Source organism: Artemia sp. Qi Xiang Cuo, chromosome 14, assembly GCF_049724085.1.
Source record: "Artemia sp. Qi Xiang Cuo chromosome 14, ASM4972408v1, whole genome shotgun sequence".
Taxonomy (NCBI): domain Eukaryota; kingdom Metazoa; phylum Arthropoda; class Branchiopoda; order Anostraca; family Artemiidae; genus Artemia; species Artemia sp. Qi Xiang Cuo.
In genome coordinates this window covers 45548768-45692946 of record NC_142807.1, presented here as the reverse complement: position 1 = coordinate 45692946, position 144179 = coordinate 45548768, and the positions used below count along the sequence as shown (strand labels likewise).

The window sequence follows — 144179 nt, the reverse complement described above, 5'->3', positions numbered from 1 at the left end:
TTTTCAAAGTTAATTTGAATTTATTTCGTTGAAATACATGAGTTGGAATATTTCTGTAGTGTTTGGTTGTGGTTTAACTTGTCACAGATACAATTTCATTATTTTTAAAAGTTCATTTTGAATTTATTTCGTTGAAATGGAAGAGTTGGAATATTTAAGTAGTGTTTTGTCATTTTTTACATTGTAACAGTTAAATTCTTTTGATTTTTAAAAGTTAAATTTGATTTAATTTAGTTTTAATTCAAGAGTTGGAATATTTAAGTATTGTTTGTTTGTGGTTTAACTAGTCACAGTTACATTTTTTTTGATTTTTCAAAGTTCATTTTGAATTTCTTTCGTTTAAATGCAAGAGTTGTAATATTTCAGTAGTGTTTGTGTGTGGTTTACCTTGTCACAGTTACATTTTCTTGATTTTTCAAAGTTCATCTTGAATTTCTTTCGTTGAAATGCAAGAGTTGGAATATTTCAGTAGTGTTTGGTTGTGGTTTACCTTGTCACAGTTACATTTTCTTGATTTTTCAAAGTTCATTTAGATTAGGTTAGATTTGGCTAGATCATGTTAGATTAGGTTAAGTTAGGTTAGGTTAGGTTAGCCTACGTACGCGCGCGTACGTAGGCTAACCTAACCTAACTTAACCTAATCTAACTTGATCTAGCCTAATCTAACCTAATCTAAATGAACTTCGAAAAATCAAAGAGAATGTAACTCTGACAAGGTAAACCACAGCCAAACACTACTGAAATATTCCAACTCTTGCATTTCAACGAAAGAAATTCAAAATAAACTTTGAAAAATCAAGAAAATGTAACTGTGACAAGGTAAACCACAACCAAACACTACCGAAATATTCCAACTCTTGCATTTCAACGAAAGAAATTCTAAATCAACTTTTAAAAAAAAATAAAATGTCACTGTTACAATGAAAACCACTACCAAACACTACTCAAATATTCCAACTCATGCACTTCAACTAAAGAAATTAAAAATAAACTTTTAAAAATCAGTAGAATTTAAATCTGATAAGGTAAACCACAACCAAACACTACTGAAATATTCTAACTCATGCATTTCAGCAAAAAAAATTCAATATGAACTTTGAAAAATCATGAAAATGTAAATGTGATAAGGTATACCACAACCAAACACTACTGAAATATTCCAACTCTTGCATTTCAACGAAAGAAATTCAAAATGAACTTTGAAAAATCAAGAAAATGTAACTGTGACAAGGTAAACCACAACCAAACACTACTGAAATATTCCAACTCTTGCATTTCAACGAAAGAAATTCAAAATGAACTTTGAAAAATCAAGAAAATGTAACTGTGACAAGGTATAACACAATCAATCACAACAGAAATATTCCAACTCTTGCATTTCAACGAATGAAATTCAAAATGAACTTTGAAAAATCAGGAAAATGTAACTGTGATAAGGTAAACCAGAACCAAACAATACTGAAATATTCCAACTCTTGCATTTCAACGAAAGAAATTCAAAATGAATTTTAAAAAATCAAGAAAATGTAACTGTGACAAGGTAAACCATAACCTAACACTAATGAAAAATTCCAACTCGTGAATTTAAAGGTAATAAATAAAATATTATCATAGAAAAATAAAGAAACTGTAACTGTGATAAGGTAAACCACACCCAAACACTACTGAAATATTCCAACTCTTGCATTTAAACGAAAGACATTCCCAATGAACTTTGAAAAATCAAGAAAATGTAACTGTGACAAGGTAAACCACAGCCAAACACTACTGAAATATACTAACTCTTGCATTTCAACGAGAGAAATTCTAAATGAACTTTGAAAAATTAAGAAAATGTAACTGTGACAAGGTAAACCACAACCAAACACTACTGAAATATTCCAACTCTTACATTTCAACGAAGGAAATTCAAAATGAACTTTGAAAAATCAAGAAAATGTAACTGTGACAAGGTAAACCACAACCAAACACTAGTGAAATAGTCCAACTCTTGCATTTCAAAGATAGATATTCAAAATGAACATTGAAAATTCAAGAAAATGTAACTGTGACAGGGTAACCCACAAGCAAACACTACTGAAATATTCCACCTCATGCATTTCAACGAAAGAAATTCAAAATGAACTTTGAAAAATCAAGAAAATGTAACTGTGACACGGTAAACCACAACCAAACACTACTGAAATATTCCAACTCTTGCATTTCATCAAAAGAAATTCAAGATGAACTTTGAAAAATCAAGAAAATGTAGCTGTGACAAGGTAAACCACAAGCAAACACTAATGAAATATTCCAACTCTTGCATTTCAAATAAAGAAATTCAAAATGAAATTTTTGAAAAATCAAGAAAATGTAACTGTGACAAGGTAAACCACAACCAAACACTACTGAAATATTCCAAATCTTGCATTTCAATGAAAGAAATTCAAAATGAACTTTGAAAAATTAAGAAAATGTATCTGTGACAAGGTACACCACACCCAAACACTACTGAAATATTCCAACTCTGGCATTTCAAGGAACGAACTTCTAACGGAACTTTGAAAAATCAAGAAAATGTAACTGTGACAAGGTAAACCACATCCAAACACTACTGAAATATTCCAACTCTTGCATTTCAACGAAAGAAATTCAAAATGAACTTTGAAAAATCAAGAAAATGTAACTGTGACAGGGATAAACCATAACCAAACACTACTTACATAGTCCAACTCTTGCAGTTCAACGAAAGAAATTCAAAATGAACTTTGAAAAATCAAGAAAATGTAACTGTGACAAGGTAAACCATAACCAAACACTACTGAAATATTCCAACTCTTGCATTTCAACGAAAGAAATTCAAAATTAACTTTGAAAAATCAAGAAAATGTAACTGTGACACGGTAAACCACAACAAAACACTACTCAAATATTCCAACTCTTGCATTTCAACGAAAGAAATTCAAAATGAACTTTGAAAAATCAAGAAAATGTAGTTGTGACAAGGTAAACCCCAACCAAACACTACTGAAATATTCCAACTCTTGCATTTCACCGAAAGAAATTCAAAATGAACTTTGAAAAATCAAGAAAATGTATCTGTGAAAATTTAAAACACAACCAAACACTACTTAAATATTCCAACTATTGCATTTCAAAGTAATTAATTCAAAATGAGCTTTGAAAAATAAAGAAAATGTAACTGTGACAAGGTAAACCACAAGCAAACACTACTGAAATATTCCAACTCTTTCAATTCAGTGAAAGAAATTCAAAATGAACTTTGAAAAATCAAGAAAATGTAACTGTGACAAGGTAAACCACAACCAAACACTACTGAAATATTCCAACTCTTGCATTTCAACGAAAGAAATTCAAAATGAACTTTGAAAAATCAAGAAAATGTAACTGTGACAAGGTAAACCACAACCAAACACTACTGAAATATTCCAACTCTTGCATTTCAACGAAAGAGATACAAAATGAACTTTGAAAAATCAAGAAATGTATCAGTGACAGGGTAAACCACAACCAAACACTACTGAAATATTCCAACTCTTGCATTTCAACGAAAGAAATTCAAAAGAACTTTGAAAAATCGAGAAAATGTAACTGTGACAAGGTAAACCACAACCAAACACTGCTGAAATATTCCAACTCTTGCATTTCAACGAAAGAAATTCAAAATGAACTTTGAAAAATCAAGAAAATGTAACTGTGACAAGGTAAACCACAACCAAACACTAGTGAAATAGTCCAACTCTATCATATCAGCGAAATAACTACACCATCACAATTGAAAACAAAGTACAAATGACATTTCACACCCCCCAAACTTCACACTACGTCCTCTCCTAAAAACACGCTTGAATGTCAGCGACAGAAATTAGGAATGAACTTTGAAAAATCAAGAAAATGTAACTGTGACAAGGTAAACCACAACCAAACACTACTGAAATATTCCAACTCTTGCATTTCAACGAAAGAAATTCAAAATGAACTTTGAAAAATCAAGAACATGTAACTGTGACAAGGTAAACCACAACCGAACACTACTGAAATATTCCAACTCTTGCATTTCAACGAAAGAAATTCAAAATGAACTTTGAAAAATCAAGAGAATGTAACTGTGACAAGGTCAACCACAACCAAACACTACTGAAATATTTCAACTCTTGCATTTCAACGAGATAAATCCTAAATTAACTTTGAAAAATCAAGAAAATGTAACTGTGATAAGGTAAACCACAACAAAACACTTCTGAAATATTCCAACTCTTGCATTTCAACGAAAGAAATTCAAAATGAACTTTGAAAAATCAAAAAAAATGTAACTGTGACAAGGTAAATCACAACCAAACACTACTGAAATATTCCAACTGTTGCATTTCAACGAAAGAAATTCAAAATGAAATTTGAAAACTCAATAAAATGTAACTGTGACAAGGTAAACCACAACCAAACACTACTGAAATATTCCAACTCTTGTATTTCAACGAAAGAAATTCAAAATGAACTTTGAAAAATCATGAAAATATAAATGTGAAAAGGTAAACCACAATCAAACACTACTTAAATATTCCAACTCTTGCATTTCAACGAAAGAAATTCAAATGAACTTTGAAAAATCATGAAAATGTAACTGTGACAAGGTAGACCACAACCAAACACTACTGAAATATTCCAACTCTTGCATTTCAACGAAAGAAATTCAAAATGAACTTTGAAAAATCAAGAAAATGTAACTGTGACAGGGATAAACCATAACCAAACACTACTGAAATATTCCAACTCTTGCATTTCAACGATAGAAATTAAAAATGAACTTTGAAAAATCAAGAAAATGTAACTGTGACAAGGTAAACCACAACCAAACACTGCTGAAATATTCCAACTCTTGCATTTCAACGAAAGAAATTCAAAATGAACTTTGATAAATCACGAAAATGGATCTGTGACACGGTAAACTAGAACAACACACGCATTAACTAGTACAACTATTGCAAGTAAACTATTTAAAGTCAAATAAGCATTAAAAAACCAAGAAACTGTTGTTGTGAGAATGTAAACCCCAACCAAACACTCATGAAATATTCCAAATCTTTCATATAACCGAAAGACAGTCACAATGAACTTTGAATAATCAAGAAAATGTATCAGTGACAGGGTAAACCATAACCAAACACTACTGAAATATTCCAACTCTTGCATTTCAACGAAAGAAATTCAAAATAAACTTTGAAAAATCAAGAAAATGTAACTGTGACAAGGTAAACCATATCCAAACACTGCTGAAATATTCCAACTCTTGCATTTCAACGAAAGAAATTCAAGGTGAACTTTGAAAAATCAAGAAAATGAAACTGTGACAAGGTAAACCACAACCAAACACTACTGAAATATTCCAACTCTAGCAATTAAATGACAGAAATTCAACAGTAACTTTTAACAAACAAGAGCAAGTTACGTTGACAAGGTAAACAACACCACCCAAAAAGTCCTAAACTATAAAAAAACATGAAGTTACCCAAAAGAACTTCAAAATGAACTTTGAAAAATCAAGAAAATGTAACTGTGACAAGGTAAACCACAACCAAACACTACTGAAATATTCCAAATCTTGCATTTCAACGAAAGAAATTCAAAATGAACTTTGAAAAATCAAGATAATGTAACTGTGACAAGGTAAACCACAAACAAACACTTCTGAAATATTCCAACTCTTGCATTTCAACGAAAAAAATCCTAAATGAACTTCGAAAAATCAAGAGAATGTAACTGTGACAAGGTAAACCACAACAAAACACTACTGAAATATTCTAATTCCTGCATTTCAACGAAAGAAATTCAGAATGAACTTTGAAAAATCAAGAAAATGTAACTGTGACAAGGTAAACCACATACAAACACTACTGAAATATTCCAACTCTTGCATTTCAACGAAAGAAATTCAAAATGAAATTTTAAAAATCAAAAAAATGTAAATATGACAAGGTAAATCACAATCAAACACTACTGAAATATTCCAACTGTTGCATTTCAACGAAAGAAATTCAAAATGAACTTTGAAAAATCATGAAAATATAACTGTGACAAGGTAAACCACAACCAAACACTACTGAAATATTCCAACTCTTGTATTTCAACGAAAGAAATTCAAAATGAACTTTGAAAAATCATGAAAATATAACTGTGACAAGGTAAACCACAATCAAACACTACTGAAATATTCCAACTCTTGTATTTCAACGAAAGAAATTCAAATTAACTTTGAAAAATCATGAAAATGTAACTGTGACAAGGTAGACCACAACCAAACACTACTGAAATATTCCAACTCTTGCATTTCAACGAAAGAAATTCAAAATGAACTTTGAAAAATCAAGAAAATGTAACTGTGACAGGGATAAACCATAACCAAACACTACTGAAATATTCCAACTCTTGCATTTCAACGAAAGAAATTCAAAATGAACTTTGAAAAATCAAGAAAATGTAAATGTGACAAGGTAAACCACAACCAAACACTGCTGAAATATTCCAACTCTTGCATTTCAACGAAACAAATTCAAAATGAACTTTGAAAAATCAAGAAAATGTATCTGTGACACGGTAATCCAAAACATAACACTAATGAAATATTCCAACTCTTTCATTTCAACAATTGAAATTCAAATGAACTTTGAAAAATCAAGAAAATGTAGTTGTGACAAGGTAAACCACAACCAAACACTACTGAAATATTCCAACTCTTGCATTTCAACGAAATAAATTCAAAATTAACTTTGAAAAATCAAGAAAATGTATCTTTGACAATTTAAACAACAATAAAACAATACTTAAATATTACAACTATTTCTTTTCAATGAAATTAATTCAAAATGAACTTTGAAAAATCAAGAAAATGTAACTTTGACAATGTAAACCATAACCAAACACTACTGAAATAGTCCATCTCTTTCATTTCAACTAAATAAATTCGAAATGAACTTTTAAAAATCAAGAAATTGTAACTGTGACAATGTAAACCACAAGCAACCACTACTGAAATATTCCAACTATTGCATTTCAACGAAAGAAATTCAAAATGAGCTTTGAAAAATCAAGAAAATGTAACTGTGACAAGGTAAACCACAACCGAACGCTACTGAAATATTCCAACTCTTGCATTTCAACGAAAGAAATTCAAAATGAACTTTGAAAAATCAAGAAATGTATAAGTGACAGGGTAAACCATAACCAAACACTACTGAAATATTCCAACTCTTGCATTTCAACGAAAGAAATTCAAAATGAACTTTGAAAAATCGAGAAAATGTAACTGTGACAAGGTAAACCATAACCAAACACTGCTGAAATATTCCAACTCTTGCATTTCAACGAAAGAAATTCAAGATGAACTTTGAAAAATCAAGAAAATGAAACTGTGACAAGGTAAACCACAACCAAACACTACTGAAATATTCCAACTCTTGCAGTACATTGAAAGAATTACAAAATGACATATGAAACTACTATAAAATTTCCAATAGAAAAGGTCTACACCACCCAAAAACTCCACCCCTCGACCAACTCAGTAAGGGGCCTGAAAGAAATTCAAAATGAACTTTGAAAAATCAAGAAAATGTAACTGTGACAAGGTAAACCACAACGAAACACATCTGAAATATTCCAACTCTTGCATTTCAACGAAAAAAATTCAAAATGAACTTTGAAAAATCAAGAAAATGTAACTGTGACAAGGTAAACCACAACCAAACACTACTGAAATATTCCAACTCTTGCATTTCAACGAAAAAAATTCAAAATGAACTTTGAAAAATCAATAGAATGTAACTTTCACAAGGTAAACCACGACAAAACACTACAGAAATATTCCAACTCTTGCTTTTCAACGAAAGAAATTCAAAATGAACTTTGAAAAATCAAGAGAATGTAACTGTGACAAGGTAAACCACAACCAAACACTACTGAAATATTCAAAATCTTGCATTTCAACGAAAGAAATTCAAAATGAACTTTGAAAAATCAAAAAAAAGGAAACTGTGACAAGGTAAATCACAACCAAACACTACTGAAATATTTCAACTCTTGCATTTCAATGAAATAAATTCAAAATGAACTTTGAAAAATCAAAAAAATGTAACTTTGACAATTTAAACCACAACCAAACTCTACTTAAATATTCCTACCCGGTTACATAATATAATTAAAATCAAAATATAATTCTAAAAATCATTAAAATATGACTATGACAGGGTAAACCTCAATCAAACAATATTGTATTATTAAAACTCATGTACTTACACTACAAGAATAAACAATTACTTTGAAAAATCAAGAAAATGTAACTGTGACAAGGTAAACCACAACCAAACACTACTGAAATATTCCAACTCTTGCATTTCAACGAAAGAAATTCAAAATGAACTTTGAAAAATAAAGAAAATGTAACTGTGACAATGTAAAATAAAAACAAACACTAATGAAATATTACAAATAGTTCATTTAAAACTAATTAATTAAAAATTTACTTTGTAAAAATCAAGAAAATGTAACTGTGACAAGGTAAACCACAACCAAACACTACTGAAATATTCCAACTCTTGCATTTCAATTAAAAAATTCAAAATGAACATTGAAAAATCTAGAAAATGTAACTGTGACAATGTAAACCACAACCAAACACTTCTGAAATATTCCAACTCTTGCATTTCAACGAAAGAAATTCAAATAAACTTTGAAAAATCAATAAAATGTAACTGTGACAAGGTAAACCACAACCAAACACTACTGAAATATACCAACTCTAGCATTTCAATGAAAGAAATTCAAAGTTAACTTTGAAAAATAAAGAAAATTTAAATGTGATAAGGTAAACCACAACCAAACACTACTGAAATATTCAAACTCTTGAATATCAAATAAAGAAATTCAAAATGAACTTTGAAAAATCAAGAAAATGTAACTGTGACATGATAAACCACAAGCAAACACTACTAAAATATTCCAACTCTTGCATTTCAACGAAAAAAATTCAAAATGAACTTTGAAAAATCAGGAAAATGTAACTGTGACAAGGTAAACAACAACCACACACTACTGTACTCGTCAATCACTATAATTACTTAGTATTTAATTCTTTATGTACTTTTTAATATCATGAGTATGTAACTTTGACAAGGTAAACCACAACGAAACACTACTGAAATATTCCAACTCTTGCATTTCAATGAAATAAATTCAAAATGAACTTTGAAAAATCAATAAAATGTAGTTGTGACAAGGTAAACCACAACCAAACACTACTGAAATATTCCATCTCTTGCATTTCAACGAAAGAAATTCAAAATGAACTTTGAAAAATCAAGAAAATGTAACTGTGACAAGGTAAACCAAAACCAAACACTATTTAAATATTAAAACTCTTGCATTTCATCGAAATAAATAAAAAATTAAATTATAAAAATTAAGAAAATGTAACTGTGAAAAGGTAAAACACAACCAAACACTACTGAAATATTCCAACTCTTGCATTTCAACGATAGAAATTCAAAATGAATTATGAAAAATCAAAAAAATGTAATTGTGACAAGGTAAACCACAACCAAACACTAATGAAATATTCCAACTCTTGCATTTCAACGAAAAAAATTCAAAATGAACTTTGAAAAATCAAGAAAATGTAACTGTGACAAGGTAAACCACAACCAAACACTACTGAAATATTCCAACTCTTGCATTTCAACGAAAGAAATTCAAAATGATCTTTTAAAAATCACGAAAATGTATCTGTGACCAGTTAATCCACAACCTATCACTTCTGAAAAATTCAAACTCTAGCATTTCAACGAATTAAATTCAAAATTAACTTTTAAAAATCAAGAAAATGTAACTGTGATAAGGTAAACCAGAACCAAACACTACTGAAATATTCCAACTCTTGCATTTCAACTAAAGAAATTCAAATGAACTTTGAAAAATCAAGAAAATGTAGTTGTGACAAGGTAAACCACAACCAAACACTACTGAAATATTCCAACTCTTGCATTTCAACGAAAGAAATTCAAAATGAACTTTGAAAAATCATGAAAATGTAACTGTGACAAGGTAAAACACAACGAAACACTACTTAAATATTCCAACTCTTGCATTTCAAAGAAAAAAAATTCAAAATGGACTTTGAAAAATCAAGAAAATGTAACTGTGATAAGGTAAACCACAACAAAACACTACTGAAATATTCCAACTCTTGCATTTCAACGAAAGAAATTCAAACTGAACTTTGAAAAATAATGAAATTTTCAATTTGAAACTGTACAACAAATAAAAAATCTCCTGAAACATTCCAAATATATAATTTAATATAATGATATTCAAAATTAACTTTGAAAAATCAAGAAAATGTAACTCTGACAAGGTAAACCACAACAAAACACTTATGAAATATTCCAACTCTTGAATTACAACTAGAGAAATTCAAATGAACTTTGAAAAATAACTAAAATGTTGTTGTGACAAGGTAAACCACAACCAAACACTACTGAAATATTCCAACTCTTGCATTTCAACGAAAGAAATTCAAAATGAACTTTGAAAAATCATGAAAATGTAACTGTGACAAGGTAAACCACAACGAAACACTACTGAAATATTCCAACTCTTGTATTTCAAAGAAAAAAATTCAAAATGGACTTTGAAAAATCAAGAAAATGTAACTGTGACAAGGTAAACCACAACAAAACACTACTGAAATATTCCAACTCTTTCATTTCAATGAAAGAAATTAAAAATGAAAATTTAAAAATAATTAATATTTCACTGTTACAATGAAAAAAAATAAAACTAAAAACTGAACGCATCAAACTATATCATTTCAACTAAAGAAATTAAAAAAGATAATCTAATAATCATGAATATTTAACTGTGACATGGTAAACCACAACCAAACACTACTGAAATATTCCAACTCCTGCATTTCAACGAAAGAAATTCAAAATGAACTTTGAAAAATCAAGAAATTGTAACTGAGACAAGGTAAACCACACCCAAACACTTCTGAATTATTCCAACTCGTGCATTTCAAAGAAAGAAATTCAAAATGAACTTTTAAAAATCAAGAAAATGTAACTGTGACAAGGTAAACCACAACCAAACACTACTGAAATATTCCAAATTTTGAATATCAACGAAAGAAATTAGCAATGAACTTTGAAAAATCAAGAAAATGTAACTGTGACAAGGTAAACCACAACCAAACACTTCTGAAATATTCCAACTCTTGCATTTCACCGAAAGAAATTTAAAATGAACTTTGAAAAATCAAGAAAATGTAACTGTGACAGGGCAAACCACAACCAAACACTACTGAAATATTCCAACTCTTGCATTTCAACGAAAGAAAATAAATTAAAAATTAACTATGAAAATTCAAGAGAATGTAACTGTGACAAGGTAAAACAAAACCAAACACTTCTTAAATATTCCAACTCTTGCATTTACATGAAAAAAATTCAAAATGAACTTTAAACAATCAAGAAAATTAAATTGTGACAAGGTAAACCATAACCAAGCACTACTGAAATATTCCAACTCTTGCATTTCAACGAATGAAATTAAGAATGAACTTTGAAAAATCAAGAAAATGTAACTGTGACAAGGTAAACCACAACAAAACACCACTGAAATATTCCAACCCTTGCATTTCAATGAAAGAAATTCAAAACTGAACTTTAAAAAATCAGGCCTTTGGGGTGCCGGGGGCCCTTTGGGGGGGGGCCGGGGGGAGGGGGTCGTTCTGTGTCTCAATGCACAAAAAAATATTAGAAAATGGGGGAGGGGGAGGAGGGGAGGGGAGGGGGATGGGGAGGGGGAGAAGGGGAGGGGCGGCACTTCTCGGGCCCGGGGGACCATTGAGGACCGGGGGAGGGCCTTTGGGGTCCGGGGTGCCCTTTGGGGGTCCAGGGGCCCTTTGAGGACCAGAGGAGGGCCTTTGAGGGTCTGAGGAGGGCGTTTGGGGGGCTGGGGCTCTATGGGAGCCCGGGGGACCTTTGAGGACCGGGGGAGGGCCTTTGGGTTCCGGGGTGCCCTTTGGGGGTCCGGAGACCTTTTGAGGACCAGAGGAGTGCCTTTGGGGGTCTGAGGAGGGCGTTTGAGGGGCTGGGGCTCTATGGGAGCTTGGGAGACCTTTGAGTACCGGGGGCTTCCTTCGGGGTTGGGGTGGGGGATCGGAACCCTTTGGGGTTGGGTAGAGGACCTCACAACACTGTTCAAATGGAACTTGTGTATTATAAAGACCACAGAGTTTCACCCTCAAATTCTCTTCTAAAACCTTTCCTAAAATCTTCTTTCAAAATGTCTCTAACTGTCTCGCCCAAATAATCCCATAAAATGGATAAAACAGTTTCACCCAAATAATCCCTAAACGTAATTTCAGCGTGTTCCTTTTGTTTGGCATCTCTGCGCTAACGCATTTCAAATTTCTAGGAAACCCTTTCCTACGTTAATCTCTTCATCTCATAAATTTTCCTAGCTAAACTATTAGGGTTTCGTTAGAATATCAATTTATCTCTCCTACTTAAAGCTCCGTGAAGCCGTATTTAAAAATAGAATTTAAATCTCTTTAGACTCCCGCATAATTCGAATATAACATGTGATGTCAATTATGATTACTGACACTAAAGATCAATGAAGCCCTATTTAAAAATAGAATATTAATTTTTCTCTCTGACCTAAAGAACGTTTATCCCTCAGACCTAAGATTAAAGAAGCCTTAATGTTTCTTAATTCTCCCCTTCGTGAATCAATAATTTCCCCTAGCGATTATGTAAATCAAGTTCACAGGTGCTACTCGTGACAGGACCACGTGGTTTATGGTTTTCCAAGTGAGAAAGTTCCTGGTTTTCCAAGTGAGAAAGTTCCTTTTTTTTCATTCTCAGTGAGAAAACCATAAACCACGTGGTCCTGTCACCCTGTTTTTCCAATTCTCACTGACAAAAACCATAAAACAACCATAATTTAATGTTGACAACCATGAAAAACATCAAATAAATCGACCAACACACATAACCAGCCAAGAAAACATACATAAATGTGACAAAATTCCTGTTTTTTCATTCTCATTGACAAAAACCATAAACCACGTGGTTCTATGCCCATATAAGGAGTTCGTACGGGGTCAATAGGGGCCATTCTACTCTTTTGATAGCCTGAATGTACGTATTGCCTCTTGATATAATAAAAAAACCTCACGTGCTCTAAAATGCTCAACCTAACAGCGTGGAAAATTCCTGAGATATTGCAGATACACCTATATGCCAATCTATATGCAGTTGGTGTTTCTGTTGTTTAGTCAAACATCATCTCTACAACCTCTAAAAGTTTCAATTTAATAACCTTAGCCGTTCCTGAGATATTAAAGATGTATCCTCTTGACAACTTGGAGGCACGAAGTGCCTTTTGATCAGGTTCCCTTTAACATTCCCTGAAATTTTGTACTTAATACTTTTGGCCTTTACTGAGATATTGCAGATATGCCCTTTTGAGTGCATGGATGCAAACTATATCTTGTGATTTAGTTTAACATCCCCTGAAAGTTTCAACCTAATAACATTACCAGTTCCTGAAATATTGCAGAAAAACCCTTTTGACAGCATCAATGTACATAATGTCTTTTGACTTAATTCAACATGCCTAAAAGTTTCAGCTTAATACCCTCAGACATTCCTGAGACATTGCAGATACGCACGTTTGGCAAACTAGTGTGACTTTCAATTTAGCTCAACATCCCCTGAAAGTTTGATCTTAATGTCTTTAGATGTTCCTGAGATATTGCAGATATACCCTTTTGAAAACCTGGAAAACATATTGCCTTTCGATTTAGTTCAATACCCACTTCAACATTCCTTGACAGTTCTAACTTAATACCCTTTTTCGTTCCTGAGATATTGCGCATATTCCTTTTTATAGCCTAGATAGTGTATTTTTATAGCCCACAGTTTATTTTGATTTATTCTATATCCCCTGGAAATTTTCAACTTAATACCCTTAGCTGATCCTGAGACGTTATTGATATGCCTTTTTTGCAACCTGGACGAAGAGAGTGTCTTTTGGTTTGGTCGAACATCTCCCTCAACACTCAATGGAAATTTTAACCAATTTCCCATAGCCTTTCCTGTTATAGATACGCCCTTTTGACAACCTGGATGAATATAGTGTCCTCCGATTTCGTTTAGTATGCCCTGAAAATTTCAGATAAAGACCTTTAGTTGTTCCTGAGATAATGCAGATATGCTATATTCATAACCAGGGTTCATATATTGAATTTTGATTAAATCCAATATCCCCCGTCAACATTCCCTCAAAGTTTCAAAGTACGCGCGGCTTCCAAAATTGGTATCAACTTACTGCGTGCCAATGAATCTGAAGAAGTATAATCTGGGGCTACTGAAAAATGAAACCTTTTGAAAAGTGCAGCCGAAGTAAATAGGGATTTTATTTTAATTCCATAGACGCTAATTTAATTACGACTGGTCTGACTTTCTGGTTTGAAGGTAAACGAAAAATATATTTAATATCTGGCTGCATAAACCTGGCGCCTCTTACTATTTCATTTAAGCATCTAAGAATGTTCTCTTTTAGACTAGAACACTTTATCTTTGGCCCAAAATTGTAGAGTATCACACTACACCTTTTTTGATCCTTCTCAATTCTATCCATTATCTTATTATTCTTTGCAACTTCCATTTTCAGCACCCGAACTTCTGCCTTTGTGTTTTCCGATCTTTTTTCCACTTCACAAATTTTCTTATTCAGAGATTCTGAAATTCATAACCATCCATAAATAATTTCGCTACCTTTTTGCACAGGGGATCCAGTTTTTTAAGCTCTATTGACATTTCACTTAATTTCTTTAAAATCTGTAGCTGGATTTCCGTTGATTCCGTCATCTTGATGGTAATTACTAGCTAGTTAAAATAGAAAGGCGTAATTGTTTAAGAATCATTATTTTATCCACGCTGACTCAAAGCGTGCAGCAAATACCTAAGCCGCCGTTAATAATGCCACGGCTAACATCAATTCCGAGTGAACGTCTCAGCAAATCCAAAGATAATTAACTTCTCGACAAATTCTGCAGGATATATATTTCACAAGTCAAAGTAATTGAATGCTGGATCATGTATTTCACAATTTCAGTCATATATATATAAACCGCTTTTTAGATGTTCACTGACGTTCACGGCTTAATATTAGCCGTCCCTAAGATATCGCAGATGTGTCCTATTGAAAAAAAAAGATTCACATAGTGTCTTTTGATTTAGAAAGTGTTACTTTCATTCCCTTAGCCTTATTCAAAAACCAGGGTCAAACATACAGCCTTTTCAGAATAAAAAAGAAAACTGTATGTAAACAATATTTAGCTTGCATAATTTTTAGCTCTTACCTCAGGGGCTGTGGGGGTCAGATCATCCATAGAGGCATAAAAGTTCGCCCTTTTCAAAATTTCGAACAGATCCCAAAATTTTGATTGGATATATTTGGGGTTTGGGAGGATCAAGTAGCTAAAAGGGCATGGGAGGGGGTGATTGCCTTTGTATCCATTTTGGCTCTTATAAAATGCACTAGAAATTTCACTTTTTTCAATCGACTGATTGCTCACTGAGGTTTTGATCTCAACTCCTTCCATACGAAGTGGCCTAGGAAAAAAAATAACAATTTTGTGTTGTCTATTTTACTTATTTTAATGTCACTATTATAAAGGCTGTAAACGAAATACTAAAGTCTTTTCATCATTTCTGGCTGTAAGTCCAAATTAATCAGCTCTTCACTTACATAAACTCTCACCGATTAATTTACTTCTATCAATGTTCATCAAACCGTGGGAATAATTAATAATATCCGTCGTTTGGCTGTATCTCGGCAAGCCTTGTTAGTTTCCCATAGCTAATTCTCTGTAATTTTGAAAGTACCTCTACCTTAGAAATATCAAGGCAACAACTTTTTTGAATCTATGTAATTTTACTTCGTTGTTAAACCGTTCATGATATCAAACTGTTAGTAAAAAGCGGTCCGTCCCTGCAGTAACTGAAGCTCTAAAAAGGGAATTTTTAGAACAAATTCTTCTGAGATACATAAAAAAAATTGCTTGTAGTAATGATTCTAAGTGAAAAATAATTCATTTATTTTAAATATACTTTTCAAGAGTAATAATATAGAATTTAATGGATTTGCATGCTTTTAGAAAAAGGGAAATGAAACCACCCGAAAAGGGATGTGATCTTGATGAAAAACTTGTTTAAAGTTTTTCAAGTAGAAGTAAAGAACATTGAATTTTTTCACAAACCACACTGCCTTTCTCTGATAAAACGAGTAAGAGTTTAAATAGGGATAAGTCCCTTATTAGACAGTGAAAAAAACAAAAAAAAGTTCTGAATATTTCGAAGACACACTGTGTCTTCATCATTAGCAGAAATATTTTTCGAAATATTCAATATATTCAGAACTTTTGTATTTTTTTTTTTCACCTTCTAATAAAGGAGTTATGCCTATTGAAACTCTCGTTCGTTAAGTAAAGAGCAAAGTTGAAACATGGAACGAACAAAAATTCTTGAATTGCAGCCTTTGCAGAATATATCTATAAAAATACTGTAAATAATTGAACTGAATATATGCTCCTTTGTTTGTAGAATTGTACAAAACTAGTTCTTTACTGAAAACACAAAATAGTATAGGATTTTTTTACAGTAAAAACATAAAGCCCTTTAAGAAATTATTTTTATTTGTTATACTTTCTCTTTGCCTAATTAACTTTGTGATATGTTCAGCGGGAGTTGTCCGGGGAAATTTTCAGTTCGTTCGGATTTCCGGAAAATAATTTCCACGGAAGGGAGGATTTATGGAGTGATCGGAAAAACGATTAGAACTTAAAGTCTTTTTGAAATGAAAGTATGATAAGGAAATTTTATTAGGCTGAATCTTCTCCAAAAATTTTACAGAGTGAGGTATTTTTACTGAGGACAAGATTTTTAGAACTGAAAGTAAGAAGCAACATTAATACTCAAAACGAACAGAAATTATTCCGCATATGATTGATTTGCCCCTCTCCTCAAACCTTGCTCTTTACGCTAAAGTTTGACTGTTTGTCCCAATTTTTTAAGAACGACTCCTGAAACACAAGGGCCGTTTAGTTAGAATAGGAATATTTTTAAAGTGCTAAAATCTTTACTGTGAAGAGGAAGGTATTGAGAAGGTGGGCAATCCCTTCATAAATGGAATAATTTCTGATCATATTGAGTTTTAATGCTGCCTTTTACTTTCAGTTGAAAAACTGTTTTTTTTTGTTTAATCGGTTCTAAAACGGATAAAGTTTATAATTTTAAATTACTAGCTATTGATATTACAGCTTAATTCACACCTTGAGGCTTTAAATCGAATATCAAATCTGCCCTAGGTTGGTGTTAGCATTGTTTGCAGGGAGCTGTGTCAGCAACAAGTAATTGCTCGAAAATAACACGCACTGCTACCTTAATAAACGAAATGAATGAATGATTTTATCAAACAGTTCGTGGTAACGAACTGTAAGTAAGGAGCGACCCGGCTCAATGGTAACCGAAACTCTAAAAACGGAATTTTGATACCAATAGATACATCAAAAGAATCAGATTTTAATGCTGATTTCAAATATCACATTTAGCATATAATGATTTCAAATAATCACACCATCACATTTAGCGTATAAGAGAACTCCACTGCATGGGCGCCCATATGGGGGGGGGGGCAGGGGGGGGCTCTTGTCCCCCCTGGATGAATGATGCTGCCTTATTTTTATATTTTTGTTCTGAGATTTCTATTATATAGCATTAAAAGAAGCAATTAGACGAAGTTTGCCCCCCCTAATTCAGCTTATGGGCGCCCATGCTCCACTGTAGAGGTTTCAAGCTTCTATCTACAAAAATGTGGAATTTTGCATTTTTTGCCAGAAGAAAGATCACGGATGCGTGTTTATTTATTTTTTTTCCCAGGGGTGATCGTATCGACCCAGTGGTCCTAGAATTCCTTGGGAAGGCTTATTGAAATGAACATTAAAAGGTCTAGTGCCCTTTTTAAGTGACCAAAAAATGGAGGGCAACTAGGCCCCCTCCCACGCTCATTTTCCCCCCAAAGTCACCCGATCAAAATTTTGAGACAGCCATTTTGTTCAGCATGGTCGAAAATATAATAAATATGTCTTTTATGATGACTTTATCACCCGAAGTCCCCGGGGGGAGGGCTGAAAGTTATGAACTTTACCCAATGTTAACATATAATATTGGTTATTGGGAAGTATACAGACGTTTTCAGGGGGGATTTTTTCTGGTAGGTGAGGGTGGGGTAGGTTTGAGGGCTATATGGGAGGATCTATCTCTGAAGGAAGTTTTCATGGCGGAAGGGATATTGCTGTGAAGGGGGCGTCGGATTTCCCATCATTATTAAAGAAAAAGATCTAAAATTAAATAAAAAAAACTGAACTGAAAGTAACTGAAGTTACTTTCAGTTTTTTAACTGAAAGTAAGGAACGAAGTTAAAACTTAAAACGAACAAAAAATATTACGCATATGATTGGTTTCACCCCCTAGTCAAAACCTCGCTCTTTAAGCCAAAGATTTTTTAGTACTTTCATAAGAGCTATTTATTCTAATTAACGGCCTTTGTGGTTAAGGGGTCATTTTTGAAAAATTGGGACAAAATTCAAACTTTAGCGTTAAGAGCAAGGTATTGACTAGGGGTGAAACCCCTAATATACGTATTAAAAATATACGAATATAGAAGTTCGTTACGTAAGTTAATTCGTAAGTTACGTATATTTATTACTAATAACAAGTTTCGAGAAAGCCATTTAACCAAATAAAAGTAAAATTAATATGCAATTTTTTTTTTATTATTCGTGTACGGTGAGCCAAAACCAAAACTGGCATTAATTCAAAAACGTTCAAAAATTAAATAAAAAAAAACAAGTTTTTTTAACTGAAAGTAAGGAACGAGGTTAAAGCTTAAAACGAACAGAAATTATCCCGTATATGAAAGGGACTGTCCCCTCCTCAACACCTCGCTCTTTACGCTAGAGTTTGACTTTCTCACAACTCTATTTTTTTAAGTAATAAAAAACTTTAGCGTAAAGAGCGAGGCGTTGAGGAGGGGACAGTCCCTTTCATATACGGGATAATTTCTGTTCGTTTTAAGTTTTACCGTCGTTCCTTACTTTCAGTTAAAAAAAAACTTGTTTTTTTTTATTTAATTCAGTGATTAAACCCATACAGAGTGTTTCACTATCTAGTCTACAGAATACAGCTTAAAATATCAGAAACTGAAAAACAAAAACAAATACTAAATCAAACAGTTCGTGGTAACGAACTGTAAGTAAGGAGCGACCCGGCTCAATGGTAACCGAAACTCTAAAAAACGGGATTTTGATACCAAAAGATAGATCAAAAGAATCAGATTTTAATGCTGATTTCAAATATATAAGTTTCATTAAGTTTAATCTTACCCATCAAAAGTTACGTGCCTGAGAAAATTTGGCTGATTTTGAAAAAAGGGGGAAAGACCCCCTAAAAAATAGAGAACCTTAATGAAAATCACACCATCATATTCAGCGCATCAGAGAGCCCTACTGTAGAGGTTTCAAGCTCCTATCTACAAAAATGTGGAATTTTCCATTTTTTGCCAGAAGAAAGATCACGGATGCGTGTTTATTTGTTTGTTTGTTTTTTTTTTGTTTTTTTTTTTTTCCAGGGGTGATCGTATCGACCCAGTGATCATAGATTATTGTTGAAGGAATAGTTGGCATGAAAATTGAAATTTCTATATCCCTTTTTAATTGACAAAAAAAAAATACAGGGCAACTAGTTCCCCTACTACTCTCATTTTTTTCCCAAAGTCACCCGATCAAAATTTTGAGCTAACCATTTTGTTCAGCCGGGTCTAAAATATTTTAACTATTTCTTTTAGGATGACTTGATACCACAAAGTCCCAAGGGGGAGGGCTGAAAGTTATGAACTTTACTCAATGTTAACATATAGTATTGGTTATTGGGAAGTATACATACTTTTTCAGAGGAGATTTTTTCTGGTAGGTGGGGGAAGGAGCGGGGCGGGGGCGATATGGAAGGATCTTTCCATGAAGGAAGTTTTCATGGGGGAAGGGACATTGCTATGAAGGGGGCGCCGGATTTCCCATCATTATTAAATAAAAAGATCAGGAATTAAATAAAAAAAAAACAAGTTTTTCAACTGATCAACTGATTGTGATTAAGAGGTCATTTTTAAAGAACTGGAAAAAAAATTCGAACTATAGTTTAAAGAGCAGGGTATTGACTAGGGGGCGAACCCCCTAATATACGTGTTAAAAATTTATGAATATAGAAGTTCGTTACGTAAGTTAATTCTAAGTTACGTATATTTATTACTAATAAAAACGTTCGTAAATAAAATTAAACAAGTTTCGAGAAAGCCATTTAACCAAATAAAAATAAATTAAGATTCAAATTTTTTTTTATTTATGCATGTTCGTTAAGCCAAAATCAAAACATGCATTAATTCAAAAACATTCAAAAATTAAATAAAAAAAACAAGTTTTTTTTACTGAAAGTAAGGAACGACGTTAAAACTTAAAACGAGCAGAAATTATTCTGTATATGAAGGGGCTGTCCCCTCCTCAACGCCTCGCTCTTTACGCTAAAGTTTGACTTTCTCACAACTATATTTTTTTAAACAATAAAAAAACTTTAGCGTAAAGAGCGAGGCGTTGAGGAGGGGACAGCCCCCTTCTTATACGGAATAATTTCTGTTCGTTTTAAGTTTTAACGTCGTTCCTTACTTTCAATTAAAAAAACTTGTTTTTTTTATTTAATACCACAAAGAAACAAGGAAAATCAATGAGTTGACACCATTTATTAATAATTAATAGTAAGTAAATGAAGGGGAAAGGGAAGAAGAAGAAGAAAAAATAAATAAAATAAACAATTATACAATATCCAGTCTCTTTGTTCGGCTCAGATATTCCAAAATGGCATACCGAGCCTCTTTAATAAACCAGATAACATTAATATTAAAAGTATCAGAGTAAGAAAACTCTTGTAATTTAAATTGCATTTCGGTTCTTTCATTTTCAAAAAAAATAATACATGGAATAGACACAAGTTCTAACAGAAATTAACGCACTATGTATTAATTCTAGTACTCATGGATTAATATTGATAAACAGGGATATTTAGCATTTATTGGGTAAAGCTATTGTCTCCGATAAACCTTTCCATAGATTCAAATTTGTAATCAAAATAAATTTTATAGAGTCCAATTTGCAAATAAAACCTTCTTGAAGATGTTAAATTAAAAAAAAAACAAGTTTTTTCAACTGAAAGGAAGGGGCAACATCAAAACTTTAAACGAGCAGATATTATTCCGTATATGTGGGGGGTTGCCCCCTCCGCAATACCTTGCTCTTTACGCTAAAGTTTTTTCTAACTTTTAAAAAAAGCTTCTTATTCTAATTAAACGGCCTTTGTGCATCAGGAGTCGTTCTTAAAGAATTGGGACAAAAAGGCAAGCTTTAGCGTAAAGAACGAGGTATTGCGGAGGGGGCACCCCCCCCCCCTCATATACGTAATAATTTATGTTCGTTTTGAGTTTTAATGTTGCTCCTTACTTTCAGTTGAAAAAAGTTATTTTTTAAAACTTAATTTCTGATCGTTTTTAGATAGTACCAGGAAATCCGGCTCCTCCTCCATGGAAAATTCCTTCTCTCCACGAAAATTCCTCCATGGAAAGTTACTCTGACGTAGAATACACCACCTCTCCCTCCGCCAGGAAAATTCTTCCCAGGCATTTCCAATCTAGCTGAAAGTTCCCCGTCTGGGATTCGAGTCGTGGTGTCACTGGCTATTTGGTTTGGAACGGGGTTCTATTGTTTGACCCTGTAAGCTCAGCCAGAATCGACCCAGCTCGAATGGATACCTGGAGAAATATAGGGGGGGGGGTAACACAGGAAGCTTCGGATGATTTGCTCCCAACCACGCATTGCACTCCCGGCCGAGGGCATCGAATCAGGAGATCGGTACCTGTGCAACGCAGGCCATTGGTCAGCATGAGAAAAAGTTTAAGATTTAAGTTTGAAAATCCCGCCCTCCCCCCAAAATTTTCTTGCGGACGGTTCTGGGTAAAAAACATTTCTTAGCGCACTTTCATTTTTCAAAATATTTCATTTCAAAATATTATTTTTTTGAAATCATGCCGGAAATCCTTCCTCCGTGGAAAATTTTCCCATAAATGCCCAGCCCCCTAGTAGAAAGTTGCTCTCGCAGAAAATTCCCTCCGGATAATTTCTCCCGTGAAAAATCCTTCCCTACGGAAAGATACTCTAGACAGCTCCTACCCGGCAATAATTTCCCCCCGGACAATTCCCTTAACATACCATATTTAAAATTGAGTCCGAGAAGAGAAAGTAACACGAATAAAAAGAAATTCATATAGGAATTCTGGGAAATTCCCCAAATTTGAAATTGCCCCTGGAAAGTTAAAATTTCCACATTATTGAAGATGGGAGCTTGAAACTACAGCAATAGGATTCTCGGATACGCTAAATCTGATGGTGTGGTTTTCATTAAGATCCCTTGACTTTTAGAGGGCGTTTTCCCCCATTTCCGGAAATCAGACAATTTTTCTCCCGCTCGTAGCTTTTAATGGGTACCACTAAACTTAATAAATCTTTTGTAGTTGGAATCAGCATAACAAGCCAATTCCTTTATCATATCTTATTGATATCAAAACTCCGTGGAGTTTCGGTTACTATTGAGCCGCGTCGTTCCTTACTTAAAGTTCGTTACCACGAATTGTTTGAATAGGAGAAAGATGAGATTCATTGAAGTTCAAGATAAACAGAAGAACGACTATACATTAGAAAATATTTATCTCAAAATCAACTTTTACAAAGAGTATAAATATTATATATAATATATGTAATTTATACATTAAAATCCAACATTTCAATGTCTTATTGCTAATTTTTTCTTATTCACTTTAAAATATAACTTTAAGATCTACAGAACTTTAATATTTCGCTTTAAGACTTATCTTTTTAAGTTGCAGTACGTCAAACGAGGGTCCATTTTGATTCTATTGTTGGTTGCTCCGTTTCTTTTTATTTTACTTATTTTAACTAAAGGGGGGAAATCCCATTTGTTTGCTCTTTTTCGTCGCAATTACAAAGCTGAAATTTAAAAGCCAGCCTATGCTTTTCTCTTTTTGTGGTAAAAATGGTCATGTTCTCAAACGACGGATCCTTGTAAGCGTTCTTTGGCTTTTCAAAAAGTTTCCTAGTCTCAAGAGAATATACTTTTCTACACTCTCTTGATAGGCCATTCCTTTTTATCATATTCGGCGTAATATCATTGACTTAGAAAATAGATAAGTACCTCAAAGGTTTTATTTAGAACTTTTGTAAAAGGGCCTTAGTGATTGTATTTTAATCATTAAAATTATTATTGTCTAGATTAAAAAAATATGAAGTATATATTTAAAATATTATTTGACTTTTATCATTATTTAATTGTTTTTTACCCTTACCCATCTGACGGCTGATATTGCGGAATCAGTGCGTGTTTAGTAAGCATTTCACAGACGGTGAGCATTTCAAACCTTGATGGAATCAGAGATATGCAAAGATTTTCAACATTTATGATTTCAGGAAGGGCTATTTAGCCTCTGCTCCATCCAACTACCCTGTAACGTCACTTTCGTATATAAGGACAGGTCAATTCTCTTTTGGCTCTTGGTTATTCTGGGATTATGTTTGGCCACATACTTCTGACTTTTAGACGGAGGGGGGAAGAAATATTAGAACATTTTTTCTAGCATTCAAACTTTTTCCTAATGGTTGTGGATTCAAAATAGGAAAAAAAGTATCATTTTCGGCCACTACTTTTAATTGTTCCAAAAGGATACTCTTCAGGCCAGCCTCAGGAGTGGAAATTCTCGGCGTGCACACAGATTTTTTTTTTACCCTTTACATTGTTTGAAAGCTTTTGTGTAATCTTATGTTTCACTTGAGGAAATATATAAGCAGAAGTAGGTTCCGTGTCGCATCTCCTTTAAAAGAATTTACATTGCTTATCTAAAGATAAAATTCTAGATGAGGGAGTTTTGTCTATTTTGGAAAGTAGTTCAGTTAAGTTAATTAAACTTTCAGAAAATGATTCAGAACCTCAATAATCCCTTGGAAAGATATTTTGAAAGACCTACCTCTACCCCTTCCTCCTCCGAAAGGCACTGACCATTTATGACCTTTTACAGATTTTGTGGAATAAAAGTCAAACCTTGAGGAATTGATCCGCCGCTGAAACAAGTGACAAGGAAAGTTTTTTTTAGTCTCACATTTTTTCTAAATCCTGATTCATAAGACTTCAAGTATTTGTACATTTATTTCTTCAGTTCAAGGAGAAAAAAAACATGATATTTGCCAAAAGACCAGAATAATGGCAAACCCAATTCAATTAAATTCAATTGGGTTTTATTAAAACAAATAGAAATAACTAAACATAAATAAACTTCTCTATGCAAAAAACGCACGTTGAATCCATTAAAAAAATAACGATTCCTCCTAATCACGCTTTTTGACTCTCACTTTACTCCAACACAACCACATCCCTCATCTATACAATTCATTATCTAAGAGATTCCCCATTCCTCCCCGAAAGCATAGCTACCTTAACCTTACAAAATAATAATAAATACATAAAAAACAAAAGATAAACCGATATAATAATGATAATAATTAAAAAAAAAATCTCAATTATTTAGTAACTCTATTTTTTGAAATTCAATAAGAAATGTTTTCAAATAATTTTTAAAATACCCAAGGGTGCTCCTACATCTTCGCTCTTGTGGAAGCACGTTCCACACTTTCGCGCACGCCACATCCGGTACAAAATCCGATCATACTGTAGGCTAGGTGTTCGCCTCATCAAAAGTTTGAGGAAAATCTCGTGTTCCTAGGATGTTGTTCCGATAGACTGTTGAATGCTGATGGAAGTAAACCGAACAAAAATTTGAAAACGATCCATGATGAATGATAAAGTGATTCACGGGAAAGAAAATCGTCCATAGTTCCGATTATTTTCAGGGCACGCTTGTGGATTGAATCCAGCCTTTTCAGGTGGGATGTAAATCTTGACTGCCCAATTGACGCACAATACTGCAGATGAGGCTTGATAAGTCCATTATAAAGTAGACGAAGGGTTTTTTGAGGGGATGTGTGTTTCAGTTTCCTGATCTTCTCAAGATTACAGGAGAGCTTCAGCTCCACAGTGTGGATGTGATGTAAGAAGGATAAGTTATCGTCAAGGAGTACACCTAGGTACCTGGCATAGCCAGTTTTTGGTCGTCTAATCGTTCTTCGAGAAGTCGTTATTCCCGATACTTCTAGGCGAAGAGTTCCAATCCTTGAGAAGAAGAGAACGCAAGATTTGTCAATACTTATTACGAATTGATTTGGCATCCATCCAAATGTAAGTTTCTTTTAAGATGGACTCAAGTTTGCTCAGGAGCGCTGACATGTCGGTATTTAGGAGGCCATTGTAGTGTCATCCGTGAACGCCACAAGCTCATCCGATTCGTTATCGTTGCTCGAAATTTCTAGGTCACAACATAATTTGCTGCCCAATGAAGGCCTGGAGTTAGGGTCCAGAACGCGAGTTAGGTCATTCACATGAACCAGTAATAACAATGGGCCTGAAATTGAGCCTTGCGGCACAACGAAGTTGACAACGGTGTCATTCAGCGGTTCTCCTATACAAGCACGTCGGCTACTAAGGTAAGACCAGAACCATCGTAAAGCCTCTCCTCTAACTCCAATGTGCCCTAGTTTACCTAATAGAATCCCAAGAACAGAAATTAAATGAACCATCAATGCAAACAAACATACAATAGATATTAATGTATAAGAATAAATAAATTTTAAAATCGAATGAAACTTAAACTGAATATGCAAATGAAGCTTGAAACGAGCAAAAATAACTAAAACAAGAGTTTGGGTATCGCCTCCTTCTCCCACTGTAAAAGTCTAAAAATTACTGCGTCATTTGCGCTTTACTGAAAACGAATTATATTACAAATATTTTTTGTACTTTATATTGAAAATAAATATTAAAATTACAGTAAAATTTTGAACTGATGAGCTTTCAGCAATTAATATCATTATACACCAAACTTTCAGCTTAATTTATTAGTTCTTTCTAAGATTGTTCAAGATAAATATAGTTTCACAACAAACAAGAGTTGGATGCTGCCCCTTCCTTAACTGCCAAAACCTACAGCCTACTGTTGGATCTTTCAACAATTAGTATCATTGTGTATCAAATATTCAGTTTGATTTTGTTTATACTTTCCAAGACTGTTCAAGACACATATAGTTTTCAATAAAGCGCCAATGACGCAGTAGGTTTTAGACTTTTAAAGTGAGAGAAGGAGACGATACCCAAACTCTTGTTTGTATTTATTTTTGTTCGTTTCCAGCTTGATTTGTATATTCAATTTAAGTTTCACTCGTTTTAAGATTTATTTATTCTTTGACATTAATATCTTTTGTATGTCCGTTTCGAGTTTCATTTATACTTCAATAGCAAAATATTTTTTTTTCGTTTTAAGCTTGATTTGCATATTCAATTTAAGGGTTAATTGCTTTAAGATCTATTTATTCATTTATATTATTACTTGTTGTATTTTTTTTTGCTATGATCGCTTGTTTAATTTCTCTTAAAAATAGTCACCTCGAAATTTTTATCGGATGGGTTTGGGGAAGAAAACGGCGTGGAGGGGGGAGGGGCTAGTTGCCCTCTGATCTCTTTTGACTCTGAGAAAGTGAACTAGAACTTTTAATTTCCAATCAAATGAATTCGGATTTCCAATCCTAAGTTTTTACGAGCATCCCTTTCATAAGAACCAAATAAAGCCCAACCACATAACTTAAAATGCCGTCCACCGGGCACTGAAGGGTTGTGTCGACATCGGAGTTTTTGTTATCTGAACTTCGAACTATTTTAAAAAATGGCGATCTCAAAATTTTCAACGGATGGGTTTGGAAAAAAGGAGGGGGGGCAAGTACCCTCCGATCTCTTTTGACTCTTAAAAATTGAACTAGTACTTTCAATTTCCATTCAAATCAGCCCTCTCTGAAGTTTATACGAGCACCCCTTCCATAAGAACCGTCTATTTCCCCAGGGCATAACTTGCAACGCCCGCCCCGGGCCCTGGGGGGTTGTGTCCACACCGAAGTTTTTATCTGACCTTTGAGCTATTTCTAACAAAATGGCTATTTCAAAATTTATCGTATGTATTTGGGGAATAGGGGCGTGGGGGATAGTTGCCCTCTGATCTCTTTTGACTCTTGAAAACTGAACTAGAACTTTCATTTTCCAATTAAATGAGCCCTCTTTGAAGTTTATACGAGAACCCCTTCCATAACAGCTATATATATTCCCCAGGTATTACTTACAACGCCTACCCCAGGCCTTGAAGGATTGTGTCGACCTCGGAGTTTTCGTTATATGATCTATGAACCATTTTGATAAAATGGCTCTCTCAAAATTCTTATCGGATGGGTAAGAGAAAATTAGGGCGTGGAAAGGGGGACGCACTAGTTGCCCTCCGATATCTTTTGACTCTTAAAAAGTGAACGAGAACTTCCAGTTTCCAGTCAAGTGAGCCTTCTCCGAAGTTTATGCGGGCATCCCTTCTGTAAAAATAATATATGCTCCCAGAGCATTACTTACAGTGCCTGCCCCGGGCCCTGGGGGGTTGCGCCAACACAAGAGTTCTTCTTATCTGACGTTTGAACTATTTTCAACATAATGCCTGTCTCAAAATTTTCATCAGATAGGCTTAGAAAAAAAAGGCCGGGGGGGGCTAGTTACCCTTGGATCTCTTTTGACTCTTAAAAAATGAACCCGAATTTTCCATTTCCAATCAAATGAGCCCTCTCTGAAGTTTATACAAGCATCTCTTTCATAAGAAACATATATGCCCCCAGGACATAAGTTACAACGCCTGCCCCCTAGCCCTGGGGCCTGGGGGGTTGTGTCGACACAGGATGTTTTTTTACCTGACCTTTGAACTATTTTTAACAAAACAGGTATCTCAAGTTTGTATTGGATGCATTTGGGAAAAGGGGGGCTAGTTGCCCTCTAATCTCTTTTGACTCTCAAAAACTAAACTAAAACTTTCTATTTCCAATAAAATGAACCCTCTCTGAAGTTTTTACGTGCACCCCATTCATGAGAACCATATATTTCCCCAGGGCATAACTTACAAAACTTGCCCTCAGGTCCTGGGGAGTTGTGTCGACCCTAGAGTTTTTGTTATATGATCCTTGAACTAGTTAAAAAAAAAGGCTATCTCAAAGTTCATATCGGATGGATTTGAGGAAACAAGGCGTGGAGGGGAAGGGCTAGTTGTACTCCGATATCTTTTGACTCTTTAAAAGTGAACTAGAACTTGTAATTTCCAACTAAAGGAGCCCTCTATGAAGTTTATACGAGTATCCGTTCCATAAAAACCATACATGCCCCCCAAGCATAACTTGCAACGTCTGCCCCCAGGCCCTAGGGGGTTGTGTCGACACCGAATATTTTACCTGACCTTTGAACTATTTTTAACAACATGGCTATCTCAAAATTTTTATTCAGGGAAAAATGGCGGGGGGGGGGGGTATTTACCCGCTGATCTCTTTTGACTCTTAAAAACTGAACTAGAACTTTCAATTTCCAGTCAAATGAGCCCTCTATGAAGTTTATACGAGCATCCCTCCCATAACAGCTATATATGCCCCTCGGGCATAATTTACAATGCCTACTCGGGGCCCTGAAAGATTGTGTCCACCCCGGAGTGTTTGTTATATGATCTTTGAACCAATTTGAAAAAAATGGCTCTCTCAAAGTTCTTATCGAATGGGTTTGAGAAAAATAGGGCAAGGAGGGGGGGGGCTAGTTGCCCTCCGATCTCTTTTGAATATTAAAAAGTGAACAAGATCTTTCAATGTCCAATCAAATGAGCCCTCTCCGAAGTTTATACGAGCATCTCTTCCACAATAACTATACTTACTTCAAGAGCATTACTTACAGCGTCTGCCCCGTTCCCTGGGGGGTTGCATCGACACAGGAGTTTTTTCTTGTCTGACCTTTGAACTATTTTTAACGAAATGGCTATCTCAAAATTTTTATCAGATGCATTTTGGGAAAAAGGTGTGGGGGAGTGGGTTAGTTGCCCTCCAATCTCTTTTGAATCTCAAAAACTGAACTAGATCTTTAAATTTCCAATCAAATGAGCCCTCTCCGATGTTTTTACGTGTATCCCTTCCATGAGAGCCCTATGTTCCCCCTGGGCATAACGCAAAACGGCTGCCCTCGGGCCCTGGGGGGTTGTGTCAAACCTGGAGTTTACTTTATATGATCTTTGAACTATTTTAGAAAAATGACTATCTCAAAGTTCTTGTCAGATGGGTTTGAGGAAAAAAGGGCATGAAAAGAGCGGCTAGTTGCCCTCCAGCCCCTTTCGACTCTTATAAAGTGAACTAGAACTTTAAATTTCTAATCAAATGAGCCCTCTTTGAAGTTTATACGAGCATCGCTTCCATAAGAACCATATATGCCCCCAGGGAACAACTTACAACGCCTGCTGACGGGTCTTGGAAGGGGGGTGGGGTGTCGACACTGGAGTTTTTGTTGTATGATCTTTGAACTATTTTTAACAAAATGGCTATCTCAAATTTTTTATAATATGCATTTTGGAGAAAAGGGCACGGGAGGGGCTGGTTACCCTCCGATCTCTTGTCTCTTAAAAAGTGAACTAGAACTTTCAATTTCCGATCAAATGAGCCCTCTCTGAAGTGTATACGAGCAATCCATCCATAAGAATCATATATGCCCCCAGGACATAATTTTCGATGCCTGCCCCCGGACCCTGGGGGCTTGTGTCGACACCGGAGTTTTTATTATATGATCTTTGAACTATTTTTAACAAAATGGCTATTTTAAAATTTTTATCGGTTGCATTTGGGAAAAGAAGGACTTGGGGGGGGGGGCTAGTTGGCCACCGTCACTTTTGAGTCTTAAAAAGGGCATTATGACTCTCGATTTCCCATCGAATGAGCCCACTTTGAAGTTTATGCGACGACCCCTTCCATATGAAGTGCCTCTGGGAAAATAATGATAATAAAACTTTGGAGCGGCATGGCCTTTACAATAGGCAACGTCACAGCGTTGCCTCTGATCTGTTTCATAAAAATCCTTGATGGCAAGCTCAAATCAAACAGTTCGTAGGAACGAAGTGTAAGTAAGGAGCGACGCCGCTCAATAGTAACCAAGCTCTAAAAAAAAGGAATTTTGTTATAGATGGATAAATAAAAAAATTTGGCTTGCTATGTTGATTCCAAATACATAAGGTTGATTAGTTTTAGTTTTACCCATCTAAAGTTACGAGCCCGAGAAAATTTACCTGATTTTTAAAAAAAGGGGAAACGCCCCCTAAAAGTCAAGGGATCTTAATGAAAATCGTATCATCAGATTAAGCGTATTCAAGAACCCTATTATAGAAGTTTTAAGCTCTTATCTGCAAAAATATGGAATTTTGTATTTTTGGCCATAAGAATGATCACGGACGCGTGTTTATTTGTTTGCATTTTTTGTACTCCCCAGGGGAGATCGCATCGAACCAATAGTCCTAGAATACCGAGAAAGACTTTATTCGAAAGGTTAAAAGTTCTAGTACCGTTTTTAAGTGACTAAAATGATTGGAGGTCACCTAGACCCCCTCCCCAGGCACGTACGCAGGAATTTGTTTCGGGGGGGGGCAATTTGTTTCGGGGGGGGGGGCCAAATCCTTCAAACCCAATATTCTGTGAGAAAAATAAGAAAATTATGGGAAAATGAAAAAAATCGTGAGATTTCGGCCCCCCCCCTGCGTACGTCCCTGCCCCTCCCACCGTCTTTTATCGTCCAATTAAAATTTTGAGGTAGCCGCTGTGTTCAATATAATTGAAAGGCCCAACAATTATGCCTTTGGAGATAACATGACCCCTCACAAACCCTGGGGAAAGGTCTTTAAATTATAAAATTTGTCCATTGTTTATGTATAGGCCTACTATTTGTTATCAGGAAGTATGCATATATTTTTCAGGTAGGGGGGTGAATTTTATGCTAGGGGTATTTTCAAGGGGGAGAAATTTATATGGGGAGAAAAGTTACTGGGAGGGGAATTTTCGGGAGAAATTTTACACTGGGGGAATTTGCCAGAATTTCTATACGAATTTCTTTTTGTTAGTATTACTTTCTCTTTGCCGACTCAATTTTACGTGTGGAAATGTTAAGGGGAATTGTCCGGGGGAATTTTTTACCAGATTCGAGCTTTATAGATTATCTTTCCGAAGGATCGGGGGGGGGGGTATTTTTCACGGGAGAAATTCTTCGTGGAGGAGTTTTCCACGGAATAAATTCTCCAGAGGGAATTTTCTTCGGGAGCAACTTTCTATTAGGGGGCTGGGCATTTGCGGGAAAGCTTTTCCACGGAGGAGGTGATTTCCGGCATAAAAACAATCTTTTCGGATGAAAGTGCGCTAACAAAATTTTTCCACTCGGAGCCGTCCAAAAGAAATTTTTCGGGGGGAATTTTCAGCTAGAATGGAAATATTTGGGTGGAATTTTCCTGGCAGGGTGAGGAGTATTTTAAATGGGAATAACTTGCCGTGGAGGGATTTTCCATGGGGAGAAGGAATTTTCCATGCAGGGAGAGCCTGATTAAAAGTAAGGAGCAACATCAAAACTTAAAACGAACAGAAATTATTACGTATACGAGGCGGATACCCCCTCCTCTATACCTCACTCCTTACTCTAAAATTTGACTTTGTATCCCAATTCTTTAAGAACGTATCCTGAAATACAAGAACCGTTTAATTATAATAATAAGTTTTTTTAATTGGTAAAAAAAAAACTTTGGCGTAAAAATCGAAGTATTGAGGAGGGGCAGCCCCCTCGCATACATAATAATTTCGTTCGTTTAAAGTGTTCATGTTGATCCTTACTTTTAGTTGAAATAACTAGTTTTTTTTAATACACTGGTAAAAGCGCCTATTATACTCTAGTTTATGGAATAGTAGTGTACACTTTAAAAAATGTTTTCGAAAATCATTGGCAAAAGTGGTGCAGTATCAGCCTCCTTCGGGGTGTTCAACGATATTTGTCTCAGTTTTTCTATTGCACAACTTACCAGAAGGGCTAGCCCATCGGATTCTTTAAAGTTTTACCTCCTCCCATCCGTCCAGTAGCTCAGAAGTCATTTTCCTGCGGCTATACGATGTTGAGCGATCGAAAGCCAAAGGCCGTTGTTCTGCCAATTCTACCCATTACTCTTTCTTTTAATTTACCTTACTTATACTGTTTTACAATCTTGATTAGAAGCAAAACAAGAATTGTGTAATAGATTTTAGTATTGAAAGACAGAAACACCTTAGAAACCCTAAAACTACCACATGCCCTGGAACAGCCAATGAAAAAATGTATGTTCCTACTCAACAGTCCTATGTTTAAAATCTTTATCAAGATAACGACTACGTGTCACTCAATCAAGACACACCAATAACATTTGTAATGCCCTTCTTATTATTTTCGCTTTTGAATTTCAAGCGAAGGAGAAGCTCTAGGATAAACATCAGTATAACTAGGGATCAGTGTAGGTAAATTTAGATACAGTGCTAGTGATTTATCAAACAGATTTTAACATAGAGACTAATATGAACATAAGTTGTACTGACCTTCCACCTTTAACAGAACAAAAATTATCCCCTTAAATTAGATATTTCGGGTTTTCAACTCAGTAGCTTACCAAAAACAAAAACCATACAAAACCCTGGTCGATGTTCAAGGACCTGCGCTATCAGAAGCTCACATATTTAAAGTTAGGCCATGTCACGCTTTAAGGCCCAGGAGGCTGAAGAAGCTGAATACCATGTTGAATAGCACTCGAAAAGAGTGCCAGTTCCTTAAGGTCATGGCTAATCAGCAAAAGTCAAACAAGTAGCTCGACTTTGAACAGGCGCGCACCCACGGGAAGGGCTGAAAAGGCTGTAGCTCCCCCCCTCAAGAAAAAATCATATTGTGTTTTTAAATCTTATTTAATATGCTCGGTTTTATCATTCATTCCTTAGTCCTTACTTAAAACTTGCATTCAAAGAGATAAAATAAACTTAAAGTAATGCCTTAAACGCCTTTTTTTCTAAGGTACTTTTAAATTTTTCCGTTGGTTGACCCAGGACCCCCGGTCAACCGCCCCCCCTGATAATATTTTCTGAGTGCGCCACTGAGTTTGAAAAGCCTAGTATATTTCTCCCAATTAGGTCAGGTACATGATTTCGTTTCGTATAGAATTTTCAACTTTTTTTTTTTTTATCATGGTTGACTTTAAAAGATAATATTATCAATGACCACTAATTCTTTTGTTTGATCTCCGGGTACCTACGTGCTATGGCGACCACACCAAAGAAGTAAAGTTAGGTTAATTCTAATGAAATATATCAAAATAGGATGAAAATATAAGACTTTAGTAATAAATTATGGAAACTACAGCGCAGAATTATGGAAACCAGGCCGCCCAGAACACATTATATTAAATAACTAATCTACCTAACCTAGCCAACTCTATATATTAAATATTTAATTAAAATATATCTGTATAGTAGTTTATCTTACTGAGACTAAGCTAATTTTCTCCGAATGCCTACAGGGAACCGGTTTTACTCAGATCAAGAACTTGAGTGTGGTCGCTATAACACGTAAGTACCAATCTCTGTTCTAAAATGGTGGGTAGCAACAGGTGACGGGGCTAAAACTGTAGTCCTTTAAGCCTATTATGTATTCCGAACAAAATTACAACCAATAACAAAGATTAATATAATCGGCTTTTGGAAAGCACCCTTTCTTCTGTTGTATATACGCGTGACCGCCGTTGAATTCTTGTTCAAAATATCTACATTACAAATTCGGCTTTGTTTAAGTATAAACAAATGTTTTGAAAATTATAATCTCAAATTTTTTACTTCTATATAATATCCTACCTACTTTAACACATCTACTTTAATTTCGTACCGTGCAATAAACTCATAAATAAAACCTTTCTCCTATTCTTATTCTTGCTGTACCTTTTTTTTTACAGGTTCATAAGAGGACTAAAGTTCTTTTAAATTCGTTTGGGAGAAAGAATTTTAAATATTCTACAATGTAGACAAAAAACTGAATTTAATGTAATCCTTCACAATCTCAGGAACTCAGCAGACCCCATTGTTCGTGATATTCCATCAGAGAATTGAATGAAAAGCATTAATGGTAAACATGAGATAACTTCGTTTTTCGTGCCTCTGAATTTTGAATTTTAAATAAGATGTCAAAACTTTACCTCTGCTGTTGAATGATGCAAAAAAAAGATTAGAATATTAAACTAAGGAAATGTTCAGAAACAGAGATATTTCCAAGACAGTGCAGTCATCCCCATACGTAAGGTATTCAAATAATAAAAAACTAAAATAGATGAATTACATAGACAAAAATAAGAAATTACAGATAAAACCGTAAAAAATAATGTGAATTATTATGACTTGCGTAACCAAACACCACCTCCTTCTGTACGCGCCTGAATAAAATAAAATGTCAATAACAATAGAGACTTTCGACTAGATGATCACTTGTCACACAAATGAAAAAAGGCAAATTATATATAAAAAAAATGTAAGAAGTGATAGGTCTATTGGGGTAGCTGGTGTACCTGTCAAGAAATCATGGAAAAATTATGAGAATTTTAGGGCTTTTTGGGGGGAGTGGGGGTACGGTTTGGTAGTGATTATAACGAACAACACGTTGAAAATGTCAATTGTATGAGCAATTGTCGCCCCAATCAATCGTTATTGTAATTTCTACACACGAATCTAGTCCTAATCCAAAAGTGTACATGGGGTCTCTAGGCCTTTACCCAATTCTTGCATAAAATAAAGAGCTTGAGTTTTTCAAAGTCAAGTGTGTGATTTTTCTTAATTTCTACCTAATTCACCTTTTAGTTGTTGTTTTGAATGCGTGTTTTTTCTCAGAATACCCTCACCCGTAATACATTCTGGCAAACATGCTTTGCCTAATACAATGTATTTCCCAAGAACTGTTGGCGCAATGTTCTGAAAAATGTTCTGATTTTACGGCTCTACCGAGTGAACACACATGAATTTTTGCACAAACATTACGTTTTCATAACTTTATAGACAATCTTCTTTTCGTCTATATTTCATTTTTTGTGAGTTTCAGTAGCTAGAAAATATGTCAAGCTGCTATCTAATGCTTAAAATATATGAGGCTCTGAATTTGTATTTAATTTTTTTATTATTAATGGAAATCCTTACCTGAGAGCAACTATATTTTTTTATTTTTTTTTATGAACGCCATTTTCACCCTGAGAACCCTATACATTTCAAAAAAAATTTTGCATTTGCGTGTCAAAAATTTGCTACTGTCAAAAAAACAAAATTGCTAAATTTATCCGAAGGAAGAAGACGCCTGTAAATGTATTTATGTACTTTACGCTGACCCAAAGGAACCAAGAGCCTCCCAACAATAGGGAGATTTCTAAAACAGCGCATGCTTCTACTGTGCTTGAGAATATTACCTTCTGATGGAAGGATTAATTCTTCCGAATCTGATTAAAATGTAATTTCAGCTCAGCTCCTGTTTGAAGTAATTTCTGTTAATTTTAACTTTGAGTTGATTATTACAATTTCCAATCGCTTTGGATCTCGTTTGTTCATTAATAGTGATCTCTGTTCATTTTATGTTTGAATTAATTAAAAAAAATATTTTCCACAAAAAAGTTTTCAAAAAAAGTAAAGAACTCCATTAAACTAAAAATGAACAAAATAGAAACAAATAATCTATCAAGCATACAACTAACACTAATCAGCATCGATAAAATAATAAAATCCAAAACACACAGAAATTGCAATAAATAACCGAGTCAAGCTCAAAACGAGCAGAAATTAACATGATTTCTAAAACCCAGAATAAAATTTGCACTTTACTGAAAAAAAAAATTAAATGAACGTGCATTGTCAGCTTAATATACATATGCTAATATTTATTCCCTAAAACCCTAATTAATTTTTGATTTCTTAAAGTTATAAAAGTGAAAACATTTAAAAGACTTTTTTTAAGTAAAGTGCAAATTTCATTCTGGCTTTTAGGGGTTTTGACTCTACTCATGATAATTTCTGCTTGTTTTGAGTTTGACTCGGTTATTTATTGTAATTTCTGTTCGGTTTGTGTTTCTTTCATTTATTGATGCTGGTTTGTGGTAGTTGTAGACTTGGTAGATTATTTGATTCTATTTTTCTTCATATTTGGTTTAATGGAGTTCTGTACTTTTTTTATGAAAAACTTTTTGTGGAAAAAGTTTTTGTAATTAATTCCTGTTCGATTTATATTGACATAGTCTTTTCAGGGAGAAAGACTAAGCCTATTCTAAAGTTAAACAACCATCCCTTCCATAAAAACCTTAAATACCCCCTGCGCGTAACTTACAACAATTGCCCCTAATCTCTGGGGTTTTGTCAACCCCTAAAAGCCTTGTTATATAATATTTAGACTATTTTGAATAGAATGGCTATCTCAAAATTTCTATTTGGTCCAAATTGGGACAATACGACGTGTGTGTGTGTGTGTGGAAGGGGGGGGGGGTAGCAGGCCTCCAAACACTTTGACTCTTAAAAAGGGCTTGGAGCGTCTGATGACCAATCCAATCAGCTCCCTCTAAAGAGAGATGTGGGGGGAGGGTCGTCATCCTCAAAGACATTATGTCCGGACCTTTCAACTACGTTGAACAAAATGGCCATATCAAAATATTGATCAGAAATTTTTGGGGAAAGGATGGGTGTGGGGGAGGGGGGATTCCCTCCGATTATTCTCGACTACTAAAAAGGGCAATTGCCCTCTCAATTTACAATCGAATGAGCCTTTTTTGAAGTTTTTACGACAACACTTTCTATAAAAACATTATATGCCCCCAGGGCAAAACTTACAGCCTTAGCCATCAGGGCTGTGGGAGGGGGATGTCATACTCAAAAACATAATTTCTGGACCCTTCAACTACTTTCAAGAAAATAGCCATTTTACCAAAATGTTGCTTGGAAGTTTTAGGGGAAATGATGGGCGTGGGGGGGGGGCATTCACCCTCCGACCGCTTTGTACTTTTAACAGGGACACTAGCCCTCTCAATTCCCAATTGAATGAGCCCTTTTTGAAGTTTCTATGACAACGCTTTCTGTAAAAACTTCATCTGCCCCCAGAGCATTCAAAATTTGGATTGAATGTGTTAGAAGAAATGGTGGGCTTGAGAGGGGGGTTAATTGCCCTCCAATCAATTTTGACTATTAAAAAGGGGACTACCCCTTTCATTTTCCATTAGAAAGAGCCCTTTTTGAAGTTTCTATGACTAAATTTTCAATAAAAACATTATAGGCCACCAGGGCACAACTAACAACCCTTCCCCTTAGGGTTTTGGGGGGTTGTCTTCCTGAAAGACCTAAGTTCCAGAACTTTAAACTACGTTGAACAAAACGGCTATCTCAAAATTTTGATTGAACATGTTTGGGGAAATGGTGAGCGTGAGAAGGGGGTTAGTTGCTCTTCAACCTCTTTCGACTATTAAAAGAGCACCAGCCCTCTCAATTTCCAATCAAATTAGCCCTTTTTGAAGTATCTACAACAATGCTTTCTATAAAAACCTTATACGCTCCCAGGGCACAACTGAAAGCCCTTACCCTGAGGGCTATTGGGGGGGGGGGTGTCATCCTCAAAGAACTAATCTCTAGAGCTTTCAACTATGTTGAAAAAATGGCTATCTCAAAATTTTGTTTGGATGTGTTTGGGAAAATGATGGGTGTGAGAGGGGGGGTTGTTGCCCTCAAATCACTTTTTACTATTAAAAAGAGCACTACCCCTTTCAATTTCCAATTGAATGAACCTTTTTTGAACTTTCTACGACAATGTTATCTAAAAAAAAATTTATAAGCCCCCCCCTGGGCATAACTTATAACCCTTACCCTAAGGGATGAGGGAGGGTTGTCATCCTCAAAGACGTAATTTCCAGAACTTTCAACTACGTTGAAGAAAACGACTATCTCAAAATTTTGATTGGATGTGCTTGGGGAAATGGGGGATTGAGAGGGGGTTAGTTGCCCTTTAATCACTTTCGACTACTAAAAAGGACACTACCCCGTTCAATTTCAAATCAAAGGAGCCCTTTTTGAAGTTTCTACGACAAAGCTTTCTATAATACCTTATATGTCCCAAGGGCAAAATTTATGACCCTTACCCTGAGGGCTGTCGGTGGTTGTCATCCTCAAAGACCTATCTAGAACTTCCATCTACGTTGAAAAAATTGACTATCTAAAATTTTAAATTTAGTGTGTTTGGGGAAACGGTGGCGTGAGAGAGGGGGGGGTAGTTGTCCTCCAATCACTTTCTACTATTAAAAAGGGTGCTATCACTTTCAATTTCCAATCGAATGAGCCCTTTTTGAACTATCTATAAATATCTTATAAGCCCACAGGGCATAACTTACAGCCCTTACCCTAAGGGCCTTAGGGGTTTTCATCCTCAAAGACCTGATTTCCAGAAATTTCTACTACGTTGAACAAAATGGTTATCTCAAAATTTTGATTGGATGTGTTTGGGGAAATGGTGGGCGTAAGAGGGGGTTAGTAGCCCTCCAAGCACTTTCGACTAATAAAAAGGACACTAGCCCTTTCAATTTCCAATCAAATGAGCCCTTTTGTAGTTTCTACGATAACGCTTTCTATAAAAAACATTATATGTCCACAGGGCATAACTTACAACCCTGGCCCTGAGGGGTGTGGGGGGTTTGTCATCCACAAAGATATAATTTCTAGAACTTTCAACTACGTTGAACAAAAAGACTATCTCAAAATTTTGATATGATCTGTTTGGGGAAATGGTGGGCGTGAGAGGGTGTTAGTTGCCCTCCAACCACTTTCGACCATTAAAAAAGGAAATAGCCATTTCAATTTGCAATGAAATGAGTCCTTTTTGAAGTTTCTACGACAACACTTGCTATAAAAAGAACTTATATGCGCCCAGAACATAGATTACAACCCATGCCCTGAGGGTTCTGAGGGGGTTATAATCCTCAAAGACCTAATTTCTAAACCTTTCAACTACGTTGAACAAAATAGCAATCTCAAAATTTTGATTGCAGGTGTTTGGGTAAATTGTGGGCGTGAGAGGAGAGTTAGTTGCCCTCCGATCGTTTTCAACTTTTAAACAGGGCACTAGCCATTTAAATTTCCAATCGATTGAGCCCTTTCTGAAGTTTCTACGACAACGCTTTCTATAAAAAACCTTATATGCCCCAAGGGTATAACTTAAAACCCTAGTCCTGAGGGCTGTGCGGGGGATCATCCGCCTAGACCTAATTTCAAGAATTTTCAACTACGTTGAACAAAATGGCTTTCTCAAAATTCTGATTGCATGTGTTTGGGGAAAGGGTGGGCGTGACAGGGGAGCTAATTGCCCTCCAATCACTTTTGACTATTACAAAAGGGCATTAGCCCTTTTAATATCCAGTCGAATGAACCCATTTACAAGTTTCTACGACATCGCTTTCAGTAAAAACCTTATATGCCCCAAGGGCATAATTTACAACCCTTGCCCTGAGGGCTGTGGGAGGAATATCCTTCTCAAAGAAATAATTTCCAGATCTTGCAGCTACGTTAAACAAAATTTCTATCTCAAAATTTTAATTGGATGGGTTTGGGGAAATGGTGGGCGTGGGAGGGGTGTAAGTTACCTTTCAATCACTTTCGACTATTAAAAGGGGCATAAACCCTTCCAATTGCCACTCGAATGAGCCCTTTTCTAAGTCTCTACGACAACTTCTTCGATACGAAGTGCCCTGGTCTAAAAGAAAGAAAAAAATACATTGTGCCAACATCGTTTTTTACTTAGGCAATGCTTAGGCAACGTTTTTAACGCTGCCTATGATTATTGTTTGACTTTATTTCTGCTCGTCTTCGGTTTATTGTAGCTCTTTATTTTGGAATTATTTTTTGAGTTAATATTTGTAAAGTTTGTTCGTTTGCTGATTGGAACAACCAGCCCCCATCCGCATATAACCTCGAGTTTAGATATCAACTATTTTTATTATAAGAAACTTGTGTGTTGTTTTTTTTATCTACATGTTTCTTTAAATATATTTATTTTGAGCTTATATTTTTAAAGGGCTCTAATTAGTTGTTTGAAACATAAACAAATAAGACGTCAAGAATCTATCCAACCAGATTTTATTCCGGTTGGGTATCTTTTAGTTCTGAAACATTCCTTAAACTTATCAACATGAAAGTCTTAGCTCATCTAGAGATATTTCACCTACGCCCTTTTATTATCATGGATGTATATAGTTTCTTTTGATTCATAAGAATCCCTCAACACTCCCTGAAGTTTTTAAGTTTTGCTCTTAGGAGTTCTTAGATATTACAGATACACCATTTAGACAACCTGTATTTAGATAGTGTCTTTTGATGTACCTCAACATCTTCCTCAGCGTTCTCTCAGTGTTTCAAAATAATACCCTTAGCTGTTCCTAGGACATTGCAAATGCTACTTTTTAACAAGGTTGATAAATTTAGGGTCTTTTTATTTAGTTCAATATCCCCTCAACATACCCTGAAAGATTAAACTTAATACCCTTTGTGATTCCTGAGATATGCAGACACACCCTGTTGACAACCTGGATGCACATGGTGTCTTTTAATTTATTTCAATATGCGTTGAAAGTTTCAACTTAAAACACCTAGAAGATATTGCCTTTTGATTTAGCTCAACATCCCTAACTACGTGCCATTAGTTACCCCCAGATCTTTCTGAATCTCCCCTAGGATTAAAACAACGTTTTTCGGTAATTTTATTAAACATTATCCTTTTTGGTATTTTTACTGAAAAAATCGGAAAAACCCTAAATTTTTAAAATATTTTACCTGATAGTTTTCGTTCGGGAATCGTACCATCGGTTTTGAAAAAGGGAAAAGGCGCAGATCAGTGTTCCAGTTATCAACCAATTACAGTGTCTTGTATCATGAGCAAGGTATTTGAATATGCCGTTTTGCCTTAAATTTTGACTATACATGATTTTTTTTATTATCAAGTTGAGTTCAGATCGGGGCTTGGTTGTTCTTAAGCCCTTCTAGGGTACTTGGTCAGCTGCTGGTTTCGGCAAAGACGTAGAAAAGACCATTTTATTTTTGCTCGGTTGATATTTCGGGCGCTTTTGATAATGTCGTACATTCGCAAGCGCTTTATTGTTTAGTTAGAGCAGGAGTCAATTTTTCCGTCGTAAAAGTTCTCCAATATTAGAATTTTAATTCGTTTGTTCAGTTGAAAGGGATGTCCGATATATATGAGGCTATCAAACAGTTCTTGGTGTAAGGAGCGTAAGTAAGGCGTGACCCTACTCAATAGTAACCCAAACTCTGAAAAACGGAATTTTGACACCCATAGATATATCAAAAGAATCGGATTAATATGGTGATTTCAAATATGTAAGTTTCATTAAGGTTAATTTTACTCATCAAAGACTACGAACCTGAAAAAAATTACCTGACTTTCGAAAAAAGGGGGAAACTCCCCCTAAAAGCCATAGAATCTTAATGAAAATCACCACATCATCAGATTCAGCTATCAGAGAACCCTGCTGTAGAGATTTCAAGCTCCTATCTGCAAAAATGTGGAATTTTGTATTATTACTTGAAGAAAGATTACAGATGTTAGACGTTAGACGGCTCATTCGAACGGAAATTAAAAGTTTTAGTGCCCTTTTTAAGCGACCAAAACTACTGGAGGGTAACTAGGCCCCCTCCCCCACCTTTTTTTCCCAATATAGTCCAATAAAAAATTTTAGATTGCCATTTTGTTCATCATAGTCGAAAGGCCGAACAGCTACTTCTTTGGATATGACATGATCCCCCCAAAACCCCAGGGGAAAGGTCTTTAAGTTATAAAATTTGCCCATTGCTTACGCAGAGTATTTATTACTGGGAAGTACGCATACATTTTCGGGTCAGGGGTGGAGATAAATTTTCTGCTGGGGTTTTTCCACGAGGATATTCTCCAAGGGGAGGGAAGTTTCCAGGAGGTGAACTTGTCAGGGGAAAATATGTCTTGCTTTCTCTTTCCCGTCTCAATTTTACGCGTAGAGTTGTTAAATGTAATTGTCCGGGGTAAATTGTCACCGGGATTGAATTGTCTTGAGGATATTTCCGTGGGGAGAGTGATTTCTCCGTGGAGGTGAGGCTAAATTTCCTGGCATTATTTAAAAACGATCACAAATTAAATATAAGAAAAAACAAGTTTTTCGACTGAAAGTAAGGAGTAACATCAAAACCTAAAACGAACAGAAATTATCATGTATATCAACGGGGTTGCCTTCTGCTTAACACCTCACTCATTCGCTAAATTTTGGATTTTGTCCCAATTCTGTAAGAATGACTCCTGAAACACACCGGTCGATTAACTAAAACAAAAAGAAGATTTTTTTAAAGTACTGAAAAACTTTAGCATAAAGAACGAAGTGTTGATTAGGGGGCCACCCCTTTCGTATACGTAATAATTTCTGTTCGAAAAAAAATTTATTTTCGAAAAAAGGTGGAAATACCTCCTAAACCTTATAGAATCTTAATGACAATCTGACCCGATATTAGTTCAAAAATGTTCAGAAATTAAATAATTTTTTTTTATCTGAAAGTAAGGAGCGACGTTAAAACTTAAACGAACAAAAAATATTTTGTATATGAAAGTGGCTGTTACCTCTTCAACGGCTCGCTCTTTACGCTAATTTTTTTTTAACTCTTTGTCACAATTCTACTTTTTAAAACAATAAAAACTTTAGCATAAGGTCCGAGGCATTGCGGAGGGGACATTCCCTTTCATATACGGAATAATTTTTTTGTTTTAAGTCTTAAAGTTGCTAGTAGTAATGTATATTTACATTTGAGGGATACAAGCGATGTATCACTCGGATGTATAGGGTTATTAGTGTCCTATATATTTGACGGATACAACGGCACTTACAACGACAGGAACCTACCAAACACGTTATACTAGTCATATAATAAGATACAATATGGAGCTAGATTTTTAAACGTGTATTTTAAACCTGCATTTTATGTAGGTCAAGGACCCAAATTATGATGTATGCCCAGTATCGAATAACATTGCATGGTCTTAACTAGGCACATAAATACTCATATAAAACTAGATGAGGATAATAATAATATTTTTATATGAATTAAATCAAAGCAGGATAGGGTTAAAATTGCTTACCAGTTAAGGTAAGTCTGAGGGAATGGTAACTTTCACACAACGTGACTTAAATGTTAGAATATGATTAGAATAACGTCATGTTTACATGTCTGTGGAAACGGTTAGTGGCAACAAGGTGATCTTGCGACTTAAGCTAGCTTCACTTCTTGGCTGTGGTCGGTATAATACACAAGTACCAATTGAGGAATGTGGGCAATATAAAATTTTCTTTGGTATTGGAGTATGCTGAAAAGTTGAAACTAATAAAGTCGTAGCCGAAAAGAAAATAATTTAATATAGAAATCCAGAACAATTCTTAGAAATCTTTAGAAATTAAGTAGTGAGGTGACTATGGATTTGAACTATCAAGGTTCCCAACCACCAAAGACCCTAACTACCAAGCAACTCAACCTCCATGGGCCCCTTCCCCTAACCTCCAATACCCCGTCTCCTCCAACTTCTTACCCCCTCCAACTTTTTACCCCCTCCCCCCTTTTTTATACTTTTTTTTAAGTTTAATTTTTGTTTTCATTTTTTTTACTTTTCTTTCTTATTCTTTATATTTTTTAACATAGATATTTTTTCAACTTTTTTACATGTCTTAGAATAACATGAAATATGCTTAAAACCCCAAAAAAATCACATTTAGTATTTTCGGAATACAAAATGAGGATGATATTGGTACGTTAGTCGTAAATTTTACTATTAGAAAAATAATGTTTGCAATAAAACTTTTCTTTTTTTTACTTGGAATTTTTGGACTTGGGAAATTATGCATCTTTTTTTTACTTGTTTTTTTTTATTTATGCGGCTGTATTAGTGGTATTCTATGGCTACTCATCGACACTACATAGCTTAGTATCCATTTTCAAACAGTATTTTTGTGCATTGGAAGAATAAACACCTGCATCATATTTAGAAAAAAATGAAGGTGGCATTCGTTTGTCCTGATATTGATTGCTATGTTGCTACTCTTGGTCTAAGACCAAAGGCTCATAGAGTGGACTATTACAAAGAACCTTCATCAATAACGGGCTATTGATTTGGCAGTTAGTTTTCAAAGATGTGGGAACGCCTTAGTGGAGGCATTATTACTACAACCAGGACATTTTCTAACTTTTTTTTATATGTGTTAAAATGACATGAAATATGCAAAGAAAAATCACATTTAATATTTTCGAAATACACAATGAGAATGATACAGATATTTTACTCGGGATTTTTACTATTAGAAAAATAATGTTTGTAGTAACACTTTTCTTTCTCTTTTTCTGACTTTGAATTTTTTGCACTTGGAAAACTATTCAACTTTTTCTTATTATTTTATTTATGCGGCTACATCAATCGTACTCTATGGTTGAACATAAACACTACGCGGTTGTCCCAGTGGTACACTATAGGCAGTAAAATCACAGGCAAAATAGAAAGGGCATTTTTAGACAATATCACTAATGAATACAAAGATGAATTGATGGAAACAATGCGCAAATGAACATTATTACTACCATTGATCACATAGTTAATGAACCTATAATACCAAAGATGAAACGCATGATATTAATAATGTATAATAATGTATGTAACATATTTTATATTAATATTCTACTTATCGTTATTTCATTAAACAGATTTTATGCATTACTTTGTTGGTTTTAGGAAAATATTGATAAGGTCTTAGTAAGTTGGTTTCAATAAATCTGATATTGCATAGACTGTTCATTTTTACTTGTTTTTACATATCTTAAAAGGACATGAAATATACTTGTGAGAGAGACAAAAAACACATACAAATACATAGATGTAAACATACAAAACGACAAACATATGCAGTACGACTGTCAAACACCCGCCCAGACACATAGGCCAAGAGAGTGAGAGAGACAAATACAAATACAAATATATAGATTCAGACATACAAACTGACAAAGAGAGGCCCTAGAACAAGCAAACAACCGCCCAGACATACTAGAAAAGAAGTTGACAGAGACAAAAAATACATACAACTATATAGATTCAGTCATACACACTGACAAAGACAATCACTGTGAGAAGCAAACACCTTCCTAGACAAATAGGCAAACAGAGTGAGAGAGGCAAAAAAATACAAATACATAGATTCAGACATACAAACTGTATGTTTGTATGTCTGAATCTATACAGTTGTATGTGTTTTTGTCTCTCTCACTCTCTTGGCTTGTGCGTCTGGGTGGGTATTTGCTTGTCCTACTGCCTGTCTTTGTCGCTTTGTATTTCTGAATATCTATATTTGTTTGTGTTTTTGTGTCCCTCAATCTCTTTGCCTGTGTGTCTGGGCAGGTATTTGCTTGTCCCAATGCCTATCTTTGTTGGTTTGTATGTCTGAATCTATATATTTGGATGTGTTTTTTCCCTCTCACTCTCTTTATCTGTGTGTCTGGGCGGCTGTTTACTTGTCCCAGTGCCTATCTTTGTCGCTTTGTACTCTGAATCTATATATTTATATGTGTTTTTGTCTCTCTCACTTTCTTTTCCGGTGTGTCTGGGTAGGTGTTTGCTTGTCCCGATGCCTGTCTTTGTCGCTGTGTATATCTGAATCTATATATATGTATGTGTTTTTGTCTCTCTCACTCTCTTTGCCTGTATGTATGGACGGATGTTTGCTTCTCCCAGTGCCTGTCTTTGTATGTTTTTATGTCTGAATCTATATATTTGTATATGTTTTTGTCTCTCTCACTCTCTTTGCTTGTGTATCTGGGCGGGTGTTTTCTCGTACCACTGCCTGTCTTTGTTGGTTTGTATGTCTGAATCTATGTATTTTTTTATGTTTTTATCTCTCTCACTATCTTTGCCTATGTGTCGGGGCAGGTGTTTGCTTCTCACAGTGTTTGTCTTTGACAGTTTGTCTGTCTGAATCTATACATTTTTATGTGTTTTGTCTCTCTAACTTTGTTTGCCTATATGTCTGGGCGGGTTTAACATATGTAAAAAAAAAGTAAAAATGAAAAGTTTATGCAAAATCAGATTTATTGAAACCAACTTTACTAGGACCTTGTCAATATTTTCCTAAAACCAACAAAGTAATGCATAAAATATTTTTAATGAAATAACGACATTTAGAATACGAGGGCTATTCAGAAAGTAGGGAACGTTTTGTTATAAAACAAAAACTAGGTACAGGAAAAATATTTTATTATATACATCTAAAAGAGTGACGAAAAGGCTACTTTCCTACATAGTCACCAAACAAATTAAGGCACTTATTTTAGTGGTGGACAGGCTTCGAAATGTCTTCATCATAGAAATCCACCGCCTGTGATCTCAGCCACTCAGTGACGCACGCTCGGAGCTCATCGTCGTCATCAAAACGCTGTGTCGCTAGCCAGTTCTTCATCTTCGAGAAAAATTGAAAATCATTCAGTGCTAGGTCGGGACTGTAGGGTGGATGTGGGAAAATCTCCCATTTGAATGAGTCCCACGAATCCTCTCATCAACTTTGGCGAGAAGATCGTCTGTCACAATGCTCGGGCGTCCCCTCCTCTCTTCATCATGCACGTTGGTTCGGCCATTTTCAAATCGGATACACCATTTTCGCATTCAACTTTCATTCATTACTTCGTTGTTGTACATTTCGCACAGTTGCCGATGAATTTCTATCGGTTTTTTGCTAACAAAAACCGTATTACGGACCGCACTTGACAACTGGCAGGATTTGCAATTGCAGCACACATTTTAAATTGGAATATTGGGAAAACTGGCAGTGCAAAGATGTTCTTGTTCTCACGGCTGGATGCTGACTAAAGCTACGAGCACGCGCATACCAAAACATACGTGATCGCCGCGTGTCTAGTGGGGTCAGACGGAAACGTTCCCTAGTTTCTGAATAGCCCTCGTATTAATACAAAATATGTTACATACATTATTAATATCATAGGTTTCATCTTTAGTATTATTAGGTTCATTGACTATATGATCAATAGTAATACTAATATTCTCATTGCGCTTTATTTGCCATCAATTTATCTTTGTATTCATTAATAATAGTGTCTACTAATGCCATTTTCGTTTTGCCTGTGATTTCGTTGTCTATAGTGCACCATTGGGATAGCCGCATATTGTCTATGAGCAACCTTAGAGTACGATTGATGTAGCCGCATAGGTAAAACAAATTTTAAAAATAGTTGAATCATTTTCCAAGTTCAAAAAATTCCAAGTCAGAGAAAAAGAAAGGTGCTACTATAAACATTATTCTTCTAATAGTAAAAATCACGAAACATATCTATATCATTCTTATTTTGTATTTCGAAAATTTTAAATCGGAATTTTTTGTTTTAAGCATATTTCATGTCATTTTAAGACATATAAAAAAAATTGAAAATGTCCTGGTTGTAGTAATAAGGCCCCCACTAGGGTGTTCCCTCATCTTTGCAAAACAACTGCCAAGACCATAGTCCGTTATTGATGAATGATATATTTAATACTCCATTGCATGAGCCTTTGGTCTTGGACCAAGAGCAGCAACATAGCAATCAATATCAGGACAGACCATCTTCATTTATTTTAAATATGATACAAGTGTGTATCCTTCCAAAGCACAAAATTACTGTTTGAAAATATATAATAAACTATGTAGTGTCGATAAGTAGCCGTAAAGTACCACTAATACAGCCGCATGAACAAAAAAACATAAAGTACGATTGAACTAGCCGCATAAGTAAAACAAGTTGAAAAAAAAGTTGAATAATTTTCAAGTCCGAAAATTTCAAGTCAGAAAAAAAGAAAAGCGTTACTACTAAAAATTTTTTTATAACACTAAAAGTTACGTCTAACATATCTATATCATTCTCATGTTGTACTTCGAAAATGTTAACTGCGAATTTTTTGGTTTTAGGTATATTTTATGTCATTCTAAGACATGTAAAAAAAGTTGAAAAAATTTCTATGTTAAAAAAACAGTTAAAAAAAACGTTAAGAAAATTAAACTTCAAAAAAAGTATAAGAAAGTTGGGAGGAGAGGATAAAAAGTGGGGGAATGGGGTATTGGAGGCTTTAAAAGGGGTCCTTGGAGGTTGAGGTCCTTGGTGGTTAGTTTCCTTGGTGGTTGGGGACCTTGATGGTTCAAATTCATAACCACCTCACCACTTGATTTCTAAGGATTTTTAAGGATTGGCCTGGATTTCTATTTTAAAAATTTTTTCTCGGCGCCAACGACTTTATTAGTGTCAACTTTTTAGCATACTTCAACGCTAAAGAATATTTTATATTGCCCACACTCATCAATTGTTACTTGTGTATTATACAGACCACAGCCAAGAAGTGAAGCTAGGTCAAGTCGCAAGATCGCATTGTCACCGCTAATCGTTTCCACAAACTGATACTCTTGACGTTATTCTAATCATATTCTAACATTTATACCACGTTACGTGAGAGTTACCACTCCCTCAGACTTACCTTAACTGGTAAGCAATTTTAACCCTTTACTGTTTTTATTCATTTGATATAAAAATATTCTTATTATCCTTATCTAGTTTTATCCGAATATCTATGTGCCTAGTTAAGACCATTTAATGTTTTGCGATAATGGGCATAAATCATAATGTGGGTCATTGACCTACATAAAATACAGGTTTAAAATATATGTTTAAAAATCTAGCTCCATATTGTATATTATTATATGCCTAGTATAACGTATTTTGTAGGTTCGTGTCATTGTACGCGTCGTTGTATCTGTTAAATATATAGGACACTAATAACTTTATACATCCGAGGGATGTATCGTTTGTGTCCCTCAGATGTAAAGATGCATTACAGTCGTCGCTCCTTACTTTTAGTTAAAAAAAACTTTTTTTTGTTTCACTGTAAAGAAGGAAGCCAGACAAGGTGGTGTGATGTGTCCATATATTTTTAAAACTCTGCTTTCAGACTGTTTGTGAATGTTGTCTCCTACTGTGTCTATTAACAATGCTGGTAATAGTCATATTGCTTACACTAACGCTGTACTATTAGTTATTCATACTAGGTCAGGCCTCGCTAAGAATCTGCACGTACTGTTTAATGCCCTGGACAAAGTTGGACTTTCTCTAAATGCTCCTAAATGTGAGTTTTTTATTGTTTTACTATTTCTAACCCTGTCCCTCCTTTACATGTGGGTACAATGTTACTCGAGTGTGTTTCGAAGATGAAAAGCTCGTCTCTGGCTGCTAGTGTTCTAGATCACTAAATAGAGCAAGGTACAGTCGTCGAGGCTTATGTAAACTTTACCCTAGTTTTTGCTCTTCAAGTATTCAGTTTCTCTCTGGATTCCAGCCTTTAATGCAGATGGAAGACCTTCTTCAGTTAAGGAGAGGTTGTTCGAAATATTATAAATTCGTATTATATTTACCAGGATGATACAGAAACTGCAAGAATATTTCTCGTTTTTGACTCGCCGATCCGCTCGTGCTACTTGACGATATTGCTAAGGATTTGAGGGCTACTACCCTGTAAAAGATCTGTGCCAGTGGTCCCCTCGGTTATTTTTTTCCCGATTTGTAATTCAGTGGACATTGCTATGTTATTTATTCATTTGGACTTCCCTGTTGATTATATTATTTTTTGTTCTTTAAATAGTTTTACAACTATTTTTGTATTATTACGGGTTATATAAAAAACTGATACTTCTCTGTTTTAGCGCCGACTACTCAAGAAGTGAAGTTAGGCTAATCCTAATGAAATATACCTAAGTAAAATAAAAATGTAATAGTGTAGAAACAAATTTGGGCTATATATTTGCGCATTAAGGGGGGGGGGGTAAAATACAGCGGGTCTGCATGCAAAATGTGGCTGGTACAATAGTTCTGCATATTATGAAGTAAGAACTGTTTTTTAACGTCATGCTGTTCAAATACTTTAATCCCCACCCCACTAATGTGCAAGTAAATATTTCCAAAATTATATATATTTCCCAAATATATATATATTTTCTAAATTATATATTTTCCGTCTACTCTGTCACTTTTCTTTGTCTTGTCTCACGCTAGGATGAAAGAAGCTAAACAAAGAAATCGGTTCTACAGTGCCTAAATGGATGAACAGCTTGAGTGGTCGGCTTCATAACAGACAAGTACCATTAAACTTACTCAGGGGAATAGCATATTTCTATTGGGGGAGGGGGCAAGATAGATCCATAGTTGAATAGTAAAGGGGCATAAGCTATTTAAAAGTTTTCTTCCAATTTTAGGGGGCGATTGCTCGCCTCTTACGCCCCCCCCCCCACCCGAAATGACGCCACTGAACCCACTATAGTGCTTTTGATTTAGTTCAACAAGCCAAAGAACTTATAGAATAAAAAGTAATGCAATTAGGCCATATTACTCTTTACTCAGGGAGTGCTAATGTGCCGCCTTATGCTAGTAGCTGCTACGTTTTTCAGTCTTGTGTCTCAGGGGTTCAGTTTTAAAATGAGGCTGAGCATACTGGTGGTAATGTATATTAATTTACCAAGGACAGTAAAAACACAATTTTACTTGTTGAATTGGTTAATTGAAAATTTGCACAACCATATATAGATCTTAAAAAATTAAAAAATGTCGAGAACTCAGTTTTAATAATAAAAAAAAATCTATAAATGTAGCATTAAAGTTTTTGGTAGTAATAGATGACCACTAAAAAAAATAAATAAAAAAAAATAAACGATCGCGGATGAAGTTACACTACTGGGTGAAATACGGCTACTTTTGAAGCCTCTGAAATCACGGTGGTAATGAAAAAAGTATTTATCAAACTGAAAAAATAATTCGAGCGACCATTATAAATGATAAGTAATGTATCACCACACATTTTTTTTAAATAGTTTCTGAGAAAAACTATTCCCATTTCCAGGAAATGGAAAGCGCCCATGCGAAATTCTGAAATGTTTTACGAGAGGATTGTTGTTCTGCCTCATTTACTACTTGGACTGCTTTTGATGACCTGAGAATTTCCATTCCAAAACCAATATGGGGGATTTTATTACTTTTTTCTAATGGTATGTCAGCTAAAAGAAAGGGATATATCGACAAAGTGCGTTTTTTCAAAGTGTTCTGTCAAATTTAAACAGACAAGCATCTCGAAAAGGGTCCCTTCCAACTCAACTACATTCAACTCAATCCTCGTGCATCTCAACCAACATATAATTTAACCCCCATTCAAATCACCCCCCACTTAATTCAGCCTCATGCAGCTCAATCCCCATTTAACTTAACCCTCATTCGAATCAACCCCTAAGAAAATTTTTATCTCACAGTAAACAGCTTGTAGTCTGCAATTTTACCAAATAACACTTTTTCGGGACCTAATTATGGTTATAGATTGATTCCAAACAGTTTCTCTCAATTTAAAAAAGTTCCAAGGTTAGCCAAATGTCTATGTTTGTCAGGTTATCTATTTATTTGTTAGCTGAAACATAACCAATCGATTCGACGTTCAATGCTGTTTCTGAATATATTAATTGCTAGGATTATACTTGTGTTCAAGCCCTTGCCTTCCCAATTCGTGGAAATAGGCCTAGGCTTTGACGATTTCGTTGGTTTATATTAATTTCTTTTGTACTTATTTTCCATCAACAGTTGGTTCATAATTGCAAATAATATCATTCAAAACACAACATACAAGCGACGTTTTGTACATAGCCTAGGGAGCCATTAGGGGAGCTGGGACGGAATTAGGCGGTACCGATTTTTATATTTGGAAAGAGCGTTTGATAGTAAATTGAGTGATATCTTTTTATTTATTCTAGTGAATTGATTGAAATTTTGACGGATTTACTCCCAGATGTCCCAAAACTGAAAAATTAATTAATAAGAAAATGTTCTTTTAGGTAATTCAGCTTGAAGGATATTATGTCTGCATCCTAAGTAGAAATAGTAGCCAATGAATTCCTGTAGGCACAAAAACTTGTCACAAATTACAGTAGAAGAAAGAGACCATATCTTCTGAATATATGAAATGTTTTACATTATCCACATGTAAAATGTTTTCTCTTTTGGACGAAATGAATGGGATTCAGTTGAATGGGGTTGAGCTTAGGAGGGGGGGGGGGTTGAATTGAACAAAGGTTCAGGTAAAGGAGTTGAGTTTAACGAGAGTTGTGCTAAACGCACACACAAAGAAAAGATATTAGGTGGAGTTTTGGGAGACTTATATTTCTGAGGAAGTGGGCCATATCATCAAGTAAAAGTATTTAGATTATATAGGGCAGTTATATCCTCATATTTTAAGGTGAAAGGCAGGTCATCAGAACCCCATTTGACATCAGTCATTAAGATCGTCAAATAATGGTATTACAACAGTCAACCTAAAATATGCTGCCAAGTTTTGCTTAAGTTAATTTAATAGGCTTATAGTGCAGTGGCGTTATTTGTTTAAAACACTAACTGTAGTTAATTTTGAGTCACCTGGCTTATCTTCCAAGTTTTTATGTGGATTTTTCACCGCCTACTATTGTTATGCTGTATCTAAATACAGCATAAAGAACCACAATATCGAGAGAAACCAAAATTATTAGAAAATACAATTTTTCGCAAGAAATAGAACAAGGAAGGTCCAAGTGAAAAACCTCGTTTATCACAGGTTATAGGGTATGCTAAAAGACACTGAGACTCTCATTTCCTTGATGATAAAATTGGAATAAAATTTGTTTATTGTAGCTCCCAGAAAAAGATGAGCTTAGAAATTCTGGAAAACAAAATAAAATGTAACATCGATGTCACCATATTACAAATAAATTTTCTACGAATAATCCAATAAAATTGGGATTTTGTTAACGATTTCTTTGAGTTGGCTGTTTGTACCTTCTGGAATAAAAGAAAGGCCATGCATCCCAAGAAGCGGTCTTTAAATGTTAGTCTTTATAGTTAAAATTAACTAAAAAAAAACTAGTTTTTTTAACTGAAAGTAAGGAACGACATTAAAACTCAAAACGAACAGAAATTATTCCGTATGTGAAAGGGGCTGTCCCCACCTCAACGCCTCGCTCTTTACGCTAAAGTTTTTTATTGTTTTAAAAAATAGAGTTATGAGACTGAGTCAAACTTCGTCGTAACTTACGAATTAACTTACGTAACGAATTTCTATATTCGTATGTTTTTATTACGTATTTTAAGGAGTTCGCTCCCTAGTCAATGCCTCGCTCTTTACGCTAAAGTTCGAATTTTGTTCGAATCACAAGCCCCTGAATCACAAAGGCCGGTTATTTAGAATAGATAGCTCTCATGAAATTATTAAAAAAAAACTTAAGCTTGAAGAGTGAGATTTTGACGAGAGAGAGACCCCTCTCATACACGTAAATACTTTCACTTCATTTCAAGTTTTATTGCTGATACTTATTTCAGTTGAAAAAACTTGTTTTTTTATTTAATTTCTGATCGTTTTTTAAATAATGCTAGGAAATCTGGTGCTCCCTTGATGGAAATGTTCCTTCCCCCAAGGAAATATCCTCCATGGAAAGATCCTCCCCTATAACCCCTAATCCGACCCCGACCCCCCCTAGAAAAAATTCCTCCTGAAAACACCTGTATACTTCCCAATAACCAATGCTATATGTAAACATTGGGCAAAGTTTATAACTTGCAGCCCTACCCCCGGGAACCGTGGGGGATTAAGTCATCCTCAAAGACATATTAATCCGGTTTTCGAATTTGCTGAACAAAATGGCTATCTCAAAATTTTGATTGGGTGACTTCGGCAAAAATGAGCTTGGGAGGGGGCCAAGTTGCCCTCCAATTTTTTTATCACTTAAAAAGAGCACTAGAACTTTTAATTTCTGTTCGAATGAGCCCTATCACGATATTCTAGGACTATTGGATCGATACGATCACCCCTGGGAAAAAAAAACAAACAAAAAAACACGCATCCGTGATCTTTCTTCTGGCAAAAAATGCAAAATTCCACATTTTGCAGATAAGAGCTTGTAACATCTATAGTAGGGTGTAAATTAAGTGTATTCTCTGATATACTTAATCTGATGGTGTGATTTTCATTAGAGTTCAATGACTTTTACGGGTTGTTTCCCCCTTTTTTTAAAAATAAGGCAAATTTTCTCAGGCACGTAACTTTTCTTGAGTAAGACTAACCTTGATGAAACTTATATATTTAAAATGAGCATAAAAATATCCAATTCTTCTGATGTATCTATTGGCATCAAAATTCCGTTTTTTAGAGTTTCGGTTACTATTGAGCTGAGTTGCTCCTTACTTACAGTTCGTTACCACAAACTGTTTGATAGTCTTTAATGTCAGTCTCTAAGCCCTCAAGTGTCATTTTTTATAGTAATAAAATTTTTACATTAGAAAATTTGGTAAAAAGTTCACTCTCAACTCCTTTGCTTTCCTGCTGAATTTTCCTGAAGATTTTCATTTGCACTCTTCAGTAGTTTCGAGTATAAGCAATTTTGTGAATATATCATTTTCTATGCTACGTGCCTTTTTGTTCACATAATACTATTTGCCAACTGCTTAACTCGGTTTAATTTACTCTCTATTGGAATTACGCTAAATACAAAACTAAAGAAGATTATTCAGGAATCTTTATACTTATAGTCTTTAATGTCAGTCTTTATACTCTCAAATGTCAGTTTTTATAGTAATAAAAATTTTACATTAGAAAATATGGTAAAACGTTCACCTTCAACTCCTCATCTAGATGTGTTACCTTTAAACATCTTTGACTGTAAAAACTGTCATCAATTCATAAAGGCTGGGATAAAAAGGGAAGTTAAAATTTCTGCAGATGGGCTATTCCATTCATGCAGAATGCTGTTTGCAAAATGTAAAAGTGTTAACAAGAGGTATAAATTACCATGGGACAGCAAGACAAGTACAATACTAGCCCTCTGACATCAATTTACCCGGTTTCCTGAAGATTTTCATTTGCACTCTTCAGTAGTTTCAAGTATAAGCAATTTTGTGAATGTATCATTTTCTATGCTGCGTGCCTTTTTGTTCATATAATACTATTTGCCAACTGCTTAACTTGGTTTAATTTACTCTCTATTGGAATTACGCTAAACACAAAACTAAAGAAGATTATTCAAGAGTTACTCGTAGTAGATGTCAAATGGTGAAGTTACACTTTCTTACAATAGAACAACTAGCTATACACATTCACAAGAAGGTTGTGGAGCAAGTGCTTACTGTTCAGCCAGAAATCTGGAATTTGTAGACTCAACCAGTTCGTCTGAAAATACATCTTTGTGTAAATAGCTTGTAAACTAGAAATGTGTTGACTGTGGTGATTAAGAAGGCAGGATGCTACTTGATACTATTTTTAGAGGAGAGTGGAAAACTGAATATGCTAAAAATTAAGTAAGAAAAAAGAATGACAGGGGCCTCGACCGAGTCCGCTGAGTTTGAATTGAAAATCAAGTATTTTGCAGTAGGCATCAGTACATGGCTAACTGTAGAAAAAGCCAAGACAGATAGTCCGAGTAATTGAGAGGCAAATGTTTAAATGGCATGGTTAAATGGCGGGAGTAAGTATGACTCTATAATGGGACAAATACTTGTGTGATAGTTTTTGGAAAGGCACACCTGCCTAGAATCTCAGGCAGGTTGACCAAACATTTAAAATTAACATAGGACTGTTAGATTGCCTGGAATGAGAAACAAACAAGGCATGCCCACCTATGGTCTTAGGAATGTAGACCAAGAATTTAAAATTGACACAGAACCATTAATTTGCTTGAAATAACTGGCAAGCAATCGTTTAAAGCCATCTTCATCTTCCAAATAGTACCTATTCATTGTCTAAGCTCGGCCCCGGATTATGAGCAAATTTCAATTTTTCACAAATTTTCAAATTTGTGGGCCACTTGCCCGAGACTCTGGGCAGGTGGGTGCCTCCGAAAATTGTATCAAATTCCTCTCTCACCTTAAAACTTATTTACGGATGCCTAAAGCCATGAATAGTTATACCGTTTCCCTAGCGGTAACCATGCACTACACACACACACACAATACTTTTTTTCATTTTCTCATGGGGTCCCAATCTAGCCAATATAAATTATTCATTGTAAATTATATTGTAAATTATGTGACAAAGGCAATAACATTATCAGTATCAAAACATCCATTTTCCGACTAATTTTATGAGTGAGAAAGGGAATATAGATTGTTTTGAAGAATTGATACTTTGAAAGCAGAAAAAGGTATCTTGAGAATCAAAAACATACGGGAAAACACCCATGATCTATTAATCACGGGATTTCAGTTGAAGGGCTGGGCTATAAATCTCAATTGGACATACAGTTTCACATGTCGCCCTTAAATTGTCGTAACCGAATTAGGACTAGAAAATTGATGCGTAAAGAGACAACCGAGCCACCTCTCCCCGCCCCCCCCCCTGCGACCACTATTTTCTTAAATGGGAACCCTGTATAAAAGATCCCAAGGACAGTAATGTATAATTTCCAAATTTTTATATTTAACCCTTTGTTACTTTTAAATTCTGACAGTAACTATGCATTAAAAATAAATTGGAAATTTTTCCAAAAAACTATAGCCATGAATCAGAATGTTTATAATGCTGTCAAGATTTCACGAAAGTTCTGCTTTCTAGTACCTTACACAAACCTATCTGCCTAACAACAAATCCGTTCTCCTTCAAGCTGGTGCCTGCATAAGCTTGTTTCACAGTCATGCTGCTTTGCTGATACGTGCAGTGCTTTCCCATGTTATAACGGTTCTAGGCGTTTACGGCCTCCCCCGGCGATTACCCCTCCCCGGAAAATACCCCCCGGAAAATACCCTCCGCGTAAAATACCCCCTCCCCCCCGAAAAATAACCCCGCAGAAAATACGCACCCCCTTGGAAAATACCACCCAGTAAATCCCCCCTGGAAAACACCCCCCTCCGTGGAAAATAAGGCTTTCCAAATTTGAGAATTTTATTTGAGTTTTATTTTTTTTAATTTCCGTAGGGGGAAGGAATTTCGGTACTTGTGTATTATGCGCCACTCACTCAAGTCTACGCTGTGTAAAACTCGAGAACAAACCGGTTTCTTCGTTAGTTTTTTTTTTCAGTTTAGCGTCAGACATGACTAAGACAAGTGACAGAATATATAGGAAATATATAATTTGGGCTATATATTTGCACCTAAGGAAGGGGGAGGAGGGGGCAAAGTATTCGGACAGTTTTAAGTCAGAAAACAAATGCTTTCTAGGTATATGGCAACTAAAAAATTACAGAAGAATAGCGAGATATCTGGAATTTTTGTTAACTAAAAAAAAAAAAAAAAAAAAAAAAAAAAAAAAAAAAAAACTCAGTATAAATTAAATGTAATGTTTCATTGTATTATGTGTTTTCCAAGTGAAGTGTTTTTTATTCAATGATTGTTTTTCCAAGTATTAAGTACTATTATTAGGTTAATGTAATGTTTCATTTAAGTGTTTTATGATGATTGCTGATAAAAGTTTGTTTTATTATTGCCTTTCATCTATGTTATTTTACTGTGTTCATTGCCGTATATTTGGCTTTAAAATACACTTATCTATTTATCTATCTAATGATCATAATAATTGTGCCAAACACACTTTGCATGCAGACCCGCTATACTTTACCCCCCCCCCCCTAATGTGCAAATCTGTAGGCCAAATTTATTTCTAAAGTAAGGAAGAAACTAACAAAAAAATCGGTGTGTTCCCGAATTTTACACAGCGTAAGCATGAGTGAGAGGCACATAATACACAAGTACCAAAATTCCTTCCCCCTACGGATATTAAAAAATAAAACTCAAATAAAGTTCTAAAATTTGGAAAGCCTTATTTTCACGGGGGGGGGGGATTTTCCGGGTGTGGGGTGTTTACCGGGGGGGGGTATTTTCCTAGGGAGGGTATTTTCTGGGGGGTATTTTCCGGGGGTGTTTTCCGCGGGGGTATTTTCAGCGAGGGGTATTTTTCGGGAGGTGTTTTCCGGGGGGGGGGGTTAATGGCCGGGGTGATAAACGCCGGCCACAGTTATAACGGCTTTTAAGTTCTCTTTAATGTCTTGCAGGTTTTGCTTTCAGTCATTCAAGGAGTCTTTGAAAAGAAACTTTCTGTTTGCAATTCAAGTAATGCCCGTTCCAATGATTGTAAATGACGATCATGAAGGTAGGGATTTTTCCTTTAGCTTAAGGTTTAAGTTCCCTGTGCAAGTTTGGTTATGTTATCCTAGCTCTCTTACAGTTTTAATGTATCAATGAAAGATGAAAATTCTTCTATCCTTCCATTGCTGAGATTCAGTTTTATCCTTCTACTGACTAAATTTTTAAAATTCAGTGTACATATTTTTTGTATGAAGACCACGTTGAAAATTGCTTGAAAATAAATAAAAAAGGACAATTTTCTAATTTTTAAAGCCAGTTTAGATTCTTCTCTTTGAAAAAGTTCAAGCAGTAACATAATTCTGGCTGGGAAAATGGATAAATCTACAATTAATGAATACAGTGATATAAGTAACTTGTCCTTTTTGTACAAGTTACAGCTCCAAGCCTGTCTTAAAATCGTAGGGTCCAAAAGATATACCTTAAGTAGACACCTTAAAGAAAAAGACTGAATAGGAAAGAAGACTAAGGCTTCTAATGCTGCCTTCAACTTTACAAGATTTAAAAATGCTCGTAATATAGGACAAAAAATGTAAATCTGTTTGAAGTTTAAGCCCAGTAATCATTCCAACCATAATTTCTATGTGTAGGTGAGGTGGCAAGTAAGTTTAAACTTATTTTTGTGCAAAATTTGTCGTCAATGAAAGGATTGGAGGTGGGTTTAAATTTTTTTTATATTAATTTAAAAAAAAATCCACAAAATAAGTTTTTCAAAGAAAAGTAAAGAACTCCATTAAAAAAAAATGAGCAAAAGTAAAATAAAAAAATCTACCAAGCGTGAAACTACCACAAATCAGCATTGATAAATAAATGAAACCCAAAACGAACAGAAATTGCAATAAATAACCGAGTATGAAGATTATATGAAAAATTATATTAAAAAAAATATGAATGTTTTTACTTTTATAACTTTAATAAATCAAATAATATTAACATTTTCATTACTAAATATCAGAATATGTATATTAAACTGACAATGCATATTCATTTGTATTTTTTTCAGTAAAGTGCAAATCATGTTCTGGCCTTGGGAAGGCATAGGGGTTTTGAACCCAACTTATTTTAATTTCTGCTCGTTTTAAGCTTGACGCGGTTATTTATTGTAATTTCTGTTCGTTTTTGGGTTTTATTTATTTATCGATGCTCATTTGTGGTAGTTCCACGCTTGGTAGATTATTTGATTTTATTTTTGCTCATTTTTTGTTTAATGGAGTTTTTGCAATTCTTTGAAAAACTTATTTTGTGGAAAAATTTTTTAATTAATTTATGTTCGTTTTATATTGACATAGTCTTTTCAGAAAAAAATAATACTTTAAATCTTTTCATTTTTTTAATAATTTATAGTTTAGCCTGCTATTTGTATGCTGGAGAAAAATTTCCAGCATGTTTTAACAACATACACCCTCTTAAAAATCTGGACACAAATAGTATTGTTTAATTTAGTTTCATGTCTCTTCTAGTTGACCTGAAATGGAAAACTTGATACCATTCGCAAAAAAGTTTGTTTACTTTCTTTGATACCTTGGATACACTTACGCTATTTTGATTTGGTTAAATTTTATGAGCAAAAGCAACCCCGAAAGTTTGAACAAAATACTCTCAGTCTTTCTTGGGATACTGCTGAGATGCCTTATTGGGAATTAGCATTAAAACAGTGCATTTTGATTTAATCTTATGGCAACATTTAGTTTTTAAACATAAATTCAAATGGGAGGGTGGGAGTGAGAGGGGGATTAGTTTCTCTTCAAATACTGTCGACTATTAAAAAAGGCATCAACCCATTCTATTTTCAATTGAATGAGCCCTTTTCGAAGTTCCTAAGACAACTGCTTCAATACAAACTGCCCTGGTCTAAACAACAACAACAACAAAAAAAAAATACATTATACCCACATCGATCTTTACTATAAAAATGTCAAGCCTTCTTATCACTTTCGACTATTACAAAGGACACTAGGCCTTTCGATTTCCAATCAAATTACCCCTTTTTTAGTTTCTACGACAACATTTTCTATAAACACCTTATATGCCTCCAGGGCAAAAAATAAAACTCTGACCCCAATGGTTGTGAGGGTGACTGTTACTCTCAAAGACCTAATGTCCAGAGCTTTAAACTACGTTAAACAAAATAACTGTATAAAAATTTGGATTGGATGTATTTGGGAAAAGGGTGGGTGTGAGAGGGGCGTTAGTCTTTTTCCAATCACTTTCAAATATTAAAAAAAGCTACTAGCCCTTTCAATTTCCAATCAAATGATCCCCTTTGAAGTGTCTACGACAACGCTTTCAATAAAAACCTTATATGCCCCCAGGGGATAACTTACAACCCTCGCTCTGAGGGCTGGGGGGAGGGTTGTCATCCTCAAAGACCTAATTTCCAGAACTTTCTACTACGTTGAACAAAATGGCTATCTGAAAATTTTGATTGGATGTGCTTGGGGGAATTGTGGGCGAGAGAGAGGGGTTAGTTACCCTCGAATCACTTTCAACTATTAAAAAGGGCACCAGCCCTCTCAATTTCCAATTGACTGAGCCCCTTTTGAAGTTTTACGACAACTCTATCATTAAAAACCTTATATGCCCCCAGGGCATAACTTACAGCCTTTGCCTTGGGGACTCTGGGGGGTTTATCATCCTTAAATACATAATTTCCAGAAGTTTAACTACGGTGAACAAAATGGCTATCTCTAAACTTTGATTGAATGTGTTCGGGGAAATGGTGAGCGTGAGAGGGGGATTAGTTACTCTACACTTATTTCGACGATTAAAAAGGGCAATTTTAATTTCCAATCACATGAGCCGCTTTTGAAATTTTTACAATAACTTTCTATATAAACCTTATATGCCCCCTGGACATAACTTACAGCCCTTGCACTGAGGGCTCTGATGGGGTTATCATCATAAAAGACCTAATTTCAAGATCGTCCGAGTACGTTGAACAGACTGGATATATCAAAATTTTGATTGGATGTGTTTGGGGAAAAGATGGGCGTGAGAGGGGGTTAGTTTCCCTTCAATCACTTTTGACTATTAAAAGGGCACTAGCCCTTTCAGTTTTCAATTGAATGAGCCCTTTTTATGTTTTTACAATATCGCTTTCTATAAAAACCTTACATGCTCCCAGGGCATAACTTACAACCCTTGCCATGAAGGTTGTGGGGGGGATGGGTTGTAATCCTTAAAGACTCAATTTCTAAAACTTTCAGCGACGGTGAATAACATGGCAATTTAAACACGTTGAGTGAATGTGTTTGGGAAATGGTGCAGATAAGAGAGGGTTTAGTTGTCGCAAAATAACTTGACTATTAAACAGGGCACTAGCCCTTTTAATGTCCAATTAAACGATTCCTTTTTGAAGTTTCTACGACAAAGATTTCAATAAAAACCTTATATGCCCCCAGGGCATAACTTATAACCCTTGCCCTGAAGACTGTGGGGGGGGTATGTCCTGCTCAAAGGTATAATTTCCTGAACTTTAAACTAAAAATTTTATTGGCTATCTAAAAATTTTGATTGGATAAGTTTGGGGAAATGATGGGCATGGAAGGGGTGGTAGTTGCCTTCCAATCACTTTTGACTATTAAAAGGATACTGCCCATTTCAACTTCCAATCGAACGAGCCCTTTTTGAAGTTTCTACGACTGACGCGTTCTATAAAAACCTTATATGTCCCCAGGGCATAACTTACAACCCTTGCCCTGTAGGCTGTGGGGGGAGTGTCCTCCTCAAAAACATAATTTCTATCTGGACTGATCAAAATGGCTATCTTAAAATTTTGATTGGATGTGTTTGGGGAAAAGGTGGGTGAGAGAGGGGGGTGGCTAGCTGCCCTGAAATCACTTTTGTCTATTAAAAAGGGAGCTAGAACTTTGAAAATCCAATCGAATGAGCTCTTTTTCAAGTTTCTACGACAAAGATTTCAATAAAAACCTTATATGCCCCCGGGGCATAACTTATAACCCTTGCCCTGAAGACTGTGGGGGGAGTGTCCTGCTCAAAGGTATAATTTCCTGAACTTTAAACTGCTTGGAACAAATTGGATATATCAAAATTTTGACCGGAAGTGTTTGGGGTAATTGGAAATTGGAGTGGCTTGTGCCCTTTTTTTTATAGTCGAAAGTGATTGGAAGGCACTTAACACCCATTCCACGCCCACCATTTCCCGAAACACATCCAACCGAAATTTTGAGATAGCCATTTTGTTCAGCGTAGATGATTTCCAGATAGAAATTATGTTTTTGAGGAGGACACTCTCCAAAGCCTTCAGAGAAAGGGTTGTTATGCCCTGTGGGCATATAAGGTTCTTATAGAAGGCGTTGTCGTAGAAACCTCACAAAAAGGCTCATTCTATTGGAAATTCAAAGGACTAGTGCTCTTTTTAATAGTCGAAAGTGATTGGAGGGCAACTAACCCCCTTCCCACGCCCACCTTTTCCCCAAATACATCCTATCAAAATTTTGAGATAGCCATTTTGTTCAACGTAGTTTTAAGTTCTTAAAATTAGGTCTTTGAGGATGACAACCCCCTCACAGCCCTTAGAACAAGGGTTGTACGTTATGCCCTGGGGGCATATAAAGATTATAGAGAACGCGTTGTCGTAGAAACTTGGGCTTATTCGATTAGAAATTGAAATGGCTAGTGCCCTTTTAAATAGTCGAGGATGTGGATGGGAGCGAGAAGGGGTTTAGTTCTCAAATCACTTTCGACTATTAAAAAGGGCACTAACCCTTTGAATTTCCAAACGAATGAGCCCCTTTTCAAGTTTTTACGAAAAAGATTTCAATAAAAACCTTATATGCCCCCAGGGCATAACTTATAACCCTTGCCCTGAAGACTGTGGGGGGTATATCCTGCTCAAAGGTATAATTTCCTGAACTTTAAACTAAAAATTTTATGGGCTATCTAAAAATTTTGATTGGATATGTTTGGGGAAATGATGGGCATGGAAGGGGTGGTAGTTCCCTCCAATAACTTTTGACTATTAAAAGGACACTACCCATTTCAATTTCCAATCGAATGAGCCCTTTTTGAAGTTTCTACGACGAAGCATTCTATAAAACCTTATATGCCCCCAGGGCATAACTTACAACCCTTGCCATGTAGGCTGTGGGGGAGTGTCCTCCTCAAAACATAATTTCTATCTGGACTGACCAAAATGGCTATCTTAAAATTTTGATTGGATGTGTTTGGGGAAAAGGTGGGTGAGAGAGGGGGGGGGGCTAGTTGCCCTGAAATCACTTTTGCCTATTAAAAAGGGAGCTACACCTTTGAATTTCCAATCGAATGAACCCCTTTTCAAGTTTCTACGACAAAGATTTCAATAAAAACCTTATATGCCCCCCGGGCATAACTTAACCCTTGCCCTGAAGACTGTGGGGGGAGTGTCCTGCTCAAAGGTATAATTTCCTGAACTTTAACTGCATGGAACAAAATGAATATCTCAAAACATTTATCCAATGTGTTTGGGGTAATTGGAGATTGGAGTGGCTTGTGTCCTTTTTCATTTTTCGAAAGTGATCGGAAGGCACTTAACACCCATTCCACGCCCACCATTTCCCAAAACACATCCAATCGAAATTTTGAGATAGCCATTTTGTTCAGCGTAGTTGATTTCCAGATAGAAATTATGTTTTTGAGGAGGAAACTCTCCACAGCCTTCAGGGAAAGGGTTGTTAGTTATGCCCTGTGGGCATATAAGGTTCTTATAGAAGGCGTTGTCGTAGAAACCTCACAAAAAGGCTCATTCGATTGGAAATTCAAAGGACTAGTGCTCTTTTTTCAGTAGTCGAAAGTGATTGGAGGGCAACTAACCCCCTTCTCACGCCCACCTTTTCCCCAAATACATCCTATCAAAATTTTGAGATAGCCATTTTGTTCAACGTAGTTTTAAGTTCTTAAAATTAGGTCTTTGAGGATGACAACCCCCTCACAGCCCTTAGAACAAGGGTTGTACGTTATGCCCTGGGGCATATAAAGTTTTATAGAACGCGTTGTCGTAGAAACTTCAAAAAGGGCTTATTCGATTAGAAATTGAAATGGCTAGTGCCCTTTTAAATCGTCGAGGATGTGTTTGAGGGAATGATGGGCGTGGGGGGGGCTTTTGAGATAGCCATTTTATTCAACTTAGTTTTAAGTTCTTAAAATTAGGTCTTTGAGGATGACAATCCCCTCACAGCCCTTATAACAAGGGTTGTAAGTTATGCCCTGGGGGCATATAAAGTTTTATAGAAAGCGTTGTCGTAGAAACTTCAAAAAGGGCTTATTCGATTAGAAATTGAAATGGCTAGTGCCCTTTTAAATAGTCAAGGATGTGTTTGAGGGAATGATGGGCGTGGGGGGGGGGCTGTTTGCCTTCAAATCACTTTCAACTATTAAAAAGGGCACAAGGCACTCCAATTTCCAATTGAATGAGCCCTTCTCGAAGTTTCTACGACAACTCCTTCGATACGAAGTGCCCGGGTTTGAAGAAAAAAAACATTGTGCCCACATCGTTCTTTACTTAGGCAGCGCTAGCGCGCTGCCTATAATATACAGACATCCTAGCACATAACTGTTAATGACTAAAAATTTACAATGTTATATTTATCCAAAAACTTGACTCTAACTTTTTTAATATGAAAATGTTATAGTGTTCATCGATAAAAAATGGTTTTTTCTTCCTATTTTTCCATTCTTATCACTAGAGAAAATCCTCTTAAATATCAAGATAAAGAGAAAAAAAAGACTACTGTACTATACCTTCGTATTAGTTTGTGTGCTTTAATTCTATTTGTTTATTTTAATGCCACCAATCATTGCACTCCTTTTTAATTAATTACATTATTCCTTAAGAGTTTGTCAGAACGGGAGGCGAAATAACCCTGATTTTTAATAATTTTTGCGATTACCTTTTGTTTTTATTTAAGATTTGGAGCTGCGCACGCAAAACCTGATTCTCTAGCTTATATAAAGTTTAATACTTGTAAAAAAAAGCGAAAAGTTTTGAAGCACAGTATTTTTTTTCAAGCAATCTCTTTGTTTCTTTAAAATAAAGGTAAAAGTTAACCAAGCATTTAATCAAAAAAAAGAAGGCTTATATCAACATTCTATATTCAAACAATACGTAGTTTGGTATAATTTCCAGGGCTTTTTATGAAATGCGGAGGCTGTCTCTGAAAACTAGCAAGTTTGTAATACCAAGCTAATTCACTTTTTGTTCGCTTGACTTCGCAAGCAGGCTTAAGATGTATTTTCCCATGGTTTTATTTTTAATAAAGATAGATTATAGGGACTTTTGAGATTCCCATCTTTTAATTTGAAAAGAACAAGATTTTAGAATTGAAGCTTTGATTTGAAGGCTATAGAACTTTCAGTCTATTCTAATTTGCTATGAAGGGTACATTTAAGAGAAAGTCAATTAATTGAGCTTAGACCAAAAAGGAGATAGAATGATAGATTAATTTCAATAAGCGGCTTTATTATCCTTTCCGATCTTATGTGGCCCGGAAAAGGCATGGTGTGTCAAGGCAACACCATGCTCAATTTTTTACCCAAGAAATGTCATACCCTCTAAAATCGAGTATTTTGAAAGCTAATTTCGGTGTTCAAAAAAACTAATAGTGAAGATGAAAAGGTTACTTTGGGTAACGAAAAGTTTGATCAGGTGGACAACTTCACTGACCTTGGTAGTATTCGAGTAGTATTATTAGTAAAAACGGTGGAAGCAGTGAAGATGTTAAAAGTAGAATAGCCAAGGCTCAGGGTATTTTTTCACAGTTGAAAAAAGTTTGGAAGAATAGGATGATAAGTCCATAAACCAAGATTATAATATTGGAAGCTACAATGATGACAGTGGTCAAATATGGTTCTGAAGCATGGGCGCTCCGAAAAACGGATGAAGATTTGCTAGATGTTTTCCAGAGAAACTGCCTACGGACTGTCCTGGGTACACGGGTGACTGACCGTATTTCAAACAGTAGGCTGTACAAAAAACGCAGTTCTATCTCACTTTCTAGGCTATAATGAGACAAAGATTGAGACGGCTTGGGCACGTTCTGTATAGATTGCCGAAGATTGTCCTTTTGGCGAACCATTAAGGGCTAAACGGAAAGCCGGCCGTCCGTGGTTAAGGTGGGAGGGTGTCATAAAGAAATATTTAAGGGAAATAGGAACTTTCTGTGAGGATGTAAAAAGGGAGGCTTTCAGTAGATAGGGATGGAGGTGGAGCGTGCGTAGCTGTGTTGTCCTCAGGTGGCTTGGTGCTGCGGTGAGTTTTTAGTAGTAGTAGCAGTAATAAACTAAAGTAGATAACATGACAGTCCACCGGATCGATGCTGATGTGCTCATTACTTACAAAACTCTTTTATAGGAAAACATAAGTCAATAATGAAGATGGAAGAAAACAGTGAATAAATATTCTTTAATGTACTACTCCACCTCAGCCCTGCACCCTAAGAGTCAAAAACTTAAAGTTATAACAAAAACTTTTACGTCTACTAAAAAGTATCCGTGATTTCTCTGACACAGGAAAATTTCCCGGAACTCTATAACTAATTCACATACTTTTAAACAATCAAATAGTGCTGTTGTTTATGTCCTAAGCAATGTTTATTAATTTCAACTGTGGTGTTTAATAACTTCAACGTCATCGATTCATATAGTCACGTCTGATAATTTTATTATTCAACTTATTAAATTATTTATTTATTTTACATCCCCTAATTGTCTCTATATTTTGATGCGCATTTTTTGTCAATTCATTTCCATTCTCATTTTCTTTAATATTAGTATTGTGTTGTAACCGCTTTGTATACGGCTTAAAAGCTTTCGAATACAATCAATACAATTATTGTTATTGATATTATTTTTATTATTCTTATTATTATTACTATTTTTATTGTTATTACTCTATTATTATCATTATTATTATTAGTATCATTAAAATAACTAATTAGATGTCTATTCAGTTTTAGGCACAGAGTTTTGCAGTGGCTATGTTGACACGTTTGGAAAATGGAACACAGGCTTCTATTGTCCCCAAGTTGATGTTGCTGAAGCATCCTACTGCTGTGGTACTCAGACGTTCAAGTACTGCTGCAGTGGTAAAGAACTTGGCTTAGAGAGGAAAACCAATGAACCAGATGAGCAAATGCAAGTACTCAGCGCTAGATTGTGTTTTAATCCACGATATAACCTCATATTTGTAGAATAATGAAAAACTAGTGCTTTATTGAAAACACAAAGTATAACTAAAAAACAGGACGTTACCCGTTGCAGCAAGAAAGTATTTAACTATCCTGCGCAAAATAAAAGACTAATTCGTTTATTAGTCTTTCACCACCTACAATATTTATAACTTTTACCATACAATTTAGGTTCTCTAGAAAACTCAAGCTTGGACATTTTTCAAATAAAGGGCTATTTTTTGAGAATTCACCAAATATAAAGAAAAGTCATAAATAAGCTTATTTTGGCTGGTTTTGTAGACAGAAATTGCATAAACTACGAAGCAATGTTTTTTGCGATGTCGAAATGAAACTAAATAGCCTCTATTATTAAGGAATTAGCCTTGAATTTGGATGGATTTTTTTTTCACTCGATAGTGCAGTTTTCTCAAAACTTTTTTTCCCACTTGCAAAGGTAACTAAGAAATGGAGTATTCAAAAGGAGGATTTTCTACACTAGTTCTAGGGTTTTTGATCATGGAGATTTCAGTGGTAGACCTTTTGTGATTTCAAGGCTTTACACTCAAGAAATAACACTAAAATTGCCTTTTGGTGCCATATGACATTTTATGATAGTATTGTCATGGCGATATCATAAAAAGCGTGTAAATGAGAATGTAAGCTCTTAAAAGACCATAAACAGCTCTCTACTATGTTTAGTGCCCTATTAGTGTTGGATAAATAAAACAGAAAACGGGGGACATATCAGCGTTCCCAGCTCTTTTTAAAAATTCCCATAAATTTTCTTCCGCAATAAACTTTTACTTTTAAGATGAACTTTAAATAATAGCTATCATTCCTGAACTAGGTGCTGGGTTTCTCTGTACAACTATTACAACTGTACAACCGTACAATGCGGTACAAATATTGCTGTGTTCACGACCATCAAGTGTGTTCAGGCCCTGGACATGAAAATTGTTTGCTAATTTTCAAATATATAGGACAGAAGGATAAATTGTTATTTTTGGAGAGGAACATAGTTTTAAATCGAAACGGCATAGAATAAAAACACAAAAAAATCAACCAAAAAATAAAGACCTTTTTATTCGAGTCAGCTTTCGTCACCTCCGACAAAACGGGCTGAATACATTTTCTAGTTATATTGCTGATTTGAAGAGGGTTGAGCTGAATTCGGTTGATTTGAAAGAAGGGTGGGTCAGACAGGTTTGGGTGAAGCGGGGGTTGAGTTGAATGATGACTGATTTAAATGAGGGTTGAAAGGCACGGAGGTTGAGTTGAATGCGAGTCGAAATAAATAGAGGCTGAGTTGAACGAGGGTTGAATTACATAGTAGTTCAGTTGAACGAGGGTTGAATTACACAGACATTGAGTTGAATGAGATTTGAGCGTAATGTGTTCGAGTTGCATGAATATTGAGTTGAATGGGGGTTGAATATCATTGATGTTCAGTTGGATAAGGGTTCAGTTAGATGGGGGGTGGAGTTGCACCAGTGTTCAGCTAAGTGGAGGATGAGTTGCACGAGGGTTCAGTTTTACGGGTTCAGTTGAACGGGGTTTAGCTAAACGGTTGTTGAGTTGCATGAGGGTTCAGTTGAATGAGGTTGAGTTGCACGGGGGTGAGTTGCACGAAGATTCAGTTAAACGAAGGTTCGGTTGAAGGGAGTTTGACTTGCATGAGGGTTCAGTTAAATTGGGTTGAGTTTCATGGGGGTTCAGTTGCACGGAGGTTCAGTTAAAAGGGGGTCCGGTTGCACATGGGCTCAGTTGCATGAGGGTTCAGTTACACGGTGGTTTAGTTGTACGTAGATTCAGATGCACGAGGTACAAAAAAAACGTTTAAAAAAGTATCAAAAATTTGTTTCTATTCAATTTATTACGTTTTTACGAGTCAGACAAACATTTCGGGGGATGGAGGTAAAACCTCCTAACCCCCCTCCTGGATAAGGCCCTGGTGTGGAATATTTGACAATAATGATTAGCTCGTGGAAAATCAGAATTTGTAAAATTATCTAAGTTTCTACTTCATTTACATTTTGCCATAGATATATTTTGTAAATTCAAGCTTATTCCAAATCTCACAAGCCTAATTCATAGACAAAATGGAAAACAAACTTTGCCTCCAAGAAAATACTTGATATTTGCGTTCAAACCAAAGCGGTAATTTACAAGGAGCCAAGGCTAAAAAGTTTTTATTCTTGGTTATTTATGCACATCTGAATTCAAATATATGCCATCGTATTTACAGGGTTCTGTTGCTTGGGGTTTAATTACACGAGGGTTACGTTAAACGCACACCACATCAATCTATAGATGGAAAAAAGGATTCTTTTTACAGAAGCCCCATGGACCTTGGCTAGGAAAACAAAAGTAAAATATAGAACATATACTGTTACATATACTATTCAGTCTTAAAGAGCACAAGAGACATTATTGTTATACTAAAAGAACGAGTGTTTACATCGCGTATCAAAATAAGCAATAAACGCTTTACAAGTTTACTCATGCACTCTATAAAAAACCTTATAATCTTTTGCTGCCCAAGTAGGCCGGCCCTTCTGTTTTACGGCCCCAAATTGCAATCAGAAATTCTGCATCCCCATCAAATACGGCAAAGAGCTCAAACCTCAGCTTATTGAGTTCTTTGTAAGCCAAAAGATGGTCCCAGGTGTTTCTCACTATATTTAACTTTTTTGAGGGAAAAAAAAATCCGAAATCCTTCGTTGGAAAATCCAATATACTTTGGTTATGGAAAAGCCATCTTTATCTTAGAATGTTATTTAAAAAAAAGGTATTGTATTCTTTAAATGTGATATCAGTACATGCACCATTTATAAATAACAGCGACTTTTTCAAAGTTTTTTCTGTTCTTGAATTTTTTTTCCCTCAACATGAATTCTTAAGCTCCAAGTAATTGGCAAATACTGACCCTGTCCCCTCTTGCGCATATATCTTCAGTATTTTCCTGGAAAAAAAACACCATTCAAATAAAAGCACTTCAGCAATAATCTATCTTTATTTACATTTCACTTCTCTGACTAAAGAATGACACAGTAAAGAAGAATGAGCTTTGAAGTAAACTCATGACTAGCCTCCTTTGCACAGTTATTGGCATAGAATTCCCATGGAAATCATGGGAAATGATTATTTTCGGAATCGAGCGGTAGGCCCAACGGTTACAGAATACAGTAGACGTCAATGATAAAGGCTGTGAATTTTAATGACTGTTAACCAGATTAGTCGTTTTTCTAGAGCTTAAGCAAATGGTTTATAAAAGATTTTTCATAATTTTGTAGAAAAAATAACAACAAAAAACTGATTAAGAATAATTTAAAAAAAACGAAGCTGGTAGATATTTGCATGACAATACCATTTGAAGATACGAATGTAAGGCTATTTATATTTTAATCTCAAACCTTCCCTTTCATGATCCACCACATCTAGCTTAGAATTTTTTTTATTACAGCTTTATCCATTGCCCTTCTCATAGAACTAATCGTATATAAAGTGATTTTTTAGGTGACGAATGCTTGTTTTTTTATTCATTAGTAGATGGCATTCATGTACATTGTATTTTCTGACACCAAAGAAATTTTGAGTTAAGAGTAAGTTGTTCTTGTTACAAGCAATACATGAAAAGAATAGACACTATAGTGAAAACTACTGTTAGTTTTTGTGTAAGTACAAGAAACCTTTACAAAAAAGAAATGTAAAATAGGTCCGTGTCAACAGGGCGTCAATTTACGAAAATATACGGAAAGGGTAAGATGTAATTTTCAAAATCCAGGGCGCTAATTTTGTTCTTTTATCGATTTTCTTAATGAAAATATGAAAGACATGTTTTCTAATGAAATTCCCGAAAAAAGTATTTTTCAAAGCCTAATGGGGGCTGAAAAAATATAAGGGTCTGTTAATAAATACATTCTTATACCACACTGGCTATACATGACAAATGAAACTCAGAGAGAAGAGAAAGTAACAAAATGAAAAATAAAATCAAAAAGGGTGAAAATACAAGGATTTAAAACACTCTATCTGGTTTCGTTTCGTTGATGATATCCTTTCTGTTTGGGAACATGGAAAGGACTCTCTAATGAGATTTTTTGGCACTTTTGAACTCTTTTTATTCGAATCTCGAGTTCACATTGGAACTCGAAGATTCAGGTAAGCTGCCTTTCTTAGAAGTTTTGATTATAAAAACTAATCCTAGTCTTGAATTTTCTATATATAGAAAGCCGACTCATAATGATCGATATCTACATTTCTCTTCCCATCCTCCTCCTTCTGTGAAAAGAGGGGTAATAATCTCTTTAGTCGACAGAGTTTTAAAAATTTGTTCCCGTAATCATATAAATCCTGAATTAAATTATGTCAAGGATATACTTTTCTGCAATGGTTACCCAATCAAACTCATTGAAAATATAATAGATAGACGATTAAACACGATAAAATCACAAAATAGGGAGATTGTCTTCCTTGATTCACTTACATCGGCAATTGAGAAAAAAACTTTCATTGTTTTACCATACATCCCGAAACTTGGCGATAAACTTTAGCAAATTTAAGAAAAACATAATCTCTCTGTTTCTTTCAAAATCGAACACAAATTTGAACACTTTTTCAACTCAGGAAAGGATAAAACAGACCCTGTACTGGGTAGTGGTGTCTACAGAATCCCGTGTTCTTGTGGAAAATTTTACATTGGTAGGAACCATCAACAACTAGGTGAACGTTTGCATGAGCACAAAATTTCAATAGATAAGTCCCTGAGATTAAAAAATAACAATGACAACTTTGATTCGGCATTGGCTTCGCATATTTTCGTAAATCCGACCCATCTAGTTCTGTTTGACGAGGCAACCTTAATATCAACTGTAAATGGCGTACCACAAACTTTTAAAGAGGTAATTGAGAAAGAAATTTTAAAGAGGTAATTGATAAAAAAATATATGAACCAAAATTTAGCAATAAATAGAGATACTGGAGATATTTCATTAAGCCCAATTTACGACAGTTTAATCTTGAAGGACTCAATCAATTATTTCACCCGAAATAACTTAACAGAACTAGTTTTCATATTTAATGAAAACCGAAATTGTAGACCAGCTAAAGCTATTGCAAGGCGAAAGATCCTTGCCCAATCATCTTGGTAAATTCATTTTCATTGATTCATGCCTGGTTTTTATTCAGTGTGTGTTCTGTCTTTGTAAGGTAAACTTCGAAAGGTTAGATTCCGTTTTTTTTTCATTTTTGTTTAGCACTGAGGACGACTTGGCGAAGGTCCTTGTCGAAATATTTGCTTATATTTTCATATTCATGGTTTCGCCACTGGCTGACAAAATCCTCGTTTTTTCACCCTTTTTGATTTTATTTTTCATTTAATTACTTTTTCTCCTCTCTGAGTTTCATGGGTCTGTTAATCCACTCTCCTTCCACGATTAACGCGCATGTGTGAAAAAATTTGAAGCCTTGACAATTGATGGGACTTCTATTGTTAGCAGGCACATAACCATTTTTTCAAATACACCCTTTTTCAAACTCAAAACATTTAAAAAAAAATCAATTCGAGGTAAAAAAAAAGCACACTAAGGATTAAAGTAGCAAACCAAAAAGTTCATATATTTCTCTCTCGACCCTTCTAGGACAATAAAAATAAACTAAGGACTGCAGACATAATTAACACAATTCTTGTTGCTTAGAGAAGTTTCTTTCTGCTTGATTTCTTCAGTCGTCCATATTACTGAGATAATAGCCAGAAATCGATATGAAAAATAGTTTTTTAGATATATTAAGGATCAGCACTAGAAATGTGTTGCTATCATGAGAGATGTTTCTAACACACACAATAAAGAAGAAAGACCAATTTGTCACTTTTTTCAGTAGAAATTTTAACCTATCATTTGAAATATCACCAATTTTTTCATTCAAAGTTTCAAAAGAAGGCTTCGTTGAATAATATAAAAATAATCTAGTTCTAATTTAAACAAGATAAAAGGGAATTGATTTATTTTTATCTCTCTGTTTCTTTTTGTTTTTCTTTTACTTTTCAAAAGGGAAAACATTATTTTGTGATTCATGCATTTCCTGTTGCTTAGAGTTATTTCTTGTATCATCCTTCACTCGGCTAATAACCAGACGCCGGAACGGAAAAGATGTGCTTGAGTCATTTCACGCTCTTCGAAAGGTGTATCTCATTATAGACACCTAAACTAGAATTCATTAGCTTGATCGATAGCCTCTAGATATTGGGTTAATCTTTTGTCAATTTCACACTCTCTATTTCTCTTGGCATGTTTTCTTAGAAAACACGCCTTGGGCGTTACTTGTAACAAATGACTTCAGGCTAAATCTTATAAAATACTCCTTTCAATTCCTATTGTGAGAGCTTGCAGGCGTTTAGGCTATTGTTCGAACGGGCTGCTTCTTGAAAAGCCGTCACGAACAAAAGATTTACATTCTTGACTTAACTGGAAGGAGTAATAGCCAAGATAAAATCTGACAATAGCCTTTTGGAGCCAAGGGGTTTGAGCTCAAAATATTTTCTAAACTTATGACTGCTACTCATTACAGCTTGAAAAATACTTGGAAAAGAAAGGTTCTTAGAGAGAATACAGAACTGATTGAACAAAAATGGATAATGGATTAGGAGCAATGCTTTGAAAATTCCTTAAAAGAGAAAAAAAGTAATTTAAACGCTATCAACCTGTTATATATGGACCATACGGTCCACTTAAACGGGAAAAGTGTAGGCTATATGAAATTGCTTAAAAGTAAGTTTTACACAATTACGGCAGAATCTATCTACCACAATTTAAATTCTTAGAGATCTAAATTATTTGATTTTTGTTAATTTTCTTTTTTCTCCTTAGCAATAATTGTTGGATTTATTGTAAATGCGAGTTTTTTCAATAGAGTGATGCTCAACGAGTAAAACAAGACTGAAAAATTACCCAAATAAAATGCTTAAAGTGTTTTCAACCATGGGACCACGAGTTCTTACGGAAAGTGTGTCACACGGAACCACTACTGCAAAACCATCCAGCCGTTAAGCTGCGAGAGATCGGGACATAAGTAAATCCTTTTTCTCTATCCAACCCTATTCCGAACTTCTAAGTTAGCTCATTTTCAAGATACATCCTGTAATCTAAATTAATTTTCCGCATACCGACCTTAATGCATGATATGATATGATTTATTAACACTAAAAGCCCAACTGGGCCATGGTTAATACCCAATACACTACAAAAATAATAAATGAAAACACCCTTATTATAAACAAAATAAAACAAAAAATAAATCTAAAGAAAATGATCTCTATGCTCCATGCCCAGTCCAATAAACGTTCCCAAATTCATGTTTAACTTAATTGACGCTCACATACAAACTATTACTCAGTGATTTGAAATCTTGCAGCTTGTATAAATTCAGAAAATTGAACTTCGATTCAAGATATAAGCCTTTTTGATGTGTGATAAGCATAGCTTCAATAAGCCCGACCGCAGAAAATGCATGAAATAACTTCATTATTCCGTATTTTCATTATACGACATTATACCACGTTTATTGCTAGACCCCACGACCCATTCTTGGTTGAGTATAGAATAAGAAATGACTAATCTTTTACGTAAATTTGTCACTTAAATATGCACTTTAATTCTAAGCTTCACAACAAAAATATTTATAGCTCTATTGGATTCTTCATAAATTAAATAAAAAGAAAACATATTTTTTTACTGAAAGTAAGGAGCGACATTAAAACTTAAAACGAACAGAAATTATTCCGTATTTGAAAGGGACTGTCCCCTCCTCAGCGCATCGCTCTTTACGCTAAAGTTTTTTCATTGTTTTAAAAGTAGAGCTGTGAGAAAGAGTCAAACTTTAGCATAAAGAGCAAGGCGTTGAGGAGGGACAGCCCCTTTCATATACGGAATAATTTCTGTTCGTTTTAAGTTTTAATGTCCCTTCTTACTTTCAGTTAATTTTTTTTATTGTATTAATTTCTGAACGTTTTTCAAGTAATGCAGGTTCGAATTTGGCTCACCGTACATGAAAAAAATTAAAACAAAATTTGCATATTAATTTTGGCAGGTTTATTCCGGATATTAAGGGTTGTCCCCTCATCAATACCTTGCTCTTTAAGCTAAAGCTGTTAGTGCTTTTAAAGTTTTTTCTATTCTAATTAAATGGCGCCCGTGTTTCAATTATAGTAAACAGTCAAACTTTAGCGTAAAGAGTAAGGTATTGAGGTGGGCTCAACCCTTCACATGTGGCATAATTTCTGTTTGTTTTTCAAACAATACCGGTATATATGGATCACCCTCTTTAAAATAAACCCCTGCCCGTCACGGAAAACTCCTCCTTGGAGATTTCATCCAACGTAAAGTCCCCCAGTCAAATTCCCTCCAGACAGTTCCACCCTCGCTGAGAACCGCCCCTCTTAGTAAAATTGCTTGTGGACAATTCACCCTGCATCGTTTCATTTGATTCATTTGATTCATCGTTTCATCTGATTTTTTTTTATTTGAATAAGACTTTATTCTTTAATCGGTTTCTCGATCACTCCAGAAATGACCCTTTCCGTGGAAATCATATCCCAGAAAAAAAAAATTGCGGAAAAAAGCCCCTGGACAATTCTCCCGGAACATCTCCACATAAAAAAATTTTTCAAAGAGAATGCAAGACAATTAAAAAATTTCGTATAGCAATTTCGTCCCCCCCCCCCCAGTGTAAAATTTCCCCTGGAATATCCACTCCGAAGACATTTCCCTCCCCAGGGAAGATTCACCCATACAAAACACCCCAAACACTACCCCTCCCACCAAAAAAAGACTTCACAATAACAAATGTTATATGTAAAAGTTCACTACTTGCAGCCCTTAAACCGGGGGACTGTGGGGAGTGGCAATTTTAAACCTAAGGACTTAGTTATTACATATTTCAACTATACTGAAAAAATGGCTATGTCAAAATTTTGATCGGGTTACGTTGGGAAGAAAGAGCGGGGGAGGGGGCCTAGCTGCCCTTTAATTTTTTGGTCACTTAAAAAGGGCACTAGAACTTTCAATTTCCATTTGAATAAGACCTCTCACGATATTCTAGGACCACTGAGATACGATCACCACTGGGAAAAAAAAAAATAATTAAACACGCATCCGTGATATTTCTTCTGGCAAAAAAAAAATTCCTTATTTTTGCAGATAGGAGGTTGAAACCTCTACTGTAGGGTTATGTAATATGCTGAATCTTATGGTATGATTTTCATTAAGATTCTATCAGTTTTAGGGGCTCTTCCTCCCATTTTTGAAAATAAAACAAATATTCTCAGGCTCGTAACTTTTGATGGGTTAGATTAAACTTGATGAAACTTATATATTGGAAATCAGCATAAAAATCTAATTCTTTTGATGTATATATTGGTATAAAAATCCGTTTCTTAGAGTTTAGACTACTATTGAGCCGAGTCACTCCTTATTTACATTTCGTTACCACGAACTGTTTGATTGGAAAAAAAAACTGCCAGTCCATTTGTTACCAATTTTATTAGAAAACTTTAGTCTTTTGGACTTAAATCTGGAGTCTCTCAAAACGAAATGTTATAAATTACCTTAACCATTAATTTTAGGTTTCTCTTAATCATCGGTGTTGGACTTGGAATTACCATTGGACTTAGCATATTAACCCTAGCTATTTGCTTCTTCTTACCTGGCTGCATGCTCCACAAGAAAAGCAGCAAAAACAAAGGTAAGAGTCCCCAATGACAGAATTTGTCCACTGCTCTCAAGTTTCTAAAAAATGTTAGATAAATAGTCACCATAGCATAAAACAGACCATATATTATTAGCAGTCTAAAGAATATTTAAACGAAATACATGATATCAGTTAAAAACACACGATTCATACTATTCAGTTCAGTTCAGTTCATTTTATTTAACATCGAAATACATTTAACTAATATGCCAATACCCGCCCCAAGAAAGATACAAAAAAGCACTTGCGACTGGGCGGGTACATACAACTCATTTACTAATTAATGATTAACTATAAACAAAGGAACAACAAAAAAGAATTAATAATAATAATAAAAAAAAACAAAAACACTAAAAAGAAGAAAGAAAAGAAAAAAAAATCAATCTCTCATCAATTCATTTAAATAATAATAATAATAAAGATAAATAATAATAATAAAAAAAAGAAAAAGAAAAAAAAAAGAAAAAAACTATGAACCTTGACCTAACAAATATTTTTTCAATTTCTTTTTAAATAGTCCCTGGTGCTCAACCGCCTGAATGCTCTATGGAACAGAGTTTCACACATTAGATCCTGAAAATCTAGTATGGAAGCCGGCCCTGGTTCCACTTCTATTCGGAACAATGAAGTCACTAGCATGACGAGTTTCATAATGGTGCAAAGACCTATTGTCACTAAAATATTCACGAAAACCTTCTGGAATAACATCATTCCAGCATTGATAGGAAAATATTCCTATTTGGTAGTCCCTTAGCTGTCCTACGTTCAACACTTGCAACTTGTTGTAGCAAGCTGAAGTGTTATGTGTACCTTCAACATACCCACCAATAAGACGCATCGCTTTATTTTGAAGAGTCTGAACACGTTTAAAATTCACATAAAAATTACTTGCCAATAACATGCATCCATACGAAGCATGGTATAAAAGCAATAAAACTCTCTGAGGTAAAAATTTTTTAAAACGACGAATCACTCTAAGGCCACGTGCAACCTTTGTGGCAACAACATCACTGTGGCGTTTCCACGAAAAATTACAATCAATGTAAAAGCCTAAGTACCTGTTTCTTGAACCTGAACTACAGGCTTAATATTAAACAGAATTCTACCATCAATATCACTGGGATTGCCTACTCTAGAATATACAATAAAATTAGTCTATGTAACATTAACTGATAACCTACTCAAACTAGTAAAAACGTGGAAATTTCTCAGCACACAAATCACTTTAAACACAAGACTATCCAAACAACGACTAGAAAACGTAACTGCAGTGTCATCAGCGAATAACGTTAAACAACAATCTGGAAGATAAAACCTCAGGGTATCCACATAAACCAGATACAGAAGTGGACCAAGGACCGATCCCTGTGGCACACCGCACGACACTTGATAAGGGGAAGAAAAAGCATCATCAATCATCACTTTAATAGACCTCCCACACAAATAACTTTCAAACCACTTCAAACTCACTCCTTTAACACCTAATCATTCTAATCTTTGCAATAAAATTTTTAAAATCTACCGTATCAAATGCTTTCCTAAAATCAAAAAGTACTTTTAGGGGGATTTCACCTTTTACCAAACAATTATTTACAAAATCAACAAGATGAATGGCAGCATGACTAGTGGAATGACCTTTTCGAAACCCGAATTGGGTGTCACTGAGTAGGCTATGTTTTGTCAGATGGTCGTATAGACGGCGATGAATCACTTTTTCCAAAATTTTTGACAATAAAGGCAGTATCGATATTGGTCTCCAGTTTCCGGCATCTGACCTGGCACCCCTTTGTAAAGCGGGATAACCTTAGCTTGCTTCAACGCTTCTGGAAAGGTCCCCGTTACCATAGATAAATTGATAATATGGAGAATACATGGTAGAATATACATTAACACAGCTTTAAAAGTTTTCAGATTCACGCCATCTATCCCAGCAGAATTCGATTTTATATTTTTCACTATTTTAATCACTTCATCACTTGTACACTCTTCAAACTGTAACTCAACAGAATCTCCACGAGAGTCCACAAATTCTTCGCTAAGAAAATTTTCCCTCTCACACCTTACACTCTCTTGAACAGACGAGCCAACCTGAGAATAAAATTGGCCTAAGTGATACGCGACTACATTTTTATCACTCGCATAACTTCCATTTATATCAATGCAAGGCGACTGACTACTTTTCTGATTTTCCATAAACTCATTAATAACCTGCCATGTGGCTTTGGTATCTCCCTTACTATCAGAAAACTTTTCTTCAAAATACTTCTTCTTTGCTTGCCTTCTCATACTGTTTGCCTTATTTCTCAAATAATAACTCCGTAAAATCTGCGTCATCCTGACTGTCAAGATATTGCTCATATAACAAGTTCCTTTTTTTTATCATGTCTATTATTGGCTTCGTAATCCACGGTTTGTGGGGATCATCCTTCTTTTTTTTTGTCAAGCGCAAGGGGCATGTTTTCTCATAAATCGGTTGGAAAATATACATGAACTGATAATACGCTAGAGAAGAATCACCAGAAATTCCCAGGACCGAGTCCCACTTTATACAGCTCAACTCCTCGGTAAAACTATTCAAATTATGCTTTTTCAGCTCACGTGTCAGTATTTTTTTTAGCCGGGATACGTCGTTTTCTAAGACACGTCACATGAGCAATTACCGGGAGATGATCCGAGCCTGGAGTATACTATCACATCTGAATAGCTTTGACTCAAATAACTAGGCCCCACGAAGACGCTATCAATTAAAGTCGCAGAATGAGTAGGGATTCGGGTAGGTACACAAGTTAAAGGGTAAAAGGTCACTTGAAACCATGTAATTAAAAAAAATCCAAATTATCACCTGACAGATCTAAAAGATTATAGTTAAAATCACCCATACAAAAAAAATCCATGCTTATAGATAAAACCAACCTCTTCAACTCATCAAAACCTGCTACAAATTCATCCAGGCGAGCACTGGGTGGCTTATACACCACACTAATTAAAATTTTCCTTTTTTCAATTTCTAATTCCAAACAAAAACTTTCAATCTTACCTTCTATCCATACACCCAAATCCTTCCTCACCATATACTTCATATTTCTCTTAAACAAAAATCCCAGGCCTCCTCGGTGCATAGTGGATCGGTTCCTTACCTCAAAATCATATCCTGGAAAAGAAAAAGCCGAGAGAGATTGGTCAGAACTCAAAAAAGTTTCAAAAATACCCATTATATCAAATTTTGAAGAAGATATCTCAATCATCTGCAGAACATCTAAATACCCCGTAGTAAGGTGGTAATTCCACGTGCAAAGACACAGCGTCATGTCTGTACTAACTTGCGACGGCAATATATAAGAACTCTCACGAAGAGGCTTTGAATTAATAATAGGCAAATCATCATTTCCAATTTGAGCCTCTAAATTATATTCAATACGGAGCGGATTATGCATAAATCTATTAAATTAATAAAGATAATTAAAAATAAGTAAGTAAATAAAATAATTTTTCTTTTATATAAAAAAAAAAAAGAAAAAAAAACACAAATAACCAACTATTACTAAAACACCTAAGAGTGTCAACAAGTGAGCGGATTCGTGTTAGGTGGCTATCACCTTGTTCACGTTTGCAAACATGACCCCGATTAGACCACACATCCGATTTACACAATATCTATCTCTCGCACCTTCAAAATCGTTTTTTTAATTTTCGTAAGATATTCAGTGATGAATGCACCTGATTTAGCCAGCTTTGACGTCGCTCTGAAAACATTATATGCCGTATCTTTAGTTGCAAATTTAAAGAGAACTTGCGCAACAGTCGTAAGTGTCTGGATATTCCGGACAGCGTTCGGAAGTCTAAAACAGTTCACAGACAACAACTGTTCTTTCTGGACATTTACACCCATTCTCTTCACTATATCAAGAACATTAGTACCCAGGTCGATTCTGGGGTCCTGCTTCACTCCGAAAAAAAACCAAAGAATCAAGCAAACGCTCCTGTTAGTAATCGTCCAGCTTTTCCTCAATAGTAGCCACCCTAAGCTCTAATGACTGAATCTGGCTATTCAGGGATGAAAACAGTTTTTCTATTTTCTCAAACTTTACGTTGTATTCTAGCGTGATCGAATCATATATTTCCGAAACAATCAGTCCAGGGTTCAGAGCGGCTTGTTGCGATGAGCCTGCTACTCCTGTCACGGAAACAACTTTTTCCTGAACTTTTTTCTCTATTTCTTTAACTAGGCCAAGTTTAAGCTTTGTAGCTTCATCTTGTGCTAAAGTAAGCTGATTTCGGATTGCAGATGTTTCGCTCGAAGCAGTTAAATCAGCACCCTAAGGGCCTTTCGCAGTTTTCTTTTTCAGAAACTGATAGTAAAGATCAGGAGAAGATTCACACTCACGGAAAGCATGATTTACGCCCTTAGCCGTTTTTTTCAAAGATTCCGCATAATTTCCACTATATGAAAGAAGATTCGCTTCCACCACAGTCTGAAAGTCATGGGATCCGTAGCAAAAACAATGAATTTTGGCGTAGACTCTTTTTGGTTAGTTATGCTAACAATCCGGGCAGGCCAGAGGGGATATCCCTTGAACTGAGCTACCGCCAAATCTCCCTTCTGAAACTGTACCATGATGAAAATAATAATCGAATAGATCGAAAGTTGACTTATCTTTAGTGGATAGGATCTTCCAAAACTAATATGTTAAAAATTAAGAGCAGGAAACGAAAACTTACAAGGGGGGCAATTAAATCCCCCCGCTTTCCAATAATGTCTTGCAATAATCACGTCCGCTAATGCTATAATTATTATCCAAAGGACGAAAAGTCACTTGTAACTTCAATCCTCTACTAGACACTTTCGCAATCACTGAATTAGTTATATTTCCATACAATCCAGGTCAGATATTTCACACAGATATTTACGATTTGAAATCTAGTTAGAGACTTGATTGAAGATGTGGGTATACATACTTAGAATACCTATAAAAACAAACTCCTTAATATCAGAGGTTTATTTATATCCTCCTTTGATTCCTGCAAAAAAAATGTTATAACTACGCCTTATACATGGGTGCTGCCAGGTGATAGCATTCCTCTTACCAGAGACAAAACGAAAGAATCATAAAGAAGAGAGAAAATAAAATAAAAACAATCAGTGAGAAAAAGAAAACAAACAATTATCCTTTCATCGTTGCTTCGAAAGGGTCTTTCCTATTTTAGTTTCAGTGTTTGTTTTAAAGTTTGGTTTTTATGTTATCCTTTGGATTGTGTCTGCATTTTTTTTTATCATTTTCACTAAAGACGTCGGAGGTTTGAACGAAGTATTTGCATTGTCCTTTTAATTTTTTTTTCAATGGCTGTTTTTATCCTCGTTTCTTTCTTCTTTACAATTCTTTCGTTTTGTCATAATTAGCCAGTGTCGTCTCGGGAATCTTTTATAAAAGAGAGACAATATTTTTTGTGTAACATAATGTATTACATTCACGTGCTTACTGGCACAAAAGGTGAAGAGAAGGGGGGAGCACCATGAGCGTCATCGGTAAATTTATCAGGGGGACAGGTCCTTTGTTTTCACCGAGATTAAAATGAAAATATTTCCCACTTTCCTCTTAATATACATTCTTAAATGTATTCTTGTTTCTCTAAAGAAATTGACCTTCTGACACTTGTACCGACGACCATGGGGAACATCCTCATAAAAACGAAAACTTGCAGAAATTGCCTTAATATCTTGAACATGATAACCCTATAATCAATTTTTGATATTTCAAACCCACTTGAATTTAAAAAGCGAGAGATGACTGATGGAATCGTAACCCCCCTCACATTGAAGGGAGCCTTGAATCAAGAAGCTTCTAGTAACAAACTGTAGGTCAAAAGTGACCCTTTGCAATAGAAACCAAAACTCTAAGCTAGAAAGTTTTGATTACAATGCCTACAACAACAGCAAAATCTATTATTCATGCCGATTTGAAATCTGCAAGTTGTATTTTATTTTAAAGTTGCTCGCTATTGCTATTAGCACATAAAAAATTTGCATTATATTAAAAGCAGGAATAAAAGTCCCTCAAATAGTGTGCGATCTTGATGGGATTGATGGGGCAACACTAAAACTTAAAACGAGCAAAAATCCTTCCGTATATGAAGGGGGCTGCCCTTTCTTCAGCCTTGCTCTTTACGCTAAAGTCTTAAGAGTTCTTGGAAAATACTTCTCATTCAAACTCAGAGGCACCTGGATTTGAGCAGTCTTCCTTAACCATTTGTGAAAAAAAAGTCTAAATTTATCGTAAAGAGTGAGGATTAAGAAGTTAAAGGTAAAGAATACGGCATTGGAATTTACGGTCCCTACCAGCGGTGCTGATCTCCGTTTCTTGGCCCTTCAGTTCATTCAATGCTCTCAGTCAGATAACATCTTATTGCACGAACCAGTTAAATAATTTCAAGTGAACTATACACATGTGTGACGCAATCAATTTTTGTTACTATCTTCTTAGCTAGTGCTTACTAATTTGTGTGATGGGAAAAGGAAAGAAAAGACAAAATGTCTTCGAATCATCTCGCAACTCTACTGATTCTATAACCATACATGAATCAATCCAAAATCTTGCAGCTAGTGTACAGCAGATTTAATCAACTGTTCAAATTATTCAAGATGAAGTGCAAGGTTTAAGAAATGAAATAATAGAAATTAGATCTGAAATAAGAAGTGTATCCTCCAGGACCCTTACATTGGAAAGCTCAAGTCGAGCTCATGATGATGCCATCTCAAAGCTAAAAGATGAGGTTAAAGACATATCGTGAAATAAGTCGGTTGACACTTCTAGACTCGTGCCACTTTCAAACAAAATATTAACCCTTGACAATGCTGAACGGTGAAATAATATTATTGCATGGAACTTAAAGTGTTCGTCAAAAGAAGAGAGTCATAATAAAATTAATGAACTATTGCTGAAATTCCATGTTCGATGTGATTTTCAGATCACGGAATAAAACGATTAATTTACCAAGCTCAGACTTAACTATACAAATGACAAATATATGGTTTTGCAAGCGAATAAAAAATTAGAGATCATGATTTCAGAAAAGAAATAAAGATTGAGAATTGCCATATTTTCTCAAAGGTTTACTTGACAGATGATGTCAACAAATCAGTCCGAGAAATTAGATCATCTCTTATAAAGAAGAAAAATGAGCTCAAACAGAAAGGTTCACAAGCCTGGACCCTACCAGTAGTTCCCCCTGTGCTGTGCTACATCGACGAATTTGGCTCAAAAAGAAATTAGATTGGTTCAAGTTGTAACCGGTTGACTATTGTGAATATGGATTCTGTAGTTTGGTTGGGAAGTAACTTTTGTTTTTGTTTTTCTTATTTTGTCTGATTTTTCGTGTGTAACTATCTAACCTTTGTATGCTGAGAAGGGGAAAAAAATTCCTTGTTTTCCATGAGAAAAAGCCCATTCAGTGTGATTTTCAATGTTTTTCGTTTCTGGTGGGGGAGTGGATTGGGAGTTTGTCTTTTCGCGTGGCACTAAATTATGTTAATGGGTAGTGATTTGAATGAAACCCCGTTATCAAAGTTACAGGAATTAGAAAGAAAGTCAGTTTTATTTAATTCGGCTTTTCAAGCTCATTTAGGTCATGAGATCAATGATAGTTCACATTCTTTTAATATTCCACCAAATAAATATGTATTTTTTAATGAAATGACTCCAAAAAATTCTTTTTCTAGGAGGATATAGTTTTGGAATAGTCGGGGATGGGTGAGCGGACGGGGTGAGATTGCGAAGCTTTTACTTGAATTGGGTACTGATATTTTAGGCCTTTGTGAGACTTTCCTAGATAAAATTTCTGCAAATAAAGTTGATGTAAAAGATTACCAATTTTTTCATAGAAATAGAACAAAGCAAAAACAGGGTGGCTTAGCTGTTTTAGTTAAAAATTATATTCCTGCACGAATGAGAGATGATTTTTTACAATACAATATTGAAATGAATTTTGAATGTTGTGTAGTTGAATATTCTTTGCTTAATAATGAAAAATCCTTAATTGTAGTGATATACCGACCCACCCCCTCTTCTAGTAAGTTATATTTCATAAGTAGATTGGAAAATATGCTAGTTTACCTTTCAAGTCCGCGTATTCCATTCATGATCCTTGGCGACTTTAACATAGACCTAATGAGATGTTTACCTTCAGACCATCATGGGGTTGATAATTATGTATTACAGTTTTTAGAATGTTCTTTTTCTTGTAATTTATATCCGGTTTGTTTTGTCCCATCACGTGTAGCCGACTCATCTACTTCGCTTATTGACAATATTCTCTCGCCTTATACATGTGAGGCTACGTCTGTGATTATGGATGAATCATCAGATAATGTATGATTATGTCGGATTATAAGACTCAAAAGACTTTGATTAGAGAAATCATTACAAGAAAGAGAAATCTTTCACTTAAAAATATACACAATTTAAAAGTAGTCCTTCGTGACGCAGATTGGAGTGAAGTTTTAGAAGAGAGAGATCCTAATAGATCATTGGATATTTTTTTATAGAGTATTAAATGAACGATTAGACCACCAATGTCCTTATGAAAAAATACATCGTAAAAAAGTTTTTCCACGAAAACCATGGATTAATGAGTCACTCCTGAGATGAGTTAATGAAACAAATTGTCTATATAAGATAAGAATAAAATATCCATCACCTGATAATATTATACGATCTAAAAATTATAAAAATCTATTGGTGAAAACTCTTAGAACGATTGAGAAAAAGTATTTTGAAAATTCTTCTAGGAATGCGGATTCACCTAAAAAAAAACATAGGATCTAATTAAACAAAATATTTTAAACAATTGTAATAATTTTTACCCAGAATTATTAATAGATAAAAATGGTCTTGAATCAAAGGGACATGGAGCTATTGCAGAATCTTTCAGTGCTCATTTTGCTAGTGTTGGTACTGATGTTACTCGTGGTCTTGGCTTGACTTCAGCTCATTCATATAAAGAATACCTTCTTCAATCAGAGGATACAAGTATATTTTTGACCCTAGTTAGTCTTGATGAATTCCAAAAAAATTTAATAAATTTAAAGCTAAGTAATTCGTTAAATTTGGATGGACTTTGAACTAATCTTTTGAAACACCTTGCATCTGTAATTCATATACCTCTTGTTTATATTTTTAATTTGTGTTTATCTTCTGGGGTATTCCCTACTAAATGGAAAAATGCCCGAGTTATCCCAAGCTATAAAAAAGGTGATAAAACTGATGTTAATAATTACCGAGATATTGCAATACTTTCTTCTTTGTCAAAGATTTTGGAAAAGTTATTTCAGAAAAAAATTTTGTCGTATTTGGATAAAAATTTTTTTTAACCAAAACCCAGTCTTGAAAAAATTATTTGCTTGAAAAATTGAATAACTCCGGAATTCGTGGAAGAGCATTGGATTTCATAAAGTCATATCTACGAAATCGTGGATTCCAAGTAGGCCTACAAGGCCATCTATGTCATCCTAACTCCCTGGATGATATTGGAGTGCCCCAGGGGTTTATACTTGGACCGTTAATATTTTTATCATAGGCAGCACGCTAGCGCTGCCTAAGTAAAGAACGTTGTGGGCACAATGTTTTTTTTTCTTCAGCCGGGCACTTCGTATCGAAGGAGTTGTCGTAGAAACTTCGAAAAGAGCTCATTCGATAGCAAATTGGAGTGGCTAGTGCCCTTTTAATAGTCGAAAGTTATTGGAGGGCAACTAGCCCCACCCTTCTACGCCCATAATTCCCCCAAACACATCCAATCAAAATTTTGAGATAACCATTTTGTTCAGCGTAGTTGATTTTCAGATAGAAAATATGTTTTTGAGGAGGACATTCCCCCACAACCCTCGGGGCAAGGGCTTTAAGTTATGCCCTGAGGCCATATAAGAACAATGTTGGCACAATGTACTATGAATTATTTTTTTCCTTTAGAGCAGGGCACTTCATATGGAAGGGGTCGTCGTAGAAACTTCAAAAGTTGCTCATTCGATTGCAAATTGAGAGTTCTAGTGCACTTTTTAATAGTCGAAAGTGATTGGAGGGCAACAACCCCCATCCCACGCCCTTCATTCCCTTAAACACATTTTGTTCAGTGTAGTTGATTTCCAGATAGAAAATATGTTTTTGAGGACGACACTCCCACAAAACCCTCGGGACAAGGGTTTTCAGTTATGCCCTAGGGCCATACAAGGTTTTTATAGAAGGCGTTGTCGTAGAAGCTTCAAAACACGCTCATTCGATTGGAAATTCGAAGGGCTAGTACCCTTTTTAATACTCGAAAGTAATTGGAGGGCAACAACCCCCACCCAACGCCCTTCATTCCCTTAAACACATCCAATCAAAATTTTGAGATATCCATTTTGTTCAGTGTAGTTGATTTCCAGATACAAAATATGTTTTTGAGGACGACACTCCCCCACAACCCTCAGGACAAGGGTTTTAAGTTATGCCCTAGGGCCATACAAGGTTTTTATAAAAGGCGTTGTCGTAGAAACTTCATAACACGCTCATTCAATTGGAAATTCGAAGGGCTAGTAACCTTTTTAATCGTCGAAAGTGATTGGAGGGCAACTAGCCCCCCCACGCCCATCATTCCCCCAAACACAGCGTATTTTTGTTCAGCGTAGTTGATTTCCAGACAGAAAATATGTTTTTGAGGAGGACACTCCCCCACAACCCTCAGGGCATGGGTGTTAAGTTATGCCCTGAGGGCAAATAAGGTTTTTACAGAAGGCGTTGTCGTAGAAACTTCAAAAAAGGCTCATTCGATTGGAAATTCAAAGGGCTTGTGCCCTTTTTAATAGTCGAAAGTGATTGGAAGGCAACTAGCCCCCCCCCACGCCCATCATTTCCCCAAACAAATCCAATAAAAATTTTGGGATAGCCATTTTGTTCAGTGTAGTTGATTTCCAGATAGAAAATATCTTTTTGAGGATGACACTCCCCCAGAGCCCCCAGGGCAAGGGTTTTAAGTTGTGCCCTGGGGGCATATAAGGTTTTTATAGAAGGCGTTGTCGTAGAAACTTCAAAAAAGACTCATTCGATTGGAAATTGAAAGGGCTAGTGCCCTTTTTAATAGTCGAAAGTGATTGGAGGGCAACCAACCCCCCCCCCCACGCCCATTATTTCCCCAAATAAATCCAATAAAAATTTTGGGATAACCATTTTGTTCAGCGTAGTTGATTTCCAGATAGAAAATATTTTTTTGAGGAGTGCACTCCCCCAGAGCCCCCAGGGCAAGGGTTTTAAGTTGTGCCCTGGGGGCATATAAGGTTTTTAAAGAAGGCGTTGTCGTAGAAACTTCAAAAAGGGCTCATTCGATTTGAAATTCAAAGGGCTAGTTCCCTTTTTAATAGTCGAAAGTGATTTGAGGACAACTAGCCCCCCCCCCACGCCCAAGATTCCCCCAAACACATCCAATAAACAATTTTGAGATAGCCATTTTGTTCAGCGTAGATGATTTCCAGATAGAAAATATATATTTGAGGAGGACACTACCCCACAACCCTCAGGGCAAGGATGATAAGTTATGCCCTGGGGGCATATAAGGTTCTTATTGAAATCTTTGTCGTAGAAACTTGAAAAAGGGCTCATTTGATTTGAAATTCAGAGGGATTGTACCCTTTTTAATAGTCGAAAATGATTTTAGGGTAACTAACCCCTCTCTCATACCCACCTTTTCTCCAAACACATCCAATCAAAATTTTTAGATAGCCATTTTATTCAACGTAGTTGAAAGTTTTGGTAATTAGATCTTTAAGGATGACAACCCCTTCCCCCACATCCCTCAGGGCAAGGGTTTTAAATTATGCCCTAGGGTATAAAAAAGTTTTTATTGAAAGCGTTGCCGTAGAAACATCAAAAGGGGTCTTTCTATTGGAAATTGAATGGGCTAGTGCATATTTTAATATGTGAAAGTGATTGGATAGCGAATAGCGCTCCTCTCACGCCCACCATTTTCCCAAACACATCCAATCAAAATCTTGAAATATTCATGTTGTTCAACGTAGTTGAACATTCTGGAAGTCAAGTCTTTTAGGATGATAACCCCCTCAGAGCCCTCAGTACAAGGGTTGTAAGTTATGCCCTGGGGGCATATAAGGTTTAAATAGAAAGTTGTTGCATAAATCATAGGCAGCAGGATCGCGCTGCCTAAGTAAAGAACGGGGACACTCGAAAACGAGACAAGAAACGGGGACTAAGTAAAGAGGAAGAAACTCCGCCACAACTCTGAGGGTAAGGGTTTTAAGTTATGCCCTGGGGGCATATAAGAACGATGTTGGCACAACGTATTATTTATTAAGTTTTTGCTTTAGAGCAGGGCACTTCGTATCGAAGAAGTTGTCGTAGAAACTTTGAAAAGCGCTTATTCAATTGGAAATCGAAGTGGCTTGTGCCATTTTTAATAGTCGGAAGTGATTGGATGGCGACTAACACCTCTCTCACGCCGACCATTTCCCCCAACACATCCAATCAAAATTTTGAGATAGCCATGTTGTTTAACGTAGTTGAAAGTTCGGGAAATTCGGTCTTAGAGGATAACAACCACCCTACCAGACCTTAATGTAAGGGCCGCGACTTATGCCCTGGGGGCATATAAGGTGTTTATAGAAACGTTGCCGTTTTAAAAAGTGTTCATTGGATTGGATATCGAAAGGCCTAGTGTCCTTTTTAATAGTCCAAAGCAATTGGAAGGTAGGATATATTTATATTAAAGATCGATGTGGGTATAATGCATTATTTTTTGTCGTTGTTGTTTTCGTTTAGACCAGGGCACTTCGTATCGAAAGAATTGTCGTAGGAACTTCGAAAAGGGCTCATTCGATTGAAAATAGAAAGGGCTGAAGCCCTTTTTAATAGTCGAAAGTGATTTGAGGGCAACCAATCCCCATTCCCCTCCCACCCTCCAACGCCAACCCTCCCATTTCTGCTCTTAAAGTTTAACCAAATCAAAATAGCGTAAGTGTATCCAAGCTATCAAAGAAAGTAAACAGATTTTTTGCGAATGGTATCAAGTTTTCCATTTCAGGTCAACTAGAGGAGGTATGAGTAGAGGTGCCATAATATCTCCGACGAGTCACCCCTGCTGCCACCTATAACTTTTTTGCAGCCCATATATGGGCATAGAGTCCCTAGGGAGAACACGTGGTTAATGGGGTCAATGACCTCTTTCTCCATGGTCTCTTTCTCCAGGTGTGTTTTTGGCACGCTCTCAGCGAATGTTATGAATTTCCAGAAATAGAATAATTCCCCTTAGAAACAACAAATTAATTCCCCTTTTTTGACAGATCAATCAACCAATGACATCATCTGTCAGACTTTAAAAATTTTCGCCTAGAAACGATTCTCCAGGAATAGATCCAAGTCATTAATGTCTTTGCTTCGGAAACAACTCTTTTGGTCGAACTCCAAAGGATATTAATAACCAAAGGCCATGGAAACAATTCTCCAAGAAACATCTTAGCGATGAATTGTTTTAGCGCGGGAATCAGGTTTCTTATTAATTTGAAATGCATTAGCGCAGAGATGCCAAAAACAAAAGGAACACGCTGAATTACGTTTAGGGATTATTTGGGCGAAACTGTTTTAGACAGGTTATGGAACTATTTCGACGAAACAGTTAGAGACATTTTAAAAGAAGATTTTTGAAGAGATTTTGGAAGAGGATTTGAGGGTGAAACTCTGTGGTCGTTATAATACACAAGTTTCATTTGAACAGTGTTGTGAGGTCCTCTACCCCAACCCCAAAGGGTATCGATCCCCCTACACCAACCCCGAAGGAAGCCCCCGGTCCTCAAAGGTCCCCCGGGCTCCCAAAGAGCCCCAGCCCCCCAAACGCCCTCCTCAGACCCCCCCCCCCGGGGCCCAAAGGGCTCCTCCCCCCTTTGGCCCCCCCCAAAGGGGTCCCTCTCCCTCCATCTCCTCCCGCCTCCCCCCTCCCCCTCCTTTCCTCCCCTCCCCTCCTCCTCCTCCCCTCCTCCTCCTCCCCTCCTCCTCCTCCTCCCACCTCCTCCTCCCCTCCCCTCCCCCTTCCCTCCCCCATTTTTTATGCTTTTTATGTGCATTGAGACACAGAACGACCCCCTCCCCCGGCCCCTTCCCCCTCCAAAGGTCTGATTTTTCATAGTTCATTTTGAATTTCCTTCGTTGAAATGCAAGAGTTGGAATGTTTCAGTAGTGTTATGTTGTGGTTTACCATGTCATACGTACATTCTCTCGATTTTTCAAAGTTCATTTTGAATTTCATTCATTGAAATGCTAGAGTTGGAATATTTCAGTAGTGTTTTGTTGTGGTCTACCTTGTCACAGTTACATTCTCTTGATGTTTCAAAGTTCATTTTGAATTTCATTCATTGAAATGCTAGAGTTGGAATATTTCAGTAGTGTTATGTCGTGGTTTACTTTGTCACTATCACATTCTCCTAATTTTTCAAAGTTCATTTTGAATTTCTTTCATTGAAATGAAAGGGATGGAATATTTGAGTAGTGTTATGTCGTGGTTTACCTTGTCACAGTTACATTCTCTCGATTATTCAAAGTTCATTTTGAATTTCTTTCGTTGAAATGCACGAGTTGGATTATTTCAGTACTGTTTTGTCGTGATTTACCATTTCACAGTTACATTCTCTTAATTTTTCAAAGTTCATTTTGAATTTCTTTCGTTGAAATGCAAGAGTTGGATTATTTCAGTAGTGTTTTGTCATAGTTTACCTTGTCACAGTTACATTCTCTTGATTTTTCAAAGTTCATTTTGAATTTCTTTCGTGAAATGCAAGAGTTGGATTATTTCAGTTTTCGCGGTTTACCATGTCACAGTTACATTCTATTGATTTTTCATTCACAGTTACATTCTATTCATTTTGAATTTCTTTCGTTGAAATGCAAGAGTTGGATTATTTCAGTAGTGTTTTGTTGTGATTTACTTTGTCACAGATACATTCTCTTGATTTTTCAAAGTTCATATTGAATTTCTTTCGTTGAAATGCAAGAGTTGGAATATTTCAGTACTCTTTTGTCATGGTTTACCTTGTCACAGTTACATTTTTTTATTTTTCAAAGTTAATTTTGAATTTCATTGGTTGAAATGCAAGAGATGGAATATTTCAGTAGTGGTTTATCGTGGTTTACCATGTCAGAGTTACATTCTCTTAATTTTTCAAAGTTCATTTTGAATTTATTTCGTTGAAATGCAAGAGTTGGATTATTTCAGTACTGGTTTGTTGTGGTTTACTTTGTCACAGTTACATTCTCTTGATTTTTCAAAGTTCATTTGAATTTCTTTCCTTGAAATGCAAGTGTTGGAATATTTCAGTAGTGTTTTGTTGTGGCTTACCTAGTCACAGTTACATTCTCTTGATTTTTCAAAGTTCATTTTGAATTTCTTTCGTTGAAATGCAAGAGTTGGAATATTTCAGTAGTGTTATGTCGTGGTTTACCTTGTCACAGATACATTCTATTGATTTTTCAAAGTTCATTTTGAATTTATTTCGCTGAAATGAAAGAGTTGGATTATTTCAGTAGTGTTTTGTTGTGGTTTACCGTGTCACAGTTACATTCTCTAGATTTTTCAAAGTTCATTTTGAATTTCTTTCATTGAAATGCAAGAGTTGGATTGTTTCAGTACTGGTTTGTCGTGGTTTACCATTTCACAGTTACATTCTCTTGTTTTTTCAAAGTTTATTTTGAATTTCTTACAGTGAAATGCCAGAGTTGGAATATTTCAGTAGTGTTATGTCGTGGTTTACTTTGTCACAGTTACATTCTCTTGATTTTTCAAACTTCATTTGAATTTCTTTCCTTGAAATGCAAGAGTGAGAATATTTCAGTAGTGTTTTGTTGCGGCTTACCTAGTCACAGTTACATTCTCTTGATTTTTCAAAGTTTATTTTGAATTTCTTTCGTTGAAATGCAAGAGTTGGAATATTTCAGTAGTGTTTTGTCGTGGTTTACCTTGTCACAGATACATTCTCTTGATTTTTCAAAGTTCATTTTGAATTTCTTTCGTTGAAATGTAAGAGTTGGATTATTTCAATAGTGTTTTGTTGCGGTTTACCGTGTCACAGTTACATTTTCTTGATTTTTCAAAGTTCATTTTGAATTTCGTTCATTTAAATGCAAGAGTTGGAATATTTCAGTAGTGTTTTGTCGTGGTTTACCTTGTCACAGATACATTCTCTTGATTTTTCAAAGTTCATTTTGAATTTCTTTCGTTGAAATGCAAGAGTTGGAATATTTCAGTAGTGTTTTCTCGTGGTTTACCTTACCACACTTACATTTTCTTGATTTTTCAAAGTTCATTTTGAATTTCGTTCATTTAAATGCAAGAGTTGGAATATTTCAGTAGTTTTTTGTTGTGGCTTACTTTGTCACAGTTACATTCTCTTGATTTTTTAAAGTTCATTTTGAATTTCTGTCTTTGAAATGCGAGAGTTGGAATATTTCAGTAGTGTTTTGTCGTGGTTTACCTTGTCACAGTTACATTCTCTTGATTTTTCAAAGTTCATTTTGAATTTCTTTCATTGAAATGCAAGAGTTGGGATATTTCAGTAGGGTTTTGTTGTGGTTTAACTTGTCACAGTTACATTCTCTCGATTTTTCAAAGTTCATTTTGAATTTCTTTCATTGAAATGCAAGAGTTTGAATATTTCAATAGTGTTTTGTTGTGGTTGACCTTGTCACAGTTACATTCTCTCGATTTTTCAAAGTTCATTTTGAATTTCTTTCGTGGAAATGCAAGAGTTGGATTATTTCACTAGTGGTTTGTCGTGGTTTACCATTTCACAGTTACATTCTCTTGATTTTTCAAAGTTCATTTTGAATTTCTTTCATTGAAATGCAAGAGTTGGTATATTTCACTAGTGGTTTGTTGTGACTTACCTTGTCACAGTTACATTCTCTTGATTTTTCAAAGTTCATTTTGAATTTCATTCGTTGAAATGCAAGAGTTGGAATATTTCACTAGTGTTATGTAGTGGTTTACTTTGTCACAGTTACATTCTTTTGTTTTTTCAAAGTTCATTTTTAATTTATTTCATTGAAATGCATGGGTTGGAATATTTCAGTAATGTTTTGTTGCGGCTTACCTAATCACAGTTACATTCTCTTGATTTTTCAAAGTTCATTTTGAATTTCTTTCGTTGAAATGCAAGAGCTGGAATATTTCAGTAGCGTTTCGTTGTGGTTTACCTGGTCACTGTTACATTCGCTTTGTTTTTTCAAAGTTCATTTTGGATTTCTTTCGTTGAAATGTAAGAGTTGGAATATTTCAGAAGCGTTTTGTCGTGGTTTACCTTGTCACTGTTACATTCTCTTGATTTTTCAAATTCATTTTCGACTTCTTTCATTGAAATGCAAGAGTTGGAATATTTCAGTAGTGTTTTGATGAGGTTTACCTTGTCACAGTTAAATTCTCTTGATTTTTCAAAGTTTATTTTGAATTTCTTTCATTGAAATGTAAGAGCTGGAATATTTCAATAGTGTTTTTTCGTGGTTTACCTTGTCACAGTTACATTCTCATGATTTTTCAAAGTTCGTATTGGATTTCTTTCATTGAAATGCAAGAGTTGGAATTTTTCAGTAGTGTTTTGTCGTGGTAAATCTTGTCACAGTTACAATCTCTTGATTTTTCAAAGTTCATTTTCGATTTCTTATTCATTGAAATGCAAGAGTTGGAATATTTCAGTTGTGTTTTGTTGTGCTTTACCTTGTCACTGTTACATTCTCTTAATTTTTCAAAGTTCATTTTGAATTTCTATCGGTGAAATGCAAGAGTTGGATTATTTCAGTAGTGTTTTGTCGTGGTTTACCTTGTCACAGTTACATTCTCTTGATTTTTCAAAGTTCATTTTGAATTTATTTCATTGAAATGCAAGAGTTGGATTATTTCAGTAGTGTTTTGTCGTGGTTTACCTTGTCACAGTTACATTCTCTTGATTTTTCAAAATTCATTTTGAATTTCTTTCGTTGAAATGCAAGTTGGAATATTTCATTAGTGTTTTGTCGTGGTCTTCCTTGTCACAGTTACATTTTCTTGATTTTTCAAAGTTCATTTCGGTTTTCTTTCATTAAAATGCAAGAGTTGGAATATTTCAGTAGTGTTTTGTCGTGGTCTACCTTGTCGCAGTTAAATTCGCTTTATTTTTCAAAGTTCATTTTGAATTTCTTTAGTTGAAATGCAAGAGTTGGAATATTTCAGAAGCGTTTTGTCGTGGTTTACCTTGTCAGAGTTATATTCTCTTGATTTTTCAAAGTTCATTTTGAATTTCTTTCAGTGAAATGCAAGAGTTGGAATATTTCAGTAGTGTTACGTCGTGGTTTACTTTGTCACAGTTACATTCTCATGATTTTTCAAAGTTTAATTGAATTTCTTTCCTTGAAATGCAAGGGTTGGAATATTTCAGTAGTATTTTGTTGCGGCTTACCTTGTCACAGTTACATTCTCTTGATTTTTCAAAGTTCATTTTGAATTTCTTTCATTGGAATGCAAGAGTTTGAATATTTCAGTAGTGTTTTGTCGTGGTTTACCTTGTCACACTTACATTTTCTTGATTTATCAAAGTTCATTTGAGATTTCTTTCATTGAAATGCAAGAGTTGGAATATTTCAGTAGTGTTTTGTCGTGGTTTACCTTGTCACAGTTACATTCTCATGATTTTTCAAAGTTAATTATGGATTTCTCTCGTTGAAATGCAAGAGTTGGAATATTTCAGTAGTGTTTTGTCGTGGTTTACCGTGACAGAGTTACATTCTCTTGATTTTTCAAAGTTCATTTTGGATTTCTTTCGTTGAAATGCAAGAGTTGGAATATTTCAGTAGGGTTTTGTCATGGTTTACCATGTCATTGTTACATTCTCTTAATTTTTAAAAGTTCCTTTTGAATTTCTGTCGTTGAAAAGCAAGAGTTGGAATATTTCAATAGTGTTTTGTCGTGGTTTACCTTGTCACAGTTACATTTTCTTGATTTTTCAAAGTTCATTTTGAATTTCTTTCATTTGAAATGCAAGAGTTGAAATATTTCAGTAGTGTTTGGTTATGGTTTACCTTGTCACAGTTACAGTCTATTCATTTTTCAAAGTTTATTTTCAATTTCTTTCTTTGAAATGCAAGAGATGGATTATTTCAGTAGTGTTTTGTCATGGTTTACCTTGTCAAAGTTACATTTTCTTAATTTTTCAAAGTTCATTTGAATTTATTTAATTGAAATGCAATAGTTTGAATATTTCAGTAGTGTTTGGTTATGGTTTACCTTGTCATAGTTACATTCTCGTGATTTTTCAAAGTTCCTTTTGGATTTCTTTCATTGAAAAGCAAGAGTTAAAATATTTCAATAGTGGTTTCTCGTGGTTTACCTTACCACACTTACATTCTCTTGATTTTTCAAAGATCATTTTGGATTTCTTTCGTTGAAATGCAAGAGTTGGAATATTTCAGTAGTGTTTTGCCAAAGTTCATTTTGGATTTTGTTCGTTGAAATGCAAGAGTTGGAATATTTCAGTAGTGTTTGTCATGGTTTACTGTGTCACAGTTACATTCTCTTGATTTTTCAAAGTTCATTTCTTTCGTTGAAATATGTTTTGTTGTGCTTTACCTTGACACAGTTACATTTTCTTTATTTTTGTTAGGTTAGGTTAGGTTAGGCTAGATTAAATTAGGTTAGGTTAGGTTAAGTTAGGTTAGGTTAGGTTAGCCTACGTACGCGCGCGTACGTAGGCTAACCTAACCTAACCTAACTCTTGCTAAATATTTTAACTCTTGCTTTTCAATGAAAGAAATCCAAAAGGAACTTTGAAAAATCACGAGAATGTAACTATGACAAGGTAAACCATAACCAAACACTACTAAAATATTCCAACTCTTGCATTTCAATTAAATAAATTCAAATGAACTTTGAAAAATTAAGAAAATGTAACTTTGACAAGGTAAACCACGACAAAACACTACTGAAATAATCCAACTCTTGCATTTCAATGAAAGAAATTGAAAATAAACTTTGAAAAATGAATAGACTGTAACTGTGACAAGGTACACCAAGACAAAACACTACTGAAATATTCCAACTCTTGCATTTCAAATGAAAGAAATTCAAAATGAACTTTGAAAAATCAAGAAAATGTAACTGTGACAAGGTAAACCATATCCAAACACTACTGAAATATTTCAACTCTTGCATTTCAACGAAAGAAATTCAAAATGAACTTTGAAAAATCAAGAGAATGTAACTTTGACAAGGTAAACCACGAGAAAACACTATTGAAATATTCCAACTCTTGCTTTTCAACGAAAGAAATTCAAAACGAACTTTGAAAAATGAAGAGAATGTAACAATGACATGGTAAACCATGACAAAACCCTACTGAAATATTCCAACTCTTGCATTTGAATGAAAGAAATCCAAAATGAACTTTGAAAAATCAAGAGAATGTAACTCTGTCACGGTAAACCACGACAAAACACTACTGAAATATTCCAACTCTTGCATTTCAATGAAAGAAATCTAAAATGAACTTTGAAAAATCAAGAAAATGTAAGTGTGACAAGGTAAACCACGACAAAACACTACTGAAATATTCAAACTCTTGCATTTCAATGAAAGAAATTCAAAATGAACTTTGAAAAATCATGAGAATGTAACTGTGACAAAGTAAACCACGACATAACACTACTGAAATATTCCAACTCTTGCATTTCAACGAATGAAATTCAAAATGAACTTTGAAAAATCAAGAGAATGTAACTGTGACATGGTAAACCACGACAAAACACTACTGAAATATTCCAACTCTTGCATTTCACTGAAAGAAATTCAAAATGAACTTTGAAAAATCAAGAGAATATAACTCTGACAAGGTAAACCACGACAAAACGCTTCTGAAATATTCCAACTCTTGCATTTCAACTAAAGAAATTCAAAATGAACTTTCAAAAATCAAGCGAATGTAACTGCGACAAGGTAAACCACGACAAAACACTACTGAAATATTCCAACTCTTGCATTTTAATGAAAGAAAACCGAAATCAACTTTGAAAAATCAAGAAAATGTAACTGTGACAAGGTAAACCACAACAAAACACTAATGAAATATTCCAACTTGCATTTCAACGAAAGAAATTCAAAATGAATTTTGAAAAATCAAGAAAATGTAACTGTGACAAGGTAAACCACGACAAAATCACTACTGAAATATTCAAACTCTTGCATTTCAATGAAAGAAATCCAAAATGAACTTTGAAAAATCAAGAGAATGTAACTGTGACAAGGTAAGCCATAACAAAACACTACTGAAATAATCCAACTCTTGCATTTCAAAGATAGAAATACAAAATGAACTTTTAAAAATCAAGAGAATGTAACTGTGACAAGTTAAAGCACGCCAAAACACTACTGAAATATTCCAAGTCTTGCATTTCAATGAAGGAAATCGAAAATGAACTTTTAAAAAATCAAGAGATTGTAACTGTGACAAGATATACAACGAAAAAACTCTACTGAAATATTCTAACTCTTGCATTTCAATGAAAGAAATCTAATACGAACTTTGAAAAATCAAGAGAATGTAACTGTGACAAGGTAAACCACGAAAAAACACTATTGAAATATTCCAGCTCTTACATTTCAATGAAAGAAATTCAAAATGAACTTTTAAAAATCAAGAGAATTTAACAGTGACAAGGTAAACCTCAACAAAACACTACTGAAATATTCCAACTCTTGCATATCAATGAAAGAAATCGAAAATGAATTTGAAAAATCAAGAGAATGTAACAGTGACAAGGTAAACCATGACAAAACGCTTCTGAAATATTCCAACTCTTACATTTCAACGAAAGAAATCCAAAATAAACTTCGAAAAATCAAGCGAATGTAACAGTGACCAGGTAAACCACAACGAAACGCTACTGAAATATTCCAGCTCTTGCATTTCAACGAAAGAAATTCAAAATGAACTTTGAAAAATCAAGAGAATGTAACTGTGATTAGGTAAGCCGCAACAAAACATTACTGAAATATTCCAACCCATGCATTTCAATGAAATAAATTAAAAATGAACTTTGAAAAAACAAAAGAATGTAACTGTGACAAAGTAAACCACTACATAACACTACTGAAATAATCCAACTCTTGCATTTCAACGAATGAAATTCAAAATGAACTTTGAAAAATCAAGAGAATGTAACTGTGACCAGGTAAGTCACAACAAACCACTAGTGAAATATACCAACTCTTGCATTTCAATGAAAGAAATTCAAAATGAACTTTGAAAAATCAAGAGAATGTAACTGTGAAATGGTAAACCACGACAAACCACTAGTGAAATAATCCAACTCTTGCATTTCAACGAAAGAAATTCAAAATGAACTTTGAAAAATCGAGAGAATGTAACTGTTACAAGGTAAACCACAACAAAACACCATTGAAATATTCAAACTCTTGCATTTCAATGAAAGAAATTCAAAATGAACTTTGAAAAATCGAGAGAATGTAACTGTGACAAGATAAACCACAACAAACCCCTACTGAAATATTCCAACTCTTGCATTTCAATGAAAGAAATTCAAAATGAACTTTGAAAAATCAAGAGAATGTAACTGTGACAAGGTAAACCACGACAAAACACTACTGAAATATTCCAACTCTTGCATTTAAACGAAAGAAATTCAAAATGAACTTTAAAAAATCAAGAGAATGTAACTGTGACAAAGTAAGCCACAACAAAACACTACTGAAATATTCCAACTCTTGCATTTAAATGAACGAAATTCAAAATGAACTTTGAAAAATCAAGAAAATGTAAGTGTGGTAAGGTAAACCACGAGAAAACACTACTGAAATAATCCAACTCTTGCATTTCAACGAAAGAAATTCAAAATGAACTTTGAAAAATGAAGAGAATGTATCTGTGATACGGTAAACCACGACAAAACACTACTGAAATATTCCAACTCTTGCATTTCAAGGAACGAAATTCAAAATGAACTTTGAAAAATCAAGAAAATGTAACTGTGATAAGGTAAACCACAACAAAACACTATTGAAATATTCAAACTCTTGCATTTCAGCGATATAAATCCAAAATAAACTTTGAAAAATCAAGAGAATTTAACTATGACAAAGTAAACCACGACAAAATACTACTGAAATATTCTAACTCTTGCATTTCAACGAACTAATTTTAAAATGAACTTTGAAAAATAAAGAGAATGTAACTGTGACTAGGTAAGCCGCAACAAAACACTACTGAAATATTCCAACCCTTGCATTTCAAGGAAAGAAATTCAAATGAACTTTGAAAAATAAAGAGAATGTAACTGTGACATGGTAAACCACGACAAAACACTACTGAAATAATCCAACTCTTGCATTTCAACGAAAGAAATTCAAAATGAACTTTGAAAAATTAAGAGAATGTAACTGTGACAAGGTAAACCACGATAAACCACTACTGAAATATTCCATCTCTTGCATTTCAATGAAAGAAATTCAAAATGAAATTTTAAAAATAACAAAATGTAACTGTGACAAGGTAAACAACGAAAAAACAATTCTGAAATATTCCAACTCTTGCATTTCAACGAAAGAAATTCAATATGAACTTTGAAAAATCAAGAGAATGTAATTGTGATAAAGTAAATCACGACAAAACACTACTGAAATAATCCAACTCTTGCATTTCAACGAAAGAAATTCAAATGAACTTTGAAAAATCGAGAGAATGTAACTGTGACAAGGTAAACCGCAAAAACTGAAATATTCCAACTCTTGCATTTCAACGAAAGAAATTCAAAATGAACTTTGAAAAATCAAGAGAATGTAACTGTGACAAGGTAAACCATGACAAAACACTACTGAAATAATCCAACTCTTGCATTTCAACGAAAGAAATTCAAAATGAACTTTGAAAAATTAAGAGAACGTAACTGTGACATGGTAAACCATGACAAAACACTACTGAAATAATCCAACTCTTGCATTTCAATGAAAGAAATTCAAAATGAACTTTGAAAAATCGAGAGAATGTAACTGTGACAAGGTAAACCATGACAAAACACTACTGAAATATTCCAACTCTTGCATTTCAACGAAAGAAATTCAAATGAACTTTGAATAATCGAGAGAATGTAACTGTGACAAGGTAAACCATGACAAAACACTACTGAAATAATCCAACTCTTCCATTTCAACGAAAGAAACTCAAAATAAAATTTGAAAAATCAAGAGATTGTAACTGTGACAAGGTAAACCATAACAAAACAATACTGAAATAATCAAAGCCTTGCATTTCAATGAAAGAAATTCAAATGAACTTTGAAAAATCAAGAGAATGTAACTGTAACAAAGTAAACCACGACATAACACTACTGAAATATTCCAACTCTTGCATTTCAATGAAAGAAATTCAAAATGAACTTTGAAAAATCAAGAGAATGTAACTGTGACAAGGTAAGCCACAACAAAACACTACTGAAATATTCCAACTCTTGCATTTCAATGAAAGAAATTCAAAATGAACTTTGAAAAATCGAGAGAATGTACGTATGACATGGTAAACCACAACATAACACTACTGAAGCATTCCAACTCTTGCATTTCAACGAAGGAAATTCAAAATGAACTTTGAAAAATCAGACCTTTGGAGGGGGAAGGGGCCGGGGGGAGGGGGTTGTTCTGTGTCTCAATGCACATAAAAAGCATAAAAATGGGGGAGGGAAGGGGGAGGGGAGGCGGAGGTGGGAGGAGGAGGAGGAGGGAGGAGGGGAGGAAGGGAGGAGAAGGGGAGGGGAGGAGGGGAGGGGAGGGGGAGGGAGGGAGGGAGATGGAGGGAGAGGGACCCCTTTGGGGGGGGCAAAGGGGGGAGGAGCCCTTTGGGCCCCGGGGGGGGGGGGTCTGAGGAGGACCTTTGGGGGGCTGGGGCTCTTTGGGAGCCCGGGGGACCTTTGAGGACCGGGGGTTTCCTTCGGGGTTGGTGTAGGGGGATCGGTACCATTTGGGGTTGGGGTAGAGGACCTCACAACACTGTTCAAATGAAATTTGTGTATTATAACGACCACAGAGTTTCACCCTCAAATCCTCTTCCAAAATCTCTTCAAAAATCTTCTTTTAAAATGTCTCTAGCTGTTTCGTCGAAATAGTTCCATAACCTGTCTAAAACAGTTTCGCCCAAATAATCCCTAAACGTAATTCAGCGTTTTCCTTTTGTTTTTGGCATCTCTGCGCTAATGCATTTCAAATTAATAAGAAACCTGATTCCCGCGCTAAAACAATTCATCGCTAAGATGTTTCTTGGAGAATCGTTTCCATGGCCTTTGGTTATTAATATCCTTTGGAGTTCGACCAAAAGATTTGTTTCCGAGGCAAAGACATTAATGACTTGGATCTATTCCTGGAGAATCGTTTCTAGGCGAAAATTTTGAAAGTCTGACAGATGATGTCATTGGTTGATTGATCTGTCAAGAAAGGGGAATTAATTTGTTGTTTCTAAGGGGAATTATTCTATTTCTGGAAACTCATAACATTCGCTGAGAGCGTGCCAAAAACACACCTGGAGAAAGAGACCATGGAGAAAGAGGTCATTGACCCTATTAACCACGTGTTCTCCCTAGGGACTCTATGCCCATATATGGGCTGCAAAAAAGTTATAGGTGGCAGCAGGGGTGACTCGTCGGAGATATTATGGCACCTCTACTGGTATGAAACTAAATTAAACACTACTATTTGTGTCCAGATTTTTAAAAGGGTATATAATGTTAAAAATTGCTGAAATTTTTCTCCAGCATACAAATAGCAGGCCAAACTATAAAGTCTTAAAAAACGAAAAGATTTAAAGTATTATTTTCTTTTTCTATTAAAAGACTATGTCAACATAAAACGAACAGAAATTAATTAAAAAACCTTTTTCCACAAACCAAGTTTTTCAGAGAAAAGTAAAGAACTCCATTAAACAAAAAATTAGCAAAAATCAAATCAAATAATCTACCAAGCGTGAAACTACCACAAATCAGCATCGATAAATAGATGAAACCCAAAACGAACAGAAATTACAATAATTAACCGAGTCAAACTCAAAACGAGCAGAAATTAACATAAGTTGTGCGGAAAACCCCTATGCCTTCCCAAGGTTAGAACAAAATCTACACTTTGCTGAAAAATACAAATGAATGTGCATTGTCAGTTTAATATACATATACGAATATTTAGTAATCAAAATGTTAGTATTATTTGATTTATTAAAGTTATAAAAGTAAAAACATATATATTTTTTCAATAAAGTGCAAATTTTGTTCTGATATTGGGAAGGCAGAGGGGTTTTGCGCACAACTTATGTTAATTTCTGCTCGTTTTGAGTTTGACTCAGTTAATTATTGTAATTTCTATTTGTTTTGGGTTTCATTTATTTATCGATGCTGATTTGTGGTAGTTTCACGCTTGGTAGATTATTTTATTTTATTTTTACTCATTTTTTGTTCCTTACTTAAAAGTAATGGAGTTCTTTACTTTTCTTTGAAAAACTTATTTTGTGGAATTTTTTTTTTTTAATGGATATATATAAATGATCTCCTTAATTGTCTATCCTATAAGGATGGTCTAGCAATTATGTTTGAAGATGATACAATGGTATCTGTTGAAGCTAAAATCCCTTCACTATTGATCGATAACATGGCGTCTGAAATGAATTCAGTCATCCAGTGGTTTTTTGTAATCTTTTAGTTCTCAATTTGTCTAAGACAGAATTTAGGGTCTTTGGGAGATCTAAGCAAGGAGTTGCCAAAGTGTGGGATTGATGAGTTAGTTTTTTCTGGATGTAGAATTGAAGGGTAAAGACACATAGATATTTGGGGATTATTCTCGATGGGCTTTTATGTTTCCGTAGTCATTCTGACCATCTCCGTATAAAATTAGCCCAAAATTTAGGATGTTAACATCGATTAAAGTATTTTTTTCCTTTTTCAATTATTAAAATTCTTTATCATTCTTTAATAGAATCATACCTAAGGTATTGTCCCATTATTTACCTAAATTCATTTCTTAATCATTTTAAACCCCTCCAGACATTTCGAAATAAAGCCCTAAGAAACCTTTGTACTTTCTGTCATCGTCATGCAAGACATTAAAATCTTTCTGAAACAAAAAATTTATTTTTATTTCTTCATATATTAGACCTTAATCAACTTAGGGATTTGCAATTATCGCTCTGGTATTATGATATTCAGTCTCTGGCGAGTTATTTTTATGAATCACAAATTCTTGTCACCCCTATTCGCTCACTCACTTCTTCGTCGGCTCGTTTTGAAGCGTATAGAATCCCTTCGGTTAATTGTGAAAAAGATAAATTTTCAATAAGATACCAAATCCCTTCTATAGGCATATATTATACAAAATTTAAAAATCTTAATAGCCGGTGACTTTTAAAGACTAAACTAGTAAAATATAATGTTAACCTTTGATGACGGGGGGATTCTTCTTGATAATTTGTTTCTTAGTATTAAGTTTAGATTTTGCCGTACTGGGGTAGCCTCCTTTGTCCTTTTCCTTCTACATGTTATGATGTTTTTTTTTTGGTTTATCTTCTTTATCTTTATTTTTGGTATACATGAACTCATTGTAATAATTATTAGCCTTCCTTTCGAGCTTAGCTCCCTGTTGGCTCTATTTAATTATTTGTGTTTGTTTATATTTGTATGAAATAAAATCTATTTACCTATCTGTCTATCTATCTTCAGCGAGGAAGTGCAATGGGTGGTTGAGGACTAACCATCCTGTGCTTTCGCATACCATTCCTGCTTACATTTTCCAGATTTCTCCAGGTACCCATTTAGAGCTGGGTCGACTCTGGCTGAGCTTACAGAGTCACACCACTGACCCCCATCCCGAACCAAATAATTGGATACACTAAGATTCGAACCCTCGCCCTCTCAGTCAAAGAATCCTAAATCCAGCTCACCAATCCACTAGTATAAAAAGTGGGGACTTGAGAAGGGGATAGCCCCATAATATATTGAATAATATCTTTAGTTTAGGTTTTAATGCGCTCTTTACTTTCATTTGAACAGACTTTTTTTTATTGAATAATTGTTTTTTTTGTTGAATACTAACATGTCATCAGTACTGCTTTGTTAATTTTCCAAAACACCAAATTTATCAATCGATATATCCGTTTCTTTATACATTAAAATTTTTTGAGCACCGGAAATTCCAAGCCATAGCCCCGTACTTTAGACCCAGAGAGTCCCCTATGCAGGTATAAATCATCGACTTATGCCTTACTGCTCATCGAGGTCACGTCAATACCGCTAGCTAATAATTTTTCAGCCGCCATCTACACATTCCTGTAAAAATGGATCATTTGTTTACAAACCTCTTATAAAAATAAAGCACATGCACATACAGCAACGCTATCTTGCCGCTGATTATGTTCAAGATAAATAGTATTCAGGCTAGTTAGTAGTGCTCTGCTAGTTAGTATCTTGCCACCATTGATTACCTTCCACCTTTCGAAAACACAAAATTATCTAAAAATTACCAAAAACTGCAACGTCCTAATTAAAACTGACGCTCTTATAATTTGAGCCTTTATCCAACCTTTACTCGTCCCACTCAAAAACTTTTCACATGCTACCTCTTGGAAAATTTCTGTGGGTGCCAATAATAATGAAATGCATTTCCCGTCAGTTAAAATTTTTTTCTATGTGTCAATTATTTGGAAGATATTTTTAAAACATCATTTTACAGTATATAGCACCAAGAAAAGCTTACAGTATTCTAGAGAAGATGTATTTTAATTTTCAAAATGTTTAATATGCTTCTGATGCGACCATAGGTTCCATTTATCAACAAGCAAAATCCAACCAAATTTGAAAGCAATGGTTCTCGCCATTTTCTAATTCAGAATATTAGCACCTCAAATAACTTTCAAAGGCTAGTTTTTGTCCCTTTTGAGAAAGAGGGATCTGAAAGGCGTACTTGATTCTGAATACTAAATTACAGAAATGCTACGAAGGAAGATAATAAAATCCTATAAAATATTGGCTTATTCAAAGTTTTCCCTAAGTTTGTGTAAATGGATGAATTTATGAATAGCATGTAATTTTTGCCCTCCAACGTTAAAAAAACAATAAACATTTACATGAAGTCAGACACCGTCTATGATTAAAATAGCCATATTTCAGGTTAAACCTTATTCCCATTCATAACCCTAAGACTTTTGTCTCAGGGGCTGAGAATTTTGTCAAAAGGTAAAAAAAAACAGCCTTTAAAGATTATCTAAGGTGCTAATATTCTTAAATAGAAAATAGTGAGAACCTTCACTTTCTAATTTGGTTTAGCGATCACTGCAACCATGATATACCCCATAAATTTTTCTTTCAGCCACTTCTTGTCATAATCTAATAAATAGAGATTCAGTAAACGCTTATGCTCATTATAAAAAAGGACCAATAAATCGTGTTAATACAAATCGATTCTATAGATGGGCTTCATCTGCAGCAAGGGGTGGAACTCGTACGCAACTTAATTTTTAAATCGTTATTTGATTTGTCTTTTGTTTCTCAGTCACTTCTTCGCCTTTGTACCATAAAGTGGATTCTCTTTTTCTGTTTACTTCCAAAGATTACTTTTGTTGCGTTCTTTTTATAATAGGCTATATATACGAGCACTTTTTGTTATTTACATTCTTAGCACTGTTGACGGCTTAAGAGAGGTCTTTGATTTTGTTATTTACTGGGTGAAAATTGTACTCACCTGTTTTGTTTTCATCTTCATTCCGTTCTTCATTTTTTTTCGTACATTTCCATACAGTTAGTCAAATTTCAATTATAAGGTCTATAACTTAGATTTCAACTTTGTATAGTTCATTCATGCAGATTAAAGCTTGAGCTTTTAAAATGGGCTCCTTCTCTTTTTCTTTGAATATTTCTTGGGGGGGCTTTTTGATGCAAGATTAAATCGCAATCAATGCACTAACGCTGACTTGCTAAAATGTAATGAATCGCACATGTAATACTTTGCTGTTTTTTTGTGTATAAATAAACAACGGATAAATTACTTTTCTTTTGATCGTGGTATTTCTAAAAATGTCCAAAGTTGAGTGCAGTAGAGATACTGAGAACATTTTTGTCCCTTATTTTTTTGTAATTTAATCAACTATCTACAGAAAGTCTTCCCAATTCTCTTGGTAAACTTGAAATGTTCTGGTTACCTCAGCATTGTCGTTGATTATCTTGTCTCCTGTAATTTGACAAGCAAGAGAGAAATACTTGGTGACAGTTAGAAAAACAAATTGGATTGACTAAGGATGTGTTCCAGAACTTAATTATCATTAATGATCATTAATTATTTGTTGTTATCTTCAGCCCAGAAGGGCATATAACAACAAATGTAGCTTCTAAAATGCTTATAGTACCCAGAAGGGGCTATTATTGTAGACCTTTTTGAACTTATATAATATAAAAAACCTTATGATGGAGTTTCAGGGTCTTCAAATACTTCTCCTGAAATAAACGGGCTTTACGGAATTAGGAAGAAGTTTTTTGAAATAATTACAGATGTAATAAGAAAAAAAATTCTTAGTTAAATATTGCATGGAGTAGGCTAATCGGCATATTTATAATAGAAACGTTGGAGATTTTTTCTAAAAGCGACCTAGAATCTACTTTCTGGCTGTGCAAATTAGATAATTTTCAATAGAATTGTTTAGCCTGAAAGTCAATATATTTTTACTTTAAGTAAATCCTCTACCTTTTTGTATATTTGAATTCTTGTTCAAAGTTTAAAAATTGTTCTTCTATCACGAAAACAGCATTTTCTTTTGATTCCTCTAGATTTAGAAGGCCTCCTTGATAAAATGTCCCTAATATTTATCAAGGAAGTTTGACATATAATATATGCTTAGTAATAGGTAAATATATATATATTCCTTTTCTGATGTGTTTTTCAGAAATTAAAATTATCACCTTTATAAAAATAGACAATAGCCAATTATGATGTGTATTATTCTATTAAATCTATTCTTTGTGTGTGTGCGTGTGTGTTTTGGCTCGCCCTTGCTTATTGGTTTTTGTTCAGTCATTTCTTAAAAATTGTTTAAATTCATTTGCATATTTTGGTTTATATATTATGTTTATTGTTAAGATTTGTTTTTGATTTGCTAACATATTTCTTACGATTTTTTTTGTGTAGTCTACTGACATTTATTCGATACCCGTAAGATCAGAGAAACAGGAACAGTTTAGAATATGTCTTGTATGATATATAAACATTCTTGTCAGGTTTTCTCATATAGTAACTGCATAGTGAAGAACAGAACAAAAGAAAGAGGGTGACGGTGCTGCATCTATAGTTATACATTAGGATTGATATATTTTCCTCAAAATTGCAGGTTAATTCTAGAAAAGTTATAATAGTAATAATAATAATAATATAACGCAGAAACATAGGCCAGAGCCTCTTTTAAGAGATAATTTTTCCGCAATGCCTCTAGGTAGTAGCTTTTAAAACGAAAACATATTAAATATGTTTATAGCAATAGCATGAAAATTTAAGAGAAAACCTATATTGATCAAGATTAATCCAAAAGCTTATATCTCTTTATGGAAATATCAGTCTAATAAGTAATTTACAACTTGGTATTTATTTGTAAGATTTGTATGGCGCTGGCAGCCAACTAATTATTACTGCACACAACAACCGCTGAAGTACATTCTTAGACTTTTCTTTTTTGCTTTGTTTTTGTTAAAGTTGCATCAATATCTTATTGAAACTAACACACTAGATACAATTGACGGAATTCAGAGATTGAGTACCAATAAGCGTCACTCTAATCTGTTTTCAGTTTTTAAACTAATTTGTTTTTAGCTCACATCAAATATTTTATTTTCAGAGAAAAATATATATCGAACGGAGAATGAATCATCAAATATTTTGGTACAACATAACACTTTTTCGGAGTCTGGTAGCATATATTCCATTGCTACAACGAACAATAGTTCTAATACGACGTCGACGTCATCTGGGAATTCGACTGGTAATCCAATTGCATTATTATCAAAAAATTCTTACGGTTTTGGGGCTGTATTGAGGTCAACTTTACCGAGGGCTATAACAAGACCAGGATCCATAGGAAAAGATATTACTATATGGGAATCTGAAGGTACTTATTCTTTCTTTCCAAGATTTATAGGGCGTTCCTTAAAGATTACATCATTGATTTAATAAATAAAAAACTACATAATAATAAAAGTTCTTACTATATATGGGAATCTCAAAGAAATAATTCCTTCTTTTCTAGGGTACATGAAGTGGCTATCATAGAACACGCTATCATTCGATTTATAAAATAACCAAATAAAATATGTTTTGTGATGGAGGTAGAAAATGAAATTGAAACTTAAAACAATCATTTTTCATTGCATTTCAGCCCATGCACCATATATCTATAAAACCTGCACAAAATAAACTAACGGATGCTTGCCTTTAATTGTGTCTTTATGATCTTCCAGCTACTTCCTAGCGTTGGAGAAAAAATTAGAAGAAAAGGAGAAACAGTGGTGTAAACCCACACACAAAAAAAATATGCTTTTATGTGTTTTTGCATAATTGGTAACAGGTAAACACCCGATTGAAGATTTTTAACTATGGTGATTCCGACGGCTTATTTTCGTTTTTAGATGGCCATGTTTTTAGCGGAATCAAGTCTCTTCTGAAGTTTCTCCAAAATCAATCTGTGCCATTGCAAATTACTCTGTGTTTGAATCTAATGATGACAGATTAGCATGCTGAATAAGCTTCAGTTGCTAAAAATTCTCACTAGGTAGTTTATTTAAATTACAATGCTTTTTAATTAGTTTATTTGTCAATTAATTAAACTTTTATTTTATTTGCAGTGGCTATTGACCGTGGTTTGCTCTTAACGAAGTTTCGGCAACTAATTGTGTATTAGGCTATATTACCAATGTACCATTAGTAAGCTAGACCAAGATTGTTGTATGTGACAAGCCATTAAGTTTCCTATGCTGTGTTTCGTTCATTTTTTTTTTTCGAACAAACAATGTTGCTATGTTTAACCTGACGGTATTTATTTCTTGAATTTTACTGTAATATGGATGGAGTGCCCCTCGTATTGTTTAACTATTTACTAAATACATGAAAAAACATAATCATGCATGGACATTAAAAATTTAAGTGAAGTTCGTATGAAGAAAAACAAAATAAGAGAGAAAACAAGGTAGATACGGAAACGTAAGCGGAAAATAATTAAGGAACAAATAAATCAATACAATAGATATCTACAATATGAAAACATATAAAAGGTAAGGAACAAGCAAGATACACATACATAAAATCACCATCATACCTTAGAGGATCATTATTGTTGAAATCAAAACAGTGTTTTTCTGATGAAAGTAAAGAGCGAAGTTGAAACTTATACGAACAAAAATTATTGCTTTGTCGCTTATTCTACGCACATTTTTTCAAATAAACTGACTCATGATGTTGAGAGCCATATAAATTAATATTTTATTTTCAGGAGGCTACTTAAGAATTCTTCTGCTCTTAGTTTTGTTTTGTTGCGTTGATTATGTGTTTTGGTGAAGCTCTAATTTTTAAAAATTCTAAAAAATAGCGGAATATCAAGACCCCGTTTATTCGAAGTATTTTTTCAAATATTCGTTTCATAAGCCGTGAATAAATAATTTTTGTTCATTTTAAGTTTTAAAACATCAATCTGTACTTTCATCTATAATTTCATTTTTGCAAAATTAATTTTGTTTGCTTCCATCTTTTGAAAATATAAACAGTAGACTTTATATAAATATCTTTTTCCAACTAAGGCGAAGAAGCTATAAAAGTCAACATGAATTTTGGTTAAAATAAAATATTCAGTATAAGTTTGCTTTGCAGCCCTCTTAAACTGGAGAACATTGAAGAATTCCATTTGTTTAGTTAATACAATTTACGGAAATTTGTGGTATATTCTTACAATTTTTCTTCTGGCATGCTGCAAGATTTGAACTTCTTATAAGAAAGTATATTTTCATTATTTTTGCCCCTTGGACATTTTGTGGACAACTAATCATTAAATCATACTATTATGAAAAATGCAAGATTAAAACAAGAAAATTATCAAAATTCAGAGGGCAGCACCCTTCCCCTACCTTAAAATGGCGCTTCTCTGTGTGGCATCCAAACAAATGACCAACTCTTGCACATCTTGAGAGGGTGGGGGAAATAGAGCCCTAATTGCAAGAACTTCGCATAGTTTCACATTCAACACTCCTACGGTGTCCTAGTGCCCGGCTAATGTTGAAGTCAAAAATAATAGGCCCATCAGGGTTCCAATTTCTTTTTTTTAATTTTTACAATTTAATTTAGTATTTTACCTTCCCCTTTAGGATAAACATTAAACTATTAGGATAAACAGTATTTATCATTATTTATGAACAAGCTTTGAATTTGACTGAAAACATTTTTTCACTAGTCAATTTTTTCGAAAAGTTTGTTTTTTCATTTTCGCTAACTAAGAGGACTGGACGTGGGCTAAGAAGAGAAATTTTAAGTATCCGGTTAGGGATTTTTGACGATGGCAAATTCAATGTTGTGCGACAAAAAAGTCCCAATTCTTGGTGCCATATGCCACGTTACGCAGGTGCAGTCAAGGAAACCTTATGCTAAGCATTTTTTTTCATTCGGCAGTTTTTGTTTACAGAACTTGTATTTTAGCTCTCATTTAATAGGGGGGGGGGGGGGTCTGGATGGAAAATTTTACAAGAATGGGATGTGTGAGCTACCAGTTAAGAATTTTCAACCGTAGAGATTATAGCCTCCCCTTTTTATGCATCCCAGCCTTTCAACCCTAGAAACGACTCGAATAATGACATCTTTGATGCCAAGTACAACATTAAGATGACATTGTCAGACAGATTCTGCAAAAAGGACGTTGATATGATTAAGAGCTTTAAATTGAGCCGTTAAACGTCTCTCTATAATTTTTGAGTAGCCTGCCAGTGCTGACAGCCAGCAGACAATTGATGAAACTTACCACTGGGCTGGGAATTGGCTTACCTCCTCAAGAGCATTTACATCTTCAGTTCTGGTAACTAATCCTCTCTTGTCCTCCATACTCCTTATGAAAACTTAAAAATAGATTTTTCGCAGGTCAATGCACGGCTTTCAATATATTGACTAGTAAAACTTCACGTGGGACCCTATGGAGAAATAGACTTAAGCTTAGAAAAGTTACTTAAAATACAAAAACAAACTTTGAAACTGCAAATCATAGTTGAATTTGAACTTTTCTTGTCAGGAGTCATGACTTGAATGCTCCAAGCCATGTCAACCTGAAGTTGAAAATATGCGTGTAATTCATAAAATAAACAGTAAACGTTAGTGTAAACAAAGATTTTCATTACGTAAACTAAAATCAAGCTGTTTTCGAATTAATTCGTATAAATCAATGGCGGTTTGGTTATAGTCGATGAGGGCCATCAGTAGTAGGCTTGTTTACTTCTTTTTATTCTAGCACATAAAATTAGTTTTCTCTTTATGTAGTAAAGTAGATTTCAAGCCAAGTTTTAAACTGTACATAGCCCAATAAGACTATAACAAAATAATAGCAAAATATTTAAAAAATAAGCTATCTTTTGACGTTTAAACTTGGCTTAATTAGTTCTATGTAACACACTAGAAATGTTTCTCCATCAGCTAATTTTAAGCACATTAAAAGGTGACTCAATCCGCAAAACCCAATCGCCAAGAAACATTTTCGGCCAGATTTTCTTTAAAGTATGGCCTCAAAGGCATATCTTGAACTTTTATTTAACAAACTGATTATTTTCGTTGCGTTATATTCCTTAGATCTCGATTTTTTTTTCTTTTTTTAAATTCTCAATTGTAGAGAGGTGTCGATTAGACCACATTAGCTTTTCAATTTTACCAGTGATAAAAATATTCTTCTAAGTTACACCACTAAACTTCTGTGTAATCTCAGTAAATGACCAGACACAGAAAAAAAAGGCGCATGGCTTTTGTGCATTTAGAGGACGACATATCAAAAGGGTCTTTTGATCCCATCTAAATAGTCAATTACATTTTTGGTTGTAAGCCTTTGGTAAGGTTGTAAATTCTCATCATTAAAATACCCTGAAATGTACCTCAGAGCAATATTACGTCTAACAACAGTTCTAAAACAATGAAAAGAGCATACTGAAGTGTATGCATTCAATGTAGTGAAATATGAGTGTTTGCAGCAACATAGTATGTTTTATGCTACCGAATATTTCATTTTACTGACTTTTCCTATACAAAAAAAGTATATTTGCAGCAACCCTTTCTTTTGTACCATGTGAGGAAGTAAACATCAGCAAATATTCCTTAGCTTTTATAAACATTATCTTCTTATTCTCTTACACCTCAATCTTTTTATTGTGAACGGTTGTAATCTGTCAGACACCAGCTTGAAATTCGTGCGATATTTTTTTAATCTATAGGATTAAACGCTTATTAAGAGATAACTGTAAGAAATTCCGGAACTTTTGTGTATTGTTCTTTTCCTAGTCTATAGAAAATATTACAGAATATTAATTGTGTCCCTCTCCTGAGAAGTTGGTTCTTTGCAACATTAAATAAAAAAAAAAATTTTTTTTAACTGAAACTAAGGAGCGACGTTAAAACTTAAAACGAAAAGAAATTATTCCGTATATGAAAGAGACTGTCCCCTCCTCAACGCCTCGCTCATTTTTAGTTTTTATTGTTTAAAAAAATAGAGTTGTGAGAAAGTCAAACTTTAGCGTAAAGAGCGAGGCGTTGAGGAGGGGACATTCCCTTTCATATACGGAATAATTCTGTTCGTTTTAAGTTTTAACGTCCCTCCTTACTTTCAGTTAAAAAAACTTATTTTTTATTTAATTTTTGAACGTTTTTGAATTAATGCAAGTTTTGATTTTGGCTCACTGTACATAAATAATTAAAACCAAATTTGCATATTAATTTTACTTTTATTTGGTTAAATTGCTTTCTCGAACGTTGTTTAATTTTATTTACAAACGTTTTGATTAGTTATAAATATACATAACCTACGAGTTAACTTATGTAACGATTTTCTATATTCATATATTTTTAATACGTATTTTAGGGGGCTCGCCCCCTAGTCAATACCTCGCTCTTTACGCTAAAGTTCGAATTTTGTTCCAATTCTTTAAAAATGACCCCTAATCACAAAGGCCGTTCATTAGAATAAGTAGCTCTTATGAAAGTACTAAAAAATCTTTGGCATAAAGAGCCAGGTATTGACTAAGCAGCGAAACCAATCATATACTTAATATTTTCTGTTTGTTTTAAGTTTTGATGTTGCTTCTTACTTTCAGTTGAAAAACTTGTTTTTTTTATTTAATTTCTGATATATTTTTTTAAATAATGCTGGGAAATCCGGCGCCCCCTTCAAAGCAATGTTTCTTCCCACATGAAAACTTCCTCCATGTAAAGATCCTCCCACATAACAAGCGACCAACCCCCCCCCCGCCCCCCATACTACCCACTACCAGAAAAAATCCCCCCCCCCCTGAAACCGTCTGTATACTTCCCAATAACCAATACTATATGTTAACATTGGGTGAAGTTCATAACTTTCAACCCTCCACCCGGGAACTTTGGGGAATTAAGTCATCCTAAAAGACATATTTATCATATTTTCGACCATGCTGAACAAAAAGGCTATCTCAAAATTTTGATCGGGTGATTTTGGGAGAAAATGAGCGTAGGAGGAGGCCTAGTTGCCCTCCATTTTTTCGGTCACTTAAAAAGGGCACTAGAACCTTTAATTTCCGTTCCAATGAGTCCTCCCACGATATTCTAGGACCACTGGGTCGATACTAGCACCCCTGGGGAAAAAAACCCAAATAAACACGCAGCCGTGATCTTTCTTCTGGCAAAAAATACAAAATTCCACATGTTTGCTTATAGGAGCTTGAAAACTCTGCAATAGTGTTCTCTGATACGCTGAATCTGATGGTGTGATTTTCATTAGGGTTCTATATTTTTTTGGGGGTCTTTCCTCTTTTTTCGAAAATCAGCCAAATTTTCTCGCGTAACTTTTGATGGGTAGAACTAAACTTGATGAAACTTGTATATTTGAAATCAGCATTATAATCTAATTCTTTTAATGTATCTATTAGTATGAAAATCCCGTTTTCTAGAGTTTCTGTTACTATTGAGCCGGGTCGCTCCTTACTTCGTTCCCACGAACTGTTTGATGATAGGCATGTATGTAACAACCTGGTTATTATCTCCCAAGACACAGAGGAAACATTAATTTGACGAGTGGCGCAATCTTTTCTATATTTTATAGAGAGATGGGAAAAAAAAATTATTACGTCAATAGCGTAATAATTATACAGGCAAGTGCATGCAAAAGAAATGATTGACTTGGAGATATCCGCGAGATAATATTGTATATTGAATTTACGTCTCTTAGCGAGAGCTGCAGTCGCACTTAATTACCTTTCAGAAATTGCAAATTGCCTTTCATAACTATGAAGAAACTAATTTTAAACGTTGTTTAGACTCAAACATTCCAAATGCACTCGACCTAAGATATTTCAATATGGAGGTTTTTCGATCTCTAGCATTTCAATAATACTTTAAAAGTGTTAACACATTTAACACTTTTAAAAAAGTGTAAATTACTTTGCACTTATTTTCTTTATTTAGTAGCAAAAGATGATCTAAACATTGTGGCATAATTACCAACCAAATCAAAATAGTTTCCTTTTTATTACTTTTTGTCATGAATTAAAAAATATTGGGGAACTAGCACATGTCTTTGAGGTATCAGTGCTTCTATTTAACAGCAAAAGACTGTATTATTTAATTCAATACCTATTAATCCTTTCTTCTTCGGTGGCACCAACTGGGGATGGAGGGAAGGGGGATTTTGCTTCCTTAGATTCCCCTAATAGATTTGAAAAATATCCTTTTTTTGTATTTTCTTTGAAAAATATCCTTTTTTTGTATTTTCATTGGAATTAAAAACATAAAATCATCCCTGGGTTTTGACGAAAACATTTTGCAATCCTCCCCAAATTTTCAATAATTGGCTCCATTATTATTCTTGAGTTTGTCCTTTTTATCATAGCTGTTAAACCTAATGAGCCCAATCATTGAGAAAACAGTTGTCAACGCCATCTAGCATCTGCCAACTTTTGAATTTGGCTGAATTTCAGACTTTAGTTTAGTCGAACCTCAGCCATCTTCAAGCGAATTAACCCTCCGTAGTTATAAAATCGCTGATTGCCTTACCGTCAAACTGTAATTGGTCACTGAGTAGAGTCAGCACGCACTCACTAAAGGATGTTGGGAATTTTGACTACGGGTCCTTCGACTCTAAAAAATCGTTGTGAAGTTGCAACTGAACTATTATTAGCATATAGTTTAAATATTAGTTTAATTATTATTATTGCTATCCACCTCCTAAGAAATACGAGCTTGTTCAGGCACATAGGCATGTTGGAGGAGACTGTCAAATAAGCAAAAGAATTTTAATAGCCCCTAAAATTGCTTAAAACGATAAAAATGACGAGACTTCTGAGATCCAGGTCTAGAACCCTCCCCCCTTGTAGATGTGCCTGGGTCTTTAATGTCAATAATTTCAAAATTTTTCAGATGTTACTGATAGCCAAAGCCTCTTGAACAGTTTACTGCTAGCTGACTCAAATCCATCTTCGGTTGTGCCGATGCAGCCAACTGTCAACTCAACCTTCACAGGGTAACTTTTTTCTTTTCTTCTGGAAAAAGATTAACTAATCAGCAAACTATATGAAATATTCTTCTACTTTCTTTGAACTTATTTTTATATGTTTTCTTTGATTTTCATACAACCTTAGACCATAAGGCTTAACCTACACTTGGTTTAAATTTGGGTTTTCTGGGAGTTGAGTTTGGATTTGTCCTATTTTTGTACATGTGAGTTTTTGTGAAGTCTGTGAGGTTGAGCTGTGATTTTGAGTTGAATGGTGTTGAGCTAAATAGTGCCAAATTGTGTGATATTCGGACAGCTCATAATAGCCAGAAAGAGCCAGTGAGGACGTCAAAGAAAGTTCTTAGTCTTCGTGTCAATATTTTAAGTTGTGAGATCAGGAAGTTGTGCACAGAATATAAATAAAGTTTGATCAGAGCCACAGAACAGTGAGAACAAAGCTAAGAATTGTGATTGGTCTTGATCAGTATTCAAAGAAGAATAAAAAGCAAACAAGCATTTAATGCCTTCTGCTTTTTGGACCTTAACAATTACTCCTAAAAAAGAGGTTGTTCACTATGACGAAGTAAGAAAATCCGATTTCATGCTTCGTTTTTTTTTGGAGGGGGGGGGGGAGTATTTAGCGTCCATGACACCAAGCTCTTGCAAGTATTGCCAAGTAAGTCGTTGAGTTTCTTTTACGTTTTTTTCATTTGTTTTGAATTAATTATTTGTCCTTAATTTATAAAAACAATTAAAAGTGGCACAAAAGAAAAGCTTATGTTAGCAGTTAAGGAAATGTCTGCTTACACTGGCCAGGAATTTTTTTACGAGCAACCCAATAAATTTGTTTCCTTCGGGTGGAGGGGTTTGTAAAACCTCAGTAGCTGACATATATCATTTGTAATCTGAGTTGATGATATGTAGTTATTTCCACGTACAATTATACACGTCAATCAGCCTAATGGTTTACAATAGACATATCAGAAGGCTATATTCATCATATGTCTATAAAAGCGATTGACCAATAACAAGATTTGAAAAAGTAATGTTGATTCTCTGCCTAAAGGTTTAAATTTGGCGCATACATTCCGATTTTGGCAATATTACTCTATAGTTATTATAGTTTTTTTTTTTTTTTTTTAGCGGAATCATTTCTCCGAGAATGGAAGTAAGCACAGTGGAAAGACCAAAAGTTCTTCAGCTAGAAGAAGCTTTTAGTTCAACCCAATTCTGAGATTACAAAAGGAACTTCGGCAAATAAAAAAAAATAGCTCAGCCATTTTTTGGAGCTTTTAATGAACGTTCAAAGTTTCATTCTCTAAGATATAAAATGAAGTAATGTTTATGTGTGCAATTAACAGCACCATAAAAACAACATCATATACCTTTTCTTGGTGTACAAGCACTAAAGATGCGTAAAACTTGAGCTTAGATTCTGAAGTCCTAGATAATGCAATAGCAGTTCTGGTTTTGTAATTTGGATTTACAGAGTCCTATAGACGGTCAAAGTCTTTTTTACTATACTAGCTGGTGCGTACAGTGCGTAAAAGCAAAACATCATATGATTTTGAAATGGTTTACGCAGTTTAATATGCTCAGCAGCATGACTCAACTTCATAAATTTTGTTGTTATCAATTTTGTATTATCAAGTCTGTGTAAATAAATTATTTTTTACTCGTTTTTCTTGGTGACCATTTTCGAAGCCATATTTGATATTAAGCTCTGCCACCTTCTCATGTTATTATTTTAAACCAAATGTGAAATAAAATTTGTTTATTGCAACCATTTCCTAAATATAGCAGATATTTTGTTTGATAAAAAGGTTTAAGTGCAACCCGTTCGTAAACGTCTCCAATCGGTATGCTTCATCAAAACATTCTAAGTTATAAATCGGCCAAAAAACACATTGGTCCTTTTGCCATCTAGGGGTACAGCACCTTCATGTGTCCTACCACTAATCTTCTTAGTGTCATAGCACATAATTTATGGATTATTTTTTTTATTACCGTCCTCTCATTCATCAGCTACCTTGTCAATTGCGTCATCTTCCAGGTCTTCATCTCAGTTAGTAATATTAACCAATCTTCTTCCTGGAGAAGATATGTCGAAGAACGGTTTGGATGGTATCCAAGACGTTAATTTTATTAGGGGACGAAGTTAAAATAAAAAAATCCTCGATAAAGAAGGTTCCAAAGATGGTTCCAAGCATTCTAGTTTATAAGAGGCAGGATGGTTCCATGTGGAGAACTGATTTGATTTGAGTTATTTTGTGCAAAAACGATGTAAAACAATATAAAATTTCAATGACATATTACAAAATTTCAGACCTTGTGCTAGTTTGGCTTGGCTCGACGTCCAAATCGGTGTCACTAGGTTCGAGTCACGTATTAGCATTAATATTTAGCTGGAAATATTAACACCAAGTACTATTCAATAATGAAAATGCCGCGAGACCATAAGTTACTATGCATGAAAATTTGCCTGTATTAGAATAGATATTAAAAATAAGAACACAAAAACTAAAGGTAGATTGCGAGGGTATCTACCAACCTAAGAAGGGTATCTAACTGTTTGAGGTGGCGGTAATGAATATCTTCCACCTAAATTGCCTTTAGGCTATGTTTTTATCGTCTTTGGGCTCATTTATTGTCTACATGCCCAATGAGTCTAAATTTATGTAAGAAAGAATTATTGACCCTGTTTCAGGTGTCACATAAACCTACAAGCAATAATCTTTTTTTTTTTCATTCAAATATACCTGGTCCAGTCTAAATGCATTAGAGTTATATACCTATCAGAGACGATCCATGATAAAATCCCTTGTGTAACTTGGAGGGTCTTGGGCAAGGTTCAAGATTTTTATCAAGCAATCGAAATAAACAAAGAAATATCAAGCAGAGCCAACAGAGATCAATCAAAACAATTCTTAAACTAAATTTTATAATCCACCAAAAGACACGCATAAAATAAAACAAAGAAACAAAACGAAACATGACAACGTAGAGCAGAAGAAGGACAAAGAACGCTACACGGGGTGGCAAATTCATAATGTTATACTCCAAAAATAATTATAAAATAAGAAGTCCCTCTCATCAAGGATAAATAATATATTCTGTGAATTTTTCAATTAATGAATACTAAAGAATTTCAATAATTGGATTAGGAAAAGCATATTCTATTCTATGTAAACGACCTAAATTGTGGATAGTTTTATACATAGATGATCAGAACGACTACAAAAACATAAAACTCATCAAGAATAATTATCAGATTCGTCCGATTTTTACTCCCAGAAATAACTAGCTCATCAATTCTAATCTTAATAATTCCCTGCTTAGATTTCCCAGTAACTAAAAATTTCGTCTTAGACAATTTCGAGAAAAACCACTGGATAGCTGAAGTCATTTCAGTAACCAAATTTTCAACCAATAATGAAGGGTTTTCAGCTTAAAGAGAAACTACTGTATCATCTGCAAAAATGAGTGCTAGGCTATTCGCATGGGATAAACGATTAGGAAGATCATTTATTTAAATTAAAAATAGTAATGGTCCTAATTAACTCCTGGGACAAACCAATATTATCCAGTGAATTAGGCTGATACACATGGCCTAAAACTTCTATTTGGATTTCACTATTTTGTAAATACGATCCATTATTTTTACGAGAATTCCTGAATTATTCATTTTCTCAGACAAAATAGAATTGCTTAGAGAATAGATGCTGTATTCTGTAATAGAATATGCAGGATACTTGATTAGCATTATTCGATGAATCGTTAACTTCTAAGCAAAAGGGATATAATTGCTTTTTCAATTGAACGACCGGATCAAAATCAAAACTGAATTCCGATTAAAAAAAAAAACATATCCAAAGAAGTTCAAATTCTTTTTGTAATATTTGTTCTAAAATCTTTTACAACAGAGAAATTATTGCATTGGGTCTGTCATTATTGACATTAGTTTTAACATCTTTTTTGTACACTGGGATAACTCAGGCATTTTTTCCATCTGGTAGGGACTACCCCTGATAGTAAACATAAATTTAAAATATAGACAAACAGTACAACAATAAACATTCCTTAACTAATAAGAAAGGCATAATTAATGGCAGCGCAATCGCGCTGCCTCAGTAAAGAACGATGTTGGCAAAATGTAATAATTTTTTTTTTTTTTGGGGGGGGGGGGTTGTAGACCAAGGCACTTCGTATCGAAGGAGTTGCCGTAGATACTTTGAAAAGGGCAGATTCAATTGGAAATTGGAGTGGCTAGTACCCTTTTTAATAGTAAAAAGTGATTAGAAGGCAACTAACCTCCCTTCCACGCCCACCATTATCCCAAACACATCACATCAATTTTTTGAGATAGCCATTTTGTTCAACGTAGTTGATTTCTAGGTAGAAATTATGTTTTTGAGGAGGACACTCCCCCACAGCCCTCAAGGCAAGGGTTGTAAGTTGTGCCCTGGGGACACATAGGATTTTTAAAGAAAGTGTTGTCGTAGAAACTTCAAAAAAGGGTTATTCGATTGGAAACTTAAAGGGCTAATGCCCTTTTTAATATTCGAAAGTGATTGGTGGGAAACTAACCCCCCTCTCACGCCCACCTTGTCCCAAAACACATACGATCATCATTTTGAGAGTTCGTAATGTTGAAAGCTCTGAAAATTAGGTCTTTGAGGAGGACAACCCCCCCCCCACAGCCCTCAGGGAAATGGTTATAAGCTATGCCGTGGGGGCGTATAAGGTTTTCATAGAAAGTGTTGTCATAGAAACTGCAAAAGGGACTCATTCGATTGAAAATTGAAATGGCTAGTGCCCTTTTTAATTGTCGAAAGTGATTGGAAGGCAACTAACATCCCTTCCACGCCCACCATTTATCCAAACACATCCAATCAAAATTTTGAGATAACCATTTTGTTCAACGTAGTTGAAAGTTCTTGAAATTAGGTCTTTGAGGACGATAACCCGCTCAGAGTCCTTAGGGCAAGGGTTATAAGTTATACCCTGGGAGCATATAAGGTTTTTATTGAAAACTTTGCCGTAGAAATTTGATATAGGGCGCATTCGGTTGAAAATTCAAAGGGCTAATGCCCTTTTTAATAGTCAAAAGTGATCAGAGGGCAACTAACCCCCCTCTCACGTCTACCTTTTCCCCAAACACATACAATCAAAATTTTAGATAGTCATTTTGTTCAACGTAGTTGAAAGTTTCGGAAATTAGGACTTTAAGGATGACAACCCTCCCCCACCCCCCATAGTCCTCGGGACAAAGGTTGTGAGTTATTCCCTGGGGGTATATGAGGTGTTTATATAAAACGTTGTCATAAAAATTCAAAAAGGGCTCATTCGATTGAAAATTGAAAGGGCTAGTGCCCTTTTTAATAGTTGAAAGTAATTGGAGGGCAACTAACCTCCCTCTCGCGCCCAACATTTCCCCAAACACATCCAATCAAAATTTTGAGATATTCATTTTATTCAATGTTGTTAAAAGTTCTGGAAATTATGTCTTTTGGGATGACAACCCCCTCAGAGCCCTCAGGGCAAGGGTTTAAGTTATACCCAGGGGGCATACAAGTTTTTTTTAAAGTATTGTCGTAGAAACTGCAAAACGGCTCATTTGATTGTAAATTGAAAGGGCTAGTGCCCTTTTTAATAGTCGAAATTGAATGGAGAGCAACTAAACCCCACCCCCCCTCATGCCCACGATTTCCCCAAATACATTCAATTAAAATTTTGAGAATGCTATTTTGTTCAACCTAGTTAAAAGTTCTGGAAAGTATAATTTTGAGGATGACAAACCCCCCAAACCCCTCAGGGCAAGGATTGTAAGTTATGCCCTGGGGGCATACAAGGCTTTTATAGAGCGTTGTAATAGAAACTTTGAAAACTTCGAAGGACTAGTGCCCTTTTTATTAGTCAAAAGTGATTGGAGGAAAACTAACACCCCTCCCACGCTCACCATTTCCCCAAAAGCATCCAATAAAAATTTTGAGATTGCCATTTTGTTCAACGTAGTAGAAAAGTACGAAAATTATGTCTTTGAGGATAAAACTCCCCCACAGCTCTTAGCGCAAGGGTTGTAAGTTATGCCCTGGGGGCATATAAGGTTTTATAGAAAGCGTTGTCGTAGAAACTTCAAAAAGGTCTCATTAGATTAGAAATTGAAAGCGCTAGTGCCCTATTTAATAGTCAAAAGTGATTGAGGGCAACTAACGCCCCTCTCAAGCCTACCATTTCCCCAAACACATCCAATCAAAATTTTGAGATAGACATTTGGTTCAGTGTAGTTGAAAGTTCTTGAAATTAGGTCTTTGCCAGTTTTGTCTTAGAAATTTCAAAAAGGTCTCATTCAATTGGGAATTGAGAGGGCTGGTGCCCTTATTAATAGTCAAAAGTTATCGGAGGGCAAATGCCCCCTCCATACACATCATTTCCCCAAAAACTTTCAACATTTTGATACAATTTTTTTTTTTTAATGTAGTTGAAGGGTCCGGTAATTATGTTTTTGAGTATGACAACCCCTAACAGCCCTCAGGGCTAAGGTTGTAAGTTATGCACTGGGGGCATATAATGTAATATAGAAAGTGTTGTCGTAAAAACTTCAAAAAGGGCTCTTTTGATTGGAAATCGAGAATGATGTTGCCTTTTTTAGTAGTCGAAAGTAATCAGAGAGAGAATTGCCCCCCTCTCAATGCCCATCATTTTCCCAAACATTTCAAGTCAACATTTTGAAAAAGCCATTTTTTTCAACGTAGTTGAAAGGTTGGGAAACTATGTCTTTGAGGATGACATACCTCCCCCTATAGCCCTCACGACAAGGGTCGTAAGTTTTGCCCTTGGGGCATATAACGTTTTTATAGAAATTTTTGTCGTAGAAGCTTCAAAAAGGGCTCATTCGATTGGAAATTGAGAGGAGTAGTGCCCTTTTTAATAGTCGAAAGTGATCAGAGGGCAAATGTCTCCCTCCACGCCTTTCATTTCCCCAATCACTTCCAATCGAAATTTTGATATAACCATTTTGTTAAGCCTATCAGAAAGGTCTGGAAATTATGTCTTAGAGGATAATATATCCCCCAAGCCCTCAGGGCAAGGGTTGTAAGTTGTGCCCTGGGGACATATAGGGTTTTTATAGAAAGTGTGGTCATATCAACTTCAAAGGGGGCTCATTGGAATGGTAATAAGACGCTCTAGGGCTCTTTCTAAGAGTCAAAGTGATCAGAGGGCAGCTGCCCTCTCACCCCTACACACACGTCATATTGTCCCGAAATGCGTCTTAATAGAAATTTTGAGATAGCCATTCTGTTCAAAAATAGTCTAAATATCACATAACAAGGTATTTGGGGTCGAAACAGACCCCAAAGATTAGGGGCAAGGGTTTTAAATTATGCCCAGGGGATATTCAAGGTTTTTATGGAAGGGATGGTTGTTTAACTTCAGAAGAGGCTCAGCCTTTCTATCTGAAAAAGACTATGTCAGTATAAAACGAACAAAAAAATAATCAAAAAAAAATTTTTGTACAAAATAAGTATTTAAAAAAAAGTAAAGAACTCCATTAAACCAAAAATTAACAAAAATAGAATCAAATAATCTACCAAGCATACAACAACTACAAATCAGTATCAATAAATAAATTAAACCCAAAACAAACAGAAATTAAAATAAGTCAAATTCAAAACGATCAGAAATTAATCTGAGTAGGGTTCTAAACCCTATGCTTTCTAAAAGTCAGAATATAATTTGTACTTTACTGAAAAAAAATATCTTTTATTTTTTCACTTTTGTAACTTTAAGAAAACAAAAATTAATAAATATTTTAAGGAATAAATATCAGGCATACGAATATTAAACTGACAATGCACATTTTTTTCAGTAAATTCATTTGAACTTTTTCTGTAAAGTACAAGTTATATTATATTATTTTATTAAAATAAATAGTAGTGAGCACTAATGAATAAATGAGCCTAAAAATTTACGATGAATTACAGTAAATATTCAATTCAAACCTAAAAGGACAAGAAATTACCACAAATAGAAATATGATTGATGCTCTAAAGCCAAAATGTTCTTTGTGTTATACTGAAAACAAAATAAATTTCAAACACTTTAAGGTTAATAAATACAAAGTTTCTGAGACTTCCAGGAATGAATATCGTTATATATTAAACAGTCAGCATGTTTTTTTTTTTAGTTATTTTTAGTAATCTTAGTTTTCATGTTGATTTTCTTTCTTTTTTTGTTATTTTTCTTAATTTTTTTTTAATACTGCACTACTCGAGACAAAAATTGTTTACGATAAGGCATAAGCGATGGTCTGGTATTTGAAATGCTTAGAGATTTTTTGTCCTATTTCGATTCGTGGTAATTGTTGTTCCTCTTAGTCTTGACTAGATATTTCAGTGTCATTTCTGTTGATTTTTGGTTTGAGATTTGTTGAAAGTGGTGTCAGTTCATTTCAAGTTTGAATTGACATTTGACGTTATTTCTGGTCATGTTTGGTTCATCTTTTGGCACCTCGTTGAACATTTGCAATGGTATAACAGTATACTTGAAAATGGAAACATTCAGTTAACAACTTTTATCGATTTTAAAAAAAGCTTTTGACAAAGTTGATTTTGAATTAATTTTGAGTAGACTTAGTTATTTGAGTATCAGGGACGGTTATCTTCAGTTATTTGATCCTATTTGCATGGAAAATCAATGCGTTTAATGATTAATGACAGTACAAGTGTTCCAGTGAATGTCAATTGTCGAGTCCCACAAGGATATGTTTTGGGACCATTTTTATTTCTAGTGTATGTTGATACGCTAAGCTTATATTTTTGTGGGGCGGGTCTTGCAACAATTGCATACAGTACAGCAATGACAGTCACAAAGACAAACCTTCGAGATCTCGTAGCCCACACAACTGATGTTCTACTGTACCTGAATGCATTATTAGCCTTAGTTTTCTAGGTGTTGATGTGAGCAAGACACTATGTGGTTTTTAGCCATACTGGTGTTTAGATAAATTTTTCAAATACTTTTTTTTTGGTGGTACTATTATTAATCTAGTTTTGAAACGACGTACTTGGGATTTTTTGTGAATTCTAATTTGAATTGGAAGAAGCACAACGAAATTATATTTTCCAAGGCAAGAGGCCCAGGATTACTCTTTTGTTTTCGTAACTTGTTCCTGGCTGGTGTGTTAAAGATTATCTATGGTGTGATTATATATTCTTGTATTGTATATAGGTATGCCTTGTTCGCAAATAATATTTCTGAAAATTACAGAGGAATAAAAATAATTCAAAATATACCAATTCGTCACTTGGGGAATGTGCTCACTTTAGCAATACACTCACTTGTTATAGTCATTTTAAAATTTATATGTTGGTCAGTTACGAGATCATCAGTCACTAACATGGGTACACGAATGTTTGAATGATGTTGCAAATTATATCTTGTAGATATATTTTCTTCTATTTCTCATTGTCATTCGTATCATACTATAATTACCGATACGCTAGTATAAGAGAAGAGAAACACAGTGAAGTCAGTACATGAGGTTTTTTTTATATGAGTTTAGTCCTCTGGAACAGTCGGCTGGATAGTATTAGTGGCTGGGAATTTGTTTGCTTATTTAAATCCCAGGTCAAAGGGGTTTCTCCTCAGTTGAAATGCAGGGAAAATGCTATTTTTGTCTTAATTATGTGAGTTAAATAATTAATTGAGCGACTGTGCAAAGGCCATTCGTCCTTCTAGTAGTAGTCTAGCTATGTTCATTTCATTGTTTTATTAAATAAAAAAAACAGGTTTTTTTAAACTGAAAGTAAGGAACAACGTTAAAACTTAAAACGAACAGAAATTATTCCGTATATGAAAGGGGCTGTCCCCTCCTCAAAGCCTCGCTCTTTACGCTAAAGTTTGACTTTCTCACAACTTTATTTTTTTTAAACAATAAAAAACTTTAGTGTAAAGAGCGAAGCGTTGAGGAGGGGACAGCCCCTTTCATATACGAAATAATTTCTGTCCGTTTTAAGTTTTAACGTCGGTCCTTACTTTTAGTTAAAAAAAACTTGTTTTTTTTTATTTTATTTTTGAACGTTTTTGAATTAATGCAGGTTTTGATTTTGGCTCACCGTACGCGAAGAATTAAACAAAATTTGCATATTAATTTTACTTTTATTTAGTTAAATGGCTTTCTCGAAACTTGTTTAATTTTATTTACGAACGTTTTTATTAGTAATAAATATACGTTACTTACGAATTGACTTACGTAACGAAATTCTATATTTAAATATTTTTAATACGTATATAAGGGGGTTCGCGCCCTAGTCAATACCTTGCTCTTTAAGCTAAAGTTCGAATTTTGTTCCAATTCTTTAAAAATGACCTGTGAATCACAAAGACCGTTAAATAGAATAAATACCTCTTATGAAAGTACTATAAAAAATTTGGCTTAAAGAGCGAGGTATTGACTAGGGGGTGAACTTAATCATATATGTAATATTTTCTCATTCGTTTTAAGTTTTGATGTTGCTGCTTACTTTCAGTTGAAAAACTTGTTGTTTTTTTAATTTAATTTCTGATCTTTTTTTAAATAATGCTGGGAAATCTGGCATCCCTTTCATAGCAATGACCCTTCCCCCATGAAACCTTCCTTCATGGAAATATCCTCCCACATAACCCCCGACCCACCACCCCCTAACAGAATAAATCCCCCCGGAGAACACTTGTATACTTCCCAATAACCAATACTATTTGTTAACATTGGCTAAATTTAATAACTTTCAGCCCTCCCCCCGGGGACTTCGGGAGATTAAGTCATCCTAAAAGACAAAATTATCATATTTTCAAACATGCTGAACAAAATGGCTATCTAAAAAATTTGATCAGGTGACTTTGGGAAAAAATGAGCGTGGGAGGGGGCCTAGTTGCCCTCCATTTTTTTGGTCACTTAAAAAGGGCACTAGAACTATTAGTTTCCATTCCAATGAGCCCTCCTACGATATTCTAGGACCACTGGGTCAATACGATCACCCCTGAGAAAAAACAAAAAAACAAATAAACACGCATCCGTGATCAATATTTTTGTAGATGGGATCTTGAAACCTCTATAGTAGGGTTTCTCTGATACGCTGATCCGAATTCCATATTTTTGTAGATAGGATCTTGAAACCTCTACAGTAGGGTTCTCTGATACGCTGAATATGATGGTGTGATTTTCATTAAGGTTCTGTAACTTTTAGGGGGTCTTTCCTCCTTTTTTCGAAAATCAGCCGAATTTTCTCAGGCACAAAACTTTTGATGGGTAGGACTAAACTTGATGAAACTTATATATTTAAAATCAGCATTAAAACCTGATTCTTTTGATATATCTATTGGTATCAAAATACCGTTTTCTAGAGTTTCGGTTACCATTAAGCCGGGTCTCTTCTTACTTACAGTTCGTTACCACGAACTGTTTGTTTATTTGTGTGAATTATTGAAAATAAAGGTATCATTCATTCAATACTTTTCCTTGAAATACTTCTTTTTTGGAAAAAGTTTGTTTTTGTTACAGTAAATAACATTTGTTTAAAACAATCGATGATTTGCTTTATTTACGTTACTTGTCCCAAGGACTGTGGAGGTCATGTCATCCTACAGGTATATATTTTGAACCATTCGATTATTTTGCACAAAATGTCTATCTAAAATTTTTTATCACATTTCCATGAGAACAAGAGGAGTGCGGGTGGCAAAAAAAAGGCAAAGAGCTTTCAACAGAACTTTCAATTTGAAATCGAATAAGCCCCTGTGGATGTTTTACGACAGCTCCTTCAATTAGAAGAGGCCGAAAAAACATATTGTATTAGAGTATGTTGTATAACTAGGTGCTGTCTTTTCTAATCTAGGTAGTGTTAACAATAGAGACGTTTAAAGATGAAGATGCGATGAAGATGTTTAAAGTAAAATAGCCAAGGTTTTTTTTTTTACAGTTAGTACAAGTCGGGAGGGATAGGAAGACAAGTCCAGGAACCAAGATTAAAATGCTGGAAGCTATAGTAATGACAGTATTGATAGCGTTCTGAAGTGTAAGCAAACCGAAAGAGGGGAAAGGATTTGTTAGATATTTTCCAGAGCAATTGTCTAGGGATTGATTTGGGTACCCAACCGACTGACAGTGTTTCAAACAATAGGCTGTATGAAAAATGTGGCTCAATCCCGCTTTCTAGGGCTATAGTGAGAGGAAGGTTAAGATGACTTGGCCACCGTCTGTCGATCTGACCTCAAATTGAACAAATCTCATCAAACTTAACCATCACTTTTGTTTTTCTTTGCTTGATTCTTTTTCACCAGCCTAATCAATGCCTTGCTTCCCTTTCTCCACGAGTTCACCAAAGTCTACTATAGAACATGGACATATCGTCAACCACAAAGCAAATGGCTATAATTGATAGTTTCATGATTTTACCTTATATCAGAAATTCAGTTTTTCTTAGTAACTGTTTCATCTTCGAGGATTAAGCAAGGAAGATAATTGTAAATACTACAAAGTTAAACAGGATAATATTGCTTTAAGTGACTATACAATGAATAAAATCGTCCGGTAGTCTTTTTAAGCTGAAGTACAGAGGGTAAGAAGCGGCTGTGCTCTCCAGATTTTCCTCCTAGATTTTGAAAATACTTTTTAGGGGGTATTTTCCTTGAAAAATACCTTTATTTGGTACTTTTGTTGAAAAAACAGAAAAGTAAAACAACTTTGCCTTCCTACATAGGCATTGAAAACTACATTTTTCCACCTCTAAATTTCTGTAAATTAAAGCCACTGGATGATGAAACCATTGTGTCCAGCCAAATCCAACCCAATTCCACATGTCTTCTCCTAAGCATATACACCCCATAGACCATTTCACAGATACTTACTTTGGCCGTCGTTTACAGTACCAAGGCATAACTTACAACGTCTGCCTCCGGGATCTGGGGGGTTGTGTCGACTTTGGAGTTTTTGGTATCTTATCTTTGAACTATTTTTAACAAAATGGCTATCTCAAAATTTTTATCAGATACATTTAGGGAAAAATGGCCATGGGGCGGCTAGTTGCCCTCCGATCATTTTTGACTCTTAAAAAAGCCACTAGAACTTTCGACTTCCAATTGAATGAGCCCCCTCTAAAGTTACTACGATCACCTCTTCCATAAGAAGTGCCTCTGGGAAAAATAATAACAATAAAACTTTGGTGCCTTATGGGGTTTACTATAGGGAAAGGTATAGTTTTGTCTAAGATATGTAAACTCAATTTATACAAGTAGTATTGTAACATGTTTCAAATCTTACAAAACTTTTATGATAAAACTGAAATTATTATCTGAATTTGATCATTCTGACAAGGTCTTTGCTCGTGAGCATTTTAAAAGAATAATTTACTGGATGTATCCCCAATTCAAGATTACTAGGTTACGTTTTTCTCATATAAGTACTTGAATCCACTGATATCCCATATGTTTGAAAATATTGCTTTCAGAAAAGACTGTCATGGTTGTAAGGGCTGACATTTGGACAATATAACTCATGAACTTAGGTGTATCACTCATGTTTTTTTGTAAATCGCCATTATGGCCTTTATATTTGAAATCACTTTCTTAAAAAGGATTCCAGTGATTTCCGATTGTATCACATACAAAAGCTGCTATTTTAGACTAAAAAAAAGTATCTTAAGAGAAGTTTGGAACTCTCTGTTACCAAACTTTAAAATTTCGCCAAAAAAAAAAAATTTAATTGCAAAAATATTTTCATGATTCTGTTTCCTAATTCCCAATCTTTTTGAGGTAACATTACTATTAAGAAAAAGACTACATAAATTTTAAATCAATCAAGAGTTCTGATACTTGCTAAAGCGGTGGATTAGCACTTTGTGTCAAAAACGGGAAAAAGCCTAAGGCTTTTTCTTAGTTGGAATAGTAAGAGACGATCCTAAGAGTTTTGCACGGGTAAGTAAGTCAAATATGACATCATACCCTTGGGAAGCAACTTTTTAAAAGATACTTGTATTGTACTGAATTTTAGTTCCTATATTACTGTTTAGGCAATAGTTCGTTCTTAACTATTTATTATTTTTTATGTGACATCTCTTACTAGGTTGCTAGCTACCGCTGCAACCCTGATTACTATAGCTAGAGGTATTGGGTTAATTTTTTGGTTACTTTTGGACGACTTAGTTCCTTAAAGTAATAAAGAAACCTGAGATAGTTTATCCCCTGGCCGAATTTATTTACATAAATGGCTAAAAAAAAAAAGGTATTCTGCTGCTCTTCTCTAATCATTGCAACTCTCTTTAAGAGTTTTAAAACTCTCTTTAATATCAGCCTATTGGTCTAGGGCAGACCTTCTTAAACTATTGGTTGCGACCCCAAATGGGTTTGCATGGCAAAATTCTTTGGTCGTGAGAAATTTCAATGTTAAATATTCAAATACGCGATTTTATAAAATCTGATTTGTATTTTTGTAGAGTTACTCTCACAAACCTGCACACAAAAAAAGGTTGGAATGCGCACACGCACGTTCAGATTCAATCAGATCTAAGACAGTGATTCAGTGACACTGACTGTAATTTGAAGGTGAACTAGTGTAGTATTGGCTCTCTTCCCAGTGATACCATATTGGCTTATTTCTCCCCAGACTGGCTGATTTTAATGGTGACTGGTGGGAACTTTTTAATCTATCTGCCAGCCTAATTCTTGGCTAATTTTATTGTGATCTAGCTTTTTTTTGGTATGAACTGCTTTTTTGGGAAAAAATCATTTTCTTCCCACATCCATACATCATTTGAATTCAAATATTTCTACGTCATATGACGAAGCTGTACACTCTGTGTGCTCAGAAGGCTGGAAGGGACGAACTAAAAGACTTTGTTCGTCAATTCTTCTAATTTGTCCAGGGTTATGTTCTTAGAGATTGTTTTTCGCAAGGTAAAAATTGTTTTTTAATGCTCCGACTTATTTTTTCCTACCTTCTGGCAACACTGGGTCTTCTACTGAAGTCAATTGTAAGGGTTTCACCGTAAGGAAATTTCATATTTTTTCTACTTACTCACTAATTAATAAATTATTATATGCAATATGCTATTTTACATATTTATTTGATTTTGGGTCAAAACAACTTTTAGCTAAATGACTCAAGTTCAATAAGAATGGTGAAGATGCAGAAAATAATGCTAAAAACTCTTCTCAGGAAAGACAAAGTACTTAAATACAAGTATCGAATGTACGAAAAAGAAAAGATGATGAGTCTTTTCTTCAATTTCACCTAACATTTCAATGCTTTAACGGTAGTGAACAACCTCTTTGTTTGATCTGCAATAAATTATTGGCTCCAGAGAACATCAAACCTGCAAAATTGAAATATATCTTGAATCAAAGCATGTTTCTATGTCAATAAACTAAAATAATATTTTAAAAGACCTTACAAATCTTTAAATAAATCGAAGAAATCCTTAAGAAATTTATGACCATTAATGAAAAATATCTACTACAGTCATATGAAGCTTCTTAACATATTGCAAAATTAAAAATGCCGTTCACTATCGGAAAAGATCTTGTATTGCCTGCTGCTGTTTGTAGAAAAATGGTAGATATAGCCTACCAGATGGAAGTAAATATGTTAATTATAATCAAAAAAGTTTTCTATCAAACATCACTGTCTCGAATAGAACTTCTGACATTAACACCTATTACAAGAATTAAAGAAAGCCCAAAGTTTTTAATTGAGCTGAACGAAACAACTGTTATTACTAAATTGACTCAGCTGTTAGTATGTGTCAGGTTCATTTATAAGGATTCATGGAGGAAGAATTATTATTTTGTCGTCCTATGAAAGACCATACTAAAGGGAAAGATACATATTGTAAAATTGACAAAGTTTTAATAAACAATGGTTGTAATGGAAAAATTGCTGTTGAACATGCTAAGATCGTGCAAAAGCAATGGCGGGCAAAAATATTGGTTTTAGATCATTTTTTCAAGCTGCTCATTATGATCACATACATCTTACTTACTGCCTTATTGTCGAAGAGACCCTTGAGGCAAAAAAATTAGCACCAGAATTAAACAATGTGCTTCAGGATACTGTTAAGAGTATAAATCTGTGTTTTAGCGGTAACTAGCAACCTAGCAAGGGACGATCACGTCCAATGTTAAGAAATATAATAACCCGTAACTCCTAAAAATAGAGTCAGATCAAAACAAAAAGTACACCAATAGAACCGCCTTGTCCAAAGCCTTTATATAGGAAACTTTCTGTCATTTGGCTCTAACAGCAAGGGATATACATTGGCTTGAACATCAAGAAAAGTGGCAGCTACTACAGAATTTTGCCTAAACGGCTCTTTTTTTTCTATCTCTCATATTTTCTTTTATACCGATAGCTTGCCACTGGAACTCCGTATACAGTTGTCCAATGGCTCATTTTAAAGCAAATTACTCGATCTAGTACAATTTGTAATTTAATTTTTATTTTAAATAAATCAATTTTTCCTCTAAAAACTGCATTTTATGGCCAATCTTGATGAATGCCGTCATAATCGTAGGTCAGGGGCGGATCCAGAGGGGGGGGGCGAGGGGGACGCCCCCCTAACATAGTCTACAGTAGTGTAATTTACTTAATTAACGCTCTTTTGCGTTAAATAAACTTGCTCCTAACGCAAGTTTATCGGATTCACCTATTTCCCCTCCCCCCCCCAAAAAAAAAATCCTGGATCCACCTCTGTCGTAGTTAGTAACCATATATGATTTTCATTAAGAACCTTGCCCTTAACAGCTGTTTATATTCAAATCTCTGTAAGGATACGGATTCCAACTGGAGAACTTAATTATGCATGCAAAACTAAAATTGTCGTCAAGACGTCAAAGTTTAAGAAGATTTTTCTTGTTAAAGGACGAAATTAAAATATTTTTAACCAAAGGAAAATGTGAAATTGCTACTTTTTTTCAAAATGACTTTTGGTTATCCAAGTTGTGTTATCTGTCAGAAATCTTTGCATAATTAAAAAATCTCAGCTTGTCTATTCCAAAAACAATTGCAATATATTTACTTCAAATGATTAAATTGAATGTTTTATATGAAAAATGGATCAACATCTAGAAAAACATGGTAGAAGAAAAACGTTCTAAATGTTTTCCAGTGTCGACAATTTTATAATCGAGAACAAACGGAGCCAAATTTTCTTTTTACTTTTCAGGAAAGGGTTATCCCTAAGAACCTTCAAGTATACCTATCAAGAGAATGCCTAAAATTACCTCTTAAGAAATGTCATTTGATCAATTTGAAAGCTCTCCGAATTTTCAGTTGTGCAACCAGCTTTGATTGAAAACTGTGCCAACAGAAGTCCATTGTCTTTTCAACCAAACTTCATAATCAAATCACAAATTCTGAATAGGTTTTCAATGATAAATAGTCCCCTGGGAGTATTTGCTAATGGACCCTCAGCCTTTGAGATAGTCAGTCGAGGTTGAGGCCCACAAAACAATGTTTAAATTATCGAATCCTCTTAAAAGCGCTGAAAACACAGTTCTGTACATATTTTATGTCAAATATTTTACTTCAAAAAGGTAGCTTAGATTCAAAAGCTGTTTTGGATTGGCTTAAGTGAGATTGATCACCTGCCACTTAAAGCTCAAGAGAAATTTACTGAGCGTTCGAGTGACTCAAACTTAAAACTACAGCTACCAAAAAAGCCTTGGACTGAATCAAATAGTTCGTGGTAACAAACTGTATGTAAGGAGTGATGCGGCTTAATAGTAGCCGAAACTCTAAAAAACGGAATTTGATACCAATAGAAGTAGAAGGGCCTTATTGAGTCCGAACAGCACCACGTGGTTTATGGTTTTCTCACTGAGAATGAAAAAACAGGAATTTTATCACTTGGAAAAACAGGAATTTCGTCACATTTATGTCTGTTTTCATGGACGGTTATGTGTGTTGATCGATTTATTTTATGTTTTTATGGAATTTGTCAGTGAGAATTGGAAAAACAGAAACTTTCTCACTTGGAAAACCATAAACCACGTGGTCCTGTCACGAGTAGCACCCATTTGGAACACCTCTGCTGTCGACCTCAATTCACCTACCGTGAATCAATAATTCCCCTTAGAAACAACAAATTAATTCCCCTTTCTTGACAGATCAATCAAACAATGACATCATCTGTCAGACTTTAAAAATTTTCGCATAGAAACGATTCTCCAGGAATAGATCCAAGTCATTAATGTCTTTGCCTCGGAAACAACTCTTTTGGTCGAACTCCAAAGGATATTAATAACCAAACGCCATGGAAACAATTCTCCAAGAAACATCTTAGCAATGAATTGTTTTAGCGCGGGAATCAGGTTTTTTATTAATTTGAAATGCATTAGCGCAGAGATGCCAAAAACAAAAGGAACACGCTGAGTTACGTTTAGGGATTATTTGGGCGAAACTGTTTTAGACAGGTTATGGAATTATTTCGGCGAAACACTTAGAGACATTTTAAAAGATGATTTTTGAAGAGATTTTGGAAGAGGTTTTGAGTGTGGTCGTTATAATACACAAGTTTCATTTGAACAGTGTTGTGAGGTCCTATACAACAACCCAAAGGGTTCCGATCCCCCTACCCCAACCCCAAAGGGTTCCAATCCCTCTACCCCAACCCCGAAGGAAGCCACCGGTCCTCAAAGGTCCACTGGGCTCCCAAAGGGCCCCCCCGGCCCTCAAGGTTCCCCCAGACCCCCCCCCCCCGAGGCTCAAAGGGCCCCTCCCCCCTTTGGCCCCCCAAAGGGGCCCCTCTCCCTCCATCTCCTCCTCCTCCCTCCCCTCCCCCTCCCCTCCTCCCCTCCCCTCCTCCTCCTCCTCCCCTCCCCTCCCCTCCCCTCCCCCATTTTTTATACTTTTTTTGTGCATTGAGACACAGAACGACCCCCTCCCCCAGCCCCCTCCCCCCTCCAAAGGTCTGATTTTTCAAAGTTCATTTTGAATTTCCTTCGTTGAAATGCAAGAGTTGGAATGTTTCAGTAGTGTTTGGTTGTGGTTTACCTTGTCACAGTTCCATTCTCTTAATTTTTAAAAGTTCATTTTTAATTTCTGTCGTTGAAATGCAAGAGTTGGAATATTTCAGTAGTGTTTGGTTGTGGTTTACCATGTCACAGTTACATTCTCTTGATTTTTGAAAGTTCATTTTTAATTTATTTCATTGAAATGCAAGAGTTCGAATATTTCAGTAGTGTTTGGTTGTGGTTTACCTTGTCACAGCTACTTTTTCTTGATTTTTCAAAGTTTATTTTGAATTTTTGTCGTTGAAATGCAAGAGTTGGAATATTTCAGTAGTGTTTGGCTGTGGTTTACCTTGTCACTGTTACATTTTCTTGATTTTTCAAAGTTCATTTTGAATTTCCTTTGTTGAAAGGCAAGAGTTGGAATATTTTAGTAGTGTATGGTTTACCTTGTCACAGTTACATTTTCTTGATTTTTCAAAGTTCATTTTGAATTTCTTTTGTTGAAATGCAAGAGTTGGAATATTTCAGTAGTGTTTGGTTGTGATTTACCTTGTCACAGTTACATTTTCTTGATTTTTCAAAGTTCATTTTGAATTTCTTTTGTTGAAAGGCAAGAGTTGGATTATTTCAGTAGTGTTTGGTTGTGGTTTACCTTGTCACAGTTACATTTTCATGATTTTTCAAAGTTCATTTTGAATTTCTTTTGTTGAAATGCAAGAGTTGGAATATTTCAATAGTGTTTGGTTGTGGTTTACCTTGTCACAGTTACATTTTCTTGATTTTTCAAAGTTCATTTTGAATTTCTTTAGTGAAAAGCAAGAGTTGAAATATTTCAGTAGTGTGTTGATGTAGTTTACCCTGTCACAGTTACATCTTCTTAATTTTTCAAAGTTCATTTTGAATTTCTTACATTGAAATGTAAGAGTTGGAATATTTCAGTTGTGTTTGGTAGTGGTTTACCTTGTCACAGTTACATTTTCTTAATTTTTCAAAGTTCATTTTGAATTTCTTTCGTTGAAATTCAAGAGCTTTAAAATGACATGCGGTTGTTGTTATGGAGGAACTTGACACAGTTACATTTCTTGCATCTTCAAAGTTCATTTTGAATTTTTTTCATTTAAAGAAAAGAGTTGGAATATTTCAGGAGTGTTTAGTTATGATTTACCTTGTCACCGTTACATTTTCTTGATTTTTCAAAGTTCATTTTGAATTTCCTTCGTTGAAATTCAAGAGTTGGAATGTTTCAGTAGTGTTTGGTTGTGGTTTACCTTGTCACATTTACATTTTCTTGATTTTTCAAAGTTCATTTTGAATTTCTTTCGTTGAAATGCAAGAGTTGGAATATTTCAGTAGTGTTTGGTTGTGGTTTACCTTGTCACAGTTACATTTTCTTGATTTTTCAAAGTTCATTTTGAATTTCTTTCATTGAAATGCAAGATTTGGAATATTTAAGTAGTGTTTGGTTTAGCTTGTCACTTTTAAATTTTATTTATTTTTCATATTTAATTGTTAATTTCTTTCATTGAAATGCAAGAGTTGTAATATTTCAGTATTGTTTGGTTGTTGTTTACCTTGTCACTGTTACATTTTCTTGATTTTTCAAAGTTCATTTTGAATTTCTTTTGTTGAAAGGCAAGAGTTGGAATATTTCAGTAGTGTGTTGTTGTAGTTTACCTTGTCACAGTTACATTTTCTTGATTTTTCAAAGTACATTTTCAATTTCTTTGGTTGAAATGCAAGAGTTTGAATATTTCAGTAGTGTTTGGTTGTGGTTTACCTTGTCACAGTTACATTTTCTTCATTTTTCAAAGTTCATTTTGAATTTCTTTCTTTGAAATGCAAGAGTTGGAATATTCCAGTTGTGTTTCGTTATGGTCTACCTTGTCACAGTTACATTTTCTTGATTTTTCAAAGTTCATTTTGAATTTCTTTCATTGAAATCTAAGAGTTGGAATATTTCAGTAGTGTTTGGTTGTGGTTTACCTTGTCACAGTTACATTTTCTTGATTTTTCAAATTTAATTTGAATTTATTTCGTTGAAATGCAAGAGCTGCAATATTTCAATAGTGTTTGGTTGTGGTTTACCTTGTCACACTTACATTTTCTTGATTTTTCAAAGTTCATTTTGAATTTCTTTAGTTGAAATGCAAGAGTTGGAATATTTTGGTAGTTTTTGTTTGTGGTTTACCTTGTTATAGTTACATTATCTTGATTTTTCAAAGTTCATTTTGAATTTCTTTCGTTGAAATGCAAGAGGTGGAATATTTCAGTAGTGTTTGGTTGTTGTTAACCTTGTCACAGTTACATTTTCTTGATTTGTCAAAGTTCATTTTGAATTTCTTTAGTTGAAATGTAAGATTTAGAATATTTCAGTTGTGTTTGGTTGTGGTTTACCATGTCACAGATACATTTTCTTGATTTTTCAACGTTCATCTTGAATTTCTTTAGTTGAAATGCAAGAGTTGGAATATTTCAGTAGTGTTTGGCTGTGTTTTACCTTGTCACAGTTACATTTTCTTGTTTTTTCAAAGTTAATTTTGAATTTGTTTCGTTGAAATGCAAGAGTTGGAATATTTCAGTGGTGTTTGGTTGGGGTTTACCTTGTCACAGTTACATTTTCTTGATTTTTCAAAGTTCATTTTGAATTTCTTTCGTTGAAATGCAAGAGTTGGAATATTTCAGTATTGTTTGGTTGTGATTTACCTTGTCACAGTTACATTTTCTTGATTTTTCAAAGTTCATTTCGAATTTCTTTCGTTGAAATGCAAGAGTTGGAATATTTCAGTAGTGTTTGGTCGTGGTTTACCTTGTCACAGTTACATTTTCGTGATTTTTCAAAGTTCATTTTGAATTTCTTTCGTTGAAATGCAAGAGTTGGAATATTTCAGTAGTGTTTGGTTGTGGTTTACCTTGTCACAGTTACATTTTCTTGATTTTTCAAAGTTCATTTATAATTTCTTTCCTTGAAAAGAAAAAGTTGGAATATTTCAGTAGTGTTTCGTTGTGGTTTACCTTGTCACAGTTAAAGTTTATTGATTTTTCAAATTTCATTTTGAAATTCTTTAGTTGAAATGCAAGAGTTGGAAAATTTCAGTAGTGTTTGGTTATGATTTACCTCTTCACAGTTACATTTTCTTGATTTTTCAAAGTTCATTTTGAATTTCTTTCGTTAAAATACAAGTGTTGGAATATGTCAGTTGTGGTTGGTTTGGTTTTACGTGGCCACAGTTAATTTTTCTTTATTATTCAGCGTTAACTTTTAATTTCTTTCATTGAAATGTAAGAGTTGTAATATTTCAGTAGTTTACTTTCGTAGTTTTACCTTTTCACAGTTAAATATTATTTTTTTTTAAAAGTCGATTTTGAATTTCTTTAGTTGAAATGCAAGAGTTGGAATATTTCAGTAGTGTTTGGTTGTGATTTACCTTGTCACAGTTACATTTTCTTGTTTTTTCAAAGTTCATTTTGAATTTCTTTCGTTGAAATGCAAGAGTTGGAATATTTCAATAGTGTTTGATTGTCGTTTACCTTGTCACAGTTACATTTTCTTGATTTTTCAAAGTTAATTTTGAATTTATTTCATTGAAATGCAAGAGTTGGAATATTTCAGTAGTGTTTGGTTGTGGTTTACCTTGACACAGTTACATTTTCTTGATTTTTCTAAGTTCATTTTGAATTTCTTTCGTTGAAATGCAAGAGTTGGAATATTTTAGTTGTGTTTGGTTTACCTTGCCACAGTTACATTTTCTTGATTTTTCAAAGTTCTTTTTGAATTTCTTTCGTTGAAATACAAGATTTGGAATGTTTCAGTAGGGGTTGGCTATGGTTTACCCTTTCGAAGTTACTTTTTCTTGATTTTTAAAAGTTCATTCTGAATTTCTTTCGTTGAAATGCAAGATTTGGAATATTTCAGTAGTGTTTGGTTGTGGTTTATCATGTCAAAGTTAAATTTTCGTTATTTTTCCAAGTTTATTTGAAGTTCTTTCGTTGAAATTCAAGATTTTGATTGTTTCAGTAGTGTTTGATTATGGTTTAAAATGTCAGTGTTAAAATTTCGTTTATTTTTTACAGTTATTTTTGTATTTATTTCTTTGAAATGCAAGAGTTGTAATATTTCAGTAGTGTTTGGTTATGGTTTACCTTGTCACAGTTTCATTTTCTTGATTTTTTCAATGTTCATTTTGAATTTCTTTTGTTGAAATGCAAGAGTTGGAATATTTCAGTAGTGTTTGCTTATGGTTTACATTGTCACAGTTACATTTTCTTGATTTTTCAAAGTTCTTTTGAATTTCTTTCGTTGAAATGCAAGAGTTGGAATATTTCAGTAGTGCTTGGTTATGGTTTACCTTGTCTCAGTTACATTTTCTTGATTTTTCAAAGTTTATTTCGAATTTCTATCGTTGAAATGCAAGAGTTGGAATATTTCAGTAGTGTTTGGTTGTGGTTTACCTTGTCACAGTTACATTTTCTTGTTTTTTCAAAGTTCATTTTGAATTTCATTCGTTGAAATGCAGGAGTTGGAAAATTTAAGTAGTGTTTGGTTGTGTTTTATCTTGTCACAGTTACAATGTCTGTATTTTTAAATGTTCATTTTGAATTTATTTCGTTGAAATGCAAGAGTTGGAATATTTCAATAGTGTTTGGTTGTGGTTTACCTTGTCACAGTTACATTTTCTTGATTTTTCAACTTTCATTTTGAATTTCTTTCGTTGAAATGCAAGAGTTGGAATATTTCAGTAGCGTTTGGTTTCGGTTTCCCTTTTCAAAGTTACATTTTCTTGATTTTTCATCTTTAATTTTGAATTTATTTCTTTTATATTCAAGATTTTTACTGGTTAATTAATTTATTTAGTTTATATTAAATAGTTGGACTATTTAAGTAGTGTTTAATTTAGGTTTAACATTTCACAGTTACAATTTCTTGAGTTTTAAAAGTTCATTTGAATTTATTTAGTTGAAATGCAAGATTTGGAATATTTAAGTAGTGTTTGGTTATGATTTACCTCTGTCAAAGTTACATTTTTTTGATTTTTCAAAGTTAATTTTGAATTTCTTTCGTTGAAATACAAGTGTTGGAATATTTCAGTAGTGTTTGGTTATGGTTTACCTTGTCGAAGTTACATTTTCCTGATTTTTCAAAGTTCATTTTGAATTTCTTTCATTGAAATGCAAGAGTTGGAATATTTCAGTAGTGTTTGGTTGTGGTTTACCTTGTCACAGTTACATTTTCTTGATTTTTCAAAGTTCGATTTTGAATTTCTTTCGTTGAAATGTAAGAGTTGGAATATTTCAGTAGTGTTTGGTTGTGATTTACCTTGTCACAGTTACATTTTCTTGTTTTTTCAAAGTTCATTTTGAATTTCTTTCGTTGAAATGCAAGAGTTGGAATATTTCAATAGTGTTTGATTGTGGTTTACCTTGTCACAGTTACATTTTCTTGATTTTTCAAAGTTCATTTTGAATTTCTTTCGTTGAAATGCAAGAGTTGGAATATTTCAGTAGTGTTTGGTTGTGGTTTACCTTGACACAGTTACATTTTCTTGATTTTTCAAAGTTCATTTTGAATTTCTTTCGTTGAAATGCAAGAGTTTGAATATTTTAGTAGTGTTTGGTTTACCTTGCCACAGTTACATTTTCTTGATTTTTCAAAGTTCATTTTGAATTTCTTTCGTTGAAATGCAAGAGTTAGAATAGTTCAGTAGTGTTTGTTTGTGGGTTACCTTGTCACAGGTACAGTTTCTTGATTTTTCAAAGTTCTTTCTAAATTTCTTTCGTTGAAATGCAAGAGTTTGAATATTTCAGTAGTGTTTGGTTGTGGTTTACCTTGTCACAGTTACATTTTCTTGATTTGTCAAAGTTCATTTTGAATTTCTTTCGTTGAAATGCAAGAGTTGGAATGTTTCAGTAGTGTTTGGTTATGGTTTACCATGTCACTTTTACATTTTCTTGATTTTTTCAAAGTTAATTTTTTATTTCTTTCGTTAAATACAAGAATTGGAATATTTCAGTAGTGTTTGGATTTGGTTTACCTTGTCACAGTTTCATTTTCTTGATTTTTTCAAAGTTCTTTTTGAATTTCTTTTCTTGAAATGCAAGAGATGGAATATTTCAGTAGTGTTTGTTTGTGGTTTACCTTGTCACAGTTACATTTTCTTGATTTTTCAAAGTTCATTTTGAATTTCTTTCGTTGAAATGCAAGAGATGGAATATTTCAGTAGTGTTTGGTTTTGTTTTACATTATCACAGTTACATTTTTCTTGATTGTTCAAAGTTCATTTGAATTTCTTTCCTTGAAATGCAAGAGTTGGAATATTTCAGTAGGGATTGGGTATTGACTTACGTGAGACATTTTCATTTTCTGGAATGGCAAACATTCATTATGAATTTATATCCTTGAAATGCCAGAGTCCGGAAATTTCAGTAGTGTTTGTTTGCGGTTTACCTTGTCGCAGTTATATTTTCTTGATATTTAATTGTTATTTTTTAATTTATTTACTTGAAATGCAAGAGTTGGAATATTTCAGTAGTGTTAGTTTTTGGTATATCTTGACACATCTTCCTTTATTTTATTTTTCCAAATTAATTTTGAATTTTAGCTATTGAAATGCAAGAGTTGGAATATTTCAGTTTTGTTTCGTTTCGGTTTCCATTTTCACTGATACAGTGTTCTTGTTTGTTCAATTTAAATTTTAATTTATTTCTTTGAAATGCAAGAGTTGGAATATTTCAGTAATTTCTTTCGTTGAGATGCAAGAGTTGGAATATTTCAGTAGTGTTTGGTTGTGGTTTACCATGTCACAGTTACATTTTCTTGATTTTTCAAAGTTCATTTTGAATTTCTTTCGTTGAAATGCAAGATTTGGAATATTTCAGTAGTGTTTGGATGTGGTTTACCTTGTTACAGTATCATTTTCTTGCTTTTTTCAATTTTAATTTTGAATTTCTTTTGTTGAAATGCACGAGTTGGAATCTTTCAGTAGTGTTTGGTTATGGTTTACCTTGTCACAGTTACATTTTCTTGATTGTTCAAAGTTCATTTTGAATGTCTTTCCTTGAAATGCAAGAGTTAGAATATTTCAGTAGTGTTTGGTTATGGTTTACCTTGTCACAGTTACAATTTCTTAATTGTTCAAAGTTGATTTTGAATTTCTTTCGTTGAAATGCAGGAGTCGGAAAATTTCAGTAGTGTTTGGATGCTTTTTACCTTGCCACAGTTACAAGTTCTGTTTTTTTCAAGTTTAATTTTTAATATCTTTCTTTTAAATGAAAGAGTTGGAATATTTCAGTAGTGTTTTGTTGTGGTTTACCGTGTCACTGTTACATTCTCTTGATGTTTCAAAGTTCATTTGGAATTTCTTTCGTTGAAATGCAATAGTTTGAATATTTCAGTAGTGTTTGGTTGTGGTTTACCTTGTCACAGTTACATTTTCTTGATGTTTCAAAGTTCATTTTGAATTTCTTTCGTTGAAATGCAAGAGTTGGATTATTTCAGTAGTGTTTTGGTTATGGTTTACCTTGTCACAGTTACATTCTCTTGATTTTTCAAAGTTCATTTTGAATTTCTTTCATTAAAATGCAAGAGTTGGATTATTTCAGTAGTGTTTTGTTATGGTTTACCTTGTCACATTTACATTGTCTTGATTTTTCAAAGTTCATTTTTGATTTATTTCGTTGAAATGCAAGAGTTGGATTATTTCAGTAGTGTTTTCTCGTGGATTACCATGTCACTGTTTACATTCTCTTGATTGTTTCAAAGTTCATTTTGGATTTCTTTCGTTGAAATGCAAGAGTTGGAATATTTCAGTAGTGTTTTGTTGTGGTTTACCTTGTCACAGTTACATTTTCTTGATGTTTCAAAGTTCATTTTGAATTTCTTTCGTTACAAATGCAAGAGTTGGAATATTTCAGTAGTGTTTTGTTGTGGTTTACCTTGTCACACTTACATTCTCTTGATTTTCAAAGTTCATTTTGGATTTCTTTCGTTGAAATGCAAGAGTTGGAATATTTCAGTAGTGTTTTTTTGTGGTTTAAATTGTCATAGTTACATTCTCTTGATTTTTCGAAGTT

The 144179-nt window shown here is 34.6% G+C and overlaps 1 protein-coding gene and 1 long non-coding RNA gene across 5 annotated transcripts in view; one reads left to right on the top strand and one right to left on the bottom strand.

Annotated features, from left to right (window-relative positions):
- Positions 1–49393: 49393 nt before the first annotated feature.
- Positions 49394–118814, top strand: LOC148944518 (uncharacterized). 2 transcript variants are annotated; one of them, XM_089100286.1, is made up of 7 exons: positions 49394–49469; positions 58379–58476; positions 67415–67598; positions 77253–77371; positions 109275–109544; positions 117050–117152; positions 118269–118814. In XM_089100286.1, coding segments are annotated over exons 1-7 (867 nt in total). In that variant the 5' UTR covers positions 49394–49467; the 3' UTR covers positions 118360–118814. The 2 variants fall into 2 exon arrangements, with proteins under 2 accessions (XP_088956412.1, XP_088956413.1); XM_089100287.1 differs by lacking the exon at positions 49394–49469.
- Positions 118815–132233: 13419 nt separating this feature from the next.
- LOC148944516 (uncharacterized) overlaps positions 132234–144179 on the bottom strand; it is a 368975-nt gene continuing 357029 nt past the window's right edge. For all 3 annotated transcript variants that reach the window (XR_016142847.1, XR_016142848.1, XR_016142849.1), the window contains one exon: positions 132234–132475. This is a non-coding gene — a long non-coding RNA (uncharacterized LOC148944516). The remainder of the gene's footprint in view (positions 132476–144179) is intronic.

What these genes read in the sequence shown, in the direction of transcription:
- LOC148944518 (XM_089100286.1), top strand. An exon ending in TGTAAATGACGATCATGAAG is followed by an intron (nt 58,477 to 67,414) that starts GTAGGGATTTTT and finishes ATGTCTATTCAG; the next exon opens with TTTTAGGCACAGAGTTTTGC. An exon ending in GTCAACTCAACCTTCACAGG is followed by an intron (nt 117,153 to 118,268) that starts GTAACTTTTTTC and finishes TTTTTTTTTTAG; the next exon opens with CGGAATCATTTCTCCGAGAA.